General features: G+C 48.8%; 3 protein-coding genes across 3 annotated transcripts; 2 read left to right on the top strand and 1 right to left on the bottom strand.

Annotated features, from left to right (window-relative positions):
• Nucleotides 1-8,250: 8,250 nt before the first annotated feature.
• LOC139423714 (MHC class II regulatory factor RFX1-like) lies at nt 8,251-40,960 on the bottom strand. Its single transcript, XM_071175326.1, has 17 exons — nt 40,875-40,960; nt 39,280-39,619; nt 33,248-33,351; nt 30,350-30,417; nt 29,715-29,958; nt 29,426-29,607; nt 25,404-25,523; nt 24,913-25,034; nt 23,799-23,917; nt 21,218-21,321; nt 20,906-21,057; nt 19,602-19,699; nt 19,239-19,388; nt 10,390-10,601; nt 8,783-8,936; nt 8,601-8,646; nt 8,251-8,497 (listed from the first exon to the last, which is right to left on the bottom strand). Exons 2-17 carry the CDS (start codon nt 39,584-39,586, stop codon nt 8,337-8,339), a joined length of 2,343 nt encoding a protein of 780 aa, XP_071031427.1. The 5' UTR covers nt 39,587-39,619; nt 40,875-40,960; the 3' UTR covers nt 8,251-8,336.
• A 5,210-nt stretch (nt 40,961-46,170) lies between these two features.
• Nucleotides 46,171-47,127, top strand: LOC139423713 (relaxin-3-like). The gene is made up of 2 exons (XM_071175325.1): nt 46,171-46,489; nt 46,674-47,127. Exons 1-2 carry the CDS (start codon nt 46,312-46,314, stop codon nt 46,967-46,969), a joined length of 474 nt encoding a protein of 157 aa, XP_071031426.1. The 5' UTR covers nt 46,171-46,311; the 3' UTR covers nt 46,970-47,127.
• A 1,052-nt stretch (nt 47,128-48,179) lies between these two features.
• Nucleotides 48,180-111,631, top strand: LOC139423712 (transportin-2). The gene is made up of 23 exons (XM_071175324.1): nt 48,180-48,306; nt 50,240-50,339; nt 50,531-50,606; nt 50,720-50,869; nt 51,294-51,400; nt 51,485-51,618; nt 51,802-51,883; nt 53,585-53,707; nt 54,304-54,422; nt 54,603-54,663; nt 54,789-54,960; nt 55,715-55,867; nt 56,879-57,104; nt 57,964-58,135; nt 60,602-60,796; nt 63,881-64,039; nt 67,876-67,963; nt 68,119-68,217; nt 69,467-69,562; nt 69,791-69,866; nt 69,981-70,080; nt 111,148-111,222; nt 111,524-111,631. Exons 2-23 carry the CDS (start codon nt 50,241-50,243, stop codon nt 111,629-111,631), a joined length of 2,670 nt encoding a protein of 889 aa, XP_071031425.1. The 5' UTR covers nt 48,180-48,306; nt 50,240.
• The last annotated feature ends 4,260 nt before the right edge of the window (nt 111,632-115,891 follow it).

Here is a 115,891-nt window from a genome sequence, read left to right as displayed (position 1 = left end):
GTGCTCTATATAGGACCTTCAGACTCCACTCTGGACCTGGAAACCAGTTCCCCTCTAATCAGGGACTGATTTAGACCTGGAAACCAGTTCCACTGTTCCCCTCTAATCAGGGACTGATTTAGACCTGGAAACCAGTTCCACTGTTCCCCTCTAATCAGGGACTGATTTAGACCTGGGACACCAGTTCCACTGTTCCCCTCTAATCAGGGACTGATTTAGACCTGGGACACCAGGTGTGTGTGCAATTAATGATCAGGTAGACCAGAAAGCAGGCTCCGGACCTCGTAGGGTCAGAGTTGAAAACCCCTGATTTAGGGAATAGGGTGCCATGTTGTCATGACTCAGTTGTCGCCAACTTGAATCTGTGCACCTGCCTCTCTCTCTCTGTGTGTGTGTGTGTGTGTGTGTGTGTGTGTGCCTCTGTGTGTGATGTTGTAGGATGGAAGAAACACGAGGCATTGTGTTTTCCACATCTTCTGTTTTTGTTTGATGATGTAATGTACCATAATGTGCACCCATGGACCCAGAGCTGGACTGAACAAATATGATTTTACTGTGGGTTTTTAGTTTGTTCAATGTAATTTTCTGTTTTATGACTGTGTGTGAGAGAGAGAAGTTGTGTGGTCCTCATGCCTCCGAGAATCTGTTGCTGTTCTCAGAACCTAAAGGTCACTCCTCTAAACCGGCTTTGTCCAGTTCGATCTGGTTTGATCCAGGTCTGTCTGACTGCAACAGGGCCTACACATGAACCGGAACCAATCCTGTTATTTGTCGCTCTGGAGGGACTGACGTTCCCCCTAGGTACAGATCTAGGATCAGCTTCCCCTCCCCCAATCCTAACCTTAACCATTAGTGGGGGGGAAATGTTAAACTGACCGCAGATCAGTGTCTAAGGGCAACTTCACCATCATATGTCTCGTGTCCAAAATGGCTCCCTATGTAGTGCACTACGTTTTGTCCAGAGCCTCATAATCTCTCATAGGGCTTTGGTCAAAAGTAGTGCACTACATAGGGAATAGGGTTTCAGTTCAGATTGTCCCCTTTATAAATGTATTTGTATGTGATGGAGTTAACTTTCCCAGATTTACTGCCTAGTCCTTCATCCCAGGAAAGTTACAACCCTAGATGGAGCAGAGGCTTATGGAGTTTAAGCAAGCCTGTCATTATCTGGCTGTATTTTAAGACTGGACGGAGAGAGCATGGTTCACTTGATTATTTTTTGATAAAAATAAATTGAAAGATTCACCTTGCATGTTGCCGTTTCCTGTGTGTGTGTGAAGGAGAAACACAAAGTTACGTTTTAAGAGACTGAAGAGGGGAAACACTTGTAAAGTATTTAATGGCTAAAGGTGGGCTGGTATCACGTCTTTATATGGCAACGACTGAGTACTGAAACTACAAACTCTAGTCACAGCGATTCAATACAAAGGTCTACAAAACATATATACTAGATATCTTGTGATTGTAATACAGTAGCTAAATACTCTGGATAGTACATCAAAATATGCTACACATACTGTTGAAATAAGGCCATAATGGTTCAATAAATATGATAGTCACTAAAGTAACATCTATTTCAAATAAACACATTCACTGATCTGTTCTGACTTTTTGCTGATTCTACGAGCTGGCAGTTAGTTGCCATGGATACAACGTTGCATGTGCTCTCGCTGTGACTTCTGACCTTGTTGCCCAATCACAGATTAGAGATGTTTCTGTGGAGGTCTGTATCCTGCTGGTGGGATATGACTTTACTGTTGTGTGTGGATGCCATGACGATGGAGGGACAAATGAATGGGATGGAAACAGGATGCATTATGGCTGCCCTCTCTCTTATGACACTACATATGCCTGCTATAACTCATAATACATTACCAAAGAGTGAGGAACACATGGCAGATTGCACAGGTTTAGAAACACTTTATTAATCAGATCTAATTAAAACACAGGTTGTCTTCGAAATGGCACCCTTTCCCTATATAGTACACTACTTTAGACCATGGTCAATAGGGCTCAGGTCCAAAAAAGTGCACTATACAGGGAGCCATTTGGGATTCAACCACCAGCGCTGTCTCACTCTACAAGGCACAGATCTCTTAGTTGGCCAAATAATAAAAATACACTAAAACGTACCTTTCTGAATGCTGCCCTGTATGGAACTACACACCCCGTCCTCTACACCACATCAGGACACCACTGTTAGAGCGTCTGATCAATTCAATCCATCCAAGACCCCTTCAGTCTCGGAGGGAGTCTCGGAGTTCACGGAGGGCTATTAACATATTCATACTTAGAATCTTTGATGAGCCGTCCTAAATGGTGCCCTGTTGAAGTACCGATAGGATGCCGTTTGGGACACACTAAGTGGTTGTCTAATAGGTCAGTGAACATCATCAGGACTGAAGACCGACAGCTGTTTCAACTCTACACCTGGCTCGGGCAAACGCAGTAAATCTCTCTCCCCTTCTCTCGCTCTCTATGGCAGTCTGGACAGTGGGTGGGTAAGGTGAGGACAGAGAAGGTTGTAGCCATGCAGGTTGACTGACTCACACAGAACCAATCAAAAGTTTGGACACGCCTACTCATTCCAGAGTTTTTATTTATTTTCTACATTGTATAATAGTAGTGAAGACAAAGCTGTCATCAAGGCAAAGGGTGGCAACTTTGAGTTACTACATGATTCCATTTGCGTGATTTCATAGTTTGATGTCTTCACTATTATTCTACAATGTAGAACATAGTAAAAATAAAGAAAAACCCTGGAATGAGTAGGTGTGTCCAAACTACTGACAGGGACATATAGGTCTGGATTCAGTCAGAGGTACGTTGTAGACCTCTGTTGACAGGGACATATAGGTCTGGATTCAGTCAGAGGTACGTTGTAGACCTCTGTTGACAGGGACATATAGGTCTGGATTCAGTCAGAGGTACGTTGTAGACCTCTGTTGACAGGGACATATAGGTCTGGATTCAGTCAGAGGTACGTTGTAGACCTCTGTTGACAGGGACATATAGGTCTGGATTCAGTCAGAGGTACGTTGTAGACCTCTGTTGACAGGGACATATAGGTCTGGATTCAGTCAGAGGTACGTTGTAGACCTCTGTTGACAGGGACATATAGGTCTGGATTCAGTCAGAGGTACGTTGTAGACCTCTGTTGACAGGGACATATAGGTCTGGATTCAGTCAGAGGTACGTTGTAGACCTCTGTTGACAGGGACATATAGGTCTGGATTCAGTCAGAGGTACGTTGTAGACCTCTGTATAGGTCTGGATTCAGTCAGAGGTACGTTGTAGACCTCTGTTGACAGGGACATATAGGTCTGGATTCAGTCAGAGGTACGTTGTAGACCTCTGTTGACAGGGACATATAGGTCTGGATTCAGTCAGAGGTACGTTGTAGACCTCTGACAGGGACATATAGGAAGGGATTCAGTCAGAGGTACGTTGTAGACCTCTGTTGACAGGGACATATAGGTCTGGATTCAGTCAGAGGTACGTTGTAGACCTCTGTTGACAGGGACATATAGGAAGGGATTCAGTCAGAGGTACGTTGTAGACCTCTGTTGACAGGGACATATAGGTCTGGATTCAGTCAGAGGTATGTTGTAGACCTCTGACAGGGACATATAGGAAGGGATTCAGTCAGAGGTACGTTGTAGACCTCTGTTGACAGGGACATATAGGTCTGGATTCAGTCAGAGGTACGTTGTAGACCTCTGTTGACAGGGACATATAGGAAGGGATTCAGTCAGAGGTACGTTGTAGACCTCTGTTGACAGGGACATATAGGTCTGGATTCAGTCAGAGGTACGTTGTAGACCTCTGTTGACAGGGACATATAGGTCTGGATTCAGTCAGAGGTAAGTTGTAGACCTCTGACAGTGACATATAGGTCTGGATTCAGTCAGAGGTAAGTTGTAGACCTCTGTTGACAGTGACATATAGGTCTGGATTCAGTCAGAGGTACGTTATAGACCTCTGTTGACAGAGACATATAGGTCTGGATTCAGTCAGAGGTACGTTGTAGACCTCTGTTGACAGGGACATATAGGAAGGGATTCAGTCAGAGGTACGTTGTAGACCTCTGTTGACAGGGACATATAGGTCTGGATTCAGTCAGAGGTACGTTGTAGACCTCTGTTGACAGGGACATATAGGTCTGGATTCAGTCAGAGGTACGTTGTAGACCTCTGTTGACAGGGACATATAGGTCTGGATTCAGTCAGAGGTACGTTGTAGACCTCTGTTGACAGGGACATATAGGTCTGGATTCAGTCAGAGGTACGTTGTAGACCTCTGTTGACAGGGACATATAGGTCTGGATTCAGTCAGAGGTACGTTGTAGACCTCTGTTGACAGGGACATATAGGTCTGGATTCAGTCAGAGGTACGTTGTAGACCTCTGTTGACAGGGACATATAGGTCTGGATTCAGTCAGAGGTACGTTGTAGACCTCTGACAGGGACATATAGGAAGGGATTCAGTCAGAGGTACGTTGTAGACCTCTGTTGACAGGGACATATAGGTCTGGATTCAGTCAGAGGTAAGTTGTAGACCTCTGACAGTGACATATAGGTCTGGATTCAGTCAGAGGTAAGTTGTAGACCTCTGTTGACAGTGACATATAGGTCTGGATTCAGTCAGAGGTACGTTATAGACCTCTGTTGACAGAGACATATAGGTCTGGATTCAGTCAGAGGTACGTTGTAGACCTCTGTTGACAGGGACATATAGGAAGGGATTCAGTCAGAGGTACGTTGTAGACCTCTGTTGACAGGGACATATAGGTCTGGATTCAGTCAGAGGTACGTTGTAGACCTCTGACAGTGACATATAGGTCTGGATTCAGTCAGAGGTAAGTTGTAGACCTCTGTTATAGATTCAGGGACATATAGGTCTGGATTCAGTCAGAGGTAAGTTGTAGACCTCTGACAGTGACATATAGGTCTGGATTCAGTCAGAGGTAAGTTGTAGACCTCTGTTGACAGTGACATATAGGTCTGGATTCAGTCAGAGGTACGTTATAGACCTCTGTTGACAGAGACATATAGGTCTGGATTCAGTCAGAGGTACGTTGTAGACCTCTGTTGACAGGGACATATAGGAAGGGATTCAGTCAGAGGTACGTTGTAGACCTCTGTTGACAGGGACATATAGGTCTGGATTCAGTCAGAGGTACGTTGTAGACCTCTGTTGACAGGGACATATAGGTCTGGATTCAGTCAGAGGTACGTTGTAGACCTCTGTTGACAGGGACATATAGGTCTGGATTCAGTCAGAGGTACATTGTAGACCTCTGTTGACAGGGACATATAGGTCTGGATTCAGTCAGAGGTACGTTGTAGACCTCTGTTGACAGGGACATATAGGTCTGGATTCAGTCAGAGGTACGTTGTAGACCTCTGTTGACAGGGACATATAGGTCTGGATTCAGTCAGAGGTACGTTGTAGACCTCTGTTGACAGGGACATATAGGTCTGGATTCAGTCAGAGGTACGTTGTAGACCTCTGACAGGGACATATAGGAAGGGATTCAGTCAGAGGTACGTTGTAGACCTCTGTTGACAGGGACATATAGGTCTGGATTCAGTCAGAGGTACGTTGTAGATCTCTGACAGGGACATATAGGAAGGGATTCAGTCAGAGGTAAGTTGTAGACCTCTGTTGACAGTGACATATAGGTCTGGATTCAGTCAGAGGTACGTTGTAGACCTCTGTTGACAGAGACATATAGGTCTGGATTCAGTCAGAGGTACGTTGTAGACCTCTGTTGACAGGGACATATAGGAAGGGATTCAGTCAGAGGTACGTTGTAGACCTCTGTTGACAGGGACATATAGGTCTGGATTCAGTCAGAGGTAAGTTGTAGACCTCTGACAGTGACATATAGGTCTGGATTCAGTCAGAGGTAAGTTGTAGACCTCTGTTGACAGTGACATATAGGTCTGGATTCAGTCAGAGGTACGTTATAGACCTCTGTTGACAGAGACATATAGGTCTGGATTCAGTCAGAGGTACGTTGTAGACCTCTGTTGACAGGGACATATAGGTCTGGATTCAGTCAGAGGTACGTTGTAGACCTCTGTTGACAGGGACATATAGGTCTGGATTCAGTCAGAGGTACGTTGTAGACCTCTGTTGACAGGGACATATAGGTCTGGATTCAGTCAGAGGTACGTTGTAGACCTCTGTTGACAGGGACATATAGGTCTGGATTCAGTCAGAGGTACGTTGTAGACCTCTGTTGACAGGGACATATAGGTCTGGATTCAGTCAGAGGTACGTTGTAGACCTCTGTTGACAGGGACATATAGGTCTGGATTCAGTCAGAGGTACGTTGTAGACCTCTGTTGACAGGGACATATAGGTCTGGATTCAGTCAGAGGTACGTTGTAGACCTCTGACAGGGACATATAGGAAGGGATTCAGTCAGAGGTACGTTGTAGACCTCTGTTGACAGGGACATATAGGTCTGGATTCAGTCAGAGGTACGTTGTAGATCTCTGACAGGGACATATAGGAAGGGATTCAGTCAGAGGTAAGTTGTAGACCTCTGTTGACAGTGACATATAGGTCTGGATTCAGTCAGAGGTACGTTGTAGACCTCTGTTGACAGAGACATATAGGTCTGGATTCAGTCAGAGGTACGTTGTAGACCTCTGTTGACAGGGACATATAGGAAGGGATTCAGTCAGAGGTACGTTGTAGACCTCTGTTGACAGGGACATATAGGTCTGGATTCAGTCAGAGGTACGTTGTAGACCTCTGTTGACAGGGACATATAGGTCTGGATTCAGTCAGAGGTACGTTGTAGACCTCTGTTGACAGGGACATATAGGTCTGGATTCAGTCAGAGGTACGTTGTAGACCTCTGTTGACAGGGACATATAGGTCTGGATTCAGTCAGAGGTACGTTGTAGACCTCTGTTGACAGGGACATATAGGTCTGGATTCAGTCAGAGGTACGTTGTAGACCTCTGTTGACAGGGACATATAGGTCTGGATTCAGTCAGAGGTACGTTGTAGACCTCTGTTGACAGGGACATATAGGTCTGGATTCAGTCAGAGGTACGTTGTAGACCTCTGTTGACAGGGACATATAGGTCTGGATTCAGTCAGAGGTACGTTGTAGACCTCTGTTGACAGGGACATATAGGTCTGGATTCAGTCAGAGGTACGTTGTAGACCTCTGTTGACAGGGACATATAGGTCTGGATTCAGTCAGAGGTACGTTGTAGACCTCTGTTGACAGGGACATATAGGTCTGGATTCAGTCAGAGGTACGTTGTAGACCTCTGACAGGGACATATAGGTCTGGATTCAGTCAGAGGTACGTTGTAGACCTCTGTTGACAGGGACATATAGGTCTGGATTCAGTCAGAGGTACGTTGTAGACCTCTTGACAGGGACATATAGGTCTGAATTCAGTCAGAGGGACGTTGTAGACCTCTGTTGACAGTACCCCATTTAAAGGCAGTGTTCCTCAGCGTGTTCACGGTAAATGTTGCATGTCGGCTCAGTCAGAGGTACGTTGTAGACCTCTGTTGACAGTGCCCCATTTAAAGGCAGTGTTCCTCAGCGTGTTCACGGTAAATGTTGCATGTCAGCTCAGTCAGATATTACCTTTAAATGTTCAGGGTGCTACAACACACCTCAGATTGAATCTCAGCCACGGTATTCCTACAAGACTGTTTCTGCATCCAACAGCAAGTTGCCAAGCTAGTGGTAATGTTAATTAGTGGGATAGGTGGGTCAAATCTGGAACAGACTGTTACCCTGTCTAGTGAAGAGGTCACAGTCTCTTATGTCACAATGAAGGACCAGTGTGTCTAGTGAAGAGGTTACCGTCTCTTATGTCACAATGAAGGACCAGTGTGTCTAGTGAAGAGGTCACTGTCTCTGATGTCACAATGAAGGACCAGTGTGTCTAGTGAAGAGGTCACCGTCTCTGATGTCACAATGAAGGTGATGAGGAACCATGATAACTAAAAGAGATGAAAAGGTAAGCTGTGAAACCTCTCCTTCGCTCACACACACACACACACACACACACACACACACACACACACACACACACACACACACACACACACACACACACACAGAGAGAGAGATCAAGGTGCAGACAGACAGGGTGTGTGAGGTTGCAGGAACAGATAAGGAACTTAATGGCATTGGGATCACAAATGGGCTCATAGCAAACCATCATTAAGGCAAAGGATGAGTGTGTTGTTGAGGGTGTGTGTGTGTGTGTGTGTGTCATGTTAGCCAACGGCTAAGTCGAGAGCGTGTGTTTCAGTTGTCAGTGTGTGTGCGTGTTGGGTGTGTGTGAGTCACTCTGTGTGTGTGGTATTGAACAGTCCCCGGGGGTCAGTCCTGGCTAGCTTGACGGGCGGCTCCAGTGACACCTCCCCCTCTCCCAGACCAGCGGAGTTAGACGGCACGGTCATCTCTACCCCCTCTTCATCACTCTCCTCCTCATCCTCTTCCTCATCTGAGACACACACACACACAGATATATTAACCGTTTACAGGTTTATTGCGGCCACATTATGAGAGATGTGGAAGATGTGAAGGGTTGCAGGGTGAGACATTACCTTTATCAGGGTCCTGACAGTTCAGACTCCTGCCCACACTGGCAAACTGAGAGAGAGAGACAATCAGCAGTGCATCGTGTGTGTCGGTATGTGTGTGTACCTCTCCCATGACAGCGATGGGTGTTTCTCCTTTAGCCTGGGACACTCTGTGTTCTATATCAGGTGTGTGTGTGTGTGTGTACCTCTCCCATGACAGCGATGGGTGTCTCTCCTTTAGCCTGGGCCACTCTGTGTTCTACCAGGTAGTACATGTACTCATCATACAGCAGTCTGATCAGGTGGAAGGATCCGAAGCTGGCAGCACTACGCAGAGTCAGGTCTCTAATCACCATGGAACTGGGGGGGTAGAGAGAGACAGGTCTCTAATCACCATGGAACTGGGGGGTAGAGAGAGACAGGTCTCTAATCACCATGAAACTGGAGGGGTAGAGAGAGACAGGTCTCTAATCACCATGGAACTGGGGGGGTAGAGAGAGACAAGTCTCTAATCACCATGGAACTGGGGGGGTAGAGAGACAGGTCTCTAATCACCATGGAACTGGGGGGGGGGTAGAGAGAGACAGGTCTCTAATCACCATGGAACTGGGGGGGTAGAGAGAGACAGGTCTCTAATCACCATGGAACTGGGGGGGTAGAGAGAGACAGGTCTCTAATCACCATGGAACTGGGGGGGGGGGGGGGGGGTAGAGAGAGACAGGTCTCTAATCACCATGGAACTGGGGGGGTGGAGAGAGACAGGTCTCTAATCACCATGGAACTGGGGGGGTAGAGAGACAGGTCTCTAATCACCATGGAACTGGGGGGGTAGAGAGACAGGTCTCTAATCACCATGGAACTGGGGGGGTAGAGGGAGACAGGTCTCTAATCACCATGGAACTGGGGGGGTAGAGAGAGACAGGTCTCTAATCACCATGGAACTGGGGGGGGGGGGGGGGGGTAGAGAGAGACAGGTATCTAATCACCATGGAACTGGGGGGGTGGAGAGAGACAGGTCTCTAATCACCATGGAACTGGGGGGTAGAGAGAGACAGGTCTCTAATCACCATGGAACTGGGGGGGTAGAGAGAGACAGGTCTCTAATCACCATGGAACTGGGGGGGTAGAGAGAGACAGGTCTCTAATCACCATGGAACAAGGGGGGGGGGGGGGGGTAGAGAGAGACAGGTCTCTAATCACCATGGAACTGAGGGGGTAGAGAGAGACAGGTCTCTAATCACCATGGAACTGGGGGGGTAGAGAGAGACAGGAAGGGGGGAGGGCAGAGAGAGTCAGGTCTCTAATCACCATGGAACTGGGGGGGTACAGAGAGATAGGTCTCTAATCACCATGGAACTGGGGGGTAGAGAGAGACAGGTCTCTAATCACCATGGAACTGGGGGGGTAGAGAGACAGGTCTCTAATCACCATGGAACTGGGGGGGTAGAGAGAGACAGGTCTCTAATCACCATGGAACTGGGGGGGTAGAGAGAGATAGGTCTCTAATCACCATGGAACTGGGGGGGTAGAGAGAGACAGGTCTCTAATCACCATGGAACTGGGGGGGTAGAGAGAGACAGGTCTCTAATCACCATGGAACTGGAGGGGTAGAGAGAGTCAGGTCTCTAATCACCATGGAACTGGGGGGGTAGAGAGAGACAGGTCTCTAATCACCATGGAACTGGGGGGGGGGGGGGGGGGGGGGTAGAGAGAGACAGGGAGGGGGGAGGGATAAGAAGAGGAGGGGAAACATTCAAATCAAAGAGCATTTGATGCTCACTTTCTCTGACTTCAAAACATCCTCTTCTCTCACCTGTAGAAGCTCCACCGCAGCAGGAAGAGCTTGGCAGCCTGAGGGAAGGCTGCTGGGCTGTGTGGGTAGGGCTTTAGGACCTGGGAGACCACGCCGTCCAGCCAGGCAGCCCACTGCTCCAGAGAGTTATGTTGTTGTAACGTCTGCTTGAAGTCCTGCTCCAACCTCTGGATCACACCATCCTCACAACCACACACCCACGACGCCTGTTCCTACAGGGGGGAGAGAGAGACAGGAGTATAGGATCACACCATCCTCACAACCACGACGCCTGTTCCTACAGGGGAGAGAGAGACAGGAGTATAGGATCACACCATCTTCACAACCACGACGCCTGTTCCTACAGGGGAGAGAGAGACAGGAGTATAGGATCACACCATCCTCACAACCACGACGCCTGTTCCTACAGGGGAGAGAGAGAAACAAGAGTATAGGATCACACCATCTTCACAACCACGACGCCTGTTCCTACAGGGGAGAGAGAGACAGGAGTATAGGATCACACCATCCTCACAACCACGACGCCTGTTCCTACAGGGGGGAGAGAGAGACAGGAGTATAGGATCACACCATCCTCACAACCACGACGCCTGTTCCTACAGGAGAGAGAGAGACAGGAGTATAGGATCACACCATCCTCACAACCACACACACACGACACCTGTTCCTACAGGGGAGAGAGAGAGACAGGAGTATAGGATCACACCATCTTCACAACCACGACGCCTGTTCCTACAGGGGAGAGAGAGAAACAGGAGTATAGGATCACACCATCTTCACAACCACGACGCCTGTTCCTACAGGGGAGAGAGAGACAGGAGTATAGGATCACACCATCCTCACAACCACGACGCCTGTTCCTACAGGGGGGAGAGAGAGACAGGAGTATAGGATCACACCATCCTCACAACCACGACGCCTGTTCCTACAGGAGAGAGAGAGACAGGAGTATAGGATCACACCATCCTCACAACCACGATGCCTGTTCCTACAGGGGAGAGAGAGAGACAGGAGTATAGGATCACACCATCCTCACAACCACGACGCCTGTTCCTACAGGGGGGAGAGAGAGACAGGAGTATAGGATCACACCATCCTCACAACCACGACGCCTGTTCCTACAGGGGGGAGAGAGAGACAGGAGTATAGGATCACACCATCCTCACAACCACGATGCCTGTTCCTACAGGGTGGAGAGAGAGACAGGAGTATAGGATCACACCATCCTCACAACCACGACGCCTGTTCCTACAGGGGGGAGAGAGAGACAGGAGTATAGGATCACACCATCCTCACAACCACACACACACGACACCTGTTCCTACAGGGGGGAGAGAGAGACAGGAGTATAGGATCACACCATCCTCACAACCACGACGCCTGTTCCTACAGGGGGGAGAGAGAGACAGGAGTATAGGATCACACCATCCTCACAACCACGACGCCTGTTCCTACAGGAGAGAGAGAGACAGGAGTATAGGATCACACCATCCTCACAACCACGATGCCTGTTCCTACAGGGGAGAGAGAGAGACAGGAGTATAGGATCACACCATCCTCACAACCACGACGCCTGTTCCTACAGGGGGGAGAGAGAGACAGGAGTTTAGGATCACACCATCCTCACAACCACGACGCCTGTTCCTACAGGGGGGAGAGAGAGACAGGAGTATAGGATCACACCATCCTCACAACCACGATGCCTGTTCCTACAGGGTGGAGAGAGAGACAGGAGTATAGGATCACACCATCCTCACAACCACGACGCCTGTTCCTACAGGGGGGAGAGAGAGACAGGAGTATAGGATCACACCATCCTCACAACCACACACACACGACACCTGTTCATACAGGGGGGAGAGAGAGACAGGAGTATAGGATCACACCATCTTCACAACCACGACGCCTGTTCCTACAGGGGGGAGAGAGAGACAGGAGTATAGGATCACACCATCCTCACAACCACGATGCCTGTTCCTACAGGAGAGAGAGAGACAGGAGTATAGGATCACACCATCCTCACAACCACGATGCCTGTTCCTACAGGGGAGAGAGAGAGACAGGAGTATAGGATCACACCATCCTCACAACCACGACGCCTGTTCCTACAGGGGGGAGAGAGAGACAGGAGTTTAGGATCACACCATCCTCACAACCACGACGCCTGTTCCTACAGGGGGGAGAGAGAGACAGGAGTATAGGATCACACCATCCTCACAACCACGATGCCTGTTCCTACAGGGTGGAGAGAGAGACAGGAGTATAGGATCACACCATCCTCACAACCACGACGCCTGTTCCTACAGGGGGGAGAGAGAGACAGGAGTATAGGATCACACCATCCTCACAACCACACACACACGACACCTGTTCCTACAGGGGGGAGAGAGAGACAGGAGTATAGGATCACACCATCCTCACAACCACGACGCCTGTTCCTACAGGGTGGAGAGAGAGACAGGAGTATAGGATCACACCATCCTCACAACCACACACCCAGGACGCCTGTTCCTACAGGGGGGAGAGAGAGACAGGAGTATAGGATCACACCATCCTCACAACCACACACACGACACCTGTTCCTACAGGGGAGAGAGAGAGACAGGAGTATAGGATCACACCATCTTCACAACCACGACGCCTGTTCCTACAGGGGGGAGAGAGAGACAGGAGTATAGGATCACACCATCCTCACAACCACGACGCCTGTTCCTACAGGGGGGAGAGAGAGACAGGAGTATAGGATCACACCATCCTCACAACCACGACGCCTGTTCCTACAGGGGAGAGAGAGAGACAGGAGTATAGGGTGGAGAGAGAGAGAGACAGGATTATAGGTTGGAGAGAGAGAGAGACAGAGACAGAATTATAGGATGGAGAGAGAGGTAGTGGTTAGAAGGTATCCAGACAGAGAGAGGTAGTGGTTAGAAGGTATCCAGACAGAGAGAGAGAGGTAGTGGTTAGAAGGTATTCAGACAGACAGAGAGAGGTAGTGGTTAGAATGTATCTAGACTGAGAGAGAGGTAGTGGTTAGAAGGTATCCAGACAGAGAGAGGTAGTGGTTAGAAGGTATCCAGACAGAGAGAGAGAGGTAGTGGTTAGAAGGTATCCAGACAGAGAGAGAGAGGTAGTGGTTAGAAGGTATCCAGACAGAGAGAGAGAGGTAGTGGTTAGAAGGTATCCAGACAGAGAGAGAGAGGTAGTGGTTAGAAGGTATCCAGACAGAGAGAGAGAGGTAGTGGTTAGAAGGTATCCAGACAGAGAGAGAGAGGTAGTGGTTAGAAGGTATCCAGACAGACAGAGAGAGAGAGAGAGGTAGTGGTTAGAAGGTATCCAGACAGACAGAGAGAGAGAGAGAGGTAGTGGTTAGAAGGTATCCAGACAGACAGAGAGAGGTAGTGGTTAGAAGGTATCCAGACAGAGAGAGAGAGGTAGTGGTTAGAAGGTATCCAGACAGAGAGAGAGAGGTAGTGGTTAGAAGGTATCCAGACAGAGAGAGAGAGGTAGTGGTTAGAAGGTATCCAGACAGAGAGAGAGAGGTAGTGGTTAGAAGGTATCCAGACAGAGAGAGAGAGGTAGTGGTTAGAAGGTATCCAGACAGAGAGAGAGAGGTAGTGGTTAGAAGGTATCCAGACAGAGAGAGGTAGTGGTTAGAAGGTATCCAGACAGAGAGAGGTAGTGGTTAGAAGGTATCCAGACAGAGAGAGAGAGAGAGAGAGGTAGTGGTTAGAAGGTATTCAGACAGAGAGAGAGAGGTAGTGGTTAGAAGGTATCCAGACAGAGAGAGAGAGGTAGTGGTTAGAAGGTATCCAGACAGAGAGAGGTAGTGGTTAGAAGGTATCCAGACAGAGAGAAAGAGAGAGGTAGTGGTTAGAAGGTATCCAGGCAGAGAGAGGGAGGTAGTGGTTAGAAGGTATCCAGACAGAGAGAGAGAGGTAGTGGTTAGAAGGTATCCAGACAGAGAGAGAGAGGTAGTGGTTAGAAGGTATCCAGACAAAGAGAGAGAGGTAGTGGTTAGAAGGTATCCAGACAGAGAGAGAGAGGTAGTGGTTAGAAGGTATCCAGACAGAGAGAGAGGTAGTGGTTAGAAGGTATCCAGACAGAGAGAGAGGTAGTGGTTAGAAGGTATCCAGACAGAGAGAGGTAGTGGTTAGAAGGTATCCAGACAGAGAGAGACGTAGTTGTTAGAAGGTATCCAGACAGAGAGAGAGAGAGAGGTAGTGGTTAGAAGGTATCCAGACAGAGAGAGAGAGAGAGGTAGTGGTTAGAAGGTATCCAGACAGAGAGAGAGAGGTAGTGGCTAGAAGGTATCCAGACAGAGAGAGAGAGGTAGTGGTTAGAAGGTATCCAGACAGAGAGAGAGAGAGGTAGTGGTTAGAAGGTATCCAGACAGAGAGAGAGAGGTAGTGGTTAGAAGGTATCCAGACAGAGAGAGAGAGGTAGTGGTTAGAAGGTATCCAGACAGAGAGAGAGAGAGAGAGGTAGTGGTTAGAAGGTATCCAGACAGAGAGAGAGAGAGAGGTAGTGGTTAGAAGGTATCCAGACAGAGAGAGAGAGAGAGGTAGTGGTTAGAAGGTATCCAGACAGAGAGAGAGAGAGAGGTAGTGGTTAGAAGGTATCCAGACAGAGAGAGAGAGAGAGGTAGTGGTTAGAAGGTATCCAGACAGAGAGAGAGAGAGAGGTAGTGGTTAGAAGGTATCCAGACAGAGAGAGAGAGAGAGGTAGTGGTTAGAAGGTATCCAGACAGAGAGAGAGAGAGAGGTAGTGGTTAGAAGGTATCCAGACAGAGAGAGAGAGAGAGGTAGTGGTTAGAAGGTATCCAGACAGAGAGAGAGAGGTAGTGGTTAGAAGGTATCCAGACAGAGAGAGAGAGAGAGGTAGTGGTTAGAAGGTATCCAGACAGAGAGAGAGAGAGAGGTAGTGGTTAGAAGGTATCCAGACAGAGAGAGAGAGAGAGGTAGTGGTTAGAAGGTATCCAGACAGAGAGAGAGAGAGAGGTAGTGGTTAGAAGGTATCCAGACAGAGAGAGAGAGAGAGGTAGTGGTTAGAAGGTATCCAGACAGAGAGAGAGAGAGAGGTAGTGGTTAGAAGGTATCCAGACAGAGAGAGAGAGGTAGTGGTTAGAAGGTATCCAGACAGAGAGAGAGAGAGAGGTAGTGGTTAGAAGGTATCCAGACAGAGAGAGAGAGAGAGGTAGTGGTTAGAAGGTATCCAGACAGAGAGAGAGAGGTAGTGGTTAGAAGGTATCCAGACAGAGAGAGAGAGGTAGTGGTTAGAAGGTATCCAGACAGAGAGAGAGGTAGTGGTTAGAAGGTATCCAGACAGAGAGAGAGGTAGTGGTTAGAAGGTATCCAGACAGAGAGAGAGAGGTAGTGGTTAGAAGGTATCCAGACAGAGAGAGAGAGAGAGGTAGTGGTTAGAAGGTATCCAGACAGAGAGAGAGAGGTAGTGGTTAGAAGGTATCCAGACAGAGAGAGAGAGAGAGAGGTAGTGGTTAGAAGGTATCCAGACAGAGAGAGAGAGAGAGAGGTAGTGGTTAGAAGGTATCCAGACAGAGAGAGAGAGAGAGGTAGTGGTTAGAAGGTATCCAGACAGAGAGAGAGAGAGGTAGTGGTTAGAATGTATCCAGACAGAGAGAGAGAGAGGTAGTGGTTAGAAGGTATCCAGACAGAGAGAGAGAGAGAGGTAGTGGTTAGAAGGTATCCAGACAGAGAGAGAGAGAGAGGTAGTGGTTAGAAGGTATCCAGACAGAGAGAGAGAGGTAGTGGTTAGAAGGTATCCAGACAGAGAGAGAGAGAGAGGTAGTGGTTAGAAGGTATCCAGACAGAGAGAGAGAGGTAGTGGTTAGAAGGTATCCAGACAGAGAGAGAGAGAGAGGTAGTGGTTAGAAGGTATCCAGACAGAGAGAGAGAGAGAGGTAGTGGTTAGAAGGTATCCAGACAGAGAGAGAGAGGTAGTGGTTAGAAGGTATCCAGACAGAGAGAGAGAGGTAGTGGTTAGAAGGTATCCAGACAGAGAGAGGTAGTGGTTAGAAGGTATCCAGACAGAGAGAGAGGTAGTGGTTAGAAGGTATCCAGACAGAGAGAGAGGTAGTGGTTAGAAGGTATCCAGACAGAGAGAGAGGTAGTGGTTAGAAGGTATCCAGACAGAGAGAGAGAGGTAGTGGTTAGAAGGTATCCAGACAGAGAGAGAGAGGTAGTGGTTAGAAGGTATCCAGACAGAGAGAGAGAGAGAGGTAGTGGTTAGAAGGTATCCAGACAGAGAGAGAGAGAGAGGTAGTGGTTAGAAGGTATCCAGACAGAGAGAGAGAGAGAGGTAGTGGTTAGAAGGTATCCAGACAGAGAGAGAGAGGTAGTGGTTAGAAGGTATCCAGACAGAGAGAGAGAGGTAGTGGTTAGAAGGTATCCAGACAGAGAGAGAGAGGTAGTGGTTAGAAGGTATCCAGACAGAGAGAGGTAGTGGTTAGAAGGTATTCAGACAGAGAGAGAGGTAGTGGTTAGAAGGTATCCAGACAGAGAGAGAGGTAGTGGTTAGAAGGTATCCAGACAGAGAGAGAGGTAGTGGTTAGAAGGTATCCAGACAGAGAGAGAGAGGTAGTGGTTAGAAGGTATCCAGACAGAGAGAGAGAGGTAGTGGTTAGAAGGTATCCAGACAGAGAGAGGTAGTGGTTAGAAGGTATCCAGACAGAGAGAGGTAGTGGTTAGAAGGTATCCAGACAGAGAGAGAGAGGTAGTGGTTAGAAGGTATCCAGACAGAGAGAGAGAGGTAGTGGTTCGAAGGTATCCAGAGAGAGAGAGGTAGTGGTTAGATGGTATCCAGACAGAGAGAGAGAGAGAGGTAGTGGTTAGAAGGTATCCAGACAGAGAGAGAGAGGTAGTGGTTAGAAGGTATCCAGACAGAGAGAGAGAGAGAGGTAGTGGTTAGAAGGTATCCAGACAGAGAGAGAGAGGTAGTGGTTAGAAGGTATCCAGACAGAGAGAGAGAGAGAGGTAGTGGTTAGAAGGTATCCAGACAGAGAGAGAGAGGTAGTGGTTAGAAGGTATCCAGACAGAGAGAGAGAGAGAGGTAGTGGTTAGAAGGTATCCAGACAGAGAGAGAGAGAGAGGTAGTGGTTAGAAGGTATCCAGACAGAGAGAGAGAGAGAGGTAGTGGTTAGAAGGTATCCAGACAGAGAGAGAGAGAGAGGTAGTGGTTAGAAGGTATCCAGACAGAGAGAGAGAGAGAGGTAGTGGTTAGAAGGTATCCAGACAGAGAGAGAGAGGTAGTGGTTAGAAGGTATCCAGACAGAGAGAGAGAGGTAGTGGTTAGAAGGTATCCAGACAGAGAGAGAGGTAGTGGTTAGAAGGTATCCAGACAGAGAGAGAGGTAGTGGTTAGAAGGTATCCAGACAGAGAGAGAGGTAGTGGTTAGAAGGTATCCAGACAGAGAGAGAGGTAGTGGTTAGAAGGTATCCAGACAGAGAGAGAGAGGTAGTGGTTAGAAGGTATCCAGACAGAGAGAGAGAGGTAGTGGTTAGAAGGTATCCAGACAGAGAGAGGTAGTGGTTAGAAGGTATCCAGACAGAGAGAGGTAGTGGTTAGAAGGTATCCAGACAGAGAGAGGTAGTGGTTAGAAGGTATCCAGACAGAGAGAGAGAGGTAGTGGTTAGAAGGTATCCAGACAGAGAGAGAGAGGTAGTGGTTCGAAGGTATCCAGAGAGAGAGAGGTAGTGGTTAGAAGGTATCCAGACAGAGAGAGAGAGAGAGGTAGTGGTTAGAAGGTATCCAGACAGAGAGAGAGAGGTAGTGGTTAGAAGGTATCCAGACAGAGAGAGGTAGTGGTTAGAAGGTATCCAGACAGAGAGAGGTAGTGGTTAGAAGGTATCCAGACAGAGAGAGAGGTAGTTGTTAGAAGGTATCCAGACAGAGAGAGAGAGGTAGTGGTTAGAAGGTATCCAGACAGAGAGAGAGAGGTAGTGGTTAGAAGGTATCCAGACAGAGAGAGAGAGGTAGTGGTTAGAAGGTATCCAGACAGAGAGAGAGAGGTAGTGGTTAGAAGGTATCCAGACAGAGAGAGAGAGGTAGTGGTTAGAAGGTATCCAGACAGAGAGAGAGAGGTAGTGGTTAGAAGGTATCCATACAGAGAGAGAGAGGTAGTGGTTAGAAGGTATCCAGACAGACAGAGAGAGAGAGAGGTAGTGGTTAGAAGGTATCCAGACAGAGAGAGAGAGAGGTAGTGGTTAGAAGGTATCCAGACAGAGAGAGAGAGAGGTAGTGGTTAGAAGGTATCCAGACAGAGAGAGAGAGGTAGTGGTTAGAAGGTATCCAGAGAGAGAGAGAGAGGTAGTGGTTAGAAGGTATCCAGACAGAGAGAGAGAGGTAGTGGTTAGAAGGTATTCAGACAGAGAGAGAGAGGTAGTGGTTAGAAGGTATCCAGACAGAGAGAGAGAGGTAGTGGTTAGAAGGTATCCAGACAGAGAGAGAGAGGTAGTGGTTAGAAGGTATCCAGACAGAGAGAGAGGTAGTGGTTAGAAGGTATCCAGACAGAGAGAGAGGTAGTGGTTAGAAGGTATCCAGACAGAGAGAGGTAGTGGTTAGAAGGTATCCAGACAGAGAGAGAGAGGTAGTGGTTAGAAGGTATCCAGACAGACAGAGAGAGAGAGAGAGGTAGTGGTTAGAAGGTATCCAGACAGAGAGAGAGGTAGTGGTTAGAAGGTATCCAGACAGAGAGAGAGGTAGTGGTTAGAAGGTATCCAGACAGAGAGAGGTAGTGGTTAGAAGGTATCCAGACAGAGAGAGAGAGGTAGTGGTTAGAAGGTATCCAGACAGAGAGAGAGAGGTAGTGGTTAGAAGGTATCCAGACAGACGTACCTGCACGTTAGTGAAGTCAACTCTGTTGAGGTCACTCAGCATCTGATTGATCTGGGCGGTGTTCTGGAGGACGGCCCTGGCTGCCTGGGCCAGGTGGTTTAGACTGGTGTAGCGACGCAGCGTCTGGGCAAACGCCCCCGCACACATCACCTGGAGGGGAAGAGAGGGAGACGGAGGGGAGGAGAGGGAGACGGGAGAGAGGAGGAGAGGAGGGGGAGACGGGGGAGAGGAGGAGACGGGAGAGAGGAGGGGAGGAGGGAGAGGGAATGTAGTTTTGTGGAAGAGTATTTGTATTGTGTGTGTGTGTGTGTGTGTGTGCGTGCGTGCGTGTGTGTGTGTGTGTGCGTGCGTGAGAGATCACACCTTCATGCGGACCATCTCCTCTGGTATGTTCATCATGGCGCTTGTCAGCCAGCTCTCTAGACTCTTGGCAAAGTTACGGATAGCTTGAGTTAAGGCACCTGACAGAGAGACAGAGAGATGGGGAGGGAGATGATTAGAGATGAGAGAGAAAAGTAGCTAGTCATATGTTTTAGATGTCATGTTGTGTAGCTCTAATGGCATGTTGTGTAGCTCTAATGGCATGTTGTGTAGCTCTAATGGCATGTTATGTAGCTGTAATGGCATGTTATGTAGCTGTAATGTCATGTTATGTAGCTGTAATGTCATGTTGTGTAGCTCTAACGGCATGTTGTGTAGCTCTAATGGCATGTTATGTAGCTGTAGTGTCATGTTATGTAGCTGTAATGTCATGTTATGTAGCTGTAATGTCATGTTGTGTAGCTCTAACGGCATGTTGTGTAGCTCTAATGGCATGTTGTGTAGCTCTAATGGCATGTTGTGTAGCTCTAACGGCATGTTGTGTAGCTCTAATGGCATGTTGTGTAGCTCTAATGGCATGTTGTGTAGCTCTAATGTCATGTTGTGTAGCTCTATAGTCATGTTGTGTAGCTCTAACGGCATGTTGGGCAGCTCTGTCATGTTATGTAGCTCTAATGTCAAGTTATGTGGCTCTAATGTCATGTTGTGCAGCTCTAACGGCATGTTGTGTAGCTCTAACGGCATGTTGTGTAGCTCTAACGGCATGTTGTGTAGCTCTAACGGCATGTTGTGTAGCTCTAACGGCATGTTGTGTAGCTCTAACGGCATGTTGGGCAGCTCTGTCATGTTACGCAGCTCTAATGTCAAGTTATGTGTCTCTAATGTCATGTTGTGCAGCTCTGTCATGTTTTGTAGCTATAATGTCAAGTTATGTGGCTCTAATGGCATGTTGTGTAGCTCTAATGGCATGTTGTGTAGCTCTAATGGCATGTTGTGTAGCTCTAATGGCATGTTATGTAGCTCTAATGTCAAGTTATGTAGCTCTAATGTCATGTTGTGCAGCTCTGTCATGTTATGTAGCCATAATGTCAACTTATGTGTCCCTAATGGCATGTTATGTAGCTCTAATGTCATGTTGTGTAGATCTAATGGCATGTAGACCTAATGTCATGTTGTGTAGCTCTAATGTCATGTTGTGTAGCTCTAACGTCATGTTGTGTAGCTCTAATGTCATGTTGTGTAGCTCTAATGTCATGTTGTGTAGCTCTAACGTCATGTTGTGTAGACCTAACGTCATGTTGTGTAGCTCTAACGTCATGTTGTGTAGCTCTAATGTCATAACTCACTGGGGATGGGTCGTAATACGTCAGGGATGAGGATCTCCACCAGGGTCTGGTACAGTGTGTTGTCACAGTCTCTGGTCCAGTGAACAACTGGCTGGTACTTACACAGCACCACCAGGTACCACTTAGGTAGACGCTCCTCTGACTCACCATGACTGGAGGCACACACGCACACGCACACGCACACGCACACGCACACGCACACGCACACGCACACGCACACGCACACACACACACACACACACACACACACACGTTGTTAGATTGTGTGTGTTGTAATGTGTGACATGTAGAACATGTGTGTGTTTCACTCACACGCCGAGTGTGTCTGCGTCGATGCTCTCGCTGAACCTCCAGAAGGTTTTCCACAGCGTCTCCACCAGAGTGAACTGCAGGTTCACCATCACATCCAGAATGGCCTGCACAGACATGACATAGCACTACGTAAGAATGATAAAACACTACGTAAGAATGATAAAACACTACGTAAGAATGATAAAACACTACGTAAGAATGATAAAACACTACGTAAGAATGATAAAACACTACGCAAGAATGATAAAACACTACGCAAGAATGATAAAACACTACGTAAGAATGATAAAACACTACATTTGTCTGACATTACACTAAATTAGACTGACATCACACCTGTAGACTTACATAGCACTACGTAAGAATGATAAAACACTACATTTGTCTGACATAGAAAGTCATAACATGACATTTGACCCACATAACTGGACATAGACCTACATTGACAAAGCACTACATTAGACAGAGATAGCACTACATTAGGCAGAGATAGCACTACATTAGACAGAGATAGCACTACATTAGACAGAGATAGCACTACATTAGACAGAGATAGCACTACATTAGACAGAGATAGCACTACATTAGACAGACAAAGCACTACATTAGACAGAGATAGCACTACATTAGACAGAGATAGCACTACATTAGGCTGACAAAGCACTACATTAGACAAAGATAACAATACATAAGACAGACAAAGCACTACATTAGACAGAGATAGCACTACATTAGACAGAGATAGCAATACATTAGACAGAGATAGCACTACATTAGACAGAGATAGCACTACATTAGACAGAGATAGCACTACATTAGGCTGACAAAGCACTACATTAGGCTGACAAAGCACTACATTAGGCTGACAAAGCACTACATTAGACAGAGATAGCACTACATTAGGCTGACAAAGCACTACATTAGACAGAGATAGCACTACATTAGACAGAGATAGCACTACATTAGACAGAGATAGCACTACATTAGGCAGAGATAGCACTGCATTAGACAGAGATAGCACTACATTAGACAGAGATAGCACTACATTAGGCAGAGATAGCACTACATTAGACAGAGATAGCACTACATTAGACAGAGATAGCACTACATTAGACAGAGATAGCACTACATTAGACAGAGATAGCACTACATTAGACAGAGATAGCACTACATTAGGCTGAGATAGCACTACATTAGACAGAGATAGCACTACATTAGACAGAGATAGCACTACATTAGACAGAGATAGCACTACATTAGACAGAGATAGCACTACATTAGACAGAGATAGCACTACATTAGACAGAGATAGCACTACATTAGACAGAGATAGCACTACATTAGACTGAGATAGCACTACATTAGGCTGAGATAGCACTACATTAGACAGAGATAGCACTACATTAGACAGAGATAGCACTACATTAGACAGAGATAGCACTACATTAGACAGAGATAGCACTACATTAGACAGAGATAGCACTACATTAGGCTGACAAAGCACTACATTAGGCTGACAAAGCACTACATTAGGCTGACAAAGCACTACATTAGACAGAGATAGCACTACATTAGACAAAGATAGCACTACATTAGACAGAGATAGCACTACATTAGGCAGAGATAACACTACATTAGACAGAGATAGCACTACATTAGGCAGAGATAGCACTACATTAGACAGAGATAGCACTACATTAGACAGAGATAGCACTACATTAGGCAGAGATAGCACTACATTAGACAGAGATAGCACTACATTAGACAGAGATAGCACTACATTAGACAGAGATAGCACTACATTAGACAGAGATAGCACTACATTAGACAGAGATAGCACTACATTAGACAGAGATAGCACTACATTAGGCTGAGATAGCACTACATTAGACAGAGATAGCACTACATTAGACAGAGATAGCACTACATTAGACAGAGATAGCACTACATTAGACAGAGATAGCACTACATTAGACAGAGATAGCACTACATTAGGCTGAGATAGCACTACATTAGACAGAGATAGCACTACATTAGACAGAGATAGCACTACATTAGACAGAGATAGCACTACATTAGACAGAGATAGCACTACATTAGACAGAGATAGCACTACATTAGACAGAGATAGCACTACATTAGACAGAGATAGCACTACATTAGGCAGAGATAGCACTACATTAGACAGAGATAGCACTACATTAGACAGAGATAGCACTACATTAGACAGACAAAGTACTACAGACAGAGATAGCACTACATTAGGCAGAGATAACACTACATTAGACAGAGATAGCACTACATTAGACAGAGATAGCACTACATTAGACAGAGATAGCACTACATTAGGCAGAGATAGCACTACATTAGGCAGAGATAAACATTTTCATTACACTACAATAGACTAACACACCGTTTCCCAACCCTGGTCCTGGAACTAAAACACCTGATTCTACATCTCAACTCATCATCGTTATCGCTAGTGGAATCAAGACAGACATAGCCCTACATAATAGGCACAACACTTCATAAGACTGCCACGAGACTGCCACAAGCCAGCAGTGCATAGTGGACTGTTTACCTCACAGTGTTCCCTGTAGAGCTGTTGGAAGGCTGCGATGTGTTCTGGAACGATGCCATCAGGAAGAGGTCTGTCCTGCAGATCCAACTCTGGGAACTCAGGCAGCGCCCGCGACGCGTCTGGACAACAACAACGGTTACATTGCTGTGTTATTATGTGTGGAATTACATGTAGATGATTTACAATGTGTTGATCTGTGTGCTTCACATTGCTTTAGTATGTTTACTAGCATTATGCCATTATTTACATACGGAGACATTCTTGTTACTACGTGTGTGTGTGTGTGTGTGTGTGTGGGTTGCACATTTCGGTAAATTTTCTGCCGGCTAGCCGACCCTCGTTAACCGGTCGACAAACGGTTGAACAGTAAAATGACCAACAGGAGATACTATACATACAAAGACCAGACATGTTAATGGAAACACGCAACACTAGCAGGCCTGTCATCGTCCAGTCAAAAGGCTCTCGCCTCTAATTGGACAACTCCTGTAATGAAGCAGATCAGAAATGCTGGTTAATGGCATCAGGGAGTCTTTATTAAATAATTGCCTCCACGTTCCTATAGATTGATTTTGACAAGGCTACTTTGAAGTAAGGCAAGACATGCCTCTGTTTGAAGTAAAGTCAAAGGTTTCAAACAATTCTGGTGCAAAGTGGTGTGTGACTTGCTGACAGCCTGCCTGCGTTGACTAAAGCCCATCACGTTACACTCCAGCACGTTACCCCCCAGCACGTTACCCCCCAGCACGTCACACCCCAGCACGTCACACCCCAGCACGTCACACCCCAGCACGTCACACCCCAGCACGTTACCCCCCAGCACGTTACCCCCCAGCACGTTACCCCCCAGCACGTCACCCCCCAGCACGTCTCACCCCAGCACGTTACCCCCCAGCACGTTACACCCCAGCACGTTACCCCCCAGCACGTTACCCCCAGCACGTTACCCCCCAGCACGTTACCCCCCAGCACGTTACCCCAGCACCCCAGTACCATCTTTTAGACAGCTCTCGAGCTGTCTGACAGATGATAGGCTATTCCGCTCCTCTGTGTGTCTCTGTGTCTCTGTGTGTGTGTGTGTGTGTGTGTGTATACCTAGTCCCTGTCCACTCACCCAGGAACTGCTGGTATTGTTGCACTTGAGCTGAGATGTCACTGAGCCCCGCCCCCTGCTGCTGCCCCGCACCCAGAGACATCCCATTGGACATGCCCTCCACCTTCAGAACCGGCTTTACCCTATTGGACAGAACAGCTGTCAAAAGAGAGACAAGAGAGAGAGAGAGACAGGAAGAGAGAGAGAGAGAGACAGGAAGAGAGGGAGAGAGACAGGAAGAGAGAGAGAGAGAGAGAGAGAGAGACAGGAAGAGAGAGAGAGAGAGACAGGAAGAGAGGGAGAGAGACAGGAAGAGAGAGAGAGAGAGAGAGAGACAGGAAGAGAGAGAGAGACAGGAAGAGAGAGAGAGAGAGAGAGACAGGAAGAGAGAGAGAGAGACAGGAAGAGAGAGAGAGAGAGAGACAGGAAGAGAGAGAGACAGGAAGAGAGACAGGAAGAGAGAGAGACCGAGAGACAGACCGAGAGACAGGAAGAGAGAGACACCCCCCTACCTGTTTTTCTGAGAGAAGGGCTGCTGTCTCAAGGCGAGGTGCTGGTGGTCGTCTATCAGACGGAGCAGAGAGGAGGTGGCCTTGATACGAAGACCATAGTAGTGGTACTTGGAGTTCCCTCTGAGACACAGGGGCATCTGATTATTACATGACAGTACAGGAGCTGCCTCTGCCACTAGGGAACAGGTGTGTTTTATACAGCTGAAGTCAGACGTTTACATACACTTAGGTTGGAGTCATTAAAACACTTTTTTCAACCACTCCACAAATGTCTTGTTATTTTTAATTATTTTTAAAAACTGTATTAAACCTTTATTTAACCAGGTAGGCTAGTTGAGAACAAGTTCTCATTTACAGCTGTGACCTGGCCAAGATAACGCAAAGCAGTGCGACTCAAACAACAACACAGAGTTACACATGGAGTAAAACAAACATACAGTAGAAAAAGACAGTCTATATACAGTGTGTTCAAATGGTGTGAGGAGGTAAAGCAATAAATAGGCCACAGTAGCGAAGTAATTACAGATTAACACTGGAGTGATAGATGAATAGATGATGATGAGCATATGAAGGTGTCTAAGTAGTGATACTGGTGTGATAGATGAATAGATGATGATGAGCAGATGATGGTGTGTAAGTAGTGATACTGGAGTGATAGATGAATAGATGATGGTGTGTAAGTAGAGATACTGATGTGCAAAATAGCAGAAAAGTAAATAAAAACAATATGGGGATGAGGTAGGTAGATTGAGGTTGACTGTTAACAAACTATAGTTTTGGCAAGTGGGTTAGGACATCTACTTTGTGCATGACACAAGTCGTTTTTCCAGCAATTGTTTACAGACAGATTATTTCACTTATAATTCACTGTATTACAATTCTAATGGGTCAGAAGTTTACAAACACTAAGTTGACTGTGCCTTTAAACAGCTTGGAAAATTCCAGAAAATGATGTCATGGCTTTAGAAGCCTCTGATAGGCTAATTGACATAATTAGAGTCAATTGGAGGTGCACTTGTGGATGTATTTCAAGGCCTACCTTCAAACTCAGTGCCTCTTTGCTTGACATCATGGGAAATCAAAGACCATCAAGACCTCAGAAAAAAATTTGTAGACCTCCACAAGTCTGGTTCATCCTTGCGAGCAATTTCCAAATGCCTGAAGGTACCACGTTCATCTGTACAAACAACAGTACGCAGGTGTAAACACTATGGGACCACGCAGCCGTCATACCGCTCAGGAAGGAGACGCGTTCTGTCTCCTAGAGATGAACGTACTTTGGTGCGAAAAGTGCAAATCAATCCCAGAACAACAGCAAAGGACCTTGTGAAGATGCTGGAGGTAACAGGTACAAAAGTATCTATATCCACAGTAAAACGAGTCCAATATCAACATAACTTGAAAGGCCGCTCAGCAAGGAAGAAGCCACTGCTCCAAAACCACCACAAAAAGCCAGACTACGGTTTGTAACTGCACATGGGGACAAAGATCGTACCTTTTGGAGAAATGTCCTCTGGTCTGATGAAACAAAAATAGAACTGTTTGGCCATAATGACCATCGTTATGTTTTGAGGAGAAAGGGGGAGGCTTGCAAGCCGAAGAACACCATCAGAACTGTGAAGCATGGGGGTGGCAGCATTATGTTGTGGGGGTGCTTTGCTGCAGGAGGGACTGGTGCACTTCACAAAATAGATGACATCATGAGGTTGGAAAATTATGTGGATATTTTGAAGCAACATCTCAAGACATCAGTCAGGAAGTTAAAGCTTGGTCGCAAATGGGTCTTCAAAATGGACAATGACCCCAAGCAAACTTCCAAAGTTGTGGCAAAATGGCTTAAGGACAACAAAGTCAAGGTATTGGAGTGGTCATCACAAAGCCCTGACCTCAATCCTATAGAAAATGTGAGGGCAGAACTGAAAAAGTGTGTGCGAGCAAGGAGGCCTACAAACATGACTCAGTTACACCAGCTCTGTCAGCAGGAATGGGCCAAAATTCACCCAACTTATTGTGGAAGGCTACCGAAACATTTGACCCAAGTTAAACAATTTAAAGGCAATGCTACCAAATACTAATTGAGTGTATGTAAACTTCTGACCCGCTGGGAATGTGATCTGAAATAAATCATTTTCTCTACTATTATTCTGACATTTCCCATTCTAAAAATAAAGTGGTGATCCTAACTGACCTAAAACAGGGAATTTTTACTCTGATTAAATGTCAGGAATTGTGAAAAACTGAGTTTAAATGTATTTTGCTAAGGTATATGTAAACTTCCGACTTCAACTGTAGGCGCGTGTGTTATATAGATGTGTGTACAGTGTACATACCGTGTGTTATATAGATGTGTGTATAGTGTACATACCGTGTGTTATATAGATGTGTGTATAGTGTACATACCGTGTGTTATATAGATGTGTGTATAGTGTACATACTGTGTGTTATATAGATGTGTGTATAGTGTACATACCGTGTGTTATATAGATGTGTGTATAGTGTACATACCGTGTGTTATATAGATGTGTGTATATCTACAGTGTACATACCGTGTGTTATATAGATGTGTGTATAGTGTACATACCGTGTGTTATATAGATGTGTGTATATCTACAGTGTACATACCGTGTGTTATATAGATGTGTGTATATCTACAGTGTACATACCGTGTGTTATATAGATGTGTGTATAGTGTACATACCGTGTGTTATATAGATGTGTGTACAGTGTACATACCGTGTGTTATATAGATGTGTGTACAGTGTACATACCGTGTGTTATATAGATGTGTGTATATCTACAGTGTACATACCGTGTGTTATATAGATGTGTGTATATCTACAGTGTACATACCGTGTGTTATATAGATGTGTGTATAGTGTACATACCGTGTGTTATATAGATGTGTGTATAGTGTACATACCGTGTGTTATATAGATGTGTGTATAGTGTACATACCGTGTGTTATATAGATGTGTGTATAGTGTACATACCGTGTGTTATATAGATGTGTGTATAGTGTACATACCGTGTGTTATATAGATGTGTGTATAGTGTACATACCGTGTGTTATATAGATGTGTGTACAGTGTACATACCGTGTGTTATATAGATGTGTGTATAGTGTACATACTGTGTGTTATATAGATGTGTGTATAGTGTACATACCGTGTGTTATATAGATGTGTGTACAGTGTACATACTACTGTGTACATACCGTGTGTTATATAGATGTGTGTACAGTGTACATACCGTGTGTTATATAGATGTGTGTACAGTGTACATACCGTGTGTTATATAGATGTGTGTACAGTGTACATACCGTGTGTTATATAGATGTGTGTATAGTGTACATACCGTGTGTTATATAGATGTGTGTATAGTGTACATACCGTGTGTTATATAGATGTGTGTACAGTGTACATACCGTGTGTTATATAGATGTGTGTATATCTACAGTGTACATACCGTGTGTTATATAGATGTGTGTACAGTGTACATACCGTGTGTTATATAGATGTGTGTATAGTGTACATACCGTGTGTTATATAGATGTGTGTACAGTGTACATACCGTGTGTTATATAGATGTGTGTATAGTGTACATACCGTGTGTTATATAGATGTGTGTATAGTGTACATACCGTGTGTTATATAGATGTGTGTACAGTGTACATACTACTGTGTACATACCGTGTGTTATATAGATGTGTGTATATCTACAGTGTACATACCGTGTGTTATATAGATGTGTGTATAGTGTACATACCGTGTGTTATATAGATGTGTGTATAGTGTACATACCGTGTGTTATATAGATGTGTGTATATCTACAGTGTACATACCGTGTGTTATATAGATGTGTGTATAGTGTACATACCGTGTGTTATATAGATGTGTGTATAGTGTACATACCGTGTGTTATATAGATGTGTGTACAGTGTACATACCGTGTGTTATATAGATGTGTGTATATATACAGTGTACATACCGTGTGTTATATAGATGTGTGTATAGTGTACATACCGTGTGCCCAGGCGTCTGGTCCTCAGCCCCATGAAGACAGATCTGATGAGTTTTCCGAAGGAGGCAGCGTTGACAGGTTCTAGCTTGTGATCCTGACAGTGTAAGAGGTAGTGGCAGTAGAGGGTACAGCGAGGCAGACTGACCCCCTCTGCACCCTCGTAGTTATCCAGCAGCCACTGTACCTGGAGGGGGAGGGAGAGCTGAAGACTAGAGGGATTTGTCCAAATCAACATGCATAAACAGTAGTGGTGTTACTATTCACACACACACACACACACACCCTACTCACTGTGGCGGGGGCTGCTCTGGTGTTGTGACTGGAGTAGTCCCCACCTCCCAATACGTATCCGCCCTGGATGACGTAACCACTCCCACCTCCTCCCGTTGCCGCGGTGACGGAGACCGACTGTGAAGTCACGGAGTTAGTGACCTGTGACCCCGAGGTGGGCGTGGACTCGTAGTAGGAAGAGGAGGAAGAGGGAGGGGTCTGGGAGTAGAGGGGGGAGTCGGAGTACGGGTAGCTGCCAGAACGACTGGAGGGAGAGACAGAGGGAGAGACAGAGAGACAGACAGAGAGACAGAGAGGGAGACAGACAGAGGGAGAGACAGAGAGGGAGAAAGACAGAGAGGGAGAAAGACAGAGAGGGAGACAGAGACAGACAGAGAGACGGAGAGACAGAGAGAGACAGAGAGAGAGAGAGAGACAGAGGGAGAGAGAGACAGAGGGAGAGAGAGACAGAGAGAGGGAGAGACAGACGGAGAGAGAGAGACAGAGGGAGAGAAGAAGAGATGGGAAGGAGAGCGAAAATAATACAAATCTGTAAAACACGTGTGTGTGTGTGTGTGTGTGTGTGTGTGTGTGTGTGTGTGTGTGTGTGTGTGTGTGTGTGTGTGTGTGTGTGTGTGTGTGTACGTACTACTCACATGGTAGAGGTGGTGTAAGAAGAGTCCTCTCCCTCCACATACTGACTGGAGTAAACCTGCTGCTGCACCTACAGAGAAACCAGTAACTCATTTAATAGTCTCAGGGGAATTCATATGAACATCTCTCTTCTCTATCACGCTCTCCCTCCCTCCTTCTCTTTCAGAAACCTTCACCCTATCACTCCTCTCCACCCCAACTACCTCCCTCCCTCCCTCCTTCTCTTTCAGAAACCTTCGCCCTATCACTCCTCTCCACCCCAACTATCTCCCTCCCTCCCTCCTTCTCCTTCAGAAACCTTCGCCCTATCACTCCTCTCCACCCCAACTACCTCCCTCCCTCCCTCCTTCTCTTTCAGAAACCTTCACCCTATCACTCCTCTCCACCCCAACTACCTCCCTCCCTCCCTCCTTCTCTTTCAGAAACCTTCGCCCTATCACTCCTCTCCACCCCAACTACCTCCCTCCCTCCCTCCCTCCTTCTCTTTCAGAAACCTTCGCCCTATCACTCCTCTCCACCCCAACTACCTCCCTCCCTCCCTCCCTCCCTCCTTCTCTTTCAGAAACCTTCACCCTATCACTCCTCTCCACCCCAACTCCCTCCCTCCCTCCCTCCCTCCTTCTCTTTCAGAAACCTTCACCCTATCACTCCTCTCCACCCCAACTACCTCCCTCCATCCCTCCCTCCCTCCCTCCCTCCTTCTCTTTCAGAAACCTTCACCCTATCACTCCTCTCCACCCCAACTATCTCCCTCCCTCCCTCCTTCTCTTTCAGAAACCTTCGCCCTATCACTCCTCTCCACCCCAACTACCTCCCTCCCTCCCTCCCTCCTTCTCTTTCAGAAACCTTCACCCTATCACTCCTCTCCACCCCAACTCCCTCCCTCCCTCCCTCCTTCTCTTTCAGAAACCTTCACCCTATCACTCCTCTCCACCCCAACTACCTCCCTCCATCCCTCCCTCCCTCCCTCCCTCCTTCTCTTTCAGAAACCTTCACCCTATCACTCCTCTCCACCCCAACTATCTCCCTCCCTCCCTCCTTCTCTTTCAGAAACCCTCACCCTATCACTCCTCTCCACCCCAACTATCTCCCTCCATCACTCTCTCCCCTTCCTCCCCTTCTCCCTCCCCTCCTCCTCCTCCTCCCTCCCTCCCTCCTTCTCTTTCAGAAACCTTCGCCCTATCACTCCTCTCCACCCCAACTATCTCCCTCCATCACTCTCTCCCCTTCCTCCCCTCCTGTATCCCCTCCTCCCTCCCTTCCCTCCCTTCCCTCTCCTCCCTCCCTCCCTCCTTCCTTCTTTCAGAAACCTTTGCCCTATCACTCCTCTCCACCCCAACTATCTCCCTCCATCACTCTCTCCCCTTCCTCCCCTTCTCCCTCCCCTCCTACTCCTCCTCCCTCCCTCCCTACCTCCCTCCTCCCTTCCTTCCTTCCTTCTCTTTCAGAAACCTTCGCCCTATCACTCCTCTCCACCCCAACTATCTCCCTCCATCACTCTCTCCCCTTCCTCCCCTCCTGTATCCCCTCCTCCCTCCCTTCCCTCTCCTCCCTCCTTCTCTTTCAGAAACCTTCGCCCTATCACTCCTCTCCACCCCAACTATCTCCCTCCCTCACTCTCTCCCCTTCCTCCCCTCCTGTATCCCCTCCTCCCTCCCTCCCTTCCCTCTCCTCCCTTCCTCCCCTCTTGTATCCCCTCCTCCCTCCCTTCTCCTTCCTCCCCTCCTGTATCCCCTCCTCCCTCCCATTCTCCTTCCCTCCCCTTCCTCCCCTCCTGTATCCCCTCCTCCCTCCCTTCCCTCTCCTCTCTCCCTCTCCTACTCTGAGTGTTGCAGCTGACGCGTAGAGCATCATGAGGTGGAACAAGACAGAGGGAAGGAGAGAGGGAAGAGAGAAGGGAAGGAGAGAGGGAAGGAGAGGGAAGAGAGGAGGGAAGGAGAGAAGGAAGAGAGAAGGGAAGGAGAGAGGGAAGGAGAGGGAAGAGAGGAGGGAAGGAGAGAAGGAAGAGAGGAGGGAAGGGCTGCTTTTGGAGATGGAAATGAGGGATATCCCTCTCGCTGTCTGTTTTCCACTGGTGCCTCTTCTCTCTCTCTCTCTCTCTCTCTCTCTCTCTCTCTCTCTCTCATCTCTCTGTTTCTCTCACTCTGTCTCTCACTCTGTCTCTCTCTCTGTCTCTCTCTCTCTCTCTCTCTCTCTCTCTGTTTCTCTCTCTCTCTCATCTCTCTCATCTCTCATCTCTCTGTTTCTCTCTCTCCATCTCTCTGTTTCTCTCTCTCTCTCCATCTCTCTGTTTCTCTCACTCTGTCATCTCTCTCTCTCTCATCTCTCTGTTTCTCTCTCTCCATCTCTCTGTTTCTCTCTCTCTCTCCATCTCTCTGTTTCTCTCTCTCTCTCTCCATCTCTCTGTTTCTCTCTCTCTCTCCATCTCTCTGTTTCTCTCTCTCTCTCCATCTCTCTGTTTCTCTCTCTCTCTCCATCTCTGTTTCTCTCTCTCTCTTACATCCCTCTCTCTCTCTGACTTGCATGCAGGTGGGGCAACGTTACATCTATTACTGATTTTTACTGATACTGTCTCGGGGGGGGGGGGTGTCAGGTGTGTGTAAGTGAGTGTGTGTGTATTACCCCCTGTGTGATGTGTATAGACTATAGGTTGTTGACATTGTGCTGCCTTCCACTCTTGGCTGTTGGTGACAATGTCTGAACCACTCGCACTCTGTGTGTCAGGTGTGTGTCTGGTGTGTGTCTGGTGTGCGTCAGGTGTGCGTCTGGTGTGCGTCTGGTGTGCGTCTGGTGTGCGTCAGGTGTGCGTCAGGTGTGCGTCAGGTGTGCGTCAGGTGTGCGTCAGGTGTGTGTCTGGTGTGCGTCTGGTGTGTGTACGTGCAGGTGTATGTGTAGCGTACCTGTTGGGTGGTCTGCTGTACTACCTGGGTGGAGACCCCTGTCTGAACCACTACTACTGGAGGACTGGAGTCTGATACACTGTCACTAGAATGGAGAGAGCCATCTATGGAGAGAGAGAAGGAGAGAGGAAGAGATGGATAGAGGGAGGGAGGAGAGAGGAAGAGATGGAGAGAGGGAGGGAGGAAGAGATGGAGAGAGGGAGGGAGGAGAGAGGAAGAGATGGAGAGAGGGAGGGAGGAGAGAGGAAGAGATGGAGAGAGGGAGGGAGGAGAGAGGAAGAGATGGAGAGAGGAAGAGATGGATAGAGGGAGGGAGGAGAGAGGAAGAGATGGAGAGAGGGAGGGGGGAGAGATGGAGAGAGGGAGAGAGGGAGGGAGGAGAGAGAGAGAGGGAGGATCGGTGGAACACAGTAAATGAAAATAGAGAGAGAAAGAGAGTAGCAGGAAGAGAGGACAGAGGAAGAGAGAGAAAGAGAGTAGCAGGAAGAGAGGACAGAGGAAGAGAGAGAAAGAGAGTAGCAGGAAGAGAGGACAGAGGGAGAGAAAGAGAGTAGCAGGAAGAGAGGACAGAGGAAGAGAGAGAAAGAGAGTAGCAGGAAGAGAGGACAGAGGAAGAGAGAGAAAGAGTAGCAGGAAGAGAGGACAGAGGAAGAGAGAGAAAGAGAGTAGCAGGAAGAGAGGACGGAGGAAGAGAGAGAAAGAGAGTAGCAGGAAGAGAGGACAGAGGAAGAGAGAGAAAGAGAGTAGCAGGAAGAGAGGACAGAGGAAGAGAGAGAAAGAGAGTAGCAGGAAGAGAGGACAGAGGAAGAGAGAGAAAGAGAGTAGCAGGAAGAGAGGACAGAGAAAGAGAGAGAAAGAGAGTAGCAGGAAGAGAGGACAGAGGAAGAGAGAGAAAGAGAGTAGCAGGAAGAGAGGACAGAGGAAGAGAGAGAAAGAGAGTAGCAGGAGGAAGAGAGGACAGAGGAAGAGAAAGAAAGAGAGTAGCAGGAGGAAGAGAGGACAGAGGAAGAGAGAGAAAGAGAGTAGCAGGAGGAAGAGAGGACAGAGGAAGAGAGAGAAAGAGAGTAGCAGGAGGAAGAGAGGACAGAGGGAGAGAGAGAAAGAGAGTAGCAGGAAGAGAGGACGGAGGAAGAGAGAGAAAGAGAGTAGCAGGAGGAAGAGAGGACGGAGGAAGAGAGAGAAAGAGAGTAGCAGGAAGAGAGGACGGAGGAAGAGAGAGAAAGAGAGTAGCAGGAAGAGAGAGAAAGAGAGTAGCAGGAAGAGAGGACGGATGGGAGGAAGATAAACAACATGAGATTATGTTTACAACTTCATCAAATATCAAATCATTAACAACGTCCACATAATAAAGCAGTACTCACGATACTCTGTCTCCACACTATAACAGCAGTTACTGTAGAACATACTCTGTCTCCACACTATAACAGCAGTTACTGTAGAACATACTCTGTCTCCACACTATAACAGCAGTTACTGTAGAACATACTCTGTCTCCACACTATAACAGCAGTTACTGTAGAACATACTCTGTCTCCACACTATAACAGCAGTTACTGTAGAACATAGCTCTTAGGACAGACGAGAGAGAGATGGAGAGGACAGAGGGCTGGCCATCTCTCCAGCCTTATATATGAGGCAGGCAGAGGGAGGCCTTGGACAGCTAATCTCCCTAGATGGAGGGAACAATCCCCCCATCATATAAACACAGGTATCAGGTGAGGAGAGAGAGGGAGGGGTCGAGGGGAGAGAGGGAGGGGTGGAGGGAAGAGAGGGAGGGGTGAAGGGGAGAGAGGGAGGGGTGGAGGGAAGAGAAGGAGGGGTGGAGGGGAGAGAGGGAGGGGTGGAGGGGAGAGAGGGAGGGGTGGAGGGAAGAGAGGGAGGGTGGAGGGAAGAGAGGGAGGGTGGAGGGAAGAGAGGGAGTGTGGAGGGAAGAGAGGGAGGGGTGGAGGGAAGAGAGGGAGGGGTGGAGGGAAGAGAGGGAGGGTGGAGGGAAGAGAGGGAGGGGTGGAGGGAAGAGAAGGAGGGGTGGAGGGGAGAGAGGGAGGGGTGGAGGGAAGAGAGGGAGTGTGGAGGGGAGAGAGGGAGGGGTGGAGGGAAGAGAGGGAGTGTGGAGGGAAGAGAGGGAGGGTGGAGGGGAGAGAGGGAGGGTGGAGGGGAGAAAGGGAGGGGTGGAGGGGAGAGAGGGAGGGTGGAGGGAAGAGAGGGAGGGGCGGAGGGAGAGAGGGAGGGGAGAGAGGGAGGGTGGAGGGAAGGTGGAGGGAAGAGAGGGAGGGTGGAGGGAAGAGAGGGAGGGTGGAGGGAAGAGAGGGAGGGTGGAGGGAAAGAGGGAGGGGCGGAGGGAGAGAGGGAGGGTGGAGGGAAGGTGGAGGGAAGAGAGGGAGGGTGGAGGGAAGAGAGGGAGGGTGGAGGGAAGAGAGGGAGGGTGGAGGGAAGAGAGGGAGGGGCGGAGGGAGAGAGGGAGGGTGGAGGGAAGGTGGAGGGAAGAGAGGGAGGGTGGAGGGAAGAGAGGGAGGGGCGGAGGGAGAGAGGGAGGGTGGAGGGAAGGTGGAGGGAAGAGAGGGAGGGTGGAGGGAAGAGAGGGAGGGTGGAGGGAAGAGAGGGAGGGTGGAGGGAAGAGAGGGAGGGTGGAGGGGAGAGAGGGATGGTGGAGGGAAGATGGGGATGGTGGAGGGGAGAGAGGGAGGGGTGGAGGGGAGAGAGGGAGGGGTGGAGGGGAGAGAGGGAGGGTGGAGGGAAGAGAGGGAGGGGCGGAGGGAGAGAGGGAGGGTGGAGGGAAGGTGGAGGGAAGAGAAGGAGGGTGGACAGAGATAGATGTTGACTTTTGTGATTTATTACTGTTCATATAGTATGATGATCCATTCAATGTTATTGTTTATTATCTATTTCACTTGCTTTAGCAATGCTATCATATGTTTCCCATGACAATAAAGCCCCTTGAATTAAACTGAGACAGACAGACAGAGTCTGACAGAGACAGACAGACAGACAGAGAGAGTCAGACAGAGACAGAGACAGAGAGACAGACAGATCTGTCTCTATCTCCAGTGTGTGTGTCTGTGGTGTGAGTGGAGCAGGCCAGGCATCACTAGTGTTACCTGATACTAACACCCTGCCAGGCTGGCAGGTTAGCTGCTGCTGCTAATCTACTAATAGACACCATGCAAATAAACTACACACAACACACAGTATGGCTGGTCAACTAGTCTGGCAGCTTTACAGTGGGCCTACAATGGAAATACATTGTTTGAACGTTATAGAGCTGTCCTCAATGATTTTAAATGCAGTGTATATCCACATGTGCTGGAATTGTGTTTTTAAATTATTATTATTATTATTATTTATTTTTTTGTGAATTTGACCCCTTTTTCTCCCCAATTTTGTGGTATCCAATTGTTTAGTAGCTACTATCTTGTCTCATCGCTACAACTCCCATACGGGCTCAGGAGAGACGAAGGTTGAAAGTCATGCGTCCTCCGATACACAACCCAACCAAGCCGCACTGCGCGCCTCACACAGCGCACCTCCAACCCGGAAGCCAGCCGCACCAATGTGTCGGAGGAAACACCGTGCACCTGGCAACCTTGGCTAGCGCGCACTGCGCCCGGCCCGCCAATGGAGTCGCTGGTGCGCGATGAGACAAGGATTTCCCTACCGGCCAAACAGACGCTAGGTCAATTGTGCGTCGCCCCACGGACCTCCCGGTCGCGGCCGGTTACGACAGAGCCTGGGCCGAACCCCCCCTTCCTGGACGACGCTAGGCCAACTGTGCGTCGCCCCCCGGACCTCCCGGTCGTGGCCGGTTACGACAGAGCCTGGGCCGAACCCTCCCTAACCCGGACGACGCTAGGCCCCACGGACCTCCCGGTCGCGGCCGGTTACGACAGAGCCTGGGCCGAACCCTCCCTAACCCGGACGACGCTAGGCCAATTGTGCATCGCCCCACGGACCTCCCGGTCGCGGCCGGTTACGACAGAGCCTGGGCCGAACCCAGAGTCTCTGGTGGCACAGCTAGCGCTGGATTATTATTATTTTTTAATCGTATACAAACGTCCTGTGTATATCTGCCCCAAAGACTGTTGGGTAGCGAACAGGCTTACTGATGGTAGGTAGTAGAATTATCTCTCGTGGACAGAACTTAATCGAGCATCTATGTAATTAAGCAAGATTGTTGTTCTGAGTTTCCAAGATTAGTAGCAGAAAGGTGTTGGCCACATGCCAGTATGTCCCTCCTACAGCCCAGCTAACAGTAGTCCTGCGTGCCAGTATGTCCCTCCTACAGCCCAGCTAACGGTAGTCCTGCAGCTAACGGTAGTCCTGCAGCTAACGGTAGTCCTGCAGCTAACGGTAGTCCTGCGTGCCAGTATGTTCCTCCTACAGCCCAGCTAACGGTAGTCCTGCAGCTAACGGTAGTCCTGCAGCTAACGGTAGTCCTGTGTGCCAGTATGTCCCTCCTACAGCCCAGCTAACGGTAGTCCTGTGTGCCAGTATGTCCCTCCTACAGCCCAGCTAACGGTAGTCCTGCGTGCCAGTATGTCCCTCCTACAGCCCAGCTAACGGTAGTCCTGCAGCTAACGGTAGTCCTGCGTGCCAGTATGTTCCTCCTACAGCCCAGCTAACGGTAGTCCTGCAGCTAACGGTAGTCCTGTGTGCCAGTATGTCCCTCCTACAGCCCAGCTAACGGTAGTCCTGCGTGCCAGTATGTCCCTCCTACAGCCCAGCTAACGGTAGTCCTGCGTGCCAGTATGTCCCTCCTACAGCCCAGCTAACGGTAGTCCTGCGTGCCAGTATGTCCCTCCTACAGCCCAGCTAACGGTAGTCCTGCGTGCCAGTATGTCCCTCCTACAGCCCAGCTAACGGTAGTCCTGCAGCTAACGGTAGTCCTGCGTGCCAGTATGTTCCTCCTACAGCCCAGCTAACGGTAGTCCTGCAGCTAACGGTAGTCCTGCAGCTAACGGTAGTCCTGCAGCTAACGGTAGTCCTGCAGCTAACGGTAGTCCTGCGTGCCAGTATGTCCCTCCTACAGCCCAGCTAACGGTAGTCCTGCGTGCCAGTATGTTCCTCCTACAGCCCAGCTAACGGTAGTCCTGCAGCTAATGGTAGTCCTGCAGCTAACGGTAGTCCTGCAGCTAACGGTAGTCCTGCAGCTAACGGTAGTCCTGTGTGCTAGTATGTCCCTCCTACAGCCCAGCTAACGGTAGTCCTGTGTGCCAGTATGTCCCTCCTACAGCCCAGCTAACGGTAGTCCTGCGTGCCAGTATGTCCCTCCTACAGCCCAGCTAACGGTAGTCCTGCAGCTAACGGTAGTCCTGCGTGCCAGTATGTTCCTCCTACAGCCCAGCTAACGGTAGTCCTGCAGCTAACGGTAGTCCTGCGTGCCAGTATGTCCCTCCTACAGCCCAGCTAACGGTAGTCCTGCGTGCCAGTATGTCCCTCCTACAGCCCAGCTAACGGTAGTCCTGCGTGCCAGTATGTCCCTCCTACAGCCCAGCTAACGGTAGTCCTGCAGCTAACGGTAGTCCTGCGTGCCAGTATGTTCCTCCTACAGCCCAGCTAACGGTAGTCCTGCAGCTAACGGTAGTCCTGCAGCTAACGGTAGTCCTGCAGCTAACGGTAGTCCTGCAGCTAACGGTAGTCCTGCGTGCCAGTATGTCCCTCCTACAGCCCAGCTAACGGTAGTCCTGCATGCCAGTATGTTCCTCCTACAGCCCAGCTAACGGTAGTCCTGCCTGCCAGTATGTTCCTCCTACAGCCCAGCTAACGGTAGTCCTGCAGCTAACGGTAGTCCTGCGTGCCAGTATGACTTCATAGAACAGACCATTAACCAACCTGGACCTCAGAGAGCAGACCATTAACCAACCTGGACCTCAGAGAACAGACCAACCATTAACCAACATGGACTTCAGAGAGCCTGTCCTACAGGTCTGGTAGATAACCATGGTAACAGTCGTCAGGAGAGGAAGGTGTGGCTGTGGTGGAATAGACCTGTTTCATCATGTCAGCTACTCTCACCTGAGAGAGTGAGAATGCCTCACCTGTAACGGTCACTACGATGTACTGCGGTGTGGAACTCTGTCCGTTACTCTGCTGAACGGCAGAACTCTGGATCTCCGCGGTAACAAACGGAGTCTGAGAAGGAGCGGCAAGAACCACTGTCTTCTGGGCCTTGGTGGGCGTGGCTTGAGCAGGAAGTTTGTCCTGTCCGGCTGTGGAGACGATGGACACTGACTGGTTGAACTGGGTTGGCGTGGAGCGGGAGGGCGTGGCTGATTGCGTTGCTATGGTGACAGCGTTGGGCTGGGGGGCCGGCTGGAGCTCTTCTGTGTAGCCCGGGGTCGCCATGACAACCGCCACGGCTGGACCAAGACCACCACTCTGGGGGAAGGACAAGGGAAGGAGTTGGTTATGACACACACACGCACACACACACACACACAATGTGTAGAATTGTGCCAACACACTTTCAAACCTTTTTCAACACACTTCAGGCCACCTCTTGTGAAAGCACACTGACAAAGGTGGACAGAAACCAGGGTGGAAGTGAGTATTTTGTCTGAGGCTGAGGCACACTAAGGTTCTTCCTGTTGGATGCAAAAACCTTCCCAAGTGCAAGTTTTTTTTGTCCATAGCACTAAACAGCAGATTCAAATGATCAAAGCTTGATGATGAGTTGGGTACTTGAATCAGTTGTGTCGTTCTAGGGCCCAGGACTGAGTTTGGGAACCCCTGATCTAAAGCATAGTTATATCATAGTTATATCATAGTTATATCCCATGACATTATTACATATAGACCCTTTAACTATGCCATACATTTGATAATGAGAAGTTTCCACTGGTAGAATATACCACGTGAGGATTCCTGAACTGTGTAACACACACACACACACACACGTTCTGATAGCGACAGCACACAGGAAACGCACCTTGCTCCTTCTCTACAAGCATATCATATAATATTTTCTCCAGTTGCCATTGGTGTATGCTTCTAAATATTGCTTCTCCATTGGTTTCAGGTAATGTCAATCCCACCCATAGGCTCAACCCACCTTCCCCTCCCTGCGTGACAGCCACCGCGAGGACGGCAGAGCATGAGATCTGGCACACATTGCACAGTACGGGCATGACGAACACTTTTACTAGAGAAAACTTTTTCACAACTATAAAATAACAGTCAACGTCATGACACATTCGTTTCTATGCTTCAGTTTACACACACTGGCACATGTCTGTTTTGCAATTAGATTTGAAAAAAAGTTCGAAAATCTAAAGTGATTTTCTAATCAAAAGTATCCGTGAACATCTGACAAGTATGCCTCGTTCACTAAGTTTAACAATTATTTTTGTATGTTAAAAGCTTTGCGAACAAAACATTTCGAACAACTAAAAGTACAAGATTCTCATATTACAACACCCGCCATTTTGTATTCCTATAACAGATTTGACATCGTCATAACAACCGTCTGCGTTTGGAAAGCGGTGAGCAACTAGCTGGGACCAGTGCTATTCCATCTCTGCCACGCTAGTGCCTTTTAACGCTAGATTAAAGCAATACAACGTTAAACAACTGAACAAAATTATTCAGACATAAACATCAGACGACGGTTTAATAAAAGGTGTTGCTTATTCACCTCAAATTCCCACTGGAATATTCCTGGCTTTGGTGTTAAAGTTTGTTTCTTAATGATTCTGGTTGTTGTTGTTGATTCTCGTTGCTTGGTTCTCGTCGCCACGACTACCGTGACTATGGCGCCTCGTCCTCACCCGGGCAACTGTTGCTACCCACCCGTCTTTATCCCGCCCTCTTCTTAACTTTGATTGGATAATTTTGGGGCGATGTCACTCATTTGTCGTCATGTCATTGGAGCATGTTTATGTCAATCATTTTTTTATCAACCGATTGGCTGTCAATCTCTGTCTATCAATCACTTTCACTACCCACTAAAAGTAATAGGAAAACACCCTGGTTCTCCCATTTCCTCGGGGTAATGGCTAGAATGGATCCAGCTTTTGTCAAATTAACGTCAGATTAGATTTTTCGTAGCAGGTTAGGAGAATTTACGCAGCAGGTTCGGGTAATTAACGTAGCAGGTTAAGATAATCAGGTTAAGGTTAGGAAAGGGATTAGGGTTTGCTAGAATGCAACAACAAAAAAACTACTTTGAACGTTAATTTGACAAAAGATGGTTCCTTTCTAGCCATGATCCTGGTTATCATAATGGTTGGATCGCTGTCAGTCAAATTATGCCAATCGATTGATTATTGCTCTACATTTACAATTTAGCAATTTATCATATGCATTAAGGGATCTGCGGAGGTACTGCAGGGTTAGGGTTAGGAAAGATCTCAGAAAGATCTCAAAATATGTTTAAAAAATATATTAAAATAATAAATAAAATGCACTGTAATTTATGCTTTAAAAATGAAACGTTTTTTCTGCCTCGTGGTAAAATGTGTAGAATAGCAGGACATTATCCCATGCCAACAGGAGACCTTTTAAATGTTTTTTTCCTAGGGCCCAAGACTTGATTGGCCCAGCCATGTAGCCTACTGCAGGAAGCAAACATCAGAGTACAACTCCTTGTAGGCTATTTTAATCACACTCGAGTTGTGTTTTAATTATTTGTTTATTTTTATTTTATTTAACCTTTATTTAACTAGGCAAGTCAGTTAATAAGAACAAATTCTTATTTACAATGACAGCCTACCCCGGCCAAAGAGGGATCCCTGAAGAATTTGCTATTCCAAAAGGGATCCCTGGCCCCAAAAAATGGAGAACCCCTGCAGTAAATCAAATCAAATATTATTGGTCACATACATGTGATTAGCAGATGTTATTGCGTTTGTAACGAAATTCTTGTGCTTCTAGCTCCGACAGTACAGTAAAATCTAACAAGTAATATCTAACAAATTACACAACATATACCCAAATACACACACATGTAAGTAGGAATGAATTAAGACTATATACATATGGACGAGTGATGTCAGAGAGGAACTAAGATACAGTAGAATAGTATAGAATACAGTATATACATATGAGATGATTAAAACTAGATATGTAGACATTATTAAGTGAATGAGATACCGTAGAATAGTATAGAATACAGTATATACATATGAGATGAGTAATGCCAGATATGTCAACATTATTAAAGTGACTAATGTTCCATTCCTTAAAGTGGCCAGTGATTTCTAGTCTATGCCTACAGGCAGCAGCCTCTAATGTGCTAATGATGGGTGTTTAACAGTCTGATGGCCTTGAGATAGAAGCTATTTTTCAGTCTCTCGGTCCCAGCTTTGATGCGCCTGTACTGACCTCGCCTTCTGGATGATAGCGGGGTGAACAGGCATTGGATCGGGTGGTTGTTGTCCTTGATGATCTTTTTGGCCTTCCTGTGACATCGGGTGGTGTAGGTGTCCTGGAGGGCAGGTAGTTTGCCCCCGGTGATGCGTTGTGCTGACATCACTACCCTCTGGAGAGCCTTGCGGTTGCATTAGGTCAATAATGCTTGTTGATAACAATAATTGATGACAGATCTCTTCATCTTTTCTCCCTTACACACACACACACACACACACACACAACATGTGATGTACTATCCTTGTGGGGACCTAAAATTGATTACCATTCAAAATCTATTTTCCCCTAAACCCTAACCCTAACCCCTAACCGTAACCCTAACCCTAACCCCTAACCCCTAACCCTAACCCCTAACCGTAACCCTAACCCCTAACCCTAACCCCTAACCGTAACCCTAACCCCTAACCCCTAACCCTAACCCCTAACCGTAACCCTAACCCCTAACCGTAACCCTAACCCTAACCCCTAACCCCTAACTGTAACCCTAACCGTAACCCTAACCCCTAACCCCTAACCGTAACCCTAACCCCTAACCGTAACCCCTAACTGTAACCCTAACCCCTAAGCCTTACCCTAACCCTAACCCCTAACCCTAACCCTAACCCCTAACCGTAACCCTAACCCCTAAACCTTACCCTAATAGACCTACAAGCCCACACACTCAAACACATTTCTTGAGTGACGTGGAATATATGGCCAAAGAAAATGTTGTTGTGACAAATGGCAGGTTTTGTATTGACCCAAGTTTACTAGACAGGAGCAAACGATGTGACCTGTGTAATGGAAAATGGCAGGTTTTGTATTGACCCAAGTTTACTAGACAGGAGCAAACGTTGTGACCTGTGTAATGGAAAATGGCAGATGTACAGTAGGAGACATTTTATAAAGATCAAACACACTTGTATCCGTTTGACAGAGGTGTATTTGATTTTAAACTTTTTTTTTATCGCGACAAACGATGATAGAAACAGTGTTTTTCAGAATAAATGATGATTTCCGAATACATTTGGAAGGTAAGTGGTGCACGTGATGTTATTAAGTTTAAAGCTCTACTCCACATGTCATTATAATGCCTCGGCCTACCGCTTGAAAAATTAATTTATTCAACAATAAGAACGTTTTTTTTTTTTTTTTTTTTTACAGAACAAGGATTATTTTCTTGACTTTAAAGAATACCTGGATTGCTTCAACATTCCAATGATAAATGTCACCATTAAATAGTTTCAGATCATCTAGGCCTGCTTGAGTGCAAGTTACACCACGGACCATGGTGGCGATAAGTAGGCGATAAGTAGGCGATAAGTAGACGATAAGTAGGCACATGAGAATTATTAGAATATGGCAAATTCTTGCATTCTATCCCTGCTGGCTTTTGCGGGCTCCCTGAGCCATAACATATAGATAGGCAGGGTATACAGGCTGTCGTGCAGTTTGTCTAATAGACATAACATATAGATAGGCAGGGTATACAGGCTGTCGTGCAGTTTGTCTAATAGACATAACATATAGATAGGCAGGGTATACAGGCTGTCATGCAGTTTGTCTAATAGACATAACATATAGATAGGCAGGGTATACAGGCTGTCACGCAGTTTGTCTAATAGACATAACATATAGATAGGCAGGGTATACAGGCTGTCGTGCAGTTTGTCTAATAGACATAACATATAGATAGGCAGGGTATACAGGCTGTCGTGCAGTTTGTCTAATAGACATAACATATAGATAGGCAGGGTATACAGGCTGTCACGCAGTTTGTCTAATAGACATAACATATAGATAGGCAGGGTATACAGGCTGTCATGCAGTTTGTCTAATAGACATAACATATAGATAGGCAGGGTATACAGGCTGTCGTGCAGTTTGTCTAATAGACATAACATATAGATAGGCAGGGTATACAGGCTGTCGTGCAGTTTGTCTAATAGACATAACATATAGATAGGCAGGGTATACAGGCTGTCACGCAGTTTGTCTAATAGACATAACATATAGATAGGCAGGGTATACAGGCTGTCATGCAGTTTGTCTAATAGACATAACATATAGATAGGCAGGGTATACAGGCTGTCATGCAGTTTGTCTAATAGACATAACATATAGATAGGCAGGGTATACAGGCTGTCACGCAGTTTGTCTAATAGACATAACATATAGATAGGCAGGGTATACAGGCTGTCATGCAGTTTGTCTAATAGACATAACATATAGATAGGCAGGGTATACAGGCTGTCACACAGTTTGTCTAATAGACATAACATATAGATAGGCAGGGTATACAGGCTGTCGTGCAGTTTGTCTAATAGACATAACATATAGATAGGCAGGGTATACAGGCTGTCGTGCAGTTTGTCTAATAGACATAACATATAGATAGGCAGGGTATACAGGCACAGTTTGTCTAATAGACATAACATATAGATAGGCAGGGTATACAGGCTGTCACACAGTTTGTCTAATAGACATAACATATAGATAGGCAGGGTATACAGGCTGTCGTGCAGTTTGTCTAATAGACATAACATATAGATAGGCAGGGTATACAGGCTGTCACGCAGTTTGTCTAATAGACATAACATATAGATAGGCAGGGTATACAGGCTGTCATGCAGTTTGTCTAATTGACATAACATATAGATAGGCAGGGTATACAGGCTGTCACGCAGTTTGTCTAATAGACATAACATATAGATAGGCAGGGTATACAGGCACAGTTTGTCTAATAGACATAACATATAGATAGGCAGGGTATACAGGCACAGTTTGTCTAATAGGATTATGGAAACCACATCGTTTTTATTCGACATAGGTTTTTGCAGGCAATTGTCCTGTCCACTTTCGAACTTTAAACACTGTTGACAAAATGTTGACAAAAATTCACCAGGAAAGTTCATGGAAACATAGCTACTGTCTCCTTATCCATCCATGTCACAGGACTCACAACTAATACTCTACACAGGATAGACATGTTGAGTTGAGCCTGTGCTCCTGAGTATCTGTTTATGTGTCAGTATTAGTGCATGTGTGTGTAGGTCTAACTCCTTGTTCATTTAAAACCGGAAGCAATAGCGATCCTATCCCTAGCCAGACATGATAGATAGCAGGTTCCCCAAGTTGTGACAGTGGAAGCAGCCAGGAAACACTGAAAGGTCGCTGACGATTAGATTAAAGACTACACCTCTGATATGACCTTTTAACCAGGGACACCATTTTAATCGCAACCTCTCTTATTGGGACCATTGTTCTCCTAAAGGTCTCAGGTCTTAGTCATTTCTTATCTGGCTGTACTCTGAGGCCAGGGCGATGAGAGAGAGAGAGGGGGGAGACTTGGTCATTGTCATGGGTCTCGCCAAGTGGAGCCCTATTCCCTATATAGCGCACTACTTTAGACCAGAGCCCATAGGAAATCCAATTGGCTGTGTTCAGAAGTTGTACACTAGGTAGAAAACGAGGGTTCCGTAGGACGCATAAAGCTTCAGTCAGCGGTGCTGGGCTGGACTCTCTCTATATAAGGGGTTCTGGGTCCGCCAAGAGAACCACACAGCACCACCGGGTGAGAGCGAAGGAGACACCGACAGAGACACACAGAGACTCACCCAACCTTCACCAGACCACTGATCCACACCTGCAGCCGGGCTGTCACTTTCAAGGCTCTTTCTCTTGGACTCCTCTTTCCTCTCTCTCTCCATCTGTCGCTCCTGATCATGTGGAAGGCTGCAGTGTTGACGTTTGGCCTGTTGGTGGCGCTGGTGGGTATGGTGCAGGCTGCAGAGGGCCACGCTAACTCTATCTACGGTGTGAAGCTGTGCGGGAGAGAGTTTATACGGGCCGTCATCTTCACCTGCGGAGGATCGCGTTGGAGGAGAGGAGTGGGCGACGCCGGTGAGATGGGTGTGTGTCTGTGAGAGACGATGTGTATGTGTACCTGTGGCTGTGGTTGTGAATGTGTGGGATTGATTGTCTATGTGTGCCTGTGTGCCTGTGTGCCTGTGTGTGTGTGTGCGTGTGTGTAGCCATTTCTTTTCTATTAAGCATTCAAATCATTTTATTTTCCTCGTCCTTCCAGGTGACATCTCCATTGACGAGGAGACTGAGGCCTACAGCCCATGGAGCTCCAACGCCATCCCCGGCCTCGCCAGCAAGCAGCGTCCAGGATTGGAGGCTCAGGGCTGGGCAGGCGAGGTCAGGGAGGGGGGCTCTGCCGCTGCTGTGTTCAGTCGTTTGGCCCGCTCGCCCATCTCAGAGGAAGTGCTAGAGGCGCTGCGCAGTGCGGACAGGAAGGGGCGGGATGTCGTGGTGGGCCTCTCCAACGCCTGCTGCAAGTGGGGCTGCAGCAAGAGCGAGATCAGCTCCCTCTGTTGAGCACTACCAACACCTCTCCTTTTCATCCCTCTGTTGAGCACTACCAACACCTCTCCTTTTCATCCCTCTGTTGAGCACTACCAACACCTCTCCTTTTCATCCCTCTGTTGAGCATCCCTCCCTCCTTCCCTCTAGCCCTCCATCCCTCTAGCCCTCCATCCCTCCTTCCCTCTAGCCCTCCATCCCTCCTTGCCTCTAGCCCTCCATCCCTCCATCCCTCTAGCCCCCCATCCCTCCTTCCCTCCATCCCTCCATCCCTCCACTTTTCTATCCTTCCATTCCTCCTGCTTCTTCTCCTTCTCCTGGATCATTGTGTTGATCATTTAGGGTCATGTATTCTCCAACCTATGTCAGTATTATGAGCAGTTTTTGTGTGTTTAGTTACTGATATGACAGTCCAATAAAGTTGTGTTTTGAAAGTGGTAATGTGTTACTCTTCATTGACATTTCTGAATGACTCTTACTTGATGTATTACAGTATCTGAAAATATTTTACCACAAATACTTTATTTCTCAACAACAATAGACTAGATCAGGATTTCCCAAACTCGGTCCTGGCCCCCCCTGGGTGCACGTTTTGTTTTTTTCCGTAGCAGTACACAGCCGATTCAAATAACCAAAGCTTGATGAGTTGGTTATTTAAATCAGCTGTGTAGTCCTTAGGTAAAAAAATAAAAATAATGAGTACCCAGGAAGGGCCCCAGGACCGAGTTTGGGAACCCTGGACGAAAGGACGGTTTTTGTTGTATCCACCTGCTGTTGTAACTTTCTCCTCCTGGTCTTTGGTGGTGGACTTTGACTGGCTGTCACGCACACCTGTTTAAAATATGATGACCCCAACAGACGATTCTATCCCACTAGGCCCACATGGCATTAAAAAGTAGACGTTTATTCCATGCCATAAAATTGCCTTTTACACTGTCTATTCACTCACTGGTAAATGTAAATAAAAATTTGACTTTGATGAAAGATTATCTACTATATTGACCTAATTGATTTTGCAGTGTAATCACGTGTGATGTGAACAGCTCGGCGATTGGGCAAAACTAATCAAGCGTATGGAACGTTGAGCCATGTACGGAAGCCGAACAAGGACCTGCTGGTGGATTTTTGAATCTGACATGACAGCTATTTCTCACACAGAGCCAGAGCTACTTATCGCAACAGCAAGGGGGTTTGGGATTATCTATTTGCTCTAAAAACAAAGTGAGAGATCCAAACCCTTTGCTACTAAATACATCTGGATTGCATCTGCCATTCTGTAAATGCTCATTGCCACGGTACCGGTAGCTACTGCTAACAAAGCAATTACGGATCTGACAAATCGGTGCGACCAGGTAAAGGCTTTCTTTGGCGGCACTTTCAACATGAAGCTATTAGCTAGCTAGATGCCTAACTAACTAGCCAATTAACCAACGTTAGCCATATAATATGTCATTGTGTTGTCTTTATCGTTTGCACTTGGCTAGCTAACAATGTCTACACTCGTTCATTTGTTAGATGTTTATGTAGTTAGCTAGCTAACGAGCTAATGTCACTTGCGGCGAAATGCGAGGCCGTATCGGCCTACTTGCCCAAGCCGGCCAGGGACTCCCTACTTTATTAGCTAGCAAAATTGCTAACTAGCGTAGCTAGCATGCAATGCGGAATGCTTGCGAAGGCAAAGCTAGATTAGGTAACGTTGGCTAGTTACGTATCGTGTTTATAATGGGGACTGATTACTACTAACAAACTAGTTAACGTTAGCTAGGTATCTAAATTACTTTGTCAACGTCCGTTGATGTGCTATTTGTTTTGGTCCCAGGTCGGTTGTGAAGGTAGTCCTGATGCTGGTGATTAGAATGCGTTCTTTGCATTCCGACCCTTGACTGACGCGTTCTATTCTTTACTCTGCTTGTGATGTGATGTTGTGCTAGAGAGACAACTCTGCTTGTGATGTTGGGTTAGAGAGACAACTCTGCTTGTGATGTGATGTTGTGCTAGAGAGACAACTCTGCGTTCTGATGTGATGTTGGGCTAGAGAGACAACTCTGCCTCTGATGTGATGTTGGGCTAGAGAGACAACTCTGCCTCTGATGTGATGTTGTGCTAGAGAGACAACTCTGCTTGTGATGTTGGGCTAGAGAGACAACTCTGCTTGTGATGTTGGGCTAGAGAGACAACTCTGCTTGTGATGTTGTGCTAGAGAGACAACTCTGCTTGTGATGTTGGGCTAGAGCGACAACTCTGCTTGTGATGTTGGGCTAGAGCGACAACTCTGCTTGTGATGTTGAGCTAGAGCGACAACTCTGCTTGTGATGTTGGGCTAGAGCGACAACTCTGCTTGTGATGTTGGGCTAGAGCGACAACTCTGCTTGTGATGTTGGGCTAGAGCGACAACTCTGCTTGTGATGTTGGGCTAGAGGGACAACTCTGGTGTGATGTTGGGCTAGAGGGACAACTCTGGTGTGATGTTGGGCTAGAGAGACAACTCTGATGTGATGTTGGGCTAGAGAGACAACTCTGATGTGATGTTGGGCTAGAGAGACAACTCTGATGTGATGTTGGGCTAGAGAGACAACTCTGATGTGATGTTGGGCTAGAGAGACAACTCTGATGTGATGTTGGGCTAGAGAGACAACTGATGTGATGTTGGGCTAGAGAGACAACTGATGTGATGTTGGGCTAGAGAGACAACTCTGATGTGATGTTGGGCTAGAGAGACAACTCTGATGTGATGTTGGGCTAGAGAGACAACTCTGATGTGATGTTGGGCTAGAGAGACAACTCTGATGTGATGTTGGGCTAGAGAGACAACTCTGATGTGATGTTGGGCTAGAGAGACAACTCTGATGTGATGTTGGGCTAGAGAGACAACTCTGATGTGATGTTGGGCTAGAGAGACAACTGATGTGATGTTGGGCTAGAGAGACAACTCTGATGTGATGTTGGGCTAGAGAGACAACTCTGATGTGATGTTGGGCTAGAGAGACAACTCTGATGTGATGTTGGGCTAGAGAGACAACTCTGATGTGATGTTGGGCTAGAGAGACAACTCTGCTTGTGACAGCGACACTAGTAGCAACAGAAAACTATGTAGCCGGCGGAGGCTGTAAGGAAAATGTAGAGAAACATTCAAGCCTGTGTGTGTGTGTGTGTGTGTGTGTGTGTGTGTGTGTGTGTGTGTGTGTGTGTGTGTGTGTGTGTGTGTGTGTGTGTGTGTGTGTGTGTGTGTGTGTGTGTGTGTGTGTGTGTGTGTGTGTGTGTGTGTGTGTGTGTGTGTGTGTGTAGGATGGAGTGGCAGCCGGATGAACAGGGTTTGCAGCAGGTGCTTCAGCTGCTGAAGGACTCCCAGTCTCCAGACACAGCCACACAGAGAGCTGTGCAGGAAGTATCCTCTCAAACACACAGCAGTGTGTCTGCGTTCGAGAGAGAGAGAGGCTGTGTGATTGTTTTCCATACTCCATAATGTGTCTCAACGGGGTGTGAGTGAAAGATGAGTCATGAATGTGTGCGGGATTGTTGGTGATTTGCCATGTTGATTGTTTTGTCAGTGGAGGGGTGTTCCTTAACAGTGTGTAGAAACTGGAACAGCTCAACCAGTTCCCAGACTTCAACAACTATCTCATCTTCGTCCTTACAAGCCTCAAATCAGAGGGTAAGTGTGTGTGTGTGTGTGTGTGTAAGATCTATATCAAATGGTTGCGAGCATTAGTCAGTGGTTACTAATCGTTCCCGCTTTCCTTTCAAACCAACCCCCTTTCTCTGTAGATGAGCCGACGCGTTCTCTAAGTGGTCTCATATTGAAGAACAATGTGAAGGCCCACTACCAGAACTTTCCTCCTCTGGTCGCTGACTTCATCAAGAGGGAATGTCTCAACAACATCGGAGATCCCTCGCCCCTCATCAGAGCAACCATCGGTAAGAGAAAGAGAGTGTGTGTGTGTGCTGCAAAGTGAGTCAGGATGTGTGGGTGGTTGAGCCTTTGCAGGTACTGGTGTCAGTCTGTGGGGGAGTATGCGTTAATCAGCAAGCTGAAGTGTGTGTGTGTGTGTGTGTATTCAACTTTCAGTTTCAGGTTTTAATGTCACATACAGTGAAATTCCTTCTTGCAGCTCTAAACCCATCAATGCAGTAATCAATAGTAGTACTAAGAATAACAAGGAAGAAGAGAAATGCACAATAAATAATGTTTGTGTGTGCCTATTAGTTAGTGTGTATGTGCCTATTAGTTTGTGTGTGTGTGTGTGTGTGTGTGTGTGTGCCTATTAGTTAGTGTGTGTGTGTGTGTGTGTGTGTGCCTATTAGTTAGTGTGTGTGTAACCCTCTGCCTCCTGTCTCTCAGGCATCTTGATAACAACCATAGCATCTAAAGGAGAGCTGCAGACATGGCCTGAACTCCTCCCTCAACTCTGTAACCTGCTCAACTCTGAAGACTACAATACCTGCGAGGTCACACACACACACGCTCCCATCTAATCTTTTGATTGTTCATGTAGGGCCTATGTTTAACTTTCTCTGTGTGTTTGTGTGCAGGGTTCATTCGGAGCACTGCAGAAGATCTGTGAGGATTCTTCAGAGCTGTTGGACAGTGATGCTCTCAACAGACCCCTGAACATCATGATCCCCAAGTTCCTACAGTTCTTTAAACACTGCAGCCCAAAGATCAGGTCTGTCTGTCTGTCTCTGTCACCCAGATCAGGTCTGTGCTCTTTCTTTCATTCTTTCTGTCTGCCTGCCTTTCTTTCTTTCTTTCTTTCTTTCTTCGCTCCCTGACAAGTAGTTGATTTCTTCTTAAGGCAGCTATTGAATTCAACCAACTTTGTTTCTGCTCTCTCTCACCCTCCCTCCAGGTCTCATGCCATAGCGTGTGTGAATCAGTTCATCAGCAGTAGAGCCCAGGCTCTGATGGATCACATCGACACCTTCATCGAGGTGAGACAGGGGTTGTGACTAAAATGGCACCCTAGTCCCTATATAGTGCACTACTTTAGACCAGAGCCCTAGTCCCTATATAGTGCACTACTTTAGACCAGAACCCTAGTCCCTATATAGTGCACTACTTTAGACCAGAGCCCTAGTCCCTATATAGTGCACTACTTTTGACCAGAGCCCTAGTCCCTATATAGTGCACTACTTTTAACCAGAGCCCTAGTCCCTATATAGTGCACTACTTTTGACCAGAGCCCTGTTCCCTATATAGTACACTACTTTTGACCAGAGCCCTAGTCCCTATATAGTGCACTACTTTAGACCAGAGCCCTAGTCCCTATATAGTGCACTACTTTAGATCAGAGCCCTAGTCCCTATATAGTGCACTACTTTAGACCAGAGCCCTAGTCCCTATATAGTGCACTACTTTAGACCAGAGCCCTATTCCCTATATAGTGCACTACTTTAGACCAGAGCCCTATTCCCTATATAGTGCACTACTTTAGACCAGAGCCCTAGTCCCTATATAGTGCACTACTTTAGACTATAGCCCTATTCCCTATATAGTGCACTACTTTTGACCAGAGCCCTAGTCCCTATATAGTACACTACTTTTGACCAGAGCCCTATTCCCTATATAGTGCACTACTTTAGACCAGAGCCCTAGTCCCTATATAGTGCACTACTTTAGACCAGAGCCCTAGTCCCTATATAGTGCACTACTTTAGACCAGAGCCCTATTCCCTATATAGTGCACTACTTTTGACCAGAGCCCTAGTCCCTATATAGTACACTACTTTTGACCAGAGCCCTATTCCCTATATAGTGCACTACTTTAGACCAGAGCCCTAGTCCCTATATAGTGCACTACTTTAGACCAGAGCCCTAGTCCCTATATAGTGCACTACTTTAGACCAGAGCCCTAGTCCCTATATAGTGCACTACTTTTGACCAGAGCCCTAGTCCCTATATAGTGCACTACTTTAGACCAGAGCCCTAGTCCCTATATAGTGCACTACTTTTTTGCACTAGTTTATTATAACGACCCCCCCCTCTCTCTCCAGAGTCTAAATGTTTATTATAATGACCCCCCCCCCTCTCTCCAGAGTCTAAATGTTTATTATAATGACCCCCCCCCCTCTCTCTCCAGAGTCGAAATGTTTATTATAACGACCCCCCCCTCTCTCCAGAGTAAATGTTTATTATAACGCCCCCCCCCCCCTCTCTCTCCAGGGTCTAAATGTTTATTATAACGACCCCCCCTCTCTCTCCAGAGTCTAAATGTTTATTATAATGACCCCCCCCCTCTCTCTCCAGTCTAAATGTTTATTATAACGACCCCCCCCCCCTCTCTCTCCAGTCTAAATGTTTATTATAACGTCCCCCCACCCCTCTCTCTCCAGTCTAAATGTTTATTATAACGACCCCCCCCCCACTCTCTCCAGTCTAAATGTTTATTATAACGCCCCCCCCCCCCCTCTCTCCAGAGTCTAAATGTTTATTATAACGCCCCCCCCCCCCCTCTCTCTCCAGAGTCTAAATGTTTATTATAACGCCCCCCCCCCCCTCTCTCTCCAGAGTCTAAATGTTTATTATAACAACCCCCCCCTCTCTCTCCAGAGTCTAAATGTTTATTATAACGACCCCCCCTCTCTCTCCAGAGTCTAAATGTTTATTATAACGACCCCCCCCCTCTCTCTCCAGAGTCTGTTTGCGCTAGCGGGGGATGAGGACTGTGAGGTGAGGAAGAACGTGTGTAGAGCTCTGGTCATGCTGCTGGAGGTCCGGATAGACCGACTCATACCACACATGCACAGCATCATACAGGTACCACCTACGAACTCTGACCTCTAACCCTATGACCTCATACCACACATGCACAGCATCGTACAGGTACCACCTACGAACTCTGACCTCTAACCCTATGACCTCATACCACACATGCACAGCATCGTACAGGTACCACCTACGAACTCTGACCTCTAACCCTATGACCTCATACCACACATGCACAGTATCGTACAGGTACCACCTACGAACTCTGACCTCTAACCCTATGACCTCATACCACACATGCACAGCATCGTACAGGTACCATCGACGAACACTGACCTCTAACCCTATGACCTCATACCACACATGCACAGCATCATACAGGTACCACCTACAAACTCTGACTTCTAACCCTATGACCTCATACCACACCTGCACAGCATCATACAGGTACAACCTACAACCCATGACCCTGTGCACTTTTGACCTTCCTCATACACTCATTTCATTCATCACTCATGTTCCATGTGTTTTTGTAAACGTCCTACACTCAATCTGTTCTGCTATTTCTCTCTCTCTCTATTCTTATGGCCCCATACCTCTCTTCCATATTGCCTTCTGTTTCTATAAGAGATCTCTCTCATCCCCAGTACATGCTCCAGCGAACCCAGGACCCAGATGAGAATGTCAGTCTGGAGGCCTGTGAGTTCTGGCTCACCCTGGCTGAGCAGCCCGTCTGCAAGGAGGCCCTGTCTGGGCACCTGGTCCAGTAAGTACACACCCGCCCGCACGCGGGGGCAGTGACACGCCCACACTCAAATACACACACTCATGGACGGACACACATCAGACACGCAGATGAAGTGATGGCTAGGTGAGTTTTTATTAGGGGTGTAGCTGGATAAAGAGGACTAGTGTGGTTATCACCATCTCTCCTGTCTCTCTCCAGACTCATCCCTATCCTGGTGAATGGGATGAAGTACTCTGAGATAGACATCATCCTCCTAAAAGTGAGTTTACAGTCAGTCAGTCTGTGTGTGAGTGATTGTGTGAGTCAGTCTGGATGTCCCACTCCTAATACACAACTAGAGAGAACCATGACTTAACGTCCCCCCCCTCTCCCTCCCTCCCCCAGGGAGATGTAGAGGAGGAGGACGACACCGTACCAGACAGTGAGCAGGACATCAAGCCTCGCTTCCACAAGTCACGCACCGTCACCCTGCAACACGAGGGAGGAGAGGGGGAGGAGGGGGAGGACCACGACGATGACGATGACGACGATGACACGCTCTCCGACTGGAACCTGCGTGAGTGGTTGAGGGATTGCGTGACAGCTCAGCTGACCAATCAGAGCCGGGGAAATGGGATTGGCAGCCAGTCTTTAGTGTTTGTCCCGCCAAGAGAGAAGATTTAGGGCCAGTTTTTCCTGTTCTCAGTTGTTACTGATTACCCATGAAGATGCACACACACACACACACACACACCTGGTCTAAATCAGTCACTGTTTAATTAGTGGTGTAGGAAGTGTTGTAACCTCTTTCTCTCTCTGTCTCTCTCTGTCTCTCTGTTTCTCTCTCTGTCTCTGTTTCTCTCTCTGTCTCTGTTTCTCTCTCTGTCTCTGTTTCTCTCTCTCTGTCTCTGTTTCTCTCTCTAACAGGGAAGTGTTGTAACCTCTGTTTCTCTCTCTAACAGGGAAGTGTTGTAACCTCTATTTCTCTCTCTAACAGGGAAGTGTTGTAACCTCTGTTTCTCTCTCTAACAGGGAAGTGTTGTAACCTCTGTTTCTCTCTCTAACAGGGAAGTGTTGTAACCTCTGTTTCTCTCTCTAACAGGGAAGTGTTGTAACCTCTGTCTCTTTAACAGGGAAGTGGTGTAACCTCTGTTTCTCTCTCTAACAGGGAAGTGTTGTAACCTCTGTCTCTCTAACAGGGAAGTGTTGTAACCTCTGTTTCTCTCTCTAACAGGGAAGTGTTGTAACCTCTGTCTCTTTAACAGGGAAGTGGTGTAACCTCTGTTTCTCTCTCTAACAGGGAAGTGTTGTAACCTCTGTCTCTCTAACAGGGAAGTGTTCAGCGGCAGCGTTAGACGTGTTGGCTAACGTGTTTCGTGATGAGCTCCTCCCCCACCTGCTGCCCCTGCTGAAGGGCCTGTTGTTCCACCCAGACTGGGTCGTCAAGGAGTCTGGAATACTGGTGCTGGGGGCTATCGCTGAGGGTAACCCTTGACCTCTATCCCCTGACCTCTATCCCCTGACCTCTATCCCCTGACCTCTATCCCCTGACCTCTATCCCCTGACCTCTATCCCCTGACCTCTATCCCCTGACCTCTATCCCCTGACCTCTATCCCCTGACCTCTATCCCCTGACCTCTATCCCCTGACCTCCATCCCCTGACCTCTATCACCTCTATCACCTGACCTCTATCACCTGACCTCTATCACCTCCATCCCCTGATCTCCATCCCCTGACCTCTATCCCCTGACCTCTATCCCCTGACCTCTATCCCCTCTATCCCCTGACCTCTATCCCCTCTATCCCCTGACCGCTATCACCTCTATCCCCTGACCGCTATCACCTCTATCCCCTGACCGCTATCACCTCTATCCCCTGACCGCTATCACCTCTATCCCCTGACCTCTATCACCTCTATCCCCTGACCTCTATCACCTCTATCCCCTCTATCCCCTGACCGCTATCACCTCTATCCCCTGACCGCTATCACCTCTATCCCCTGACCGCTATCACCTCTATCCCCTGACCGCTATCACCTCTATCCCCTGACCGCTATCACCTCTATCCCCTGACCGCTATCACCTCTATCCCCTGACCTCTATCACCTCTATCCCCTGACCTCTATCATCTCTATCCCCTGACCTCTATCACCTCTATCCCATGACCTCTATCCCCTGACCTCTATCACCTCTATCCCATGACCTCTATCACCTCTATCCCCTGACCTCTATCCCCTCTATCCCCTGACCTCTATCCCCTGACCTCTATCCCCTGACCTCTATCCCCTGACCTCTATCCCCTGACCTCTATCCCCTGACCTCTATCACCTCTATCCCCTGACCTCTATCCCCTGACCTCTATCCCCTGACCTCTATCCCCTGACCTCTATCCCCTGACCTCTATCCCCTGACCTCCATCCCCTGATCTCCATCCTTTTTTATTTTCTAAATGGAACTAAAAGCATGTGAGTCACACCCCCCTCCTCTCTCCTCAGGTTGTATGCAGGGCATGGTTCCCTACCTACCAGAGTTGATGCCTCACCTCATCCAGTGTCTCTGTGATAAGAAGGCCCTGGTGCGCTCCATCGCCTGCTGGACCCTGTCCCGCTACGCCCACTGGGTGGTCAGCCAGCCCCCCGACTCCCACCTCAAACCCCTCATGACTGAACTCCTCAAGAGGATCCTGGACGGGAACAAGAGAGTTCAGGAGGCCGCCTGCAGGTGTGGGGAGGGGGGGGCTGGTGGGGAGGGTGTGTGAGGTGGGGGGGAGAGTGGTGTGTGTGTGTGTGGGGAGAGTGGTGGGTGTGTGTGTGTGGGGAGAGTGGTGGTGGGTGTGTGTGTGTGTGTGTGGGGAGAGTGGTGGTGTGTGTGTGTGTGTGTGTGTGTGTGGGGAGAGTGGTGGTGGGTGTGTGTGTGTGTGTGGGGAGAGTGGTGGTGGGTGTGTGTGTGTGTGTGGGGAGAGTGGTGGTGGGTGTGTGTGTGTGTGTGTGGGGAGAGTGGTGGTGGGTGTGTGTGTGTGTGTGTGGGGAGAGTGGTGGTGGGTGTGTGTGTGTGTGTGGGGAGAGTGGTGGTGGGGGTGTGTGGTGGTGGGTGTGTGTGTGTGTGGGGAGAGTGGTGGGGGTGTGTGTGTGTGGGGAGAGTGGTGGGTGTGTGTGTGTGGGGAGAGTGGTGGGGGTGTGTGAGAGTGGTGGGGGTGTGTGTGTGTGTGTGTGGGGAGAGTGGTGGGGGTGTGTGTGTGTGTGGGGAGAGTGGTGGTGGGTGTGGGTGTGTGTGTGTGTGGGGAGAGTGGTGGGGGTGTGTGTGTGTGGGGAGAGTGGTGGGTGGGTGTGTGTGTGTGGGGAGAGTGGGGGGTGTGTGTGTGTGGGGAGAGTGGTGGGGGTGTGTGTGTGTGTGTGTGGGGAGAGTGGTGGGGGTGTGTGTGTGTGGGGAGAGGGATGGGTTTTTTGAGAGAATAAAGATGTTGAACTGGAATTCAAGGTCTTGATGAGATACGACAATGAATGAATGTTTCCTGCTCCCCCCCTCGCCCTCTGCCCTCTCTCCTCCCTCCCTCCTCCCTCTCTCCTCCCTCCCCTCTCAGTGCGTTTGCTACCCTAGAGGAGGAGGCCTGTACAGAGCTGGTTCCCTATCTGAGCTTCATTCTGGATACTCTGGTCTTCGCCTTTGGAAAATACCAACACAAGAACCTGCTCATACTGTACGACGCTATAGGAACACTGGCGGACTCAGTAGGACACCACCTCAACCAACCGGTTAGTAGGGAGTTAAGCTAGTTCAACACCGATTCTAGTTACCCTCAGTTTCCAATTCGAAGGACGGTAGTTAGCTTTCGGGAGGGCGGTAGTTAGCTTTCGGGAGGGCGGTAGTTAGCTTTCGGGAGGGCGGTAGTTAGCTTTCGGCTTATTTGTTTATATTTTTTCTTTGACTCTGTTCCTGTTATTGTTTTTTACAAGTTTTACCCGTCTCTCTCTTCCTCCCCGTCTCTCTCTTTTCCTCCCCCTCTCTCTCTCTTTTCCTCCCCCCCTCTCTCTCTCTTTTCCTCCCCCCTCTCTCTCTTTTCCTCCCTCGCTCTCTCTTTTCCTCTCTCTCTTTCCCCCCCTCTCTCTTTTCCTCCCCCTCTCTCTCTCTTTTCCTCCCCCTCTCTCTCTCTTTCCTCCCCCCCTCTCTCTCTCTTTTCCTCCCCCTCTCTCTCTCTTTTCCTCCCCCTCTCTCTCTCTTTTCCTCCCCCTCTCTCTCTCTTTTCCTCCCCCCCTCTCTCTCTTTTCCTCCCCCTCTCTCTCTCTTTTCCTCCCCCTCTCTCTCTCTTTTCCTCCCCCTCTCTCTCTCTTTCCTCCCCCCCTCTCTCTCTTTCCTCCCCCCTCTCTCTCTTTTCCTCCCCCTCTCTCTCTCTTTCCTCCCCCTCTCTCTCTCTTTTCCTCCCCCCCTCTCTCTCTTTTCCTCCCCCCCTCTCTCTCTTTTCCTCCCTCGCTCTCTCTCTTTTCCTCCCCCTCTCTCTCTTTTCCTCCCCCTCTCTCTTTTCCTCCCCCCTCGCTCTTTTCCTCCCCCCTCTCTCTATTTTCCCCTCGCTCTCTCTCTTTTCCTCCCCCTCTCTCTCTCTTTTCCTCCCCCCCTCTCTCTCTTTTCCTCCCCCCTCTCTCTTTTCCTCCCCCTCTCTCTCTCTTTTCCTCCCCCTCTCTCTCTTTTCCTCCCCTCTCTCTTTTCCTCCCCCTCTCTCTCTTTTCCTCCCCTCTCTCTTTTCCTCCCCTCTCTCTTTTCCTCCCCTCTCTCTTTTCCTCCCCTCTCTCTTTTCCTCCCCTCTCTCTTTTCCTCCCCTCTCTCTTTTCCTCCCCTCTCTCTTTTCCTCCCCTCTCTCTTTTCCTCCCCTCTCTCTTTTCCTCCCCTCTCTCTTTCCCCCCCCCCCTCTCTCTCTTTTCCTCCCCCTCTCTCTCTCTTTTCCTCCCCCTCTCTCTCTCTTTCCTCCCCCCCTCTCTCTCTTTCCTCCCTCGCTCTCTCTCTTTTCCTCCCCCCTCTCTCTCTTTTCCTCCCCCCTCTCTCTTTTCCTCCCCCCTCTCTCTTTTCCTCCCCCCTCTCTCTTTTCCTCCCCCCTCTCTCTTTTCCTCCCCCCTCTCTCTTTTCCTCCCCCCTCTCTCTTTTCCTCCCCCCTCTCTCTTTTCCTCCCCCCCCTCTCTCTTTTCCTCCCCCCTCTCTCTTTTCCTCCCCCCCCTCTCTCTTTTCCTCCCCCCCCTCTCTCTCTTTTCCTCCCCCCTCTCTCTTTTCCTCCCCCCCTCTCTCTCTTTTCTCTCCTCCCCCCCTCTCTCTCTTTTCCTCCCCCCCTCTCTCTCTTTTCCTCCCCCCTCTCTCTCTTTTTCTCCCTCTCTCTCTTTTCCTCCCTCTCTCTCTTTTCCTCCCCCCCTCGCTCTCTTTTCCTCCCCCCCTCGCTCTCTTTTCCTCCCCCCCTCGCTCTCTTTTCCTCCCCCCCTCGCTCTCTTTTCCTCCCCCTCTCGCTCTCTTTTCCTCCCCCCCTCGCTCTCTTTTCCTCCCCCTCTCGCTCTCTTTTCCTCCCCCTCTCGCTCTCTTTTCCTCCCCCTCTCGCTCTCTTTTCCTCCCCCTCTCGCTCTCTTTTCCTCCCCCTCTCGCTCTCTTTTCCTCCCCCTCTCGCTCTCTTTTCCTCCCCCTCTCGCTCTCTTTTCCTCCCCCTCTCGCTCTCTTTTCCTCCCCCTCTCGCTCTCTTTTCCTCCCCCTCTCGCTCTCTCTCTCTTCCTCCCCCTCTCTCTCTCTCTCTCTCTCTCCCTCCCCCTCTCTCTCTCTCTCTCTCTCTCTTCCTCCCCCTCTCTCTCTCTCTCTCTCTCTCTCTCTCTCTCGCTCTTCCTCCCCCTCTCTCTCTCTCTCTCTCTCTCTCTTCCTCCCCCTCTCTCTCTCTCTCTCTCTCTTCCTCCCCCTCTCTCTCTCTCTCTCTCTCTCTCTCTCTCTTCCTCCCTCTCTCTCTCTCTCTCTTCCTCCCCCTCTCTCTCTCTCTCTCTTCCTCCCCCTCTCTCTCTCTCTTCCTCCCCCCCTCTCTCTCTCTTCCTCTCTCTCTCTCTTCCTCCCCCTCTCTCTCTCTTCCTCCCTCTCTCTCTCTCTCTCTTCCTCGCCCTCTCTCTCTCTCTCTCTTCCTCCCCCTCTCTCTCTCTCTCTTCCTCCCCCTCTCTCTCTCTCTTTTCCTCCCCCTCTCTCTCTCCCCTCGTCTTTCTCTCCTCTAGGAGTACATAGAGAAGCTGATGCCTCCTCTCATCGCCAAGTGGAATGAGCTGAAGGATGAAGATAAGGACCTGTTTCCTCTGTTAGAGTGCCTGTCCTCTGTAGCTACAGCCCTCCAGAGTGGTTTCCTGCCCTACTGTGAACCAGTCTACCAGCGCTGTGTTACACTGGTGCAGAAAACACTGGCTCAGGCTATGGTGAGACGCGCACACACACACACAACCAAAAGTATGTGGACACCTGCTCGTCGAACATCTCATTCCAAAATCATGGGTATTAATATGGAGTTGGTCCCCCTTTGCTGCTATAACAGCCTCCACTCTTCTGGGAAGGTTTTCCACTAGATGTTGGAACATTACTGCAGGGACTTGCTTCCATTCAGCCTCGAGCATTAGTGAGATCAGACACTGATGTCATGCGATTTAGGCCTGGTTTGCAGTCGGCGTTCCAATTCATCCCAAAGGTGTTCGATGGGGTTGAGGTCAGGGCTCTGTGCAGACTAGTCAAGTTCTTTCACACCAATCTCGACAAACCATTTCTGTATGGGCCTCGCTTTGCGCACGGAGACATTGTCATACTGAAACAGGAAAGGGCTTTCCCCAAACGTGTTGTCACATAATTAAAAGCACAGAATCATCTAGAATGTCATTGTATGCTGTAGAGTTAAGATTTCCTTTCACTGGAACTAAGGGGCCCGATCCATTAAAAACAGCCCCAGACCGTTATTCTTCCTCCACCAAACTGTACAGTTGGCACTATGCGGCATCCTATGATGGTACCATTTTGAAAGTCTCTGAGCTCTTCAGTAAGGCCTGTCAGCAACGGGTGTGGCTGAAATGTCCAGATCCACTCATGAAAGTCTCTGAGCTCTTCAGTAAGGCCCGTCAGCAACGGGTGTGGCTGAAATGTCCAGATCCACTCATGAAAGTCTCTGAGCTCTTCAGTAAGGCCCGTCAGCAACGGGTGTGGCTGAAATGTCCAGATCCACTCATGAAAGTCTCTGAGCTCTTCAGTAAGGCCCGTCAGCAACGGGTGTGGCTGAAATGTCCAGATCCACTCATGAAAGTCTCTGAGCTCTTCAGTAAGGCCCGTCAGCAACGGGTGTGGCTGAAATGTCCAGATCCACTCATGAAAGTCTCTGAGCTCTTCAGTAAGGCCCGTCAGCAACGGGTGTGGCTGAAATGTCCAGATCCACTCATGAAAGTCTCTGAGCTCTTCAGTAAGGCCCGTCAGCAACGGGTGTGGCTGAAATGTCCAGATCCACTCATGAAAGTCTCTGAGCTCTTCAGTAAGGCCCGTCAGCAACGGGTGTGGCTGAAATGTCCAGATCCACTCATGAAAATCTCTGAGCTCTTCAGTAAGGCCCGTCAGCAACGGGTGTGGCTGAAATGTCCAGATCCACTCATGAAAGTCTCTGAGCTCTTCAGTAAGGCCCGTCAGCAACGGGTGTGGCTGAAATGTCCAGATCCACTCATGAAAATCTCTGAGCTCTTCAGTAAGGCCCGTCAGCAACGGGTGTGGCTGAAATGTCCAGATCCACTCATGAAAGTCTCTGAGCTCTTCAGTAAGGCCCGTCAGCAACGGGTGTGGCTGAAATGTCCAGATCCACTCATGAAAGTCTCTGAGCTCTTCAGTAAGGCCCGTCAGCAACGGGTGTGGCTGAAATGTCCAGATCCACTCATGAAAGTCTCTGAGCTCTTCAGTAAGGCCCGTCAGCAACGGGTGTGGCTGAAATGTCCAGATCCACTCATGAAAGTCTCTGAGCTCTTCAGTAAGGCCCGTCAGCAACGGGTGTGGCTGAAATGTCCAGATCCACTCATGTGAAGGGGTGTCCACATACCTGTGTGTCTATAGTGTCTAAGACACACAGTTATCAGTGGTTTAATTTCCCCCCCCCCCCCTCTCTGTCCCCCTCTCCTCCCCCCTTAACTTTCTCTCTCCCCCTCTCCTCCCCCCTTAACTCTCTCTCTCCCCCTCTCCTCCCCCCCAGATGTATTAAGTAACTCTCTCTCTCCCCCTCTCCTCCCCCCAGATGTATTAAGTAACTCTCTCTCTCCCCCTCTCCTCCCCCCCAGATGTATTAAGTAACTCTCTCTCCCCCCTCTCCTCCCCCCTTAACTCTCTCTCCCCCTCTCCTCCCCCTTAACTCTCTCTCCCCCCAGATGTATTAAGTAACTCTCTCTCCCCCTCTCCTCCCCCTTAACTCTCTCCCCCTCTCCTCCCCCCCAGATGTATTAAGTAACTCTCTCTCTCCCCCTCTCCTCCCCCCAGATGTATTAAGTAACTCTCTCTCTCCCCCTCTCCTCCCCCCCAGATGTATTAAGTAACTCTCTCCCCCTCTCCTCCCCCCTTAACTCTCTCTCTCCCCCTCTCCTCCCCCCAGATGTATTAAGTAACTCTCTCTCCCCCTCTCCTCCCCCCCAGATGTATTAAGTAACTCTCTCCCCCTCTCCTCCCCCCTTAACTCTCTCTCTCCCCCTCTCCTCCCCCCCAGATGTATTAAGTAACTCGCTCTCCCCCTCTCCTCCCCCCCAGATGTATTAAGTAACTCTCTCTCCCCCTCTCCTCCCCCTTAACTCTCTCTCCCCCCAGATGTATTAAGTAACTCTCTCTCCCCCTCTCCTCCCCCTTAACTCTCTCCCCCTCTCCCCCCCCCAGATGTATTAAGTAACTCTCTCTCTCCCCCTCTCCTCCCCCCCAGATGTATTAAGTAACTCTCTCCTCCCCCCTTAACTCTCTCTCTCCCCCTCTCCTCCCCCCTTAACTCTCTTTCTCCCCCTTTCCTCCCCCCCAGATGTATTAAGTAACTCTCTCTCCCCCCTCTCCTCCCCCCTTAACTCTCTCTCCCCCTCTCCTCCCCCTTAACTCTCTCTCCCCCCAGATGTATTAAGTAACTCTCTCTCCCCCTCTCCTCCCCCTTAACTCTCTCCCCCTCTCCTCCCCCCCCAGATCTTATAAGTAACTCTCTCTCTCCCCCTCTCCTCCTCCCCCTTAACTCTCTCTCCCCCTCTCCTCCCCCCCAGATGTATTAAGTAACTCTCCCCCCTCTCCTCTCCCCCTCTCCTCCCCCCTTAACTCTCTCTCCCCCTCTCCTCCCCCCCAGATGTATTAAGTAACTCTCTCTCTCTCCCCCTCTCCTCCCCCCTTAACACTCTCTCCCCCTCTCCTCCCCCCAGATGTATTAAGTAACTATCTCTCTCTCCCCCTCTCCTCCCCCCTTAACTCTCTCTCTCCCCCTCTCTCCCCCCCCAGATGTACTAAGTACATTTCTCTCCCCCCAGATGTACAGCCAACAGCCGGACCAGTACGAAGCTCCTGATAAGGACTTTATGATCGTGGCCCTGGACCTCCTCAGTGGTCTGGCTGAGGGCCTGGGGGGCCACGTTGATCAGCTGGTGTCCCGGAGCAACATCATGACACTACTGTTTCAGTGCATGCAGGTACGGTGTGTGTGTGTGTGTGGGGGGGTTTCAGTGTTTACTCTACATATGTGTGAATGACCGTTTGGTGACCACTGACCGAGACGATCTCCAAGGCATTCCTAGTCCATCTCTAAACATTTCTATAAAAACCCAAAGATGAAGCCTTTTATTCTGTCTCACGCTGTTGACAGGAGGTGCACTTGTTTCAGCTGCCCTGCGCACCGGGGAGGCCAAGGGTTCCCATTTTGAACCATTTCATGTGCCCGAAGAGCAAATCAAGTGCACCTATAGCCTACCGCTGGCCAACCGGATTGATCAGATCACCATGTCTCATAGGAGTAACATGAATTTGTGCGCGTGTCAGAAATAATGCAATGTGACTCGAGTTTCTCCATCAGCTGGAAGACGGTGTCTCTTTTTTTGTCAGGGTTAGTGGAGGGGGCAGGCTGAGGGAGGGGGGCAGGCTGAGGGAGGGGGGCAGGCTGAGGGAGGGGGGCAGGCTGAGGGAGGGGGGCAGGCTGAGGGAGGGGGGCAGGCTGCGGGAGGGGGGCAGGCTTAGGGAGGGGGGCAGGCTGAGGGACGGGCAGGCTGAGGGACGGTCAGTCTTAGTGGAGGGGGGCAGGCTGAGGGACGGTCAGTCTTAGTGGAGGGGGCAGGCTGAGGGACGGTCAGGCTGAGGGACGGTCAGTCTTAGTGGAGGGGGGCAGGCTGAGGGACGGTCAGTCTTAGTGGAGGGGGGCAGGCTGAGGGACGGTCAGTCTTAGTGGAGGGGGCAGGCTGAGGGACGGTCAGTCTTAGTGGAGGGGGCAGGCTGAGGGACGGTCAGTCTTAGTGGAGGGGGCAGGCTGAGGGACGGTCAGGCTGAGGGACGGTCAGTCTTAGTGGAGGGGGGCAGGCTGAGGGACGGTCAGGCTTAGTGGAGGGGGCAGGCTGAGGGATGGTCAGTGACCAGATGCAGGCCAGTCTTTCCAGTAGAATAAAGAACACATCATGTCAGTTTAATGTCACTCAGCTGGGCCTCATAAGTAATACAACTGATGTTTATTACCAGTGGATCATATAGTTCTGAAATGGTCTGAGTAGAACAGCAGGGAGACTCGACCACAGCCAGTATGCAGTGAGAATGTACTGGTTCTGTAGTCTACTTACTGGGACTGTACAACCCTCATTACCACAGGGCTGGTTTAATTGGTTACTGTACAACCCTCATTACCACAGGGCTGGTTTAATTGGTTCATGTTACTGTACAACCCTCATTACTACAGAGCTGGTTTAATTGGTTCATGTTACTGTACCACCCTCATTACTACAGAGCTGGTTTAATTGGTTCATGTTACTGTACAACCCTCATTACTACAGAGCTGGTTTAATTGGTTCATGTTACTGTACAACCCTCATTACTACAGAGCTGGTTTAATTGGTTCTGTAGTCTGCTGTACAACCCTCATTACCACAGAGCTGGTTTAATTGGTTCTGTAGTCTGCTGTACAACCCTCATTACTACAGAGCTGGTTTAATTTGTTCGTGTTGCTGTACAACCCTCATTACTACAGAGCTGGTTTAATTGGTTCTGTAGTCTACTGTACAACCCTCATTACTACAGAGCTGGTTTAATTGGTTCATGTTACTGTACAACCCTCATTACCACAGAGCTGGTTTAATTGGTTCATGTTGCTGTACAACCCTCATTACCACAGAGCTGGTTTAATTGGTTCATGTTGCTGTACAACCCTCATTACCACAGAGCTGGTTTAATTGGTTCATGTTGCTGTACAACCCTCATTACCACAGAGCTGGTTTAATTGGTTACTGTAAAACCCTCATTACTACAGGGCTGGTTTAATTGGTTCTGTAGTCTACTGTACAACCCTCATTACTACAGAGCTGGTTTAATTGGTTCATGTTACTGTACAACCCTCATTACCACAGGGCTGGTTTAATTGGTTCTGTAGTCTGCTGTACAACCCTCATTACTACAGAGCTGGTTTAATTGGTTCTGTAGTCTACTGTACAACCCTCATTACCACAGAGCTGGTTTAATTGGTTCATGTTACTGTACAACCCTCATTACTACAGAGCTGGTTTAATTGGTTCGTGTTACTGTACAACCCTCATTACTACAGAGCTGGGTTAATTGGTTCATGTTGCTGTACAACCCTCATTACCACAGGGCTGGTTTAATTGGTTCTGTAGTCTGCTGTACAACCCTCATTACTACAGAGCTGGTTTAATTGGTTCATGTTACTGTACAACCCTCATTACCACAGAGCTGGTTTAATTGGTTCTGTAGTCTGCTGTACAACCCTCATTACTACAGGGCTGGTTTAATTGGTTCATGTTACTGTACAACCCTCATTACCACAGAGCTGGTTTAATTGGTTCATGTTGCTGTACCACCCTCATTACCACAGAGCTGGTTTAATTGGTTACTGTACAACCCTCATTACCACAGAGCTGGTTTAATTGGTTCATGTTAATGTACAACCCTCATTACCACAGAGCTGGTTTAATTGGTTACTGTACAACCCTCATTACTACAGAGCTGGTTTAATTGGTTCTGTAGTCTACTGTACAACCCTCATTACTACAGGGCTGGTTTAATTTGTTTGTGTTGCTGTACAACCCTCATTACTACAGAGCTGGTTTAATTGGTTCATGTTGCTGTACAACCCTCATTACCACAGAGCTGGTTTAATTGGTTACTGTACAACCCTCATTACTACAGGGCTGGTTTAATTGGTTCTGTAGTCTACTGTACAACCCTCATTACCACAGGGCTGGTTTAATTGGTTCTGTAGTCTGCTGTACAACCCTCATTACTACAGAGCTGGTTTAATTTGTTCGTGTTGCTGTACAACCCTCATTACTACAGAGCTGGTTTAATTGGTTCTGTAGTCTACTGTACAACCCTCATTACTACAGAGCTGGTTTAATTGGTTCATGTTAATGTACAACCCTCATTACCACAGAGCTGGTTTAATTGGTTACTGTACAACCCTCATTACTACAGGGCTGGTTTAATTTGTTTGTGTTGCTGTACAACCCTCATTACTACAGAGCTGGTTTAATTGGTTCATGTTGCTGTACAACCCTCATTACTACAGAGCTGGTTTAATTGGTTCATGTTGCTGTACAACCCTCATTACTACAGAGCTGGTTTAATTGGTTCATGTTGCTGTACAACCCTCATTACCACAGAGCTGGTTTAATTGGTTACTGTACAACCCTCATTACTACAGGGCTGGTTTAATTGGTTCTGTAGTCTACTGTACAACCCTCATTACCACAGGGCTGGTTTAATTGGTTCTGTAGTCTGCTGTACAACCCTCATTACTACAGAGCTGGTTTAATTGGTTCTGTAGTCTGCTGTACAACCCTCATTACTACAGGGCTGGTTTAATTGGTTCATGTTGCTGTACCACCCTCATTACCACAGGGCTGGTTTAATTGGTTCTGTAGTCTGCTGTACAACCCTCATTACTACAGAGCTGGTTTAATTGGTTAATGTTACTGTACCACCCTCATTACCACAGAGCTGGTTTAATTGGTTAATGTTACTGTACCACCCTCATTACCACAGAGCTGGTTTAATTGGTTACTGTACAACCCTCATTACCACAGGGCTGGTTTAATTGGTTCATGTTGCGGAGGCTTATGTTTAAGTCATGTTTAGGATAATAGAATAATCTGACTGGTAGAACTCCTGATCTTCACTGAGGTTTGGGATCCACTGGTTCATCTAGTGTGTGTGTGTGTGTGTGTGGTAACAGACACTGGCTCTATTTGATTGTATATATCCATTTTGTATGAATGAGAGAGACAATGTAGTTAACACACACATTCTATATCTCCAGGACACCATGCCAGAGGTGAGACAGAGCTCCTTCGCCCTGCTGGGTGATCTGACCAAGGCCTGCTTCCCTCACGTCAAACCCTGCATCGGTAACGACCTATACCATCTCTCTCTTAATCTCTCTCTTCTTTTCCTACTAACTGTGTAACTACTAGTCTATCATACTCCTTATGTTATCTATCGTTCTCCCTTTCTCTTCCCCTTGATTTTCTCTCTCTCTTTCTGTGTGTGTGTGTGTGTCCAGCTGAGTTCATGCCTATTCTAGGGACCAACCTGAACCCAGAGTTCATCTCTGTGTGTAACAATGCTACCTGGGCCATTGGAGAGATCTGCATGCAGATGGGTGAGTCTTTCTGCATGTAGGTTTGTACACAGAGATAATATGTACATGTTAGAGATTATCATGTTTTTTTAGAATTTTGTTATTTAACAAACAAAGCAATTGTCAGTTTTGAAGCTGCTAGCATGAGTTATCTTAATGATATATTTCTCTGCTTTGTTTCTTTCTCTATCTCCGTCCCTGTCTCCGTCCCTGTCTCCTTCCCCGTCCCTGTCTCCTTCCCCGTCCCCTTCCCCGTCCCTGTCTCCTTCCCCGTCCCTGTCTCCTTCCCCGTCCCTGTCTCCTTCCCCGTCCCTGTCTCCTTCCCCGTCCCTGTCTCCTTCCCCGTCCCTGTCTCCTTCCCCGTCTCCTTCCCCGTCTCCTTCCCCGTCTCCGTCCCCGTCTCCGTCCCTGTCTCCGTCCCTGTCTCCTTCCCTGTCTCCTTCCCCGTCTCCTTCCCCGTCTCCTTCCCCGTCTCCTTCCCCGTCTCCTTCCCCGTCTCCTTCCCCGTCTCCTTCCCCGTCCCTGTCTCCGTCCCTGTCTCCTTCCCTGTCTCCGTCCCCGTTTCCGTCCCCGTCTCCGTCCCTGTCTCCTTCCCCTTCCCTGTCTCCTTCCCCGTCTCCTTCCCCGTCTCCTTCCCCGTCTCCTTCCCCGTCTCCTTCCCCGTCTCCTTCCCCGTCTCCTTCCCCGTCTCCTTCCCCGTCCCTGTCTCCGTCCCTGTCTCCTTCCCTGTCTCCGTCCCTGTCTCCTTCCCTGTCTCCTTCCCTGTCTCCGTCCCTGTCTCCGTCCCTGTCTCTCTCTCTCCGTCCCTGTCTCCTTCCCCGTCTGTCTCCTTCCCCGTCTGTCTCCTTCCCCGTCTGTCTCCTTCCCCGTCTGTCTCCTTCCCCGTCTGTCTCCTTCCCCGTCTGTCTCCGTCCCCATCCCTGTCTCCGTCCCCATCCCTGTCTCCTTCCCCGTCTCTCTCCGTCCCCGTCTCCTTCCCTGTCCCCTTCCCTGTCCCTGTCCCCTTCCCTGTCCCTGTCTCCTTCCCTGTCCCTGTCCCCTTCCCTGTCCCTGTCTCCTTCCCTGTCCCTGTCTCCTTCCCTGTCCCTGTCTCCTTCCCTGTCCCTGTCTCCTTCCCTGTCCCTGTCTCCTTCCCTGTCCCTGTCTCCGTCCCTGTCTCTATCTCCGTCCCTGTCTCCTTCCCTGTCTGTCTCCGTCTCTGTCCCTGTCTCCGTCCCTGTCTCCTTCCCTGTCTGTCTCCGTCTCTGTCTCTGTCTCCATCTGTCTGTAGGTGTAGAGATGCAGCCCTATGTGTCTCTGGTTCTGAACCAGCTGGTAGAGATCATCAATAGACCCAACACACCCAAGACCTTGCTGGAGAACACTGGTACACACAGATGCTGAACAGACACACAGATACTGAACACACACGCAATCATTGGGTTTGTTTGACATTGCAGCCGATGCATTTTGGGTAAACTGTGACTGACTGACTCATCTCCAAATAATAATGAGCCGTTATTTATGATGCGAACATCAGCGACGTCAAACCAGCTCCTGATTTTTAGTTGGGTGTGTTGTACACATGAGTGAGGCTCCTCCCATCTTCTTCCAGCCATTACGATTGGTCGCCTGGGCTACGTGTGTCCTCAGGAGGTGGCTCCGATGCTCCAGCAGTTCATCAGACCGTGGTGAGTCTGTCACACATCTGATGACACATCTAGTCCTTCACCTCACTGATCATTATCAACATGTTTAGATTGCCTGGTTTGTGACGCGGTGGTGTGTGTGTGTGTGTGTGACAGGTGTACGTCCCTACGGAACATCCGTGACAACGAGGAGAAAGACTCCGCCTTCAGAGGGATCTGCATGATGATTGGTGTAAACCCTGGGGGAGTGGTCCAGGTAAGAAGAAGGGAGATGGATGATGATTGGTGTAAACCCTGGGGGAGTGGTCCAGGTCAGAGGAAGGGAGATGGAGAGGACAGGTACAGGGGCCCGTACCTGTCCTCTCCTAGTTGGGCCTGTCCTCTCCTAGTTGGGCCAGTGTGGGCGCTCAACCGACGTTAGGTTACTATGGTGACTATAGGTTAGGTTACCATGGTGAGCGAGCGTTGTTCCTTCATATTTCCAATAAGTACTGATGACCCATTTTATTTGTCTCTGCCTGCAAATCGTCCTCCTAAAAGCTAGGCTGTAACCTACATAACTCCTCAGAACTAGACTGTATCCTACAGAACTACTCAGAACTAGGCTGTATCCTACAGAACTAGGCTGTATCCTACAGAACTACTCAGAATTAGGCTGTATCCTACAGGACTACTCAGAACTAGGCTGTATCCTACAGAACTTGGCTGGATCCTACAGAACTAGGCTGGATCCTACAGAACTAGGCTGGATCCTACAGAACTAGGCTGTGTCCTACAGAACTAGGCTGTGTCCTACAGAACTAGACTGTGTCCTACAGAACTAGGCTGTGTCCTACAGAACTAGGCTGTGTCCTACAGAACTAGGCTGTGTCCTACAGAACTAGGCTGTGTCCTACAGAACTAGGCTGTATCCTACAGGACTAGGCTGTATCCTGGCTGTATCCTACAGAACTAGGCTGTATCCTACAGGACTAGGCTGTATCCTGGCTGTATCCTACAGAACTAGGCTGTATCCTACAGAACTAGGCTGTATCCTACAGAACTAGGCTGTATCCTACAGAACTAGGCTGTATCCTACAGGACTAGGCTGTATCCTACAGGACTAGGCTGTATCCTACAGGACTAGGCTGTATCCTACAGGACTAGGCTGTATCCTACAGGACTAGGCTGTATCCTACAGGACTAGGCTGTATCCTACAGGACTAGGCTGTATCCTAGAGGACTAGGCTGTATCCTAGAGGACTAGGCTGTATCCTAGAGGACTAGGCTGTATCCTAGAGGACTAGGCTGTATCCTAGAGGACTAGGCTGTATCCTAGAGGACTAGGCTGTATCCTGGCTGTATCCTACAGGACCAGGCTGTATCCTACAGAACTAGGCTGTATCCTACAGAACTAGGCTGTATCCTACAGAACTAGGCTGTATCCTGGCTGTATCCTACAGGACTAGGCTGTATCCTACAGGACTAGGCTGTATCCTACAGGAATAGGCTGTATCCTACAGGACTAGGCTGTATCCTACAGGACTAGGCTGTATCCTACAGAACTAGGCTGTATCCTGGCTGTATCCTACAGGACCAGGCTGTATCCTACAGGACCAGGCTGTATCCTACAGAACTAGGCTGTATCCTACAGAACTAGGCTGTATCCTGGCTGTATCCTACAGGACCAGGCTGTATCCTACAGGACCAGGCTGTATCCTACAGAACTAGGCTGTATCCTGGCTGTATCCTACAGGACCAGGCTGTATCCTACAGAACTACTCAGAACTAGGCTGTATCCTACAGAACTACTCAGAACTAGGCTGTATTCTACAGGACTAGGCTGTATCCTACAGAACTAGGCTGTATCCTACAGGACTAGGCTGTGTCCTACAGAACTAGGCTGTATCCTTCAGAACTAGGCTGTATCCTGGCTGTATCCTACAGAACTAGGCTGTGTCCTACAGGACTAGGCTGTATCCTACAGAACTACTCAGAACTAGGCTGTATCCTACAGGACCAGGCTGTATCCTACAGAACTACTCAGAACTAGGCTGTATCCTACAGGACTAGGCTGTATCCTACAGAACTAGGCTGTATCCTACAGGACCGGGCTGTATCCTACAGAACTACTCAGAACTAGGCTGTATCCTACAGAACTACTCAGGACTAGGCTGTATCCTACAGAACTACTCAGAACTAGGCTGTATCCTACAGGACCAGGCTGTATCCTACAGGACCAGGCTGTATCCTACAGGACCAGGCTGTATCCTACAGGACTAGGCTGTATCCTACAGGACTAGGCTGTATCCTACAGAACTAGGCTGTATCCTACAGGACTAGGCTGTGTCCTACAGAACTAGGCTGTATCCTTCAGAACTAGGCTGTATCCTACAGGACTAGGCTGTATCCTACAGAACTAGGCTGTATCCTACAGGACTAGGCTGTGTCCTACAGGACCAGGCTGTATCCTACAGGACTAGGCTGTATCCTGGCTGTATCCTACAGAACTAGGCTGTATCCTACAGAACTAGGCTGTATCCTACAGAACTAGGCTGTATCCTACAGAACTAGGCTGTATCCTACAGGACTAGGCTGTATCCTACAGAACTAGGCTGTATCCTACAGGACTAGGCTGGATCCTACAGAACTAGGCTGTGTCCTACAGAACTAGGCTGTATCCTACAGAACTAGACTGTGTCCTACAGAACTAGACTGTGTCCTACAGAACTAGGCTGTGTCCTACAGAACTAGGCTGTGTCCTACAGAACTAGGCTGTGTCCTACAGAACTAGGCTGTGTCCTACAGAACTAGGCTGTATCCTACAGAACTAGGCTGTATCCTACAGGACTAGGCTGTGTCCTACAGAACTAGGCTGTATCCTTCAGAACTAGGCTGTATCCTGGCTGTATCCTACAGAACTAGGCTGTGTCCTACAGGACTAGGCTGTATCCTACAGGACTAGGCTGTATCCTACAGGACTAGGCTGTATCCTACAGAACTAGGCTGTATCCTGGCTGTATCCTACAGGACCAGGCTGTATCCTACAGGACCAGGCTGTATCCTACAGAACTAGGCTGTATCCTACAGAACTAGGCTGTATCCTGGCTGTATCCTACAGGACCAGGCTGTATCCTACAGGACCAGGCTGTATCCTACAGAACTAGGCTGTATCCTGGCTGTATCCTACAGGACCAGGCTGTATCCTACAGAACTACTCAGAACTAGGCTGTATCCTACAGAACTACTCAGAACTAGGCTGTATTCTACAGGACTAGGCTGTATCCTACAGAACTAGGCTGTATCCTACAGGACTAGGCTGTGTCCTACAGAACTAGGCTGTATCCTTCAGAACTAGGCTGTATCCTGGCTGTATCCTACAGAACTAGGCTGTGTCCTACAGGACTAGGCTGTATCCTACAGAACTACTCAGAACTAGGCTGTATCCTACAGGACCAGGCTGTATCCTACAGAACTACTCAGAACTAGGCTGTATCCTACAGGACTAGGCTGTATCCTACAGAACTAGGCTGTATCCTACAGGACCGGGCTGTATCCTACAGAACTACTCAGAACTAGGCTGTATCCTACAGAACTACTCAGGACTAGGCTGTATCCTACAGAACTACTCAGAACTAGGCTGTATCCTACAGGACCAGGCTGTATCCTACAGGACCAGGCTGTATCCTACAGGACCAGGCTGTATCCTACAGGACTAGGCTGTATCCTACAGGACTAGGCTGTATCCTACAGAACTAGGCTGTATCCTACAGGACTAGGCTGTGTCCTACAGAACTAGGCTGTATCCTTCAGAACTAGGCTGTATCCTACAGGACTAGGCTGTATCCTACAGAACTAGGCTGTATCCTACAGGACTAGGCTGTGTCCTACAGGACCAGGCTGTATCCTACAGGACTAGGCTGTATCCTGGCTGTATCCTACAGAACTAGGCTGTATCCTACAGAACTAGGCTGTATCCTACAGAACTAGGCTGTATCCTACAGAACTAGGCTGTATCCTACAGGACTAGGCTGTATCCTACAGAACTAGGCTGTATCCTACAGGACTAGGCTGGATCCTACAGAACTAGGCTGTGTCCTACAGAACTAGACTGTGTCCTACAGAACTAGACTGTGTCCTACAGAACTAGACTGTGTCCTACAGAACTAGGCTGTGTCCTACAGAACTAGGCTGTGTCCTACAGAACTAGGCTGTGTCCTACAGAACTAGGCTGTGTCCTACAGAACTAGGCTGTATCCTACAGAACTAGGCTGTATCCTACAGGACTAGGCTGTGTCCTACAGAACTAGGCTGTATCCTTCAGAACTAGGCTGTATCCTGGCTGTATCCTACAGAACTAGGCTGTGTCCTACAGGACTAGGCTGTATCCTACAGAACTACTCAGAACTAGGCTGTATCCTACAGGACCAGGCTGTATCCTACAGAACTACTCAGAACTAGGCTGTATCCTACAGAACTACTCAGAACTAGGCTGTATCCTACAGGACTAGGCTGTATCCTACAGAACTAGGCTGTATCCTACAGAACTAGGCTGTATCCTACAGGACCAGGCTGTATCCTACAGAACTACTCAGAACTAGGCTGTATCCTACAGAACTACTCAGAACTAGGCTGTATCCTACAGGACTAGGCTGTATCCTACAGAACTACTCAGAACTAGGCTGTATCCTACAGGACCAGGCTGTATCCTACAGGACCAGGCTGTATCCTACAGGACTAGGCTGTATCCTACAGGACCAGGCTGTGTCCTACAGGACCAGGCTGTATCCTACAGGACTAGGCTGTATCCTGGCTGTATCCTACAGAACTAGGCTGTATCCTACAGAACTAGGCTGTATCCTACAGAACTAGGCTGTATCCTACAGAACTACTCAGAACTAGGCTGTATCCTACAGGACCAGGCTGTATCCTACAGAACTACTCAGAACTAGGCTGTATCCTACAGGACTAGGCTGTATCCTGGCTGTATCCTACAGAACTAGGCTGTGTCCTACAGGACTAGGCTGTATCCTACAGAACTACTCAGAACTAGGCTGTATCCTGGCTGTATCCTACAGGACCAGGCTGTATCCTACAGAACTACTCAGAACTAGGCTGTATCCTACAGGACTAGGCTGTATCCTACAGAACTAGGCTGTATCCTACAGGACCAGGCTGTATCCTACAGAACTACTCAGAACTAGGCTGTATCCTACAGAACTACTCAGAACTAGGCTGTATCCTACAGGACTAGGCTGTATCCTACAGAACTACTCAGAACTAGGCTGTATCCTACAGGACCAGGCTGTATCCTACAGGACCAGGCTGTATCCTACAGGACTAGGCTGTATCCTACAGGACCAGGCTGTGTCCTACAGGACCAGGCTGTATCCTACAGGACTAGGCTGTATCCTGGCTGTATCCTACAGAACTAGGCTGTATCCTACAGAACTAGGCTGTATCCTACAGAACTAGGCTGTATCCTACAGAACTAGGCTGTATCCTACAGGACTAGGCTGTATCCTACAGAACTAGGCTGTATCCTACAGGACTAGGCTGTGTCCTACAGAACTAGGCTGTATCCTTCAGAACTAGGCTGTATCCTGGCTGTATCCTACAGAACTAGGCTGTGTCCTACAGGACTAGGCTGTATCCTACAGAACTACTCAGAACTAGGCTGTATCCTACAGGACCAGGCTGTATCCTACAGAACTACTCAGAACTAGGCTGTATCCTACAGAACTACTCAGAACTAGGCTGTATCCTACAGGACTAGGCTGTATCCTACAGAACTAGGCTGTATCCTACAGAACTAGGCTGTATCCTACAGGACCAGGCTGTATCCTACAGAACTACTCAGAACTAGGCTGTATCCTACAGAACTACTCAGAACTAGGCTGTATCCTACAGGACTAGGCTGTATCCTACAGAACTACTCAGAACTAGGCTGTATCCTACAGGACCAGGCTGTATCCTACAGGACTAGGCTGTATCCTACAGGACCAGGCTGTGTCCTACAGGACCAGGCTGTATCCTACAGGACTAGGCTGTATCCTGGCTGAATCCTACAGAACTAGGCTGTATCCTACAGAACTAGGCTGTATCCTACAGAACTAGGCTGTATCCTACAGAACTAGGCTGTATCCTACAGGACTAGGCTGTATCCTACAGGACTAGGCTGTATCCTACAGGACTAGGCTGTATCCTACAGGACTAGGCTGTATCCTACAGGACTAGGCTGTATCCTACAGACCTAGGCTGTATCCTACAGACCTAGGCTGTATCCTACAGGACCAGGCTGTGTCCTACAGGACTAGGCTGTAGCTGTATCCTACAGGACTAGGCTGTATCCTAGAGGACTAGGCTGTATCCTAGAGGACTAGGCTGTATCCTAGAGGACTAGGCTGTATCCTAGAGGACTAGGCTGTATCCTAGAGGACTAGGCTGTATCCTAGAGGACTAGGCTGTATCCTAGAGGACCAGGCTGTATCCTACAGGACCAGGCTGTATCCTACAGGACTAGGCTGTATCCTACAGGACCAGGCTGTATCCTACAGGACTAGGCTGTATCCTACAGGACTAGGCTGCATCCTACAGGACTAGGCTGTATCCTACAGGACTAGGCTGTATCCTACAGAACTAGGCTGTATCCTGCAGGACTAGGCTGTATCCTACAGAACTAGGCTGTATCCTGGCTGTATCCTACAGGACCAGGCTGTATCCTACAGAACTAGGCTGTATCCTACAGAACTAGGCTGTATCCTACAGAACTAGGCTGTATCCTACAGAACTAGGCTGTATCCTACAGAACTAGGCTGTATCCTGCAGGACCAGGCTGTATCCTACAGAACTAGGCTGTATCCTGGCTGTATCCTACAGGACCAGGCTGTATCCTACAGGACCAGGCTGTATCCTACAGAACTAGGCTGTATCCTGGCTGTATCCTACAGGACCAGGCTGTATCCTACAGGACCAGGCTGTATCCTACAGAACTAGGCTGTATCCTGGCTGTATCCTACAGGACCAGGCTGTATCCTACAGAACTAGGCTGTATCCTACAGAACTAGGCTGTATCCTACAGAACTAGGCTGTATCCTACAGAACTAGGCTGTATCCTACAGGACTAGGCTGTGTCCTACAGAACTAGGCTGTATCCTTCAGAACTAGGCTGTATCCTGGCTGTATCCTACAGAACTAGGCTGTGTCCTACAGGACTAGGCTGTATCCTACAGAACTACTCAGAACTAGGCTGTATCCTACAGGACTAGGCTGTATCCTACAGAACTACTCAGAACTAGGCTGTATCCTACAGGACCAGGCTGTATCCTACAGGACCAGGCTGTATTCTACAGGACCAGGCTGTGTCCTACAGGACCAGGCTGTGTCCTACAGGACCAGGCTGTATCCTACAGGACTAGGCTGTATCCTGGCTGTATCCTACAGATCTAGGCTGTATCCTACAGAACTAGGCTGTATCCTACAGAACTAGGCTGTATCCTACAGAACTAGGCTGTATCCTACAGAACTAGGCTGTATCCTACAGGACTAGGCTGTATCCTACAGACCTAGGCTGTATCCTACAGGACCAGGCTGTGTCCTACAGGACTAGGCTGTAGCTGTATCCTAGAGGACTAGGCTGTATCCTAGAGGACTAGGCTGTATCCTAGAGGACTAGGCTGTATCCTAGAGGACTAGGCTGTATCCTAGAGGACTAGGCTGTATCCTAGAGGACTAGGCTGTATCCTAGAGGACTAGGCTGTATCCTAGAGGACTAGGCTGTATCCTAGAGGACTAGGCTGTATCCTAGAGGACTAGGCTGTATCCTAGAGGACTAGGCTGTATCCTAGAGGACTAGGCTGTATCCTAGAGGACTAGGCTGTATCCTAGAGGACTAGGCTGTATCCTAGAGGACTAGGCTGTGTCCTAGAGGACTAGGCTGTGTCCTACAGGACCAGGCTGTGTCCTACAGGACTAGGCTGTATCCTACAGGACCAGGCTGTATCCTACAGAACTAGACTGTATCCTGGCTGTATCCTACAGGACCAGGCTGTATCCTACAGGACCAGGCTGTATCCTACAGGACTAGGCTGTATCCTACAGGACTAGGCTGTATCCTACAGAACTAGGCTGTATCCTACAGGACTAGGCTGTATCCTACAGGACTAGGCTGTATCCTACAGAACTAGGCTGTATCCTGGCTGTATCCTACAGGACCAGGCTGTATCCTACAGGACTAGGCTGTATCCTACAGGACCAGGCTGTATCCTACAGGACTAGGCTGTATCCTACAGGACTAGGCTGTATCCTACAGGACTAGGCTGTATCCTACAGAACTAGGCTGTATCCTACAGGACTAGGCTGTATCCTACAGAACTAGGCTGTATCCTGGCTGTATCCTACAGGACCAGGCTGTATCCTACAGGACCAGGCTGTATCCTACAGAACTAGGCTGTATCCTGGCTGTATCCTACAGGACCAGGCTGTATCCTACAGGACCAGGCTGTATCCTACAGAACTAGGCTGTATCCTGGCTGTATCCTACAGGACCAGGCTGTATCCTACAGAACTAGGCTGTATCCTACAGAACTAGGCTGTATCCTACAGAACTAGGCTGTATCCTACAGAACTAGGTTGTATCCTACAGGACTAGGCTGTGTCCTACAGGACTAGGCTGTGTCCTACAGAACTAGGCTGTATCCTTCAGAACTAGGCTGTATCCTGGCTGTATCCTACAGAACTAGGCTGTGTCCTACAGGACTAGGCTGTATCCTACATAACTACTCAGAACTAGGCTGTATCCTACAGGACCAGGCTGTATCCTACAGAACTACTCAGAACTAGGCTGTATCCTACAGAACTACTCAGAACTAGGCTGTATCCTACAGAACTAGGCTGTATCCTACAGGACCAGGCTGTATCCTACAGGACCAGGCTGTATCCTACAGAACTACTCAGAACTAGGCTGTATCCTACAGAACTACTCAGAACTAGGCTGTATCCTACAGGACTAGGCTGTATCCTACAGAACTACTCAGAACTAGGCTGTATCCTACAGGACCAGGCTGTATCCTACAGGACCAGGCTGTATCCTACAGGACCAGGCTGTGTTCTACAGGACCAGGCTGTGTCCTACAGGACCAGGCTGTGTCCTACAGGACCAGGCTGTATCCTACAGGACTAGGCTGTATCCTGGCTGTATCCTACAGAACTAGGCTGTATCCTACAGAACTAGGCTGTATCCTACAGAACTAGGCTGTATCCTACAGAACTAGGCTGTATCCTACAGAACTAGGCTGTATCCTACAGGACTAGGCTGTATCCTACAGGACTAGGCTGTATCCTACAGACCTAGGCTGTATCCTACAGGACCAGGCTGTGTCCTACAGGACTAGGCTGTAGCTGTATCCTAGAGGACTAGGCTGTATCCTAGAGGACTAGGCTGTATCCTAGAGGACTAGGCTGTATCCTAGAGGACTAGGCTGTATCCTAGAGGACTAGGCTGTATCCTAGAGGACTAGGCTGTATCCTAGAGGACTAGGCTGTATCCTAGAGGACTAGGCTGTATCCTAGAGGACTAGGCTGTATCCTAGAGGACTAGGCTGTATCCTAGAGGACTAGGCTGTATCCTAGAGGACTAGGCTGTGTCCTAGAGGACTAGGCTGTGTCCTACAGGACCAGGCTGTGTCCTACAGGACTAGGCTGTATCCTACAGGACTAGGCTGTATCCTGGCTGTATCCTACAGGACCAGGCTGTATCCTACAGAACTAGACTGTATCCTGGCTGTATCCTACAGGACCAGGCTGTATCCTACAGGACCAGGCTGTATCCTACAGGACCAGGCTGTATCCTACAGGACTAGGCTGTATCCTACAGAACTAGGCTGTATCCTACAGGACTAGGCTGTATCCTACAGGACTAGGCTGTATCCTACAGAACTAGGCTGTATCCTGGCTGTATCCTACAGGACCAGGCTGTATCCTACAGGACTAGGCTGTATCCTACAGGACCAGGCTGTATCCTACAGGACTAGGCTGTATCCTACAGGACTAGGCTGTATCCTACAGGACTAGGCTGTATCCTACAGAACTAGGCTGTATCCTACAGGACTAGGCTGTATCCTACAGAACTGGGCTGTATCCTGGCTGTATCCTACAGGACCAGGCTGTATCCTACAGAACTAGGCTGTATCCTGGCTGTATCCTACAGGACCAGGCTGTATCCTACAGGACCAGGCTGTATCCTACAGAACTAGGCTGTATCCTGGCTGTATCCTACAGGACCAGGCTGTATCCTACAGAACTACTCAGAACTAGGCTGTATCCTACAGGACTAGGCTGTATCCTACAGAACTACTCAGAACTGGGCTGTATCCTACAGGACTAGGCTGTATCCTACAGAACTAGGCTGTATCCTACAGAACTAGGCTGTATCCTACAGGACTAGGCTGTATCCTGGCTGTATCCTACAGGACCAGGCTGTATCATACAGGACCAGGCTGTGTCCTACAGGACTAGGCTGTGTCCTACAGGACTAGGCTGTATCCTACAGAACTACTCAGAACTAGGCTGTATCTTACAGGACCAGGCTGTATCCTACAGGACTAGGCTGTGTCCTACAGGACTAGGCTGTATCCTACAGAACTACTCAGAACTATGCTGTATCCTACAGGACTAGGCTGTATCCTGGCTGTATCCTACAGGACCAGGCTGTATCCTACAGGACCAGGCTGTATCCTACAGGACTAGGCTGTATCCTACAGAACTACTCAGAACTAGGCTGTATCCTACAGGACTAGGCTGTATCCTACAGGACTAGGCTGTATCCTACAGAACTAGGCTGTATCCTACAGGACTAGGCTGTATCCTGGCTGTATCCTACAGGACTAGGCTGTATCCTGGCTGTATCCTACAGGACCAGGCTGTATCCTACAGGACCAGGCTATATCCTTCAGAACTAGGCTGTATCCTACAGGACCAGGCTGTATCCTACAGGACCAGGCTGTATCCTACAGGACCAGGCTGTATCCTACAGGACCAGGCTGTGTCCTACAGGACCAGGCTGTGTCCTACAGGACCAGGCTGTATCCTACAGGACTAGGCTGTATCCTGGCTGTATCCTACAGAACTAGGCTGTATCCTACAGAACTAGGCTGTATCCTACAGAACTAGGCTGTATCCTACAGAACTAGGCTGTATCCTACAGGACTAGGCTGTATCCTACAGGACTAGGCTGTATCCTACAGAACTAGGCTGTATCCTACAGGACTAGGCTGTATCCTACAGAACTAGGCTGTATCCTGGCTGTATCCTACAGGACCAGGCTGTATCCTACAGGACCAGGCTGTATCCTACAGAACTAGGCTGTATCCTGGCTGTATCCTACAGGACCAGGCTGTATCCTACAGGACCAGGCTGTATCCTACAGAACTAGGCTGTATCCTGGCTGTATCCTACAGGACCAGGCTGTATCCTACAGAACTAGGCTGTATCCTACAGAACTAGGCTGTATCCTACAGAACTAGGCTGTATCCTACAGAACTAGGCTGTATCCTACAGAACTAGGCTGTATCCTACAGGACTAGGCTGTGTCCTACAGAACTAGGCTGTATCCTTCAGAACTAGGCTGTATCCTGGCTGTATCCTACAGAACTAGGCTGTGTCCTACATAACTACTCAGAACTAGGCTGTATCCTACAGGACCAGGCTGTATCCTACAGAACTACTCAGAACTAGGCTGTATCCTACAGAACTACTCAGAACTAGGCTGTATCCTACAGAACTAGGCTGTATCCTACAGGACCAGGCTGTATCCTACAGGACCAGGCTGTATCCTACAGAACTACTCAGAACTAGGCTGTATCCTACAGAACTACTCAGAACTAGGCTGTATCCTACAGGACTAGGCTGTATCCTACAGAACTACTCAGAACTAGGCTGTATCCTACAGGACCAGGCTGTATCCTACAGGACCAGGCTGTATCCTACAGGACCAGGCTGTGTTCTACAGGACCAGGCTGTGTCCTACAGGACCAGGCTGTGTCCTACAGGACCAGGCTGTATCCTACAGGACTAGGCTGTATCCTGGCTGTATCCTACAGAACTAGGCTGTATCCTACAGAACTAGGCTGTATCCTACAGAACTAGGCTGTATCCTACAGAACTAGGCTGTATCCTACAGAACTAGGCTGTATCCTACAGGACTAGGCTGTATCCTACAGGACTAGGCTGTATCCTACAGACCTAGGCTGTATCCTACAGGACCAGGCTGTGTCCTACAGGACTAGGCTGTAGCTGTATCCTAGAGGACTAGGCTGTATCCTAGAGGACTAGGCTGTATCCTAGAGGACTAGGCTGTATCCTAGAGGACTAGGCTGTATCCTAGAGGACTAGGCTGTATCCTAGAGGACTAGGCTGTATCCTAGAGGACTAGGCTGTATCCTAGAGGACTAGGCTGTATCCTAGAGGACTAGGCTGTATCCTAGAGGACTAGGCTGTATCCTAGAGGACTAGGCTGTATCCTAGAGGACTAGGCTGTATCCTAGAGGACTAGGCTGTGTCCTAGAGGACTAGGCTGTGTCCTACAGGACCAGGCTGTGTCCTACAGGACTAGGCTGTATCCTACAGGACTAGGCTGTATCCTGGCTGTATCCTACAGGACCAGGCTGTATCCTACAGAACTAGACTGTATCCTGGCTGTATCCTACAGGACCAGGCTGTATCCTACAGGACCAGGCTGTATCCTACAGGACCAGGCTGTATCCTACAGGACTAGGCTGTATCCTACAGAACTAGGCTGTATCCTACAGGACTAGGCTGTATCCTACAGGACTAGGCTGTATCCTACAGAACTAGGCTGTATCCTGGCTGTATCCTACAGGACCAGGCTGTATCCTACAGGACTAGGCTGTATCCTACAGGACCAGGCTGTATCCTACAGGACTAGGCTGTATCCTACAGGACTAGGCTGTATCCTACAGGACTAGGCTGTATCCTACAGAACTAGGCTGTATCCTACAGGACTAGGCTGTATCCTACAGAACTGGGCTGTATCCTGGCTGTATCCTACAGGACCAGGCTGTATCCTACAGAACTAGGCTGTATCCTGGCTGTATCCTACAGGACCAGGCTGTATCCTACAGGACCAGGCTGTATCCTACAGAACTAGGCTGTATCCTGGCTGTATCCTACAGGACCAGGCTGTATCCTACAGAACTACTCAGAACTAGGCTGTATCCTACAGGACTAGGCTGTATCCTACAGAACTACTCAGAACTGGGCTGTATCCTACAGGACTAGGCTGTATCCTACAGAACTAGGCTGTATCCTACAGAACTAGGCTGTATCCTACAGGACTAGGCTGTATCCTGGCTGTATCCTACAGGACCAGGCTGTATCATACAGGACCAGGCTGTGTCCTACAGGACTAGGCTGTGTCCTACAGGACTAGGCTGTATCCTACAGAACTACTCAGAACTAGGCTGTATCTTACAGGACCAGGCTGTATCCTACAGGACTAGGCTGTGTCCTACAGGACTAGGCTGTATCCTACAGAACTACTCAGAACTATGCTGTATCCTACAGGACTAGGCTGTATCCTGGCTGTATCCTACAGGACCAGGCTGTATCCTACAGGACCAGGCTGTATCCTACAGGACTAGGCTGTATCCTACAGAACTACTCAGAACTAGGCTGTATCCTACAGGACTAGGCTGTATCCTACAGGACTAGGCTGTATCCTACAGAACTAGGCTGTATCCTACAGGACTAGGCTGTATCCTGGCTGTATCCTACAGGACTAGGCTGTATCCTGGCTGTATCCTACAGGACCAGGCTGTATCCTACAGGACCAGGCTATATCCTTCAGAACTAGGCTGTATCCTACAGGACCAGGCTGTATCCTACAGGACCAGGCTGTATCCTACAGGACCAGGCTGTATCCTACAGGACCAGGCTGTGTCCTACAGGACCAGGCTGTGTCCTACAGGACCAGGCTGTATCCTACAGGACTAGGCTGTATCCTGGCTGTATCCTACAGAACTAGGCTGTATCCTACAGAACTAGGCTGTATCCTACAGAACTAGGCTGTATCCTACAGAACTAGGCTGTATCCTACAGGACTAGGCTGTATCCTACAGAACTAGGCTGTATCCTACAGGACTAGGCTGTGTCCTACAGAACTAGGCTGTATCCTTCAGAACTAGGCTGTATCCTGGCTGTATCCTACAGAACTAGGCTGTGTCCTACAGGACTAGGCTGTATCCTACAGAACTACTCAGAACTAGGCTGTATCCTACAGGACCAGGCTGTATCCTACAGAACTACTCAGAACTAGGCTGTATCCTACAGAACTACTCAGAACTAGGCTGTATCCTACAGGACCAGGCTGTATCCTACAGGACCAGGCTGTATCCTACAGGACCAGGCTGTGTTCTACAGGACCAGGCTGTGTCCTACAGGACCAGGCTGTGTCCTACAGGACCAGGCTGTATCCTACAGGACTAGGCTGTATCCTGGCTGTATCCTACAGAACTAGGCTGTATCCTACAGAACTAGGCTGTATCCTACAGAACTAGGCTGTATCCTACAGAACTAGGCTGTATCCTACAGAACTAGGCTGTATCCTACAGAACTAGGCTGTATCCTACAGGACTAGGCTGTATCCTACAGAACTAGGCTGTATCCTGGCTGTATCCTACAGGACTAGGCTGTATCCTAGAGGACTAGGCTGTATCCTAGAGGACTAGGCTGTATCCTAGAGGACTAGGCTGTATCCTAGAGGACTAGGCTGTGTCCTAGAGGACTAGGCTGTGTCCTACAGGACCAGGCTGTATCCTACAGGACTAGGCTGTATCCTGGCTGTATCCTACAGGACCAGGCTGTATCCTACAGAACTAGACTGTATCCTGGCTGTATCCTACAGGACCAGGCTGTATCCTACAGGACCAGGCTGTATCCTACAGGACTAGGCTGTATCCTACAGGACTAGGCTGTATCCTACAGGACTAGGCTGTATCCTACAGGACTAGGCTGTATCCTACAGGACTAGGCTGTATCCTACAGAACTAGGCTGTATCCTGGCTGTATCCTACAGGACCAGGCTGTATCCTACAGGACTAGGCTGTATCCTACAGGACCAGGCTGTATCCTACAGGACTAGGCTGTATCCTACAGGACTAGGCTGTATCCTACAGGACTAGGCTGTATCCTACAGAACTAGGCTGTATCCTACAGGACTAGGCTGTATCCTACAGAACTGGGCTGTATCCTGGCTGTATCCTACAGGACCAGGCTGTATCCTACAGAACTAGGCTGTATCCTGGCTGTATCCTACAGGACCAGGCTGTATCCTACAGGACCAGGCTGTATCCTACAGAACTAGGCTGTATCCTGGCTGTATCCTACAGGACCAGGCTGTATCCTACAGAACTACTCAGAACTAGGCTGTATCCTACAGGACTAGGCTGTATCCTACAGAACTACTCAGAACTGGGCTGTATCCTACAGGACTAGGCTGTATCCTACAGAACTAGGCTGTATCCTACAGAACTAGGCTGTATCCTACAGGACTAGGCTGTATCCTGGCTGTATCCTACAGGACCAGGCTGTATCATACAGGACCAGGCTGTGTCCTACAGGACTAGGCTGTGTCCTACAGGACTAGGCTGTATCCTACAGAACTACTAAGAACTAGGCTGTATCTTACAGGACCAGGCTGTATCCTACAGGACTAGGCTGTGTCCTACAGGACTAGGCTGTATCCTACAGAACTACTCAGAACTATGCTGTATCCTACAGGACTAGGCTGTATCCTGGCTGTATCCTACAGGACCAGGCTGTATCCTACAGGACCAGGCTGTATCCTACAGGACTAGGCTGTATCCTACAGAACTACTCAGAACTAGGCTGTATCCTACAGGACTAGGCTGTATCCTACAGGACTAGGCTGTATCCTACAGAACTAGGCTGTATCCTACAGGACTAGGCTGTATCCTGGCTGTATCCTACAGGACCAGGCTGTATCCTACAGGACCAGGCTATATCCTTCAGAACTAGGCTGTATCCTACAGGACCAGGCTGTATCCTACAGGACCAGGCTGTATCCTACAGGACCAGGCTGTATCCTACAGGACCAGGCTGTATCCTACAGGACCAGGCTGTGTCCTACAGGACCAGGCTGTGTCCTACAGGACCAGGCTGTATCCTACAGGACTAGGCTGTATCCTGGCTGTATCCTACAGAACTAGGCTGTATCCTACAGAACTAGGCTGTATCCTACAGAACTAGGCTGTATCCTACAGGACTAGGCTGTATCCTACAGAACTAGGCTGTATCCTACAGGACTAGGCTGTGTCCTACAGAACTAGGCTGTATCCTTCAGAACTAGGCTGTATCCTGGCTGTATCCTACAGAACTAGGCTGTGTCCTACAGGACTAGGCTGTATCCTACAGAACTACTCAGAACTAGGCTGTATCCTACAGGACCAGGCTGTATCCTACAGAACTACTCAGAACTAGGCTGTATCCTACAGAACTACTCAGAACTAGGCTGTATCCTACAGGACTAGGCTGTATCCTACAGAACTACTCAGAACTAGGCTGTATCCTACAGGACCAGGCTGTATCCTACAGGACCAGGCTGTATCCTACAGGACTAGAATGTATCCTACAGGACCAGGCTGTGTCCTACAGGACCAGGCTGTATCCTACAGGACTAGGCTGTATCCTGGCTGTATCCTACAGAACTAGGCTGTATCCTACAGAACTAGGCTGTATCCTACAGAACTAGGCTGTATCCTACAGAACTAGGCTGTATCCTACAGAACTAGGCTGTATCCTACAGGACTAGGCTGTATCCTACAGGACTAGGCTGTATCCTACAGGACTAGGCTGTATCCTACAGACCTAGGCTGTATCCTACAGACCTAGGCTGTATCCTACAGACCTAGGCTGTATCCTACAGGACCAGGCTGTGTCCTACAGGACTAGGCTGTAGCTGTATCCTACAGGACTAGGCTGTATCCTAGAGGACTAGGCTGTATCCTAGAGGACTAGGCTGTATCCTACAGGACTAGGCTGTATCCTAGAGGACTAGGCTGTATCCTAGAGGACTAGGCTGTATCCTAGAGGACTAGGCTGTATCCTAGAGGACTAGGCTGTATCCTAGAGGACCAGGCTGTATCCTACAGGACTAGGCTGTATCCTACAGGACCAGGCTGTATCCTACAGGACTAGGCTGTATCCTACAGGACTAGGCTGTATCCTACAGAACTAGGCTGTATCCTACAGAACTAGGCTGTATCCTGCAGGACTAGGCTGTATCCTACAGAACTAGGCTGTATCCTGGCTGTATCCTACAGGACCAGGCTGTATCCTACAGAACTAGGCTGTATCCTACAGAACTAGGCTGTATCCTACAGAACTAGGCTGTATCCTACAGAACTAGGCTGTATCCTGCAGGACCAGGCTGTATCCTACAGAACTAGGCTGTATCCTGGCTGTATCCTACAGGACCAGGCTGTATCCTACAGGACCAGGCTGTATCCTACAGAACTAGGCTGTATCCTACAGGACCAGGCTGTATCCTACAGGACCAGGCTGTATCCTACAGAACTAGGCTGTATCCTGGCTGTATCCTACAGGACCAGGCTGTATCCTACAGAACTAGGCTGTATCCTACAGAACTAGGCTGTATCCTACAGAACTAGGCTGTATCCTACAGAACTAGGCTGTATCCTACAGAACTAGGCTGTATCCTACAGAACTAGGCTGTATCCTACAGGACTAGGCTGTGTCCTACAGGACTAGGCTGTATCCTACAGAACTACTCAGAACTAGGCTGTATCCTACAGGACCAGGCTGTATCCTACAGAACTACTCAGAACTAGGCTGTATCCTACAGAACTACTCAGAACTAGGCTGTATCCTACAGAACTAGGCTGTATCCTACAGAACTAGGCTGTATCCTACAGGACCAGGCTGTATCCTACAGAACTACTCAGAACTAGGCTGTATCCTACAGAACTACTCAGAACTAGGCTGTATCCTACAGGACCAGGCTGTATCCTACAGGACTAGGCTGTATCCTACAGAACTAGGCTGTATCCTACAGGACTAGGCTGTATCCTACAGGACTAGGCTGTATCCTACAGAACTAGGCTGTATCCTGGCTGTATCCTACAGGACCAGGCTGTATCCTACAGGACTAGGCTGTATCCTACAGGACCAGGCTGTATCCTACAGGACTAGGCTGTATCCTACAGGACTAGGCTGTATCCTACAGAACTGGGCTGTATCCTGGCTGTATCCTACAGGACCAGGCTGTATCCTACAGAACTAGGCTGTATCCTGGCTGTATCCTACAGGACCAGGCTGTATCCTACAGGACTAGGCTGTATCCTACAGGACTAGGCTGTATCCTACAGGACTAGGCTGTATCCTACAGGACTAGGCTGTATCCTACAGAACTAGGCTGTATCCTACAGGACTAGGCTGTATCCTACAGGACTAGGCTGTATCCTACAGAACTAGGCTGTATCCTGGCTGTATCCTACAGGACCAGGCTGTATCCTACAGGACTAGGCTGTATCCTACAGGACTAGGCTGTATCCTACAGGACTAGGCTGTATCCTACAGGACTAGGCTGTATCCTACAGAACTGGGCTGTATCCTGGCTGTATCCTACAGGACCAGGCTGTATCCTACAGAACTAGGCTGTATCCTGGCTGTATCCTACAGGACCAGGCTGTATCCTACAGGACCAGGCTGTATCCTACAGAACTAGGCTGTATCCTGGCTGTATCCTACAGGACCAGGCTGTATCCTACAGAACTACTCAGAACTAGGCTGTATCCTACAGGACTAGGCTGTATCCTACAGAACTACTCAGAACTGGGCTGTATCCTACAGGACTAGGCTGTATCCTACAGAACTAGGCTGTATCCTACAGGACTAGGCTGTATCCTGGCTGTATCCTACAGGACCAGGCTGTATCATACAGGACCAGGCTGTGTCCTACAGGACTAGGCTGTGTCCTACAGGACTAGGCTGTATCCTACAGAACTACTCAGAACTAGGCTGTATCTTACAGGACCAGGCTGTATCCTACAGGACTAGGCTGTGTCCTACAGGACTAGGCTGTATCCTACAGAACTACTCAGAACTATGCTGTATCCTACAGGACTAGGCTGTATCCTGGCTGTATCCTACAGGACCAGGCTGTATCCTACAGGACCAGGCTGTATCCTACAGGACTAGGCTGTATCCTACAGAACTACTCAGAACTAGGCTGTATCCTACAGGACTAGGCTGTATCCTACAGGACTAGGCTGTATCCTACAGAACTAGGCTGTATCCTACAGGACTAGGCTGTATCCTGGCTGTATCCTACAGGACCAGGCTGTATCCTACAGGACCAGGCTATATCCTTCAGAACTAGGCTGTATCCTACAGGACTAGGCTGTATCCTACAGGACCAGGCTGTATCCTACAGGACCAGGCTGTATCCTACAGGACCAGGCTGTATCCTACAGGACCAGGCTGTGTCCTACAGGACCAGGCTGTATCCTACAGGACTAGGCTGTATCCTGGCTGTATCCTACAGAACTAGGCTGTATCCTACAGAACTAGGCTGTATCCTACAGAACTAGGCTGTATCCTACAGGACTAGGCTGTATCCTACAGAACTAGGCTGTATCCTACAGGACTAGGCTGTGTCCTACAGAACTAGGCTGTATCCTTCAGAACTAGGCTGTATCCTGGCTTTATCCTACAGAACTAGGCTGTGTCCTACAGGACTAGGCTGTATCCTACAGAACTACTCAGAACTAGGCTGTATCCTACAGGACCAGGCTGTATCCTACAGAACTACTCAGAACTAGGCTGTATCCTACAGAACTACTCAGAACTAGGCTGTATCCTACAGGACTAGGCTGTATCCTACAGAACTAGGCTGTATCCTACAGGACCAGGCTGTATCCTACAGAACTACTCAGAACTAGGCTGTATCCTACAGAACTACTCAGAACTAGGCTGTATCCTACAGAACTAGGCTGTATCCTGGCTGTATCCTACAGGACCAGGCTGTATCCTACAGAACTAGGCTGTATCCTACAGAACTAGGCTGTATCCTACAGAACTAGGCTGTATCCTACAGAACTAGGCTGTATCCTGCAGGACCAGGCTGTATCCTACAGAACTAGGCTGTATCCTGGCTGTATCCTACAGGACCAGGCTGTATCCTACAGAACTAGGCTGTATCCTGGCTGTATCCTACAGGACCAGGCTGTATCCTACAGGACCAGGCTGTATCCTACAGAACTAGGCTGTATCCTGGCTGTATCCTACAGGACCAGGCTGTATCCTACAGAACTAGGCTGTATCCTACAGAACTAGGCTGTATCCTACAGAACTAGGCTGTATCCTACAGAACTAGGCTGTATCCTACAGAACTAGGCTGTATCCTACAGAACTAGGCTGTATCCTACAGGACTAGGCTGTGTCCTACAGAACTAGGCTGTATCCTTCAGAACTAGGCTGTATCCTGGCTGTATCCTACAGAACTAGGCTGTGTCCTACAGGACTAGGCTGTATCCTACAGAACTACTCAGAACTAGGCTGTATCCTACAGGACCAGGCTGTATCCTACAGAACTACTCAGAACTAGGCTGTATCCTACAGAACTACTCAGAACTAGGCTGTATCCTACAGAACTAGGCTGTATCCTACAGAACTAGGCTGTATCCTACAGGACCAGGCTGTATCCTACAGAACTACTCAGAACTAGGCTGTATCCTACAGAACTACTCAGAACTAGGCTGTATCCTACAGGACCAGGCTGTATCCTACAGGACTAGGCTGTATCCTACAGAACTAGGCTGTATCCTACAGGACTAGGCTGTATCCTACAGGACTAGGCTGTATCCTACAGAACTAGGCTGTATCCTGGCTGTATCCTACAGGACCAGGCTGTATCCTACAGGACTAGGCTGTATCCTACAGGACCAGGCTGTATCCTACAGGACTAGGCTGTATCCTACAGAACTAGGCTGTATCCTACAGGACTAGGCTGTATCCTACAGAACTGGGCTGTATCCTGGCTGTATCCTACAGGACCAGGCTGTATCCTACAGAACTAGGCTGTATCCTGGCTGTATCCTACAGGACCAGGCTGTATCCTACAGGACCAGGCTGTATCCTACAGAACTAGGCTGTATCCTGGCTGTATCCTACAGGACCAGGCTGTATCCTACAGAACTACTCAGAACTAGGCTGTATCCTACAGGACTAGGCTGTATCCTACAGAACTAGGCTGTATCCTACAGAACTAGGCTGTATCCTACAGGACTAGGCTGTATCCTGGCTGTATCCTACAGGACCAGGCTGTATCATACAGGACCAGGCTGTGTCCTACAGGACTAGGCTGTGTCCTACAGGACTAGGCTGTATCCTACAGAACTACTCAGAACTAGGCTGTATCTTACAGGACCAGGCTGTATCCTACAGGACTAGGCTGTGTCCTACAGGACTAGGCTGTATCCTACAGAACTACTCAGAACTATGTTGTATCCTACAGGACTAGGCTGTATCCTGGCTGTATCCTACAGGACCAGGCTGTGTCCTACAGGACCAGGCTGTATCCTACAGGACTAGGCTGTATCCTGGCTGTATCCTACAGAACTAGGCTGTATCCTACAGAACTAGGCTGTATCCTACAGAACTAGGCTGTATCCTACAGGACTAGGCTGTATCCTACAGAACTAGGCTGTATCCTACAGGACTAGGCTGTGTCCTACAGAACTAGGCTGTATCCTTCAGAACTAGGCTGTATCCTGGCTTTATCCTACAGAACTAGGCTGTGTCCTACAGGACTAGGCTGTATCCTACAGAACTACTCAGAACTAGGCTGTATCCTACAGGACCAGGCTGTATCCTACAGAACTACTCAGAACTAGGCTGTATCCTACAGAACTACTCAGAACTAGGCTGTATCCTACAGGACTAGGCTGTATCCTACAGAACTAGGCTGTATCCTACAGGACCAGGCTGTATCCTACAGAACTACTCAGAACTAGGCTGTATCCTACAGAACTACTCAGAACTAGGCTGTATCCTACAGAACTAGGCTGTATCCTGGCTGTATCCTACAGGACCAGGCTGTATCCTACAGAACTAGGCTGTATCCTACAGAACTAGGCTGTATCCTACAGAACTAGGCTGTATCCTACAGAACTAGGCTGTATCCTGCAGGACCAGGCTGTATCCTACAGAACTAGGCTGTATCCTGGCTGTATCCTACAGGACCAGGCTGTATCCTACAGGACCAGGCTGTATCCTACAGAACTAGGCTGTATCCTGGCTGTATCCTACAGGACCAGGCTGTATCCTACAGGACCAGGCTGTATCCTACAGAACTAGGCTGTATCCTGGCTGTATCCTACAGGACCAGGCTGTATCCTACAGAACTAGGCTGTATCCTACAGAACTAGGCTGTATCCTACAGAACTAGGCTGTATCCTACAGAACTAGGCTGTATCCTACAGAACTAGGCTGTATCCTACAGAACTAGGCTGTATCCTACAGGACTAGGCTGTGTCCTACAGAACTAGGCTGTATCCTTCAGAACTAGGCTGTATCCTGGCTGTATCCTACAGAACTAGGCTGTGTCCTACAGGACTAGGCTGTATCCTACAGAACTACTCAGAACTAGGCTGTATCCTACAGGACCAGGCTGTATCCTACAGAACTACTCAGAACTAGGCTGTATCCTACAGAACTACTCAGAACTAGGCTGTATCCTACAGAACTAGGCTGTATCCTACAGAACTAGGCTGTATCCTACAGGACCAGGCTGTATCCTACAGAACTACTCAGAACTAGGCTGTATCCTACAGAACTACTCAGAACTAGGCTGTATCCTACAGGACCAGGCTGTATCCTACAGGACTAGGCTGTATCCTACAGAACTAGGCTGTATCCTACAGGACTAGGCTGTATCCTACAGGACTAGGCTGTATCCTACAGAACTAGGCTGTATCCTGGCTGTATCCTACAGGACCAGGCTGTATCCTACAGGACTAGGCTGTATCCTACAGGACCAGGCTGTATCCTACAGGACTAGGCTGTATCCTACAGGACTAGGCTGTATCCTACAGAACTAGGCTGTATCCTACAGGACTAGGCTGTATCCTACAGAACTGGGCTGTATCCTGGCTGTATCCTACAGGACCAGGCTGTATCCTACACAACTAGGCTGTATCCTGGCTGTATCCTACAGGACCAGGCTGTATCCTACAGGACCAGGCTGTATCCTACAGAACTAGGCTGTATCCTGGCTGTATCCTACAGGACCAGGCTGTATCCTACAGAACTACTCAGAACTAGGCTGTATCCTACAGGACTAGGCTGTATCCTACAGAACTAGGCTGTATCCTACAGAACTAGGCTGTATCCTACAGGACTAGGCTGTATCCTGGCTGTATCCTACAGGACCAGGCTGTATCATACAGGACCAGGCTGTGTCCTACAGGACTAGGCTGTGTCCTACAGGACTAGGCTGTATCCTACAGAACTACTCAGAACTAGGCTGTATCTTACAGGACCAGGCTGTATCCTACAGGACTAGGCTGTGTCCTACAGGACTAGGCTGTATCCTACAGAACTACTCAGAACTATGTTGTATCCTACAGGACTAGGCTGTATCCTGGCTGTATCCTACAGGACCAGGCTGTATCCTACAGGACCAGGCTGTATCCTACAGGACTAGGCTGTATCCTACAGAACTACTCAGAACTAGGCTGTATCCTACAGGACTAGGCTGTATCCTACAGGACTAGGCTGTATCCTACAGAACTAGGCTGTATCCTACAGGACTAGGCTGTATCCTGGCTGTATCCTACAGGACCAGGCTGTATCCTACAGGACCAGGCTATATCCTTCAGAACTAGGCTGTATCCTACAGGACCAGGCTGTATCCTACAGGACCAGGCTGTATCCTACAGGACCAGGCTGTATCCTACAGGACCAGGCTGTGTCCTACAGGACCAGGCTGTGTCCTACAGGACCAGGCTGTATCCTACAGGACTAGGCTGTATCCTGGCTGTATCCTACAGAACTAGGCTGTATCCTACAGAACTAGGCTGTATCCTACAGAACTAGGCTGTATCCTACAGGACTAGGCTGTATCCTACAGGACTAGGCTGTATCCTACAGAACTAGGCTGTATCCTACAGGACTAGGCTGTGTCCTACAGAACTAGGCTGTATCCTTCAGAACTAGGCTGTATCCTGGCTGTATCCTACAGAACTAGGCTGTGTCCTACAGGACTAGGCTGTATCCTACAGAACTACTCAGAACTAGGCTGTATCCTACAGGACCAGGCTGTATCCTACAGAACTACTCAGAACTAGGCTGTATCCTACAGAACTACTCAGAACTAGGCTGTATCCTACAGGACTAGGCTGTATCCTACAGAACTAGGCTGTATCCTACAGGACCAGGCTGTATCCTACAGAACTACTCAGAACTAGGCTGTATCCTACAGAACTACTCAGAACTAGGCTGTATCCTACAGGACTAGGCTGTATCCTACAGAACTACTCAGAACTAGGCTGTATCCTACAGGACCAGGCTGTATCCTACAGGACCAGGCTGTATCCTACAGGACTAGGCTGTATCCTACAGGACCAGGCTGTGTCCTACAGGACCAGGCTGTATCCTACAGGACTAGGCTGTATCCTGGCTGTATCCTACAGAACTAGGCTGTATCCTACAGAACTAGGCTGTATCCTACAGAACTAGGCTGTATCCTACAGAACTAGGCTGTATCCTACAGAACTAGGCTGTATCCTACAGGACTAGGCTGTATCCTACAGGACTAGGCTGTATCCTACAGAACTAGGCTGTATCCTACAGACCTAGGCTGTATCCTACAGACCTAGGCTGTATCCTACAGGACCAGGCTGTGTCCTACAGGACTAGGCTGTAGCTGTATCCTACAGGACTAGGCTGTATCCTAGAGGACTAGGCTGTATCCTAGAGGACTAGGCTGTATCCTACAGGACCAGGCTGTATCCTACAGAACTACTCAGAACTAGGCTGTATCCTACAGAACTACTCAGAACTAGGCTGTATCCTACAGGACCAGGCTGTATCCTACAGGACTAGGCTGTATCCTACAGAACTAGGCTGTATCCTACAGAACTAGGCTGTATCCTACAGGACCAGGCTGTATCCTACAGAACTACTCAGAACTAGGCTGTATCCTACAGAACTACTCAGAACTAGGCTGTATCCTACAGGACCAGGCTGTATCCTACAGGACTAGGCTGTATCCTACAGAACTAGGCTGTATCCTACAGGACTAGGCTGTATCCTACAGGACTAGGCTGTATCCTACAGAACTAGGCTGTATCCTGGCTGTATCCTACAGGACCAGGCTGTATCCTACAGGACTAGGCTGTATCCTACAGGACCAGGCTGTATCCTACAGGACTAGGCTGTATCCTACAGGACTAGGCTGTATCCTACAGAACTAGGCTGTATCCTACAGGACTAGGCTGTATCCTACAGAACTGGGCTGTATCCTGGCTGTATCCTACAGGACCAGGCTGTATCCTACAGAACTAGGCTGTATCCTGGCTGTATCCTACAGGACCAGGCTGTATCCTACAGGACCAGGCTGTATCCTACAGAACTAGGCTGTATCCTGGCTGTATCCTACAGGACCAGGCTGTATCCTACAGAACTACTCAGAACTAGGCTGTATCCTACAGGACTAGGCTGTATCCTACAGAACTAGGCTGTATCCTACAGAACTAGGCTGTATCCTACAGGACTAGGCTGTATCCTGGCTGTATCCTACAGGACCAGGCTGTATCATACAGGACCAGGCTGTGTCCTACAGGACTAGGCTGTGTCCTACAGGACTAGGCTGTATCCTACAGAACTACTCAGAACTAGGCTGTATCTTACAGGACCAGGCTGTATCCTACAGGACTAGGCTGTGTCCTACAGGACTAGGCTGTATCCTACAGAACTACTCAGAACTATGTTGTATCCTACAGGACTAGGCTGTATCCTGGCTGTATCCTACAGGACCAGGCTGTATCCTACAGGACCAGGCTGTATCCTACAGGACTAGGCTGTATCCTACAGAACTACTCAGAACTAGGCTGTATCCTACAGGACTAGGCTGTATCCTACAGGACTAGGCTGTATCCTACAGAACTAGGCTGTATCCTACAGGACTAGGCTGTATCCTGGCTGTATCCTACAGGACCAGGCTGTATCCTACAGGACCAGGCTATATCCTTCAGAACTAGGCTGTATCCTACAGGACCAGGCTGTATCCTACAGGACCAGGCTGTATCCTACAGGACCAGGCTGTATCCTACAGGACCAGGCTGTGTCCTACAGGACCAGGCTGTGTCCTACAGGACCAGGCTGTATCCTACAGGACTAGGCTGTATCCTGGCTGTATCCTACAGAACTAGGCTGTATCCTACAGAACTAGGCTGTATCCTACAGAACTAGGCTGTATCCTACAGGACTAGGCTGTATCCTACAGGACTAGGCTGTATCCTACAGAACTAGGCTGTATCCTACAGGACTAGGCTGTGTCCTACAGAACTAGGCTGTATCCTTCAGAACTAGGCTGTATCCTGGCTGTATCCTACAGAACTAGGCTGTGTCCTACAGGACTAGGCTGTATCCTACAGAACTACTCAGAACTAGGCTGTATCCTACAGGACCAGGCTGTATCCTACAGAACTACTCAGAACTAGGCTGTATCCTACAGAACTACTCAGAACTAGGCTGTATCCTACAGGACTAGGCTGTATCCTACAGAACTAGGCTGTATCCTACAGGACCAGGCTGTATCCTACAGAACTACTCAGAACTAGGCTGTATCCTACAGAACTACTCAGAACTAGGCTGTATCCTACAGGACTAGGCTGTATCCTACAGAACTACTCAGAACTAGGCTGTATCCTACAGGACCAGGCTGTATCCTACAGGACCAGGCTGTATCCTACAGGACTAGGCTGTATCCTACAGGACCAGGCTGTGTCCTACAGGACCAGGCTGTATCCTACAGGACTAGGCTGTATCCTGGCTGTATCCTACAGAACTAGGCTGTATCCTACAGAACTAGGCTGTATCCTACAGAACTAGGCTGTATCCTACAGAACTAGGCTGTATCCTACAGAACTAGGCTGTATCCTACAGGACTAGGCTGTATCCTACAGGACTAGGCTGTATCCTACAGAACTAGGCTGTATCCTACAGACCTAGGCTGTATCCTACAGACCTAGGCTGTATCCTACAGGACCAGGCTGTGTCCTACAGGACTAGGCTGTAGCTGTATCCTACAGGACTAGGCTGTATCCTAGAGGACTAGGCTGTATCCTAGAGGACTAGGCTGTATCCTACAGGACTAGGCTGTATCCTAGAGGACTAGGCTGTATCCTAGAGGACTAGGCTGTATCCTAGAGGACTAGGCTGTATCCTAGAGGACTAGGCTGTATCCTAGAGGACTAGGCTGTATCCTACAGGACCAGGCTGTATCCTACAGGACTAGGCTGTATCCTACAGGACCAGGCTGTATCCTACAGGACTAGGCTGTATCCTACAGGACTAGGCTGTATCCTACAGGACTAGGCTGTATCCTACAGAACTAGGCTGTATCCTGCAGGACTAGGCTGTATCCTACAGAACTAGGCTGTATCCTGGCTGTATCCTACAGGACCAGGCTGTATCCTACAGAACTAGGCTGTATCCTACAGAACTAGGCTGTATCCTACAGAACTACTCAGAACTAGGCTGTATCCTACAGAACTACTCAGAACTAGGCTGTATCCTACAGGACTAGGCTGTATCCTACAGAACTACTCAGAACTAGGCTGTATCCTACAGGACCAGGCTGTATCCTACAGGACCAGGCTGTATCCTACAGGACTAGGCTGTATCCTACAGGACCAGGCTGTGTCCTACAGGACCAGGCTGTATCCTACAGGACTAGGCTGTATCCTGGCTGTATCCTACAGAACTAGGCTGTATCCTACAGAACTAGGCTGTATCCTACAGAACTAGGCTGTATCCTACAGAACTAGGCTGTATCCTACAGAACTAGGCTGTATCCTACAGGACTAGGCTGTATCCTACAGGACTAGGCTGTATCCTACAGACCTAGGCTGTATCCTACAGACCTAGGCTGTATCCTACAGGACCAGGCTGTGTCCTACAGGACTAGGCTGTAGCTGTATCCTACAGGACTAGGCTGTATCCTAGAGGACTAGGCTGTATCCTAGAGGACTAGGCTGTATCCTACAGGACTAGGCTGTATCCTAGAGGACTAGGCTGTATCCTAGAGGACTAGGCTGTATCCTAGAGGACTAGGCTGTATCCTAGAGGACTAGGCTGTATCCTAGAGGACTAGGCTGTATCCTAGAGGACTAGGCTGTATCCTACAGGACCAGGCTGTATCCTACAGGACTAGGCTGTATCCTACAGGACCAGGCTGTATCCTACAGGACTAGGCTGTATCCTACAGGACTAGGCTGTATCCTACAGAACTAGGCTGTATCCTACAGAACTAGGCTGTATCCTGCAGGACTAGGCTGTATCCTACAGAACTAGGCTGTATCCTGGCTGTATCCTACAGGACCAGGCTGTATCCTACAGAACTAGGCTGTATCCTACAGAACTAGGCTGTATCCTACAGAACTAGGCTGTATCCTGCAGGACCAGGCTGTATCCTACAGAACTAGGCTGTATCCTGGCTGTATCCTACAGGACCAGGCTGTATCCTACAGGACCAGGCTGTATCCTACAGAACTAGGCTGTATCCTGGCTGTATCCTACAGGACCAGGCTGTATCCTACAGGACCAGGCTGTATCCTACAGAACTAGGCTGTATCCTGGCTGTATCCTACAGGACCAGGCTGTATCCTACAGAACTAGGCTGTATCCTACAGAACTAGGCTGTATCCTACAGAACTAGGCTGTATCCTACAGAACTAGGCTGTATCCTACAGGACTAGGCTGTGTCCTACAGAACTAGGCTGTATCCTTCAGAACTAGGCTGTATCCTGGCTGTATCCTACAGAACTAGGCTGTGTCCTACAGGACTAGGCTGTATCCTACAGAACTACTCAGAACTAGGCTGTATCCTACAGGACCAGGCTGTATCCTACAGAACTACTCAGAACTAGGCTGTATCCTACAGAACTACTCAGAACTAGGCTGTATCCTACAGAACTAGGCTGTATCCTACAGAACTAGGCTGTATCCTACAGGACCAGGCTGTATCCTACAGAACTACTCATAACTAGGCTGTATCCTACAGAACTACTCAGAACTATGCTGTATCCTACAGGACTAGGCTGTATCCTACAGAACTACTCAGAACTAGGCTGTATCCTACAGGACCAGGCTGTATCCTACAGGACCAGGCTGTATTCTACAGGACCAGGCTGTGTCCTACAGGACCAGGCTGTGTCCTACAGGACCAGGCTGTATCCTACAGGACTAGGCTGTATCCTGGCTGTATCCTACAGAACTAGGCTGTATCCTACAGAACTAGGCTGTATCCTACAGAACTAGGCTGTATCCTACAGAACTAGGCTGTATCCTACAGGACTAGGCTGTATCCTACAGGACTAGGCTGTATCCTACAGACCTAGGCTGTATCCTACAGGACCAGGCTGTGTCCTACAGGACTAGGCTGTAGCTGTATCCTAGAGGACTAGGCTGTATCCTAGAGGACTAGGCTGTATCCTAGAGGACTAGGCTGTATCCTAGAGGACTAGGCTGTATCCTAGAGGACTAGGCTGTATCCTAGAGGACTAGGCTGTATCCTAGAGGACTAGGCTGTATCCTAGAGGACTAGGCTGTATCCTAGAGGACTAGGCTGTATCCTAGAGGACTAGGCTGTGTCCTAGAGGACTAGGCTGTGTCCTAGAGGACTAGGCTGTGTCCTAGAGGACTAGGCTGTGTCCTAGAGGACTAGGCTGTGTCCTACAGGACCAGGCTGTGTCCTACAGGACTAGGCTGTATCCTACAGGACTAGGCTGTATCCTACAGGACTAGGCTGTATCCTGGCTGTATCCTACAGGACCAGGCTGTATCCTACAGAACTAGACTGTATCCTGGCTGTATCCTACAGGACCAGGCTGTATCCTACAGGACCAGGCTGTATCCTACAGGACTAGGCTGTATCCTACAGGACTAGGCTGTATCCTACAGAACTAGGCTGTATCCTACAGGACTAGGCTGTATCCTACAGGACTAGGCTGTATCCTGGCTGTATCCTACAGGACCAGGCTGTATCCTACAGGACTAGGCTGTATCCTACAGGACCAGGCTGTATCCTACAGGACTAGGCTGTATCCTACAGGACTAGGCTGTATCCTACAGGACTAGGCTGTATCCTACAGAACTAGGCTGTATCCTACAGGACTAGGCTGTATCCTACAGAACTAGGCTGTATCCTGGCTGTATCCTACAGGACCAGGCTGTATCCTACAGAACTAGGCTGTATCCTGGCTGTATCCTACAGGACCAGGCTGTATCCTACAGGACCAGGCTGTATCCTACAGAACTAGGCTGTATCCTGGCTGTATCCTACAGGACCAGGCTGTATCCTACAGAACTACTCAGAACTGGGCTGTATCCTACAGGACTAGGCTGTATCCTACAGAACTAGGCTGTATCCTACAGAACTAGGCTGTATCCTACAGGACTAGGCTGTATCCTGGCTGTATCCTACAGGACCAGGCTGTATCCTACAGGACCAGGCTGTATCCTACAGGACTAGGCTGTGTCCTACAGGACTAGGCTGTATCCTACAGAACTACTCAGAACTAGGCTGTATCTTACAGGACCAGGCTGTATCCTACAGAACTACTCAGAACTATGCTGTATCCTACAGGACTAGGCTGTATCCTGGCTGTATCCTACAGGACCAGGCTGTATCCTACAGGACCAGGCTGTATCCTACAGGACTAGGCTGTATCCTACAGAACTACTCAGAACTAGGCTGTATCCTACAGGACTAGGCTGTATCCTACAGAACTAGGCTGTATCCTACAGAACTAGGCTGTATCCTACAGGACTAGGCTGTATCCTGGCTGTATCCTACAGGACCAGGCTGTATCCTACAGGACCAGGCTATATCCTACAGAACTAGGCTGTATCCTACAGGACCAGGCTGTATCCTACAGGACCAGGCTGTATCCTACAGGACTAGGCTGTATCCTAGAGGACTAGGCTGTATCCTAGAGGACTAGGCTGTATCCTAGAGGACTAGGCTGTATCCTAGAGGACTAGGCTGTATCCTAGAGGACTAGGCTGTATCCTAGAGGACTAGGCTGTATCCTAGAGGACTAGGCTGTATCCTAGAGGACTAGGCTGTATCCTAGAGGACTAGGCTGTGTCCTAGAGGACTAGGCTGTGTCCTACAGGACTAGGCTGTGTCCTACAGGACCAGGCTGTGTCCTACAGGACTAGGCTGTATCCTACAGGACCAGGCTGTATCCTACAGAACTAGACTGTATCCTGGCTGTATCCTACAGGACCAGGCTGTATCCTACAGGACCAGGCTGTATCCTACAGGACTAGGCTGTATCCTACAGGACTAGGCTGTATCCTACAGAACTAGGCTGTATCCTACAGGACTAGGCTGTATCCTACAGAACTAGGCTGTATCCTGGCTGTATCCTACAGGACCAGGCTGTATCCTACAGGACTAGGCTGTATCCTACAGGACCAGGCTGTATCCTACAGGACTAGGCTGTATCCTACAGGACTAGGCTGTATCCTACAGGACTAGGCTGTATCCTACAGAACTAGGCTGTATCCTACAGAACTAGGCTGTATCCTGGCTGTATCCTACAGGACCAGGCTGTATCCTACAGGACCAGGCTGTATCCTACAGAACTAGGCTGTATCCTGGCTGTATCCTACAGGACCAGGCTGTATCCTACAGGACCAGGCTGTATCCTACAGAACTAGTCTGTATCCTGGCTGTATCCTACAGGACCAGGCTGTATCCTACAGAACTAGGCTGTATCCTACAGAACTAGGCTGTATCCTACAGAACTAGGCTGTATCCTACAGAACTAGGCTGTATCCTACAGGACTAGGCTGTGTCCTACAGAACTAGGCTGTATCCTTCAGAACTAGGCTGTATCCTGGCTGTATCCTACAGAACTAGGCTGTGTCCTACAGGACTAGGCTGTATCCTACAGAACTACTCAGAACTAGGCTGTATCCTACAGGACCAGGCTGTATCCTACAGAACTACTCAGAACTAGGCTGTATCCTACAGAACTACTCAGAACTAGGCTGTATCCTACAGAATTAGGCTGTATCCTACAGAACTAGGCTGTATCCTACAGGACCAGGCTGTATCCTACAGAACTACTCAGAACTAGGCTGTATCCTACAGAACTACTCAGAACTAGGCTGTATCCTACAGGACTAGGCTGTATCCTACAGAACTACTCAGAACTAGGCTGTATCCTACAGGACCAGGCTGTATCCTACAGGACCAGGCTGTATCCTACAGGACCAGGCTGTTTTCTACAGGACCAGGCTGTGTCCTACAGGACCAGGCTGTGTCCTACAGGACTAGGCTGTATCCTGGCTGTATCCTACAGAACTAGGCTGTATCCTACAGAACTAGGCTGTATCCTACAGAACTAGGCTGTATCCTACAGAACTAGGCTGTATCCTACAGAACTAGGCTGTATCCTACAGGACTAGGCTGTATCCTACAGGACTAGGCTGTATCCTACAGGACTAGGCTGTATCCTACAGACCTAGGCTGTATCCTACAGGACTAGGCTGTATCCTACAGACCTAGGCTGTATCCTACAGGACCAGGCTGTGTCCTACAGGACTAGGCTGTAGCTGTATCCTAGAGGACTAGGCTGTATCCTAGAGGACTAGGCTGTATCCTAGAGGACTAGGCTGTATCCTAGAGGACTAGGCTGTATCCTAGAGGACTAGGCTGTATCCTAGAGGACTAGGCTGTATCCTAGAGGACTAAAAATCAAAATCAAATCAAATCAAATTTTATTTGTCACATACACATGGTTAGCAGATGTTAATGCGAGTGTAGCGAAATGCTTGTGCTTCTAGTTCCGACAATGCAGTAATAACAAGTAATCTAACTAACAATTCCAAAACTACTGTCTTGTACACAGTGTAAGGGGATAAAGAATATGTACATAAGGATATATGAATGAGTGATGGTACAGAGCAGCATAGGCAAGATACAGGCTGTATCCTAGAGGACTAGGCTGTATCCTAGAGGACTAGGCTGTATCCTAGAGGACTAGGCTGTATCCTAGAGGACTAGGCTGTATCCTAGAGGACTAGGCTGTGTCCTAGAGGACTAGGCTGTGTCCTACAGGACCAGGCTGTGTCCTACAGGACTAGGCTGTATCCTACAGGACTAGGCTGTATCCTACAGGACTAGGCTGTATCCTGGCTGTATCCTACAGGACCAGGCTGTATCCTACAGAACTAGACTGTATCCTGGCTGTATCCTACAGGACCAGGCTGTATCCTACAGGACCAGGCTGTATCCTACAGGACTAGGCTGTATCCTACAGGACTAGGCTGTATCCTACAGAACTAGGCTGTATCCTACAGGACTAGGCTGTATCCTACAGGACTAGGCTGTATCCTACAGAACTAGGCTGTATCCTGGCTGTATCCTACAGGACCAGGCTGTATCCTACAGGACTAGGCTGTATCCTACAGGACCAGGCTGTATCCTACAGGACTAGGCTGTATCCTACAGGACTAGGCTGTATCCTACAGGACTAGGCTGTATCCTACAGGACTAGGCTGTATCCTACAGGACTAGGCTGTATCCTACAGAACTGGGCTGTATCCTGGCTGTATCCTACAGGACCAGGCTGTATCCTACAGAACTAGGCTGTATCCTGGCTGTATCCTACAGGACCAGGCTGTATCCTACAGGACCAGGCTGTATCCTACAGAACTAGGCTGTATCCTGGCTGTATCCTACAGGACCAGGCTGTATCCTACAGAACTACTCAGAACTAGGCTGTATCCTACAGGACTAGGCTGTATCCTACAGAACTACTCAGAACTGGGCTGTATCCTACAGGACTAGGCTGTATCCTACAGAACTAGGCTGTATCCTACAGAACTAGGCTGTATCCTACAGGACTAGGCTGTATCCTGGCTGTATCCTACAGGACCAGGCTGTATCATACAGGACCAGGCTGTGTCCTACAGGACTAGGCTGTGTCCTACAGGACTAGGCTGTATCCTACAGAACTACTCAGAACTAGGCTGTATCTTACAGGACTAGGCTGTGTCCTACAGGACTAGGCTGTATCCTACAGAACTACTCAGAACTATGCTGTATCCTACAGGACTAGGCTGTATCCTGGCTGTATCCTACAGGACCAGGCTGTATCCTACAGGACCAGGCTGTATCCTACAGGACTAGGCTGTATCCTACAGAACTACTCAGAACTAGGCTGTATCCTACAGGACTAGGCTGTATCCTACAGAACTAGGCTGTATCCTACAGAACTAGGCTGTATCCTACAGGACTAGGCTGTATCCTGGCTGTATCCTACAGGACCAGGCTGTATCCTACAGGACCAGGCTATATCCTTCAGAACTAGGCTGTATCCTACAGGACCAGGCTGTATCCTACAGGACCAGGCTGTATCCTACAGGACTAGGCTGTATCCTACAGGACCAGGCTGTGTCCTACAGGACCAGGCTGTGTCCTACAGGACCAGGCTGTATCCTACAGGACTAGGCTGTATCCTGGCTGTATCCTACAGAACTAGGCTGTATCCTACAGAACTAGGCTGTATCCTACAGAACTAGGCTGTATCCTACAGAACTAGGCTGTATCCTACAGGACTAGGCTGTATCCTACAGAACTAGGCTGTATCCTACAGGACTAGGCTGTGTCCTACAGAACTAGGCTGTATCCTTCAGAACTAGGCTGTATCCTGGCTGTATCCTACAGAACTAGGCTGTGTCCTACAGGACTAGGCTGTATCCTACAGAACTACTCAGAACTAGGCTGTATCCTACAGGACCAGGCTGTATCCTACAGAACTACTCAGAACTAGGCTGTATCCTACAGAACTACTCAGAACTAGGCTGTATCCTACAGGACTAGGCTGTATCCTACAGAACTAGGCTGTATCATACAGAACTAGGCTGTATCCTACAGGACCAGGCTGTATCCTACAGAACTACTCAGAACTAGGCTGTATCCTACAGAACTACTCAGAACTAGGCTGTATCCTACAGGACTAGGCTGTATCCTACAGAACTACTCAGAACTAGGCTGTATCCTACAGGACCAGGCTGTATCCTACAGGACCAGGCTGTATCCTACAGGACTAGGCTGTATCCTACAGGACCAGGCTGTGTCCTACAGGACCAGGCTGTATCCTACAGGACTAGGCTGTATCCTGGCTGTATCCTACAGAACTAGGCTGTATCCTACAGAACTAGGCTGTATCCTACAGAACTAGGCTGTATCCTACAGGACTAGGCTGTATCCTACAGGACTAGGCTGTATCCTACAGGACTAGGCTGTATCCTACAGACCTAGGCTGTATCCTACAGGACCAGGCTGTGTCCTACAGGACTAGGCTGTAGCTGTATCCTAGAGGACTAGGCTGTATCCTAGAGGACTAGGCTGTATCCTAGAGGACTAGGCTGTATCCTAGAGGACTAGGCTGTATCCTAGAGGACTAGGCTGTATCCTAGAGGACTAGGCTGTATCCTAGAGGACTAGGCTGTATCCTAGAGGACTAGGCTGTATCCTAGAGGACCAGGCTGTATCCTACAGGACTAGGCTGTATCCTACAGGACCAGGCTGTATCCTACAGGACTAGGCTGTATCCTACAGGACTAGGCTGTATCCTACAGAACTAGGCTGTATCCTACAGAACTAGGCTGTATCCTGCAGGACTAGGCTGTATCCTACAGAACTAGGCTGTATCCTGGCTGTATCCTACAGGACCAGGCTGTATCCTACAGAACTAGGCTGTATCCTACAGAACTAGGCTGTATCCTACAGAACTAGGCTGTATCCTACAGAACTAGGCTGTATCCTGCAGGACCAGGCTGTATCCTACAGAACTAGGCTGTATCCTGGCTGTATCCTACAGGACCAGGCTGTATCCTACAGGACCAGGCTGTATCCTACAGAACTAGGCTGTATCCTGGCTGTATCCTACAGGACCAGGCTGTATCCTACAGGACCAGGCTGTATCCTACAGAACTAGGCTGTATCCTGGCTGTATCCTACAGGACCAGGCTGTATCCTACAGAACTAGGCTGTATCCTACAGAACTAGGCTGTATCCTACAGAACTAGGCTGTATCCTACAGAACTAGGCTGTATCCTACAGGACTAGGCTGTGTCCTACAGAACTAGGCTGTATCCTTCAGAACTAGGCTGTATCCTGGCTGTATCCTACAGAACTAGGCTGTGTCCTACAGGACTAGGCTGTATCCTACAGAACTACTCAGAACTAGGCTGTATCCTACAGGACCAGGCTGTATCCTACAGAACTACTCAGAACTAGGCTGTATCCTACAGAACTACTCAGAACTAGGCTGTATCCTACAGAACTAGGCTGTATCCTACAGAACTAGGCTGTATCCTACAGGACCAGGCTGTATCCTACAGAACTACTCAGAACTAGGCTGTATCCTACAGAACTACTCAGAACTAGGCTGTATCCTACAGGACTAGGCTGTATCCTACAGAACTACTCAGAACTAGGCTGTATCCTACAGGACCAGGCTGTATCCTACAGGACCAGGCTGTATTCTACAGGACCAGGCTGTGTCCTACAGGACCAGGCTGTGTCCTACAGGACCAGGCTGTATCCTACAGGACTAGGCTGTATCCTGGCTGTATCCTACAGAACTAGGCTGTATCCTACAGAACTAGGCTGTATCCTACAGAACTAGGCTGTATCCTACAGGACTAGGCTGTATCCTACAGGACTAGGCTGTATCCTACAGACCTAGGCTGTATCCTACAGGACCAGGCTGTGTCCTACAGGACTAGGCTGTAGCTGTATCCTAGAGGACTAGGCTGTATCCTAGAGGACTAGGCTGTATCCTAGAGGACTAGGCTGTATCCTAGAGGACTAGGCTGTATCCTAGAGGACTAGGCTGTATCCTAGAGGACTAGGCTGTATCCTAGAGGACTAGGCTGTATCCTAGAGGACTAGGCTGTATCCTAGAGGACTAGGCTGTATCCTAGAGGACTAGGCTGTATCCTAGAGGACTAGGCTGTATCCTAGAGGACTAGGCTGTATCCTAGAGGACTAGGCTGTATCCTAGAGGACTAGGCTGTGTCCTAGAGGACTAGGCTGTGTCCTAGAGGACCAGGCTGTGTCCTACAGGACCAGGCTGTGTCCTACAGGACTAGGCTGTATCCTACAGGACTAGGCTGTATCCTACAGGACTAGGCTGTATCCTGGCTGTATCCTACAGGACCAGGCTGTATCCTACAGAACTAGACTGTATCCTGGCTGTATCCTACAGGACCAGGCTGTATCCTACAGGACCAGGCTGTATCCTACAGGACTAGGCTGTATCCTACAGGACTAGGCTGTATCCTACAGAACTAGGCTGTATCCTACAGGACTAGGCTGTATCCTACAGGACTAGGCTGTATCCTGGCTGTATCCTACAGGACCAGGCTGTATCCTACAGGACTAGGCTGTATCCTACAGGACCAGGCTGTATCCTACAGGACTAGGCTGTATCCTACAGGACTAGGCTGTATCCTACAGGACTAGGCTGTATCCTACAGAACTAGGCTGTATCCTACAGGACTAGGCTGTATCCTACAGAACTAGGCTGTATCCTGGCTGTATCCTACAGGACCAGGCTGTATCCTACAGAACTAGGCTGTATCCTGGCTGTATCCTACAGGACCAGGCTGTATCCTACAGGACCAGGCTGTATCCTACAGAACTAGGCTGTATCCTGGCTGTATCCTACAGGACCAGGCTGTATCCTACAGAACTACTCAGAACTGGGCTGTATCCTACAGGACTAGGCTGTATCCTACAGAACTAGGCTGTATCCTACAGAACTAGGCTGTATCCTACAGGACTAGGCTGTATCCTGGCTGTATGCTACAGGACCAGGCTGTATCCTACAGGACCAGGCTGTATCCTACAGGACTAGGCTGTGTCCTACAGGACTAGGCTGTATCCTACAGAACTACTCAGAACTAGGCTGTATCTTACAGGACCAGGCTGTATCCTACAGAACTACTCAGAACTATGCTGTATCCTACAGGACTAGGCTGTATCCTGGCTGTATCCTACAGGACCAGGCTGTATCCTACAGGACCAGGCTGTATCCTACAGGACTAGGCTGTATCCTACAGAACTACTCAGAACTAGGCTGTATCCTACAGGACTAGGCTGTATCCTACAGAACTAGGCTGTATCCTACAGAACTAGGCTGTATCCTACAGGACTAGGCTGTATCCTGGCTGTATCCTACAGGACCAGGCTGTATCCTACAGGACCAGGCTATATCCTACAGGACCAGGCTGTATCCTACAGGACCAGGCTGTATCCTACAGGACCAGGCTGTATCCTACAGGACTAGGCTGTATACTACAGGACCAGGCTGTGTCCTACAGGACCAGGCTGTGTCCTACAGGACTAGGCTGTATCCTGGCTGTATCCTACAGAACTAGGCTGTATCCTACAGAACTAGGCTGTATCCTACAGAACTAGGCTGTATCCTACAGAACTAGGCTGTATCCTACAGAACTAGGCTGTATCCTACAGAACTAGGCTGTATCCTACAGGACTAGGCTGTATCCTACAGGACTAGGCTGTATCCTACAGACCTAGGCTGTATCCTACAGGACTAGGCTGTATCCTACAGGACTAGGCTGTATCCTACAGAACTAGGCTGTATCCTACAGGACTAGGCTGTATCCTACAGAACTAGGCTGTATCCTACAGAACTAGGCTGTATCCTACAGGACTAGGCTGTATCCTACAGGACCAGGCTGTGTCCTACAGGACTAGGCTGTAGCTGTATCCTACAGGACTAGGCTGTATCCTAGAGGACTAGGCTGTATCCTAGAGGACTAGGCTGTATCCTAGAGGACTAGGCTGTATCCTAGAGGACTAGGCTGTATCCTAGAGGACTAGGCTGTGTCCTAGAGGACTAGGCTGTGTCCTAGAGGACTAGGCTGTGTCCTACAGGACCAGGCTGTGTCCTACAGGACCAGGCTGTATCCTACAGGACTAGGCTGTATCCTACAGAACTAGGCTGTATCCTGGCTGTATCCTACAGGACCAGGCTGTATCCTACAGAACTAGACTGTATCCTGGCTGTATCCTACAGGACTAGGCTGTATCCTACAGGACCAGGCTGTATCCTACAGGACTAGGCTGTATCCTACAGGACTAGGCTGTATCCTATAGAACTAGGCTGTATCCTACAGGACTAGGCTGTATCCTACAGGACTAGGCTGTATCCTACAGAACTAGGCTGTATCCTGGCTGTATCCTACAGGACCAGGCTGTATCCTACAGGACTAGGCTGTATCCTACAGAACTAGGCTGTATCCTACAGAACTAGGCTGTATCCTACAGGACTAGGCTGTATCCTACAGGACTAGGCTGTATCCTACAGGACTAGGCTGTATCCTACAGGACTAGGCTGTATCCTACAGAACTAGGCTGTATCCTACAGAACTAGGCTGTATCCTACAGGACTAGGCTGTATCCTACAGAACTAGGCTGTATCCTGGCTGTATCCTACAGGACCAGGCTGTATCCTACAGAACTAGGCTGTATCCTGGCTGTATCCTACAGGACCAGGCTGTATCCTACAGGACCAGGCTGTATCCTACAGAACTAGGCTGTATCCTACAGAACTAGTCTGTATCCTGGCTGTATCCTACAGGACCAGGCTTTATCCTACAGGACCAGGCTGTATCCTACAGAACTAGGCTGTATCCTGGCTGTATCCTACAGGACCAGGCTGTATCCTACAGAACTACTCGGAACTAGGCTGTATCCTACAGGACTAGGCTGTATCCTACAGAACTACTCAGAACTAGGCTGTATCCTACAGGACTAGGCTGTATCCTACAGAACTAGGCTGTATCCTACAGAACTAGGCTGTATCCTACAGGACTAGGCTGTATCCTGGCTGTATCCTACAGGACCAGGCTGTATCCTACAGGACCAAGCTGTATCCTACAGGACTAGGCTGTGTCCTACAGGACTAGGCTGTATCCTACAGAACTACTCAGAACTAGGCTGTATCCTACAGGACTAGGCTGTATCCTACAGAACTACTCAGAACTAGGCTGTATCCTACAGGACCAGGCTGTGTCCTACAGGACTAGGCTGTATCCTACAGGACTAGGCTGTATCCTACAGGACTAGGCTGTATCCTAGAGGACTAGGCTGTATCCTAGAGGACCAGGCTGTATCCTACAGGACCAGGCTGTGTCCTACAGGACCAGGCTGTAGCTGTATCCTAGAGGACTAGGCTGTGTCCTACAGGACTAGGCTGTATCCTACAGAACGTAGCACGTGTTGCTGTCATCGTTCTGTTTTTATTGAACCTTTATTGAACTCGGCAAGTCTGTTAAGAACAAGTTCTTATTTACGATGACGACCCACCTGTTCTCCCTGCTTCCTGTTCAGTGTCTCACCGGTGAGATCAGATGTGTGTGGTGTCAGTTAGAGGAGGTTATAGGCTGTTCATGGGGAGGAGGAGAACGGGGCACTTCTCTCTCTAAGGAAATGTACTTCCTACATATATGATTTAGGCTATAGTTTACTACACAGCCTAGAAATAAATATTGATCACCTAATATGTCTCCGTCTAAAAATCATCCCTCTCCTTAAAGGTAGGCTGTAAAAATAGCTCAAGAGAAGGTCTATCCAACTCCGCTCTCTTCAAACTACATCTAACACATTGATGTAGCCCGGTATTACAGACCGGCTAATACAGACCGGCTAATACAGACCGGCTAATAGAATGGGCCAGGTGACCGTCTCTGGTCAGTTAACTTGTTGAAGTTGTTTTGGTCTGGTTGATATTGCCTGTCGGGTGCTTAAGTTGCTGCAACCATGTCTGCCAAGTGAGCTGCGTCACCCACCTAAAATCACATTGTAGCACTGCGGTTGGGTTTGGGACCAGGTGTTGGGAGTCAGACAGGAAGTCGGCAGCAGGCGTTGTGGTATGAAGAGAGCAGACCTCTACATGGAGACACGGTCATTCTGTAGGTTGAAATGACAGAATGTGTCTCTCTGCAGGACTTCATCTTCTTCTGTGATGCCGTGGCGTCCTGGGTCAGCCCTAAAGACGACCTGAGAGACATGTTCTACAAGGTGTGTGGAGGACCCAACGCTCTGTTCCAGATGGCACCTGGTTCCCTTGATCTGCACGTCTGTAGTGTACAGTGGAAGGGAGAGGCTGCCGTTTAGGACACATCCTGGGAAAAGCTTTGCTTGGCCCAGATCCGTGTGTGTGTGTGTGTGTGTGTGTGTGTGTGTGTGTGTGTGTGTGTGTGCATATATAGACTGTATGATAGTGGGATGTTAACCATAATAGTAGAGAATTATTTCAGACATTGTTTCTGTTGTCATTTCTTTGTTGAGGAATCAAAGTATTTTCTCTCCCCCCCCCCAGATCCTCCATGGTTTTAAGGACCAGGTAGGAGAGGAGAACTGGCAGCAGTTCTCAGAACAGTTTCCCCCCCAGCTGAAGGAGAGACTGTCTGCCTGCTACGGCGTGTAGAAACCCCCCCCTAACCTAACATCAGGTACACACTCGCTTTAAATATCACCATTCCAATGTTAATTCTGTCACACTTTAAGATGGCACTTCCTGGTTGTGATCCTCATCCAGAAATCTTCATCCATCCCCCTCTTTCCCTCTCTCCCCCTCCTTCCCTCTCTCTCCCCCTCCTTCCCTCTCTCTCCCCCTCCTTCCCTCTCTCTCCCCCTCCTTCCCTCTCTCTCCCCCTCTTTCCCTCTCTCCCCCTCCTTCCCTCTCTCTCCCCCTCTTTCCCTCTCTCCCCCTCCTTCCCTCTCTCTCCCCCTCTTTCCCTCTTTCCCCCTCCTTCCCTCTCTCTCCCCCTCCTTCCCTCTCTCTCCCCCTCCTTCCCTCTCTCTCCCCCTCCTTCCCTCTCTCTCCTCCTCCTTCCCTCTCTCTCCCCCTCCTTCCCTCTCTCTCCCCCTCCTTCCCTCTCTCTCCCCCTCCTTCCCTCTCTCTCCCCCTCTTTCCCTCTCCCCCTCCTTCCCCCTCTCTCCCCCTCCTTCCCCCTCTCTCCCCCTCCTTCCCTCTCTCTCCCCTTCCTTCCCTCTCTCTCCCCCTCCTTCCCTCTCTCTCCCCCTCCTTCCCTCTCTCCCTCTCCTTCCCTTTCCTTCTCCCTCCTTCCCTCTCTCTCTCCCCCTCCCTCCTTCCCTCTCTCTCTCACCCTCCTTCCCTCTCTCTCACCCTCCTTCCCTCTCTCTCACCCTCCTTCCCTCTCTCCCCCTCCCTCTCCAGGTGAGCCAGTAGTAGAGGAAGAAGGTGAAAAGGAATCTCATCCATCTGTGTTAATGCCCTGAACTGATCTGGGGGGAGGGGGAGAGGGACCCATCACGCCATTGGCCGCTCCCCCTGACAGACGGCCCCCACGCCCTATGTATTTCTCCATAGCGGGAGGGTGGGCGGGACTTGGGGAGGGACAGGGGGACACCTCTAGATTAAAGATTAAGGGGACCCAACCAACACAGAGAAACCAACTAAGGTAGGGACAGAGAGAGGGGGGTACCTACATTCAGAAGGAAAACGTTCCAACGCAGAAACAGGTAGGGACAGATAGAGAATGAAGAGTGAGGGAAAGAGAGGTAGGTAGGGGCCAGCTAGACTACAGTAGAGAGGGGTAGGTAGGGGCCAGCTAGACTGCAGTAGAGAGGGGTAGGTAGGGGCCAGCTAGACTACAGTAGAGAGGGGTAGGTAGGGGCCAGCTAGACTGCAGTAGAGAGGGGTAGGTAGGGGCCAGCTAGACTGCAGTAGAGAGGGGTAGGTAGGGGCCAGCTAGACTGCAGTAGAGAGGGGTAGGTAGGGGCCAGCTAGACTGCAGTAGAGAGAGGTAGGTAGGGGCCAGCTAGACTGCAGTAGAGAGGGGTAGGTAGAGAGGCCAGCTAGACTACAGTAGAGAGGGGTAGGTAAAGAGGCCAGCTAGACTGCAGTAGAGAGGGGTAGGTAGAGAGGCCAGCTAGACTGCAGTAGAGAGAGGTAGGTAGGGGCCAGCTAGACTGCAGTAGAGAGGGGTAGGTAGGGGCCAGCTAGACTACAGTAGAGTGAGGTAGGTAGGGGCCAGCTAGACTACAGTAGAGTGAGGTAGGTAGGGGCCAGCTAGACTACAGTAGAGTGAGGTAGGTAGGGGCCAGCTAGACTACAGTAGAGTGAGGTAGGTAGGGGCCAGGTAGACGACAGAAGAGAGAGGTAGGTAGAGAGGCCAGCTAGACTACAGTAGAGAGAGGTAGGTAGGGGCCAGGTAGACTGCAGTACAGAGGTAGGTAGGGGCCAGCTAGACTGCAGTAGAGAGGGGTAGGTAGGGGCCAGCTAGACTACAGTAGAGAGAGGTAGGTAGGGGCCAGCTAGACTACAGTAGAGAGGGGTAGGTAGAGGCCAGCTAGACTGCAGTAGAGGTAGGTAGAGGCCAGCTAGACTGCAGTAGAGGCAGGTAGAGGCCAGCTAGACTACAGAAGAGGGAAAGAGACTTAACAGATTTAAATCAGACTGTAGAAAAAATCCACCACACAGAGAGCCATAGACAGAGAGACTGACAGGCACTCCCACAGTAAGACACGCACACTTGCAATACTTAGAGCTTTGTGTAGATGGCGCTGTTACACTAGTCAGACTCCGACACTACCAGTAAGGGATTAACAGTCAGTGAGGGACAGACAGCGTGTTGGGGACAGACAGGGTGTTGGGGACAGACAGGTAGGTGTCTAGCCTCTGTTTATTTCTGGGAGATAGCTGTTTTTTTCCGGGGTAAAGGATCTTCTATATGAATTAATATTCCTCCTGTTATTACTCGATCACTGGTTCACTGCTGATCTCTCCTCCACCAAGCATGTTTTGGTTTCTGTCCTTTTCCCTAAGGAATGCTTTCTTCCATATAAATATCATGAGATAATTCTCATGTTCTCTTCTAGATAGACCGGGGATAACTAACCTCTTGGTTCATATGAGCCATCATTATAAGAGGGACAGAAATAGGGCTTTAATAATACCTGTTATTCTTACGTAAAGTTAGGAAACTACAGATCACAGCCTCTCGTCTCTAGTTGTACCTGTTTGTGTGTCGTGTCTGCGTTTGTTTACCTGTTTGTGTGTCGTGTCTGAGTTTGTTTACCTATTTGTTTACCGTACGTGACACTGATTGTTTTAATAAGGTAACGATTTAACACTTGACTCCTCCCACCCTATTGTCCTCCACCTGTAAACTGTGACCAACTGTGTGTGTGTGTGTTGCCATAGTGATGTCTCGAGGAAAGAGATTGAACCCAGAATTGTTTATCCTGATAACGTGTTACAAGAGGTCCATATGTTGTTGCTTTTTGTTTATTATTTTTTAATTTGCTGCTACTGTTTTTTTTAGTTTCCATGGTGAGCTTAAAATGAACACAAACAACACATTTGTTTATTTTTAGTTTTGTGGTTTTGCACTTTTAATTTTTTAATTTTTGTATTAAGGATTTTTTTTAAAACTTCCCTCATAAAGGACATCTGAATTCTACCGTCCGTGTTCTGTTGTCTCTTACTTACTGGGGAAACAAAAGCTCTGTTGTCTCTTACTTACTGGGGAAACAAAAGCTCTGTTGTCTCTTACTTACTGGGGAAACAAAAGCTCTGTTGTCTCTTACTTACTGGGGAAACAAAAGCTCTGTTGTCTCTTACTTACTGGGGAAACAAAAGCTCTGTTGTCTCTTACTTACTGGGGAAACAAAAGCTCTGTTGTCTCTTACTTACTGGGGAAACAAAAGTTCTGTTGTCTCTTACTTACTGGGGAAACAAAAGCTCTGTTGTCTCTTACTTACTGGGGAAACAAAAGCTCTGTTGTCTCTTACTTACTGGGGAAACAAAAGCTCTGTTGTCTCTTACTTACTGGGGAAGCAAAAGCAGGAATACGAAAATGGCAAATAAAAAGTTAGTGAAACTGCGAGTAATCGTCACTTTTACAGCGACCGACTGTGTACGTTTTGTATTTTCTAGGGAGAAGAGGTTGTAGCTGGAACTAGCCTACTGTGTGTGTGCGTGAGAATAGTGTTGTTATCCTTTTAACTTGTCTTCACTTTGTTCCAAGATAAGAGCACAATGTCCCTCCAACAGGACAGCGGAGCGAGGACTCACACAGACAGACGGCAACATCCTCCGCCCCAGATGCCACTCTATTCCCTATATATATTCCTCATAGGGCTCTGGTCAAAAGCAGTGCATTTTAAAGGGAATGTTGCCGTTTTGTACAAAGGCACAGACACTATCATAGAGTTGGATAGAGGGTGCACTTGAACAGAAACCGTTATTGAACATGTGCCCTCTAGCCAACTTTATGTACAGTATAGACAGCTGTGAGGTTGTCAGCAGTTTGAGGCCAGGATTCAAGCCGATTGGCCCTTTTTAAAGACCATGTTCCCACGTTCGTGGAGACCGCATTCACGGTCTGCTTATGTCAGCTCAATTGGAAATTACCTTTAAATGTCATGAGGCAGATCTAATGAGGATTTGAATGAATCCCAGCCTTAGTGTCATTTAAAGGGGACGTTCAGTATTTTGGCCTTTGGCTTTTAAAGTTCTTAAAAAGAAATCGAACCAGGGACTTCAGTTTCTCCTGAACCATTGAATACTTTCAGGGTGAGGAACAATCTAACATTAAGTTGTAAAATCCTGAACTTCCTCTTTAATATCCATATTATCTCAGCTTCAGTGAATTTGGACACATTTTGCACAGATGTATAGATGACTGACTGACCAGGACTGTGATCATAGAAGCGATAA

This window comes from Oncorhynchus clarkii, chromosome 13 (genome assembly GCF_045791955.1).
Source record: "Oncorhynchus clarkii lewisi isolate Uvic-CL-2024 chromosome 13, UVic_Ocla_1.0, whole genome shotgun sequence".
NCBI lineage: Eukaryota > Metazoa > Chordata > Actinopteri > Salmoniformes > Salmonidae > Oncorhynchus > Oncorhynchus clarkii.
The sequence above is the reverse complement of the archived record's forward strand: the minus strand, read 5'-3'. Positions and strand labels throughout refer to the sequence as shown.

Coding starts and splice junctions, on each gene's coding strand:
- LOC139423714 (XM_071175326.1), bottom strand. CDS start 39,586: ATGGCGACCCCGGGCTACACAGAAGAGCTCCAGCCGGCCCCCCAGCCC. Junction 30,418..33,247: donor TACAGCAGACCACCCAACAG/GTACGCTACACA, acceptor GTTTCTCTGTAG/GTGCAGCAGCAGGTTTACTC. Junction 8,498..8,600: donor CTGTCAGGACCCTGATAAAG/GTAATGTCTCAC, acceptor TGTGTGTCTCAG/ATGAGGAAGAGGATGAGGAG.
- LOC139423713 (XM_071175325.1), top strand. CDS start 46,312: ATGTGGAAGGCTGCAGTGTTGACGTTTGGCCTGTTGGTGGCGCTGGTG. Junction 46,490..46,673: donor GAGAGGAGTGGGCGACGCCG/GTGAGATGGGTG, acceptor TCGTCCTTCCAG/GTGACATCTCCATTGACGAG.
- LOC139423712 (XM_071175324.1), top strand. CDS start 50,241: ATGGAGTGGCAGCCGGATGAACAGGGTTTGCAGCAGGTGCTTCAGCTG. Junction 50,607..50,719: donor TACAAGCCTCAAATCAGAGG/GTAAGTGTGTGT, acceptor CTTTCTCTGTAG/ATGAGCCGACGCGTTCTCTA. Junction 69,867..69,980: donor CAGCAGTTCATCAGACCGTG/GTGAGTCTGTCA, acceptor TGTGTGTGACAG/GTGTACGTCCCTACGGAACA.